Here is a 114,816-nt window from a genome sequence, read left to right on the forward strand (position 1 = left end):
AGGATACAATTCCACTCTGACCGTGCTAGGAAATCAGAGAATAAAATCTAAGAAAGAAGAGTCAAATAATAATAGTTCTGAAGAGATATTAGAAAACATTTAATATAAAATTATTTTAAGTATGAGGGAACTAGAGATTTAAACAAATACAAACACAGGTAATTGTTATGGTTTTCAAATCACTACTTCTACAAATCTATAGTTAATAGATAAATCTCATTTTCTTCTGAAAGTTTTCTAACTTTTAAATCATTTTATGGAAAAAAAAAGAAGATACATGTAAGGGCAAATAAACCTCCTTTAGCAACAAAGCCATTTTCTTTATTTTCTTTAATTATTTTCTTTAATTCACTTCAAATAATTTAAAATGCAAAGTAAATCCACACATTCAATTAAAAATGTAAAATATCTAGGGGCATCTGGGTGGCTTAGTCAATTAAGCGTCTGACTTCAGCTCAGGTCATGATCTCACGGTTGGTAAGTTTGAGCCCCGCATCAGGCTCTGTGCTGACAGCTCAGAACCTGGAACCTGCTTCAGATTCTGTGTCTCCCTCTCTCTCTCTGTTCCTCCCCACTTGTACTCTGTCTCTCTCAAAAATAAATAAAGATTTTAAAAAATTAAAAAAAAAGATTTTCAAAAAATGTAAAGTATCTATATTTGAAATATCTCAGGTAGATTTTAATTTTTGCTTTAATATTCAACAAATTAAAATTAGTCCGTACTTAGATATCCAAGTAACTTAAAGCATTAAGGCAGTCTCTTAATGCTGAACACCCACTCATTCTAAAATATATAAAAAAAAATCCCAAAAAGTATTCATACATACCTAGACCTACCTAGAAGCTAATACAAGTTATGATGCTATTATTGAAAAATGGATTAAGCAAAAGTCCTATACTTTTAAAAGCATCACATAAAAATGCAAACAATTAAATAAAGAAATGAAAAATCCATGTAAACTATCCAATCCAGATGGTACCCTTTATATTTATTCATTTACTTTTCACACATCTACCCATAGTCCTTATGTCCGGGAAAGTACTTTGTATTTCTGTTTGTTATTTTTTCATTATTCTTGCATTTAAAAAAATGTTGCTCTGTACTTTTGAGCATAAACCAGACCCCACAGAATTCCACTATAGACATGCTAGTAGTGATGAGAGTTGTCTTTGTGCCTCAGAGCTGCACTGGAGAGAACTAAATAACCAGAAGGCCCGTAATTAACATTTCATCAATATGGAAGTGTTTAAATATATCCTCATCCTTAAGTTATATTTTAAGAAAAGACAGTTACAAAGCTGCCCATAAAATGCTATCTACAATTGGCAAAATTAAACTAACACTTGTATACATGTGAAACAAGCCAAATCCTGATTTTAAGTGAGGCTGATGAACGTGGTGACAGATTCTTGACATTAGAAAAATAGAGAAGAGTTTTGTTGCTGTTGTTTTAATAATCCTCTCACAAAATGATTAGTGACCCCAACAGAAATTCTTTGATACTTGACCTTCATTCAGGTAGCCCTTACGCATAATGAGTAGTGGTAATTTGATTCATTCATTCGTTCATTGGACACATATTTATGGAGTTCTTACTATAGGCCAGGCAGAAGTCTAGGGTGAAAGCTAGAACCAAACCAGACAAACAAAAAACAATCACAAGCAAGTTCCGTAGTCCTTATCCTCTTGAAACTGATGACCTAGTGTATGTTGGGGAAGGGAGGGAGAGGTGCCGAATGGGTATAGATGTTAATCAAAGAAAGATAAAATTACAAATGTGACAAATGATAAGAAGTTCACATGTGGCGTTAAGAAAATTAAACCGGAGAGGAAGGTTAGAGAAAGCTTCCCTCTGGGGCTGAAGACAGGGTTGAGATCTGAAGAAAAAATAAGGGAGCTAGGTAAAGAGGCAGAAGAGTAGTTATCTGGGCAAGGGGAAGAAACTGTAAAAGATCCCATGATGTTTCCCATTTCAGGAAAGGAACTAAGAACATGAAGCAGAAGAAGGCAAGGTTTGAGAAAAGGCTGTGCAAGGAGAGAATCCATATTATGTGGGGTTTTGCAGACCAAATGGAGGATTTTAGTTTTTCCCAAGAATTACCGAAAATCATTGAAAGAATAATACGATCAGATTTGCATTAGGAAAGGTCACTGTAGCTATTATGACTAGCATGGATGGGTCCAAGAGAAATGTGTGCACATTTGTAGCACAAGACATGTATAACAATGTTCACAGCAGTTTGCTGTTCTTAATAGCCCTAATCCAGAAGCAATCTCAATGTTTATCAAGAGTGGGATTAGGGGTGACTGGGTGGCTTATTCAGTTAAGCAACCAACTCTTGATTTCAGCTCAGGCCATGATCTCATGGTTTGTGAGATTGAGCCCTGCATTGGGCTCTTGTGCTCCTAGTGAGGAGCCTGCTTCGGATTCTCTCTCCCCTCTCTCTGACCCTCCCTCATTCGTGCTCTCTCTCACTCTCAAAATAAATCAATAAACTTAACAAAGAGTAAAATTAATAACTGTGCTGTAAGTATACAAGAGACTGCTATATAAAAATGAGAATGAACAAACTGTGATTTTACACTGCAACATGGATAAACTTCATGCACATGATGTTAAATGAAAGAAGCCACATTTAGAAAGATACATACAGTATGATTCTACTTGCATAAAGTTAAAAGCAGGCAAAACTAATGTGTAGTGCTAGAAGTCAGGATAGTGGTTATACTAGGAGGGGGAAGAGGAGCTAGTTATCAGAAAGTGGCTTAGATGGGCTTCAGGGCTGGCAATGCCCTATTTATTAACTTGGGTGGTTAAACTGGTAATCAATTTGTGATAACATAGTGTGTATACCCTGTATATTTATGTTTTGTGAAGTTTTTGGTATTTATATAATATCACACTTAAAAACATTTTTTAAAGTTTTTGTTTGCTTTTTTTTTTTTAATGTTTATTTTTGAGAGAAAGAGACAGAATGTGAGCAGGGAGGGGCAGAGAGAGCGGAAGAAACAGAATCTGAAGAAGGCTCCAGGCTCTGAGCTGTCAGCACAGAGCTCGACACCCGGCTCAAACTCACGAGCTGTGAGATCATGACTTGAGCTGAAGTCAGACGCTTAACCCACTGAGCCATCCAGGTGCCCCTGTTTTTAAGAATAGATTGATGGGGGCGCCTGGGTGGTGCAGTCGGTTAAGCGTCCAACTTCAGCTCAGGTCACGATCTCACGGTCCGTGAGTTCGAGCCCCGTGTCAGGCTCTGGGCTGATGGCTCAGAGCCTGGAGCCTGTTTCTGATTCTGTGTCTCCCTCTCTCTCTGCCCCTCCCCCGTTCATGCTCTGTCTCTCTCTGTCCCAAAAATAAATAAATGTTGAAAAAAAAAATTAAAAAGAATAGATTGATGAAGGGCATCTGTTTGTCTCAGTCTGAGCTCTTTCAGTCATGGAGCATGAGACTCTTGGTCTGGGGGTTGTGGGTTTGAGCCCCATGTGTAGAAATTACTTAAAAATAATTTTTGTTAAAGTGAATAGATACATGGAGTTATTGGATGGATACAGTAAGATCAGTCAGGAAGCAATGGCAGTAGACCCAGTAGGAGATTTCTGCTTGAACCTTGTTAACATGGCAAAGATGGAAAAGGGACTGATTTGAAAGCACTTACTTAGAAGGCAAAATGAACAGGATTTGTTGGTGAATTAGATATGGAGTGTGAGGGGTGAGAAGGTAGCAGGGGTGATTCCTAGGAGCCACCAGTTTAGGAAACAAGAGAAGCAGACCTCTGTGTGTCAGAAGGGACAGGGTCAAATGGGTGTGGTTGAGGATAAGTTGTCATCTTTGGTAGTAAAAAGGTAAAGAAAGGGTCAATCTGAGACCAGCTGTGAGAAAAAGAGAAGGAGGGAGAGTTGGACTTGTTCAGAGAGCAGAGAAAATAGTTGTGGAGAATGGGAAAGTGAGTGAACTAAGGAATATAGTGGGATTACTGAGTGCTACTGAGACGTCTTTGGTGACCACAAATTTATAGTGAACATTTTACTTTGACGAGTGACTTGTCAGTATTGTTCAGCCACTCTTGTCCAGGCATGAAAAGACTTGGTCACACATGATTAGAGTTTTTCCAGATGGGTGTGATCAGTATAGTTTTGGGGCATTAAAATCATTCAAAATAGATCAGTAGGATGTTGTGACAAACCTCAATTTTCCATCTTCATCATAAAGGAGGAAGATCTTCAATGGGCACCTGTTCTAAAGTTCCCTGGGAATGTGGGCATTCTCCTCTTGAGAAGGTAAGAGAGAAGATGAGGGAAGTGGGTGTAACGAGGGTACTAGGTCTCCAGGATTACGCTCTTCTCTCTAGGCATACTTTCCAACATCACTGCCACCACACCAACATAGTACCATTTCCTCTCTATCTTTCTCTTCATTTTTCTTTTTCTCCAATTCCCTTTTGGGGATTGTGTGGAAGAAATAAGCATGAAGTAGACACACTGAAGTGGAGGGACCCTGGCAGATGTGGGACGGGACATTCTAAGAAGAAAATTAGTTTCACCTGATTGGGCACAGCTGCGTATACATAGTTTCAGGCTTCAGTAACTAATGGGCCCATTGCGAAGATGGCATGTCCACACGATTTCAGTGATATGCCAGCTATGATTGGCATGAGGCAAAATTGCAGTTTTATCTTTGGCATGTGCCTATCTCCCTTTCTCTTTCTTCTGCCAACGCCTCACCTATTTATTCATTCAGTCATTCAGTCATTTATTCCACAAACATATATTGAGTAACCACCCTTCAACATAAGCTGAGCTTCTTGTCTGCTAGCACCTCACACTTGTGGTTTCTCACCCCCAAAGTATCACCCCTCCCCCCTAAATTAGCCCTCTGTCTTCCGTGACTCTCAAAATCAACCATTTCTGGAAAGATGCTGATTAGATATTTACTTAAATAACTCATAGCAGTAATATGTGTAAATGGTAATAGCTGTAAACATAAGCCAGGCTCTCTCCTAAGCACTTTATAAGGGTGAATACATTTAATCCTCACAACATACTACCAAGTAAGTACCATTATTATCTTCTTGTTAAAAATTAGAAACCTAAGGCATGGAAAGATGAAGCAACAGGTTCAGTAGGGAGTGGCAGAGGTAGGACTCAACCAAGCAGTTTTTCTTCACAGCCTGTGTTCCTAATCTCTGCCCAGCATGGCCTACACCTGAGGCTTGTGGTAAGGGTTGGGGAGGAACAGTTTCTTCTGCCCTTCAAGGTCCTGCTGGCTGGACTAAAAAGCAAGTTGGCATGGGGGTGCCTGGGTGGCTCAGTCAGTTAAGTGTCTGACTTCGGCTCAGGTCATGATCTCACAGTTTGTGAGTTTGAGCCCTGCGTCAGGCTCTGTGCTGACAGCTCAGATCCTGAAGCCTGTTTCAGAGTCTGTGTCTCCCTCTTGCTCTCTGCCCCTCCCCTGCTCACGCTCTGTCTCTCTCTCAAAAATAATAAAATAAACATTAAATTTTTTTTTTAAAAATCAAGTTGGCATGAGACAGATTAACAAGAGAAAATAAAATTTAGTAACATATTTGTGGGGAATTCATACAGACATGGAAATTCCAAAGGCAGTCAGGCAACATGACGCTTACTTGAGCTAAGGAGAGGGGAGAGGGGTCTGAGGATACAAAGGGGAGAAAGACCATTAACAAGAAGGTGAAAGGAGGTATTTGAAAAACAAAGTTTACCTTATTATGTAGATAAGTTTTTTAGGTAAAGAGGAATATGTTAATAGCTCTCTTCCCTATATAAGCAAGCAGTTCAGGGGGAGGTAAAAAGCTTTTCCTGAATCTGCTGGGTTTTAATTGCTTTTAACTCAAAATAATGTTCACACCAAAGTTGTCCATTTTGGGACGGCCTACCCTTTGCTCTCAGTGAGGCAAGAAGAGATGCTGTGTTCTTACAGGCTCTATTGTGGGTTGTAATTGAAATTTGCTTTCTGCTTTGAATTGAGCCCTTTGTTCTTACCATAAGAAGTCCAGTGGTCATTAGTGGGGTAAGGTTGTTCTCTTGGTACTGAATTTTATATAAACATTAAAGAAAGTAAAAGTCAATTCATGACTAATTTGAGGAAAGACTTCATCTTATTTATTTAATGAGGGTATAGGATCTTTGAACCTGGAGGGGTATTGAGACCTACCCAGGGAAGCAGAAAGCGGAAGGATGTACACTTGTGGTTCCAGAGAGAGAAAACGTGAAGCAGTTAGAGAGGCCATCCAGTTAGATAGTTAATGGGATATCTAATTTCTATTGAATCAGTGAATTAGAAGAAATGTTTGTGAAAATTTTATAATCAGCATCCTGTTGGGAAGATTAAAACCAGAGTATCACTTCTTGACTTACGGTGGAGAGGAGGAGAGAAAGTGGATGAGGCAAATACTAGGTAATCCCCAAGATGCTCAATTTTTCTTTCAGGAGACGAAACCCCCTGCACTTTAGAGTTTTACCTAGCAGTATGGGCTTAATATACAAGAATATGCACTGTTGAAAGAAATGTAAATTTGTGCAGCGACTTATGGAAAATAGTATGGAGGTTCCTGAAAAACTTAAAAACAGTGCTACCATACAATCCAGCAATACACTTCTGGGTATATATCCAGAAGAATTGATAGCAGAGTCTCAAGGAGACAGCTACACACCCATGTTCATAGCAGTATTATTCACAATAGCCGAAAGGTAGATGCAACCTGCTCTATCAATGGAAGAATGGATAAACTAAATGTGGTATCAACATATGATGGCTTTTATTCAGCCTTAAAGAAGAAAATCCTGTCACATGCCACAATATGGATGAAGCTTAAGGACATTATGCTAAATGAAATAAGCCAGTCACAAAAGGACAAATTCTGTTTGGTTCTACTCACATGAAGTACCTAACATAGTCAAATTCATGGAAACAGAAAGTAGAATGATGGTTACTAGGGACTGGAGAGGGGAAGAAAGAGGAGTTATTGTTTAGTGGATATAGAGTTTCCAATTTGTAAGATGATATGTTTCACAATGAGAATGTACTTAACATTCTGAACCCTAACTTGAAAATAGTTAAGATGGTAAACTTTGTTATGTTTTTTATCACAATAGAAAAATTTTTTTTTCACTACTTAAGTCTCAAAATAATTATGCTGTTTTTATATTAAACTTCTAGAATGTGTGTGTGTGTGTGTGTGTGTGTGTGAGGGAGAGAGAGAGAGAGAGAGACAGAGACACAGAGAGAGAGAGAGAGACACAGAGAGAGAGAGAGACAGAAGTTGCAGGACAATATATGTATCTGCTTGGATCTACATTAACCTCCCTTATGTAAACTCCATGTTTGTGGATCTTGGAAAGCTGTTGCATGGAGCCACAAGTTAGCCCGAACAAGGGGACTTTGACATTTACTCCCTCAGTCTTTATCACTCTTGAGTTATCAATATCTGCATGTTGCAAAAGGCCACTTTCTATTAGCTTTCCGAAAAGATGGCATCTTATCTAGGACCTCTTTTACCTCATCCTTATGTGAGTCCCTAGGCACTACAAAGTTCTGTAGTTTTATACATTTACATGATTTTTAGGCCCAATTCATTTTTTTTCATATAGAAATTGATTGAACTTTATTGAGACTTGTTATGTGGCCTGATATGTGATCAAATTTGCAAATGTTCCCTTTGGGATTTTAAAACATGTGCATTCTATTTTCGTGTGTGTACAACTTCATATGTACATATATACTTACATTCATTTTATATATATTCATTAGAATAAACTTTTCTATTTTTTAATTAGTAAAGGATTTATAGGCCCAAAAAATTTTAATTAAGTTTAATACATTCAGTAGATAAAAGTTGAATAATATATTTGATATATAAGGTTGCCTCCTATTTTGTATCATCTATAATTAGATGATTTGGCAAGTGAATATTTAGTGTTTAATATTTCATTGTTTCATAGTTGCATTATCTATATTATAGGTATTAAATCACATAAGAACACATAAGGTAAATATTTAATCACTTTATCTTCTACATTGGGTAACAAGTACTGAGATAGAACATATAATTTTAATTGTACTTCATTTTAGAAGCCTTGTGTATTCACTTTTACAATTATTATTTATTTTAAATTTAATTTTTGCTCTTTAGAATTATCCTGCTACAGTTATCTGTATTTTGTGTTAACACAAGAGCAGTACTTTTCACTGTACCCAACTGGTTCACTTTACATGACCTGAACTTGAGAAGCTGTTTCTCAGGTTTCAAGAAAACGTGCTAAATGCATGGGAGCACCTACTGGTGAAGGATGATATAGTCCTGCAGACTGGTTTTATTGGACCTTGTCATTTAGACCAAGTTAGAGGGTATGAGGATTATGAAGCCTTTAAATGTGTAATCAAGGGAATGTTGCTGCCAGAAAATGCTTATTGCTTAAATGTTGCAACAGAGCTGTCCTAGGCAGGAAATACAAGAATTGAGAAAATACTACAAAACAAATATGCCATTTAGATGGGAACATAACATCTAACAGGCATACAATTGTTTACTATTGATGTACTAAAATGTTTCATGAGGACTGAGACCAGGTCTGTGTTGTTCACTTAAAATCCCTAGCACAATAAATGGTACCTTGAATGTGTCAATAAATATTTACTGAATGAATGAATGAATGAATGTTAACTGGTTTGGACATTTCTTCTTCAAAACATTTGAAAATTTGCCTTTTGTTCTCTTTCTCCCATAGGACTGCATCCAACATTTATAATAAAAACAGTGAAAATATAATTTAAGTGACAAATTTGTTTTAGATGAAAAAAAAATGCATGTTTGGTTAACCAGAAACCTTGAGCCAGTTAAAAATATACTTATAACTTAAGAGTTTAAAAGTTTAGAGTTTAAAACAATGATAATGACAAATTGACCTAAACTAATTAAAAAGGAAGTGATGGGAGTTACATGGCTTTGTAATCCAATATTGCTAGGTTTCAATTTCAGCTCTATAGCTGTAGCTATATGAGGTTGGATGAATTACTTAACCTGTCCTCACTTTCCACTTTTATTGAATTAGTTTTGTGAAGATGTAATAAGTCAATATGTATCAATGCTTTGTGCCTTCTTCGTAAATAATAAATAGTAGCTATTGAGTTTTTCTCTCAGGGTACTCATTTTCCTAATTTTCAATGAATGGTAAGCTTCTTTGTACAGGGACCATATTTTATTTATTCCTAGAACCTAGCACAGTGCCTGGCATAGGCTGGTACTTAATAAGTAAGTATGTGTTGAATTAATAACGAAAATAAATATTTAAGCAACTATTTGGGGACTATTGTTCATAGCACTACATACAGTTGTACACCACACAACTTGTAAATGAGGTGTATATAGACACGCTCAGCAAAGTCATTTAAAATATAGAAATAAGGTGTTTTCTACCACTGGAATAATTTGTAATTCCTTTGATTAATCAAACGTTTTTTAATGATTATTAAGGAATTCACAAGAAATGTTGAGCTCAAGGAACTGCACATTGGAGACTATATCATAGAGCATTCACAAATAGCCACATTCTAGATTAGCTACATAGTTATTTTTACCATTAAGGACATTTTTCTCACTTGCTTTCATTAACACAAGCCCTGTGTCTAAGTATAGGCAACTGGTTTTGAACATTTCACAATAAAAACTGCAAAGCAGTTTTGTATTTGGTAATCAAGAAAGGCACCAACAATGAAGAAGGAATTTGCTTTTAATAAAAATATTTTTTGCATCCATCTCAAAGTTCTCATGTGGCAAACATGACAAGTACAACTCTAAAACATATTCGACATACCTAAGGGTATATCAGCAGAAATGTAAATACCCTGGGGTCTATGGAAGTGCTTCACATTTCTAAATGAGACCCATATTTGCCATAATGTAATTCTTTCAAAGGTATCTCTTTTAATCAATGGTTTGATCATCATTACCATATTCTGCACACCTCAGAAGTGTGTAACATTTTCCGGATTTTGGGTTCCAATGTGTCACAAATTTTTCTAGGCTTATGGAATCAAAAACTATTCCAAAAAGATTTTAATAGGCGACGCCTATCACCAAATATGAACTTATACTTGGAACCAAAGTCTCAAATAAAAAACTAACATGTTCATTTATACATTTACTGGAAAAGCATAATTTGAAACAAAACCCAAATTACTGTTGAGGAAAACCTTCCCAATTGTAAACAAATGTAAACTTGGGCTGAATATCGGGATATGTCATCGTCCTTGAGATTACCGGAGAGGGATTTTTAAACATTATCTTGTTTACAAGAACGCACACAATTTTAGATTCATGCTTGGCCTAACACTACATGCTGGAGAAATAAAATGCAACATTTTTATAGAATGCAACTTATTTTCCAAGTTGGAAGTTAGCCAAAAATTGCACATTTAAAAATCAATCTCCATAAACTTACAGCTTTCTTTGACAAAAAACCCAAAAAACCCAGAAGTCAAAAGTTTGGGTAAATAGATAACCTGGTAAAAGTAGTAAAGTAGTTTGAAAATTGAAATATCCTTTCTTTTTCTTTTCATCTACCCTTTGCTGTATTCAAAGATGGCTATTTGATATCTTAATCTTGTTCGTGTTTTTTTGTAAAATGTAACTATAAGAATAGCAAAATATGGTATACCCATTGGACCATTTTGGAAACAGTTAGATGGTACATCAACACAAATTGAAATCACAGATTTTTTTCCCCTCCAAGTTGGAGGATATTGGTCCTTGATGAAAATTCAGAAAATAAATAGGCACAAAAAGCTCATGTAAACCATGTTTCTCTTAGAATTTTAACATTTAAATTACAGTGTGTACAGTTGTTAGTACAGAATTTTAAACATCCTTGAATCCTGTACATTATAAATAATGAATGTTACTTACTTCAGCTCATTGATAGGATGTATCAAATAAGGGCTAATTACAAATCTAATATTTGTTTTGGCATTCATTTCTAGGTTTCAAAACAATATATCAGGTCCTAAATGCTTTATATTTCAAATTGTGAAAATTAAGGCATGGAAATTACGCACATATTTCAAATGAGGACTTTTCATTTTCTTCCTGTACCTTTAAGAGTTAACAAGACACTTGCCTCCGACTGTTTCCTACAGCAGGATAAACTGAATAACCACTAAACAGAAGTTAAGATTAATGGATGATTTTTATCAAGTTTAAATTTTGGGTCCATGCATTTTTTTGAATCTTTGACACTTGCCTCACTGAGTACCTGAAGATACTAACAGAAAAACCTAGACAGATGTACTGATTATGATTTTCTACTGACTTCCTTCATACAAGATGGTTACGTTTGTTGATAACTAAAAATGTCTTGATTAGCATGGAAGAATTGCAAATGTGAACACGTCATGATGTTCTACTACAGTGATCATGAATGACTTCTGGGTACTCTACTGCCTGATAAAGTCTGAGAATCACTGACTTAGCATCTCTTATGATTGTGTCTAAATATGTAAATAAAATCCAAAACCTCTAACAACTGATCACTCTCATTTTTCCTGGCCTGTCAATGTGGTGGCATAGGCAGTACGAGATTAAAATGCCAGTTCTGGATTTTGTATTTCCAACTCCAGGGCACATGAATGGATAAGCTTTATTTCACATGGACTATTCCACGCAGATTCTTTCTCATTACATTCAATAAATATTAAAATTTATCTATAACACAACTAATTTCCCTTCTGATTGCTGGCTATGGAGGTACATCAATATTGAGTATGAGTGTATAGTTGCTGAAAAATTTGCTAACTTTCTTGGTTCATTTTAAACCACAGACCAATGACCTTTCCACTTTGTATTTAATTTCCATGTCTTGTAAACAATAACCACATAGTAACTGCCCTATCATTACCAAATTTATTTTCTTTTCAACATCTCATCTAACTTTTATTGATATTACAGTCCAGTTAGATTTCAAGGATAATAGTAGAAAGTGGAAATAGCAATGATCAAGGAATCAGGAGAACTTTATTTGATCCTTGGATCTGTCCCTAAATAAATTGCATAATTAAGGCAAGTCTGAGTGTCAATTTCCGCAAACGCGAAGTAGGCAAAGAATATTTGCCCCAATAGATTGCCATAAGAATTAAAATGAAATGATATAAACGAGGATTGTAAATTCTAAAGTGCTATTTCAAGTGTGCTATTACTACTGTGATTTTGAGAACCCCTATATTCCATGATAGCGCTATTATTTAAAAATGTGGTGGACTCCTCCTCTGAGCACAAAAACAAGCTGAGTATTTCTAGACAGAAGTTGCAGTAGAAAATGCTGCCAAGCAAAGTAACAGGCTGAGACATACGTTGTTTGGATACTCCTTTTCTGTATTGGCCATTCTCTTTTTAAAACGAAAGGGCTTATTAACAAATATGTAAGATTCTCATTAAGACTAATTTGTTATGTGTCCACATTAAGATGCTGAAAATCTAAAATTTAAAGATATGGCACTTTACACACGTACAGCCATGCTTCTTTCTTTCAACCACTGCCATTAAAATATTTTTTTTTCATATTGACATTATTTATCAAACTGTCAGCTATTTTGTATGCAGGTTTAGTTGACCACTAGCAATGATGAACATGAATTCTAGCTATTAAACCTAATAACCATAAATGGACTGAGACGTTACTCAAACTTCTAATTTTATGCACCTGTTTTCAAACCAAATAATGTTAAGTTGTTCCATTCTCAAGATATCTCCCATGTTTGTTAAGAACTTCAGATGCATCACATACACATAGCAAATCTGGTATTCATCATAAATTCACCTAGAATATCTTGTTTTACAGGTGAACTAGGCCGTCACTAGGAATTAGTATAAGCAAGAATGACTAATCTCACATAATGCATTTGTTTATTTTCCTCTGAAAAGTCAGATCATATATTTCCTTGATGCTAAAGTCTTACAAAACATTCCTTTCTTTTTCTCTGTGCTTAAACACAATGCATGCAACATAACAGAGTGTCTCTGAGCCTTTACCTAAAAATTAACTTTTAAAACATGTCAAAACACATTAGGATGTCTCATCTTCGGTTTTCATTGTTTTCAGCACTGAGTCTTCTCCCAAAATTTTACATAGTTCATTGAGTCTCTGCTGCATTTTGGGAATTCCAGCTAGCTGAGATTCTAGCTTTTGTTTTTCTTCACTGAGTGTTAAACGGATAGCGGTATCCAGTTGTTCAAAGCGCCAGCCTCCTTCACCATCAAACTGTAATAAATGAGTGTGGTATTTCCTGCATGATCAAAATGAAATAATATTATTAGCAATAATTGTGAAAAGCCATTTTAGGTTGATCATTCCAGTTGGTATCCAAAGGCAAATTTTAAGTAAGGTGACTGTTATACATTTGATTTTCAAGAATCCCTCATGAGGTTAAATATTATAATCTTTTTAATTTCAAAAGTCATTAATCTCTTGGGAATTCCATTGCTTATATTTATTTTATATTCTGAATATATACGAACTTCGAAGGAAGATATGCTGTTTGCATCTATTTATCTTCAGAACCCAGTATGGCCCCTAAATAAATATCAAAGCTTAGTTAGAATGGGAATAAGGAAAGCAAGCTGAGAGAAGAAAGTAAACTTTTAAAGTTATACAGGGGAAAAAAAACTAAGAAAAATAAAGGAAATACAATATCAATTCATTAATATACTACCTTTTCGGAATGAATTATTCTACATAAGTAAAAAGTCCTCACTAATAAAGTTTTAAAACATTTTTTTAAGAGAAAGAGAGAGAGCGTGCATGTGTGCAAGCTGGGGAGGGGCAGAGGGAGAGGGAGAGAGAGAGAATCTTAAGCAGGTTGCACATCTAGCCGGGAGCCCAATGCGGGACTCCATCTCACAACCATGAGATCGTGACCTGAGCCAAAATCAAAAGTCAGACATTTACCCTCCTGGCCCCCCCGCCAAGCGCCCCAGTTTTAAAACATTAAAAAAAATGAACTCCTTGATAGAAATCTTTTAAAGATACTTCCATGCCTTCATACAATTTAATATCCTTTCTCATGGCTCTGGTTCATAATTAGAAACTTCAGACAAGTATAGAGATTATTTTATTGATGACACAGGAGATAATCCATGTTGTCCTAAAAAGAGGCTAAGATTACTGGTTTCTGGAATTTGTGGGGGATGTGTGGAGAGAGTAATGCTAGCAGAGTTGGCCTTGCATTGCTGTGTCCCTGCATTTTGTCACTTTCCTGACGTGGCGCATACTCCTATGTGTCCTCAGTTTTCCTGTCTTTTCCTTCCAGTTTTTGTTGCTTCTTGATCCCTTTTAAGCACTCTTCTGTCATTATTTACTATAATATGTGGGCTTATTTCAAGTAAATTCACTTCCTTTTTTAAACTTGAGATATGATTCACATAACACAAACTCATCCTTTTAAGTGTAAAATTCAGTGATTTTTAGTTTATTCAGAAGCTCATGTGACCATCACTACTATCCAATTCCAGAATATTTTCTTTACCCCTAAAAGAAACCCCATACCTATTAGCGGTCCTTCCCCTTTCCCTGCTCTGCTCAACCCCTCCCAACCATCAATTTTCTTTCTGTGTCTCTGGATTTGTCTATTCTAGACATTTCATATACATACAATTATATAATACATGGCTTTTTGTGACTGACTTCTTTCACTCAAAATGATTTCAAAGTTCATCTAAGTTGGAGCATGTATTAGTACTTCCTTCATTTTTATGGCTGAATAATATTCCATTGTATGGATTTGCACATTTTGTTGATCTATTCATCAATTGTAGGACCTGTGGTTTCATCTCATTTTGATTAGATGGTTTTATCATGCTGTAAGACGAGGAAATTAACCTGGGTTAAACTGTGTCTAAAAGAATAAAATCAGGGGCGCCTGGGTGGCGCAGTCGGTTAAGCGTCCGACTTCAGCCAGGTCACGATCTCGCGGTCCGTGAGTTCGAGCCCCGCATCAGGCTCTGGGCTGATGGCTCAGAGCCTGGAGTCTGTTTCCGATTCTGTGTCTCCCTCTCTCTCTGCCCCTCCCCCGTTCATGCTCTGTCTCTCTCTGTCCCAAAAATAAATAAACGTTGAAAAAAAAAAAATTTAAAAAAAAAAAAAAAAAAAAAAAAAAGAATAAAATCACTCTCAAGATGAAGGTTGAAAGTTCATATGCTTGATAACATATGACAGAGATTAATGATCTTTATATATATATATATATATAATGATCTTTATATATATATATATATATATATTCCTGGGCTTTTCCTAACTTTGGATGTACAGCTGGGAGCAATTTCAGAATGCAGTAGTTCTGATCTTGGGCAACTTTTATCTTCAAGGTATAATGAAGGTTTGGCTCGTCCCTCCCGTCTCACAACATCATTTGATTTCTACATGGGAGGAAGAAAATGTATGGGTGTTTCATTACCTGAGATTCAAAGGTGTGTCCTACATAATGGGCTAAATAGTATTTCAGGGTTTGCTTAAGAGGATTTTACAGGAAACTACTATATTAACTGAGACTCAGAGATAATCTACAGACTTTCTGCACAAATCGAGTCAAGCTTAGGAAAGTGGTAGATATAAAGCTATAATTCTATCCAGGAATCAAATAATTTAATAAGCTCTTATAATTTTTGACCTTTTCATATACTGATATTGATTTTAATCTTTATAATCAATAATTACTACTTTGCTGTCTTGGGGAAAATGTAATACAGTTTTCCCTCATCTGGTATCTTTTCAGGGAAAATAAGAATTTCATCTAGGGAGAAAGGTTAATCAGAAATGATAGATTTCTTCAACCTAAAATGCCTAAATTAATTCATACTGCAGAAGTAACATAATTTTTAGTTTTATGGGGAAATGTACTATGAATAGCTACAATTAAAAACATGTTTTTCTCATTAAAATGCATAAAATTACAGATTTTGTTATTAGCTTAAAAAAATATCTGTCCTCTATACACCTATTAGAACGGCCAAAATCCAGGATCCTGATAACACCAAGTGCCAACAAGGCTGTGGAGCAACAGAAACTCTCATTCATTGCTTGTTGGAATGCAAAATGGTACAGCCACTTTGGCAGACAATTTTTCAGTTTCCTACCGAACTAAACACATTCTTATTATATGATCCAGCACTTGCACTCCTTGATATTACCCGAAGGAGTTGAGAAAACTTGTGTCCACCTAAAAGCCCTCATATGAATGTTTACAGCAGGTTTATTCATAATTTCCCAAACTGGAAGCAACCAAGATGTCCTTTAGTAGGTGAATGGATAAATAAACTGTCTACATCCAAACAATGGAATATTATTCAGTGCTAAAAAGAAATGAGGTTTCAAGCGATAAAAAAACATGGAGGAAACTTCTATGAGTATTACTAAGTGAAAGAAGCCAAACTGAAAAGGCTACATACTGTATGATTCCAGCCATATGACATTCTGAAAAAAGCAAAACTATGGAGGCATTAAAGATCAGTGGTTTCCAGAGCTTGAGGAAAGAGAGGGATGAATAGGCAGAGCACAGAAAATTTTTAGAGCAGTTAAAATCCTCTATACAATACTGTAATGATGGATATATGCAACTAAAAATTTGTTCCAACCCACAGACTGTACATCACCAAGAGTGACCCTAATGTAAATTATGGACTTTGGGTCATAATGATGTGTCAGTGTAGGTTCATTAATCATAACAAATGTTTCATTCTATTGTGGATAGCTATGCATATGTAGGGGCAGAGTATATGGGATATTTCTGTCTCTTCCTGTCAGTTTATTGTAACATACTAAATTACTCTAAATAAAGTATTTAAAATCACAGCAACCAAAACCTATTTGTTCCTTCAATTGAGGAAAAAAAATGAATGAATGTTTCCAATGCCTTTTTAGGCTTCTTGAATAAGGAACTGAGTGACGTAATAACATGATAAATTAATTGATAGAGGTCAGAAAATTACCAGAACTAAGACATAACTCCATGTTACCCTAACATGTGATCAATTAGGAAGCATGTCTGGAAATGACAAGTGTATACCAGAAAGGGTTCAAGAGTTCTGGCGTGGTTCTATGCCATCACTGATTCAGGGATTTATAGACAAATGTCGTAATTGTTGTGGAGATTCAGTTCCTGTTGGTTTTCTCCAGGGAAAAGTCAGAGGAATCACATTCATTGCCATGTACTCATCCTGGACTAGATCCAGACTGCTTCTGGAGAGATTTTATCACTCCAGATGCTAATTAGTTCTTAATGACAGAGAGACAAACCACAAAGTTCTATAGAAAGGGTCATTTCATGAAATGCTCTATTTTCAGGTTAACTCTCTGCAGGGAAAAATTTTGAAAAATCTGAATGTTTAAATGAAGACAAAACAGGTTATTATCTTCTCAATAGAAGTACAGAATCAAAGAATTTTCAACAATGAAAGCCTGATCTAAACTGAATACTCAGTTTACTCACAATTTTACGGTAAGTATTCTCTATACAGTGGAAGTTCTAGAATGCCTTCTAGGATTAATTCAAATAAAGCTGGTTACTTAGCCTAGGTTTGAAGTCACCTACGTGATGGAGGCTTTGGCACAGAATGTGATTAGCCACCTGCTACAGAATACTCCAGCTAGAGAGAGAGGAAAAGTCCTGCCTGTCTCTTGGGAAATATGAGGCTAAAGCATATAGAATCCACTGTAGTAACTAATATGTCAAAAGAAAAGATTTTGATTGATGAAACAAATACCAAAGTAGTGGAGTGTAGTATAAATGAACAGTGTTTTTATGGCTTATATATAAGGTGCATTTTGAGCTCCTTATACTAACTAGAGCAGCATACTATAGTATAGAGTGATCATGGTAAGTTACTTTTCTCATTTTTCTAGTTCTCAGTTTCTTAATCATAAAATGGGAATAATTAGACTATCTATACTCTCTATAGGGTTGTTATGAGACTTGAATAAAATGAGCCTGGACCAGAATAGGTGCTGAATCTGCACTATCAACTATTATTATGGTTATCAATCAATGGGAAAAGTAGGGTAATGGTAAAAATAGTGTTGCCATTTCTTTAAATATGGGAAATCCCATTAGGTTTAATGGGATAATATTTAGAAAATATTTTCAATTTTCCTTAAAACAAAAGCAAAAAAAAAAAAAAGCTTTTTTTCCCTTGTGTTTTCTCCAACTTAATCATCTGTAGGAATAGTACGTTGTGCAGGTTTTTTCCTGGATTTTGAAAAAAGGGGTAAAAAGATGATATAAAATTACATAAATATATTCATTCCTAGTACACACTATGGATTATGAATATTTTCAGTTAAACACACTTGATTTTTCCACTGTTTTTCAGAATTATTGGAATGTGATAATAGTTTTTAAATAGCACATATATGTTACGATGTGAGGTTTGGGATATCTCTACTACTAGTGTGCAACTTAACAGAAATATACGTAGAATAAGTGAAGTATCCGATGCTCTATAGTGACAGTTTAGGCAAAGTGGCTCTTTTTAAAAAAATTTTTTAAATTTATTTATTTTGAGAGAGAGAGAGAACACACACACGTGTGTATGCACATGAACTGGGGAGGAGCAGAGAGACAGAGCGAGAGAAAGAATCTCAAGCAGTCTCAGCACTGTCAGTGCCAAGCCTGACATGGGGCTCGATATCATGAACTGAGAAATCATGACCTGTGCCGAAATCAAGAGTTGGTTGCCAATCGACTGAGCTACCTAGGCACCCCTAGACAAAGCTACTATTTAAGAAATATAGAGGGTTGCCTGAGTGGCTTAGTTGGTTGAGCATCCAATTCTTGATTTTGGCTCAGGTCATGATCCTAGGTTGTGACATCCAGCCTTAGGTCATGCTCCAGGCTGATTATGGAGCCTGCTTGAGATTCTCTCTCTCTCTCTCTCTCTCTCTCTCTCTCTCTCTTCCTTTGCCCCTCTCCCCTGCTTGCATTATCTCTCTCTTTCTCTCTCCCTAAACAAAAGAAAAAAAGAAAAAAAGAAAGAAATATAAAGAAAAACCATCTATTGCAAATTAGCATTGGAAACACTTACCACAGAGAAGGCCTGTGCGTTATAGATAGTAAGGAAATTCCAGCCCCTTTTGCAGCCTGAAATATCTTTCCTTCAACATCAATGCTGACAGCACTGGTACATTCATCCAGTAATGCATATTTTGGTCTTGAAAAAAAATTAACACAAATAAATTTTTTTTTTAGAATTTTACTGAATTGTTTTTATTTTTTTATTTTTATTTTTTTCAATATATGAAGTTTATTGTCAAATTGGTTTCCATACAACACCCAGTGCTCATCCCAAAAGGTGCCCTCCTCAATACCCATCACCCACCCTCCCTTCCCTCCCACCCCCATCAACCCTCAGTTTGTTCTCAGTTTTTAACAGTCTCTTATGCTTTGGCTCTCTCCCACTCTAACCTCTTTCTTTTTTTTTTCCTTCCCCTCCCCCATGGGTTTCTGTTAAGTTTCTCAAGATCCACATAAGAGTGAAACCATATGGTATCTGTCTTTCTCTGTATGGCTTATTTCACTTAGCATCACACTCTCCAGTTCCATCCACGTTGCTACAAAAGGCCATATTTCATTCTTTCTCATTGCCACATAGTATTCCATTAACACAAATAAATTAATGGCTTTCCTATTTGAATTATATATCTTTACATGGACAATATGAGTTGCAATGTTAACTTTATTTTTTCATTGTTTAAGCTCTATGCCCAATGTGGAGCTTGAACTCATGACCCTGAGATCAAGAGTAGCATGCTCTATCTACCAACTGAGCCAGCCAGGTGCCCTGCAATGTTAACTTTAAAGGAGCAAAAGAGTATATGAAATTAGTAAAGGTGACAAATGATAAAGTAAAAGAGGGGTCACCCTCCCTCTTTGGATTAGGACATTATATTGTTCTTAAATTTTAAATAGATTTCCTGATGCCTACTCACTATACAATAAACTTCATTGTTATGCAAATGGGTGAATCATGGGTATGAGGCATAGGAAAGATGAGGCAGGTCACTGAGTGCATTTTCCCATAGAAGGCAAGTTCATTCCTGGTGACAGGTTCTGACTAATTACATGAAAAATACATTACAGTAGCTAATTATCAAAAAGGCCAAGGCCCTGTTAGCAAAGATTTATTGAGAAGATAACTTTATCAACAATGTCAGTACCAAAACACTATTAATGGAATTTCATTGCTACAAAATTCTGCAAAAGTAGTATGCCTAATCGGACAAATTTACACTGGCATTTAACCTGGTAATACTGAGACCATGCTTTGCAAATTCTTAAGGGAAAAAAATCAGTAACTATTTTCTGATTACATTCAGTTAATTACTTTTTCTAGCTCAATTTTTACTTTGGAAAGGACTGTCTACCACCATCAGAGGTACCTATCATTGGATACCATTTCCTTCTGTTTATTCTCTTCCTTTCATCTCACCCCCTGCTCTTATCTTTCTTTCTTTCCCCTTCTCTGTCTTCTTTCAAGAAGAAGACAGGGTCATCTGGACTTTGGGTATATATTTGGTACTCAACAACATGACTTAGCTTGGTCAATGGGACCAAAGGTCAACTCATGCACTGTCATTTATTATGTATTTTAGAGCTGACAACCAGTATTAAGTATTTTACCAGGACACTGTCCTCCATGAAGATATTCCGATCTTTAAACATAAATGACACTGAAAAGATAAACGTTGAAACCAGTAGTAATTTCTCCTTCAGCATAATTATTTAGTACTTTAAATTGTTTTTCTATGATCTTATTAATAGGATCTTTTTATCTATTCCAGGATGGGTAGACAAGGCTAATAGATATAGGAGTCAACTTAACTTTAACACCTCATTTGACTTTAACAACTGCTTTCCATGCAAAGAACTTAAGGATCACTGGAGATTCCCCATGACATTAACAGAAATAGTTGTGCTGGGTGGTTTTTGGTTACTGTTCCGGTTTAAGTATTAAGCATTACATTTTTGTCTCAGAGTTGATTACTGTTTTGTGGATAATTTTTTTTAAGTAAAAAAGAGGAAGAAGAAAAGGATGTATAAAAGAGAGATAAACTTTTCTTTTTCTGTGTGAATCTCCTTCTAGTAATTTAGTTACTTATTGTACTGTGTCGCTTTTTGAGCTGAACAGAGAAGAGATGCCATCTTAGAATTAGAAATAAAGTATATGTCTTACATTCACTTGTCATAGCAATCCTTAGTCTAGCAGATGTAAGATAGACTGTGTACTTTTGTTTTCTTGGCAGAACTGGGGTATGTGTGTATGTGTATGTGTGTGCATGTGTGTGTGTATTTAAATTAAGCAATAGCTGGAATCTGGGCTGATATAACCAAGTGAAACATTATGTAATATTGTTTCTCAGATTTTCCATTCTTTTTGTTTTGATGTATCATCAGAGGAGGCAGCTTTGTGAAGGATCTACTCTATCCCCCTTAAGACAGAACTCTTCGGATCATTCTTTAAACATTAAAATTAAAATCCTCTCCAAAAGAGTATACTACTGTGATACTTAGTACTCCCTGCCAATGTTCTCCATTTTAGTTAGTTCAGGTCTTTCATACTGCATTCACATATTGATATTAATCCTTTGGGAACAAGGGAAGGCAGTTTCTCATAATTATTCTTTTCCTTCACTGGTTTTGAAATTTCTATTTAATTTTGTTTTTTTCTCAACAGATTCTGCTTTCCAACAACTTGCTCATCTTCACTGATCTTTCTATACAGATCACTAAATTTTCCTTCTAGTGATGTTTGTAACCTGAGCTTATTTAGTCTCACATTATATCCAAAATATTTTAGATACCAAGTATCAACTATTGATTTCAAGTTACAAGTGCTTACAGATCTCTTTGGGTTGAGATTAATGCTTCTTGCTCTTTGTTACAAGGTTTATTTTATTAACACACTGACACAGTGAGAAATTTATGGTCACATTTTACATTCCACCATATTATATTTCACCAGCTATGCTGGTGATCATGTTACTGAATATTTATGGACAAGGCTCAAACAGATTCAGGGTGATAGTGGCTAACAGCTGGTCATAAATGTCAAACAGAAAACTTTACCCTTGAATCTCACCACATCATCTGAGAAAGGGACATTTTAAAATACACTGAACTAAAAGTTCTGAGTTAGCAAATTTTGGTTTGTATTTTTTTTAGTTCACCATATTCTTTTTTTTTAAGTTTTTATTTAAATTCCTGTTAGTTAACACACAGTGTAATATTTGTTTCAGGTGTACAATTAGTGATTCAACACCTCTATACATCACCAGGTGCTCATCACAAGTGCAGTCCTTGATCTACATCACCTATTTAACCCATACCCCCAACCCACCTCCCTTCTGGTAACCATCAGTTTGTTCTCTATAGTTAAGAGTCTGTTTCTTGGTTTGCCTCTCTCTCTTTCTCTCTTTTTTCCCTTTGCTCATTTATTTTGTTTCTTAAATTCCACATATGAGTGAAATCATATGGTATTTGTCTTTCTCTGACTGACTTAATTTTGCTTAGCATAATCCTCTCTAGCTCCATCCATGTTGTTGCAAATTAGCTTGCCATATTCTTGAACTAACCATGTAGATTATTACAAATACCATGTTATTGGGGAACCTGGGCGGCTCAGTCGGTTAAGCATCCGACTTCAGCTCAGGTCATGATCTCACGGTTTGTGGGTTGGAGCCCAACATCGGGCTCTGTGCTGACAGCTCAGAGCCTGGAGCCTGCTTCGGATTCTGTGTCTCCCTCTCTTTCTGCCCCTCCCCTGCTCATATTCTGTCTATCTCTATATATGAAAATTTAATTTTGTCATCTAGCATTACTCAACATAAGAAATACAAAAAAAGTACTGACAGACTTCTGACACCTGAAAAAAATTACTTAAGAAGCGTAAAACCTATATATTCTAAGGATTAGCTTTTCTTTCTTTTTCTTTTCTTTCTTTTTTATTTTAGTTGACACACATGTTGACATTAGTTTCAGGTGTACAACATAGTGATTAGACAAGTTTACATATTATGCTATGTTAACCACAAGTGTAGCTAACATCTGTCACTATACAGTGCTACTACAATATCATTGACTGTATTCCTTATACTGTGCCTTTTTATTTCTATGAGTTATTCATTCCCTAACTAGAAGCTTGTATCTCCCAATCTCCTTCACCCATTTTTCCCATCCCTCTATTCCCCAGGAAGATATTTCTATGTTTCAAATGTTTATTTATTTATTTTGAGAGACAGAAAGAGAGAGAGAGAGAGTGAGCATGAGTGGGTGAGGCGCAGCGAGAGAGGGAAAGACAGAATCCCAAGCAGGGTCTGCACTGTCAGCACCAAGCCCATTGTTGGGCTTGATTCCACAAACTGCAAAATCATGACCTGAGCCAAAATCAAGAGTCAGACACTTAACTGAATGAGCCACCCAGGAGCTCCAAGGAGTAAGATATTTTTAAAGATGAGGGCATCGAATCATGTTCAAAGATTTTTTTTTTTAGTTACAATAATGAACTAGTTTCCTGAGTATAGCCTACTTACCTATGATAAAACATGCGAGCCATGCCCATTCTTTGCTTTTCTCCTCCTGACAGAACATCTTTCCAGTCCATAACAGCATCCCATCCTTAAAAATATATAAAAACATGTATTTTTATAAGGCATTTGTTTGTTACCGTTTTTACCCCGGACAAGTGATTCCTGGCAAGTTTAAGTTATTAACACAAAGTACCTGGTATTTAAAATAAAATTTTTTTTATGTTTATTTTTGAGACACAGAGAGAGAGACAGAGCACAAGCAGGGGTAGGAGCAGAGAGAGAGGGAGACACAGAATCCGAAGCAGCTCCAGATTCTGAGCTGTCATCACAGAGACCAATGCGGGGCTCGAAGCCACAAACCATGAGATTATGACCTGAGCTGAAGTCGGATGCTTAATTGACTGAGCCACCTTGGCATCCCAAAGTACCTGATATTTTACAGAACATATGCTTGGATAAACTAGAGAGCCTCATGTGTAAACATTTTGTTTTAGATTTCATGTTTTTTTTTAATAGTAATAATTCCTTATGCTGACAAAACATCTTCTAAGATTCTAAATACTGGCACTTAAAAAATTTGTTTGTTTCTGAATATCTCCAAAAAGTTGGTACACTTATACTTATTTGGGAGGGTGGTAGGAGAAAAGACCAACAATTTGCATAGGCCTATTGCCCAATCTACAAAGAGTAAAACAGAAACTAACTTAAATGGCTTCCATGTGCCTGGTACTTTATCTGAGTTTTCTCATTATATATTCATATATAATTCTCATTATAGATCCATAACCTTACGAGTTAGATCTTATTGTTGCATTTTATAAGTGGGTGAGCTGAAATCCATCGAGGAGTTGACATGTCTAAGTTTACACAGCCAGAGATCAGAGCTAGGATCCATATGTAGGTCTATATTCACACTACCTCTTACAACATCTAGGTTTTATTTGAAAATTAGTTTTAAGTTGTTTCTTTTTTTTTAAGTTTATTTATTTATTTTGGGAGAGAGAGCAGGGGAGGTGCAGAGAGGGAGGGAGAGAGAGAATTCCAAACAGGCTCTGTGCTGTCAGTGCAGAGCTGACACAGGGCTGGATCCCATGAACCATGAGACCATGACCTGAGCTGAAATCGAAAGTTGTACGCTTTACTGAGCCACCCAGGATCCGCTCTCTTACATCTTCACTACTGACTTTCTGTTGGATATTTATACAAAAAGCAATGCTTCTATATATTAAAAAATTGGTTACATCTATACATACTGATGTAGAAATGTACTTGGAACATCTTTGTATGAAAAATCAAGTTGCAGAATTGTGTGTATGTATAGATATAGACACACACATACACATTTATATAAACTATGACTGCATTTCTATAAACACACACATAGCTCACACCCCACAGGAATGGAATTATGAGACTTTTGCTTTCTAAGTTACACATTTTTATAATATTGGGAAATATAATGATTTTTATTATTTTTATGGTTTATCTTTATTTTGTAACAAAAGAAGTGTACTCCAAAATAAAACTAGGGGCTCCTGGGTAGCTCAGTTGGTTAAACATCCAACTTAAGCTCAAGTCATGATCTCATGGTTCATGGGTGTGAGACCCACATCAGGCTCTGTGCTGACAGCTCAGAGCCTGGAGCCTCTTCAGATGTGTCTCCCTCTGTCTCTCTCTGTTCCTCCCTCACTTGTGTGCTCTCTTTCTCGCTCAAAATAAATAAATAAATATTTAAAAGGAAAAAAGAAAGAAAGAAAACAAAACCATGAGGCCTATAAGAGAGAGGGCCATATCAAATATTTATTCATGGAAATGTCAGAGAATAATAGAGCAGAGTAGGCAAAGTCTGATTTTCAAAGAGCAAAATTACTGCCAAAACTTGCCACATACACTTAGGACAACAGTTCCAAATCCCAAGTGTTCAAGGCATAATTTTCCCATGTAGAAAAAATTCGGGCTCTTTGGCCTCTTCTTTCTCTGTCAGCTGAATTTTCACCTTTATTAAACTTTAAATAAACTGGGTCAAAGGAAAAGAAAATAGGAAGTAGAGTCGTTGTTGTTTTCTGTGCAGTGAATTGAATAGATTTTCCCTATTTCCCAATGATACTCCCCAGTGGGGAACCACTGTTCATTTTCTTGGATGAACTTCCAGGAATTTTCTGTTCATTTAAAAATATAGCTTGGGGTGCCTGGGTGGCTCAGTTGGTTAAGCGTCCGACTTCAGTTCAGGTCATGATCTCGCAGTTTGTGAGTTCGAGCCCTGCGTCAGGCTCTGGGCTGACAGCTCAGAGCCCGGCGCCTGCTTCAGATTCTGTGTCTCCCTCTCTCTCCGCCGCACCCCAGCTTGTGCTCTGTCTCTGCCTTTCAAAAATGAATAAACATAAAAAATTTTTTTAAATATAGCCTTAAAATTTTATGTTAAGAGAAAAATCTCCAAATGCCATCTGATTTCAAGTTCTTGCTTCTAGTGAAAAAGGTTGAAATATAATTTTTCTCGATAACTGAATTTTATAGCATTTATGAAACATAAGCAAGGATTTGAAAAATAAGCTCAGATTGCTTCATAGTGGAGAAATATTTGGGGCTTAAAAATTTGTTCCTCCTGCCAACTGAGAAGGGGCAAGAGAAAAGTATTTGGGTCAAAGGAAACTTTAGCTTTACATATTTAAATAAATCATGTCTTCTGTTCCACTAAACCCAGAAGTTTTAATAGGCAATACTGCTTGATCACAGAACATATAAATCAAACCTCTGAGTTATAATATCATCTCTGATGCTGAGTAAGTGAGACTAAGCCAGCTGAGGACAGTTTTCCTGCTTCCTTGAGAGGTACATGTTAATTTAGTTCATGTTAACATTTGGTAACACTTTTGGTAACATTTGGTAACACTTTTACTCTTTTCTATTTTCTAATCTCTTTTCATGGAATGAAACATAGTTTTTCATTCCATCTTTTACTAGAGCAAAGCATTTCTCTAAGCAAAGTATTAGCTAGTCTAAATAGAACCTCAGTACACTTCTTCCAAAGTAAGTGACGTCCTTGCAAATTTAGATGCTTTTCAGCTTGGCTTAAAAACATGCTTCGTGTTTTAAGGATGAAGCAAGTAGAGTAGGTTTCCTTGGAATTGTTTTATGCGTAAGGATATAACAATTCTTATTAGTGTCTAAGAAGCTAGTAGATTGCATAGCACGGTGGCATAGCCTACGATAGAACATTGACTTTCAAGTGAGATCTTTATTTGAATACCTGTCATAACACTTGCTGTGGGCCCCTGAGGAAGTTACTAAAATTCTGAATTTCACCTGTAAAATGGGGTTAGTAAAACCCCCATCATAAGACAGTTTTAAATATTAAATAAGATGACAATGTGCATTGCTTAATATATTCTGCACAGTAGGCATTCAATAAACCATAACAATTACTGTTACATTATTAAGGTAAGAACATTCTTAGAAACAGTTCTTAAACTTCTCAATGACTTCTGAAAGAATAGAATAGCCCATGTTTATTTTAAATTTCTATTTGGATTATTGAATTTCAAACCTACCCAAGATTAACATGTAGCATTTATTCTGCTTCCCCGGTGTTTTAAAACAGTGAAGGAGATGATCATATGAAACAAAAAGATAATCTGCTTTCCATATTTTTAGTACTTATGAATTGTGATTATAAACACCATAAAAATAAGTGTAATAATACCTCTCCTGTCTGCCTCATTTGCTTATTATAGGGATCAAATGAAACAACATATATGAAATTGCCATGTAATATACCACGTACTGGTACACAAAGACAAAATATCATAGTATCAATATTACAAGTAGTAATGTTACCATTAGCTACTGATTATTGTGTATTCACTATGTGCCACTGTTATAAATGCTCTTCAGAGAGCATTTCTTTAAGTTTTCATTTTAATTCCAGTTAGTTAATATACAGTGCTGTATTAGTTTCAGGTGTACAATATAGAGATTCAACAATTCCATACATTACCCAGTGCTCATTACAAGTGCACTCCTTAATCCCCAGCACCTCTTTCACCCAACTCCTCACCCACTCCCCTCTGGTAACCATAAGTTTGTCCTCTAGAGTTGAGTCTGTTTCTTGACTTGTCTCTGTCTCTTTTTTCTCCCCTTTGCTCATTTGTTTTGTTTCTTAAATTCCACATATGAGTGAAATCACATGGTATTTGTCTTTCTCTGACTTATTTAGCTCAGCATAGTATTCTCTAGCTCCGTCCATGTCTTTGCAAATGGCAAGACTTAATTCTTTTTTATAGCTGAGTAATACTCTGTTATATCCATCTATATACACACACACACACACACACACACACACACACATACCACCTCTTCTTAATCCATTCCTCAATAAGTGGACACTTCTGGCTGCTTCCATATCTTGGCTATTGTAAATAATGCTGCAATAAAAACAGGGATGCATCTATGTTTTCGAATTAGTGTCTTTGTATTCTTTGAGTAAATATCCAGTAGTTCCATTGCTGGATCACAGGGTAGTTCTATTTTTAACTTTTTGAGGAACCTCCATACTGTTTCCATAGTGGCTGCATGAGTTTTCATCCCCAACAGCAGTACAAGAGGTTTGGTTGCTTTTTATCCACATCCTTGCCAACACTTGTTTTTTGTGTTTTTGACTTTAGCCATTCTGTCAGGTGTAAGGAGATATCTCATTGTAGTTTTGATTTGCATTTCCCTGATAGTAAGTGATGATGAACACCTTTTCATGTCTGTTGGCCGTCTGGATGTCTTCTTTGGAGAAATATCTGTTCATGTCTTCTGCCTATTTTTAATTGGATTATTTGGTTTTTGGTATCTGTTTGTACCCCAAAACATTGTATTTTGGATACTAATCCTTCTTCAGATATGTCATTTGCAAATATCTTCTCCCATTTGGTAGGTTGTCTTTTAGTTTTGTTGATTGTTTCCTTCATTGTGCAGAAGCTTTTTATTTTGATAAGTCCCAATAGTTTATTTTTGCTTCTGTTTCCCTTGCCTCAGGTGACATATCTAGGTAAAAGTTGCAATGGCTCATGTCAAAGAGGTTAGTGCCTGTGTTCTCTTCTAGTATTTTTATGGTTTCAGGTCTCACATTTAGGTCTTTTTTTTTTTTTTTTTTTTTTTTTTTTTTTTTTTTTTTTCAACGTTTATTCACCTTTGGGACAGAGAGAGACAGAGCATGAACGGGGGAGGGGCAGAGAGAGAGGGAGACACAGAATCGGAAACAGGCTCCAGGCTCTGAGCCATCAGCCCAGAGCCCGACGCGGGGCTCGAACTCACGGACCGCAAGATCGTGACCTGGCTGAAGTCGGACGCTTAACCGACTGCGCCACCCAGGCGCCCCTCACATTTAGGTCTTTAATCTATTTTGAATTTATGTTTATGTATGGTGTAAGAAAGTGGTCCAGTTTTATTCTTTTTCATGTTGCTGTCCAGTTTTCCCAACACCATATGTTGAAGAAACTTTCCTTTTTCTATTGGATATTCTTTCTTGCTTTGTTGAAGATTAATTGACCATATAGTTGTGTGACTCTGCAGAGAGTCTTATTTAATATTCACAGAATCCTTATAGGTAGATATTTATCCCCATTTTAGAATTGAAGATACAGAACAGTGCTAATTAGATTTGAGTCCAGAACTCTGACTTCAAAGCTCACATTCTTAATCACTGTATTTCTGATAGGTAAATGGGCTAGGAAGTAAAAGATAAAATCTATGCAAAATTAAACCTAGAATTCTAGCTTGTTATTTCAATACTTTTTCTAGGCTATCAAATTATGTGTTACAAGTTATTTGAAAGTGTGACTATTAGAGAGTAATTCTTTTTTAAGCTCATATGTGTAACTGTTATTTCTACTCTTTCAAAAATGCCTTATTCATAAAGAGATTGTGGTTTATATATACAATGGAGTACTATGTGGCAATGAGAAAGAATGAAATATGGCCCTTTGTAGCAATGTGGATGGAATTGGAGAGTGTGATGCTAAGTGAAATAAGCCATACAGAGAAAGACAGATACCATATGTTTTCACTCTTATGTGGATCCTGAGAAATTTAACAGAAACCCATGGGGGAGGGGAAGGAAAAAAAAAAAAAGAGGTTAGAGTGGGAGAGAGCCAAAGCATAAGAGACTGTTAAAAACTGAGAACAAACTGAGGGTTGATGGGGGGTGGGAGGGAGGGGAGGGTAGATGACGGGCATTGAAGAGGGCATCTTTTGGGATGAGCACTGGGTGTTGTATGGAAACCAATTTGACAATCAATTTCATATATTAAAAAAAAATGCTTTATTCATAAAACACACAGCACAGAAGTTCCTGGGGCACCTGGGTGGCACAGTCGGGTAAATGTCCATCCCTTGATTTCAGCTCAGGTCATGATCTCACAGTTCATGAGTTCGAGCCCCACATCAGGCTCTGCACTGACAGCATGGAACCTGCTTGGAATTCTGTCTCCCTCTTTCCCCACCACCACTTTTCAAAAAATAAATAAATAAACATTAAAAATACTTAAAAAATAAGTTTCTATATCTTATCTAATTCTCTATGTGCTGCTTGACAGAGGGAAAAAATGTATTGGTAAGACTGTGGGTCTGAAAACAAAAAGAGGTTCTGTGATACCACTCTTCAAATTATTAAGTTTAATGTAAGTTGAGAACTTGACAGGAGGATATTTCTGCCACAGATTTTACATGCATCTAGATTAATGATGGCCTCAGAGACACGTGTATATTCAAATATGAAGGAAAAAACCCTTTCATTTAAAAAAATGGTTTTTTTTAATGTTTATTTTTGAGACAGAGACAGAACACTAGCGGGGGAGGGGCAGAAAGAGGGAGACCCAGAATCAGAAGCAGCCTCCAGGCTCTGAGCTGTCAGCACAGAGCCCAACATGGGGCTCAAACTCACCAACCATGAGATCATGACCTCAGCCAAAGTCGGCACTTAACTGACTGAGTCACCCAGGCGCCCCCCCCAAAAAACTGTTTTCAAATGCTAGCAGCAGACAATAAAATATCCTGGTGTGCTGTAGGAAATACAACCCAAGCAGAAGACAGGACGTCAAGAATGGAAAATCAATAAATGCTATGAAGTCCATGTGTGTGTTTATGTTCCAATGATAGCACATGTTCAAATTAAAATAGGGATGATTTACATAAGTTTAGTTTTTGAAACAAAGTTAAATGCATTTAGAAAATGGTAGACTTTACCTCCTTCTCTTTGAACTATGTGATAGAGGTGGACATTGTGTAGAATACATTCCAGGTCATGGTCTGTGTGGCCTTTGTCACGCATGTCATCCACCGAATCAGGGTAGATGACTTGATCGCGAAGACTCCCAAGAGACATGTATGGCCTATAAAACACCAACCACATAAGAATCCTCGTACAAAGCCATTTTAGTTTACTCAGTGTGACGTTCTTGTGGTCTGAAAGCTCGAGAGCACGTTTTAAATACTGTATTTCTAGAATTACATTTATTAACCTGGTGACGAGTATTTCTCTCTCAGGCATGACAGGATAATACTCTGTTATGTTCATGTAAAAATTTACTGAGACATAGCCACAAAGAAAAGTTTCCTCAAGGAATAGTTGGATACTTTCACACAGAAACACATATCTTGTTTCACTGTATTTTATAAACATTGCTTCTGTAATCCGTCTAAAATTATTTGAGTTAAATATTATAAAATGTGAGGTTTTGGCCCAGAGACGTGCCCAAGCAAAACTTAAAAAAAAAAAAAACCATTAATTAGGGGCACCTGGGTGGCTCAGTTGGTTAAGTGTCCAACTCTTGACTTCGGCTCAGGTTGTGATCTCAGGACTGTGAGATCAAGCCCCACATTAGGCTCCACGCCCAGCTTGAGATTCTCTCTTCCCCTCTCCCTTTGTTCCTCCCCTGCTTACCCTCTATCCCTCTCTCTAAAAGAGAGAGACAGAGACAGAGAAATGCCATTAATAATAAAATGAGTGCAAATTAAAACTACACTGGGCTTCTTAGTTTTCAGATGGTAAAAGTTCAAAAACTTGACAACTTACTCAACTAGCAACCTATGGAGAAACAGGTCGTCTCAAACACTGGTGACAGTGAAAAAATGCACAACGTTTTGGAGGGGATTTGGCAAACCATCATATATTTTGGCCTTTGAACCACTTCTGGCAATTTATTCTAAAGATATACTTCAAAAATTACAAAGATAAAAGTGTGTAAGGCTATCCATTACAGCATTACCTATAATTGCAAAATATTGAAAACAACCTAAATGCCCATACAAAGGAGACTGAATAAACTACAGCATCTACACTGTGGAGCTGTAAAACAGGATGTGGACCATCTCTACAGAGTGATTTTCCAAAAAATATTTTTATGTTGAAAATCAAAGTGCAGAAGTAGATGTATAGCAGGGTTTCTCAACAGCAGCATTATGGATAAATGAAACCAGTAATTCTTTGTTGTTGAGGGCTACCTTATGTATTCTAAATGTTTAGCAGCCTACCTGGTCTCCACCCACTAGATGCCCCTCCCCCAATAAAGAGTCTCCAGACATTACCCCCTACACCGAACCATCCCCATTTGAGAACCACTAATATACAATATACTACCTTTATACAAAATGAAAGCAAAATGAGAAAGTATACATTTATCTGCTTATATTCATAAAAGGAAACAAAGTAAACCAGAAACTAATAAAATTGGTTACCTACTAGAGATTGGAGAAACAAGGCAGAATGGATAGGGGAGGGAGTGGCCTAAGTATCCTTTCTATATATTTTTACTTTTAGAATCATGTTAAAATGTCATTGTTCAAAAAAATAGCATTAAACCAATAAGGGTGAAGGAAGAATCCTTAACATTAAGTACAAACAGAAACACATGAACTGAATAGTATATCAAATGAATAACAACCACACGGAAGGGGGAGGAGGTAGTGATCCATGAAACTTGTGCGTGGCTACACTATTTCAGTTGAAGACCAAAAGAACCACAAAGAAATCTTGAACCTTATTTGGCAAGTTTCTTGTTGGTAATCATATAGGTGTAGCAATTCTGAAATTGTTTTACCCATGTTGCAGGATTGACCAAAGAAGTAAACATTTTAATAATATTAGGAGGTAGGGTTCTCACTCCGGAAGAAAGAAGATATAAATGCAGAAGGTGAGAAGGAAAGAAAGAACTGTAATATTTAATTTGAATTAGAGTGTCCATATAAATCCATGCTTTAAAAAAAATCTATTTTCTGTTCTGTCTATATTTGGTATGTCCTGATGTTATCCTCTGAGAAGGACACAACATCATTTACATACTGTAGTGGGTTGAACTGCAGACCCAAGAAGATATGCCCAAGTCCTAAACCCCCGGTACCTGTGAATGTGACCTTATTTGGAAAAAAAAATGGGTCTTCTCAGATGTAACTATGCTAGGGATCTCCAGGTGAGATTATCCTGGATTAACCGGATGGGCCCTAAATCCAATAATTGCCCTTATAAGCAGAAGAGAAACACAGGGAAGAAAGTCATGTGAAGACGCAGGCAGAGATTGGGGTTATGTTGTCACAGGCAGAGGAATGCCTGAAATTGCCAGGAACTGGAAGAGGCAAGAAAAGTTCTACCCTAGAGCTTAGGGAGTTTAGACCTACCAAGACCTTGATTTTGAATTCCTGACCTCCAGAACTATGAAAGAATACATTTATGTTGTTTTAAACTGCCAAGCTTTTGGTTACCCTTGGAAATAGGTAGTATTCTTGCACTAAAAAAAAAAAAGTAACCTGAATCATAGCATCAGGAAACTACCAATCAAAACTAATTCCAGGCACTTTCTTAAAATAATAACAACAGTTCTGCACTCTATGCATATAAATGTCATAAAAAAGAAAAAACAACAACAAAGAGAAGCTGAGGAGGTGAGATTAAAAGAAACTAGAGTAACATGGCAACTTAGATGCAAATGAATTGAGAAAAAGTAGTTATTATAAAGGATAGCATTATGATAATTGGAAATTTAAAAATAGAAAATTTAAATATGGGAAGTTGTTGGGGCTCATTCGAAGGACACGACTGCCAGTTGACCATGAGCTGGACTGGGACAATCGAAGGCTCCTCACCCCCTCGCACGTGCTTGGAATGTATGCTCTGCCTACCATTCCCACAGCTGGAACCGTTTCCAAGGAAGCAGCGTGAGAGAGCATGGTGTTATTGGGACTATCTGGATGCTATATGTGACTGAATCCAGTTAAGGCCTCTATACAAACTTAAGATTCTGGTGGGCGAGTGCAGAGATCCACTCACCTTGTAGCTGCCCAGGACAAGCCTCATATGGTAAGTTCCCTTGCTTATTACCACCTGCCACCTGCCACTTAGGAATGGTCTCTTCTGTCTACTTTTGCCTCCAGGGACAGGGGCCAGTTTGGGAACCAAAAGCGTGTTTAGATAATAATACCAATGTGAATTTTCATGAATTTGATCATTGTACTGTGGTTATGCTAGAGAATATCTTTGCTCTTTGGAAACACACCCTAAAGTAGTTACGGATGAAGATTTATGATTACTGCAACTTACTTTTTAAAGGGGAAGTGTGTGAGAGAAAGAGAGAGAGAAAGTTGAAGGTTTTAAATATAAATATATTTTTGTAGGTCACTCGTCTGCCTATTTTCCCATAACATGCAAATGATTTAGTTGGAGCACAGATAACACAAGGTTATTTTACAACAGGTTTAACTAACATTTGAAAATAAAAGTATTTATATTTTAATGAGATATATATACATTCCTGTAAAGATTTTCAATGGGGTCTTTAAAAATATGGGAATCCCTGGCCATATTTTAAAAATTGATATATAATTCACATATCATAAAATCCACCCTAGTAAAGTACACAATACTTTTTGAATGATTTTTTATTATATTCACAAGCACATATAACCATTGCCACTATCTAATTCCATAACATTTTCTTCACATCAAAAAGAAGCTTCATACCCAATAGCAGACACTCCCCATTCTTCCCTCCTCCCTGTCACTGCCAATCATTAATATACTTTCTGTGTCCATGGATTTACCTATTTGGACATTTCATATACACGAAATCATACAATATGTGGTCTTTTGTGATGGCCCTTCTGTTAGCATGTTTTCAGGTTTGTTCATGTTGTAGCATGTCATAGTATTTCATTCTTTTTCATGGCTGAATAATATTCCACTGTATGAATATGCCACATTTTGGTAATTCATTCATAAGTTGATGGATATTCCAGTTGTTTTTGCTATTTGACTATTAGAAACAGTGGGCACACACCTAAGAGTGGAATTTCTGGGGCATATGATAATTCTTTGTTTGCTCTTTGAGGAACCACCCAACTGTTTTCTGAAGTGACTACACCATTTCTGGTCACATTTCTTCTACCATGTCCCTATATCTTCCTCTCTTCTATATCTCTTCTATAACTTCTGCCTTATTCTTTATCTTTCCTTCTCCAGTCTAACTGTAATTTTTTTTTAAAAAATCAGAATTAGAACCTTAGAGGAGAAAGCAGGAAAAGACCTCTCTGACCTCAGCCGTAGCAATCTCTTACTCGACACATCCCCAAAGGCAAGGGAATTAAAAGCAAAAGTGAATTACTGGGACCTTATGAAGATAAAAAGCTTCTGCACAGCAAAGGAAACAACCAACAAAACTAAAAGGCAACCAACGGAATGGGAAAAGATATTCGCAAATGACACATCGGACAAAGGGCTAGTATCCAAAATCTATAAAGAGCTCACCAAACTCCACACCCAAAAAACAAATAACCCAGTGAAGAAATGGGCAGAAAACATGAATAGACACTTCTCTAAAGAAGACATCCGGATGGCCAACAGGCACATGAAAAGATGTTCAGCGTCGCTCCTTATCAGGGAAATACAAATCAAAACCACACTCAGGTATCACCTCTCGCCAGTCAGAGTGGCCAAAATGAACAAATCAGGAGACTATAGATGCTGGAGAGGATGGGGAGAAACGGGAACCCTCTTGCACTGTTGGTGGGAATGCAAATTGGTGCAGCCGCTCTGGAAAGCAGTGTGGAGGTTCCTCAGAAAATTAAAAATAGACCTACCCTATGACCCAGCAATAGCACTGCTAGGAATTTATCCAAGGGATACAGGAGCACTGATGCATAGGGCCACTTGTACCCCAATGTTCATAGCAGCACTCTCAACAATAGCCAAATTATGGAAAGAGCCTAAATGTCCATCAACTGATGAATGGATAAAGAAATTGTGGTTTATATACACAATGGAATATTACGTGGCAATGAGAAAAAATGAAATATGGCCTTTTGTAGCAACGTGGATGGAACTGGAGAGTGTGATGCTAAGTGAAATAAGCCATACAGAGAAAGACAGATACCATATGGTTTCACTCTTATGTGGATCCTGAGAAACTTACCAGGAACCCATGGGGGAGGGGAAGGAAAAAAAAAAAAAAGAGGTTAGAATGGGAGAGAGCCAAAGCATAAGAGACTGTTAAAAACTGAGAACAAACTGAGGGTTGATGGGGGGTGGGAGGGAGGAGAGGGTGGGTGATGGGTATTGAGGAGGGCACCTGTTGGGATGAGCACTGGGTGTTGTATGGAAACCAATTTGTCAATAAATGTCAGAAAAAAAAAATAAAAATAAAAAAATAAAAAATCAGAATTAGGATGCATAATTATTTGTTTACATTATATGAAGCATTCATCTAACGTGACAATATCTTAAGTTAATATCTGGTAATAATATTAGTAGCATAAAATAGAAACTGACTATCAGAGTCAATGAGTAGTTTTTCAGCTGATACTCAGACAAGTTAAGGAAGAAATCCAAGGAAACCTTAGTAGGTAGTACTTTTGCTAATTTCCAAAGTAAATTAGAAGCACAGATATATTCTATACCTTAGTATAAACCTCAGATACAATTTGATCTATAGAACAGTCATGACACAATATATAAGGGAGACTACAATGAATAAAATACACCTGAATATTCATTTCACAAGTGTTTCTACAGGATTCTACCATAAGACTTGATTAACTGGTAATATTGGATGAAATCATATTTTATATCTACATTTCCGGGAAGATAGTATAGAGTCATAGTTGTGATAATAGGCTCTGGGCTGAAATTCCAACCTTACTATGTACTAGCAATGTGACCCAAATTCTGAACTAGAACTACCTCATTTTTAGAGTAACTTACTTTATTGCATTTGTTATGAAAACTAAATGAAGCAGCGGGTTTATATAAATCTTAAATGAAGCAATGTAGTCAGAACACTTAGCATAGTATAGGCACATAGTAGGCACTCAATAAACTGTTACACACAAAAAAATCACCTCTACTTAGGCTTAAGTTCTCTACCTATGTGAAGAAGCAACATCTTAAAAAAAAAAAAAACAAAAAAAAAACAGATGCAAAGGAATTCCTATTTAACCAGCTAAGATACTTGTGATTTTATACCACATAGCAAATTTTTATTATTTTCACAAAATGAATAAATAACAAGTACATAATTATGTAAATTTTAGAAATCGTATTCTGTTAAACACTCAAGAAACCATCTCGGGTTTACCTAGAAGTACTTCTCTTAGTAACTGGAGCACCACTTAGTTCACTGGAGCAACTTATAAGGGCCTCGAAGGTATTAATGCATGTAAGGCTTCCTTCCATGTGCTTTCTTTGTAAGAAGAACTTGGAGGAGAAAAACTTTGTAACTTCTTTAAAAGGTTAATTTACATTATTTATGATTTTGCTACGCTTTTTGAAATATGTCAGTTCTCTTTGATGAATAGATAGGGAAATTTATTTCAAAATGGCTCTTCATTATAAGGCAAAGTAAGTATGTTTTTGCAATGCTGAAGTTTTTATTGAGTTTATAAGTCTAATAACATTTTGAATAAGCACTCTTGAAATAAAAGACAAAACAAAACAAAACACCATTTTGTGGTGTTTAGCCACAAAGTATTTAAAATTCAATCAACATGAGATTTAAGCAAAATGCCAAATCATAAACATATTATGATTCAAAATGAGGAACAGCAAATGTGTCCACATAACTTATTATTTGAGCTATTTATTAATCAAATGATGTAATAGAATATGAAAACTGCTAGTTTGAAAATTTATGTAAAGGGAATACAGATGAAATTATAAAAAAAATTATAAAATTATATATTTATAAGGACTCAACAAATATTGCTTTATTAAAGTCTCATTTTCTCTCAATTATTGTTTAAAAATCATGTAAAATGGTAAAAACAACACATTCTATATGTGTCCAATGAGGTACATGGCAACTAAGGATACTTTGATAGGTTTTATTAATATATGCATTTAAAAATATTATGAAGCCACCACCAAACTCTCTGGAAAAGCTATATCCAGAGAAGTTGGGATGATACTGAGTGTCTTCGGAAACATAACAGATGAGGACCTTATACCCAATGTTTATGTGATTAATTTGCATGTGATCCTTTCCAGCTCATAGGCCTGGAGTTTAATGTTTTAAGCTAGCTCAAGTTCCTCTGGTCCTACTGGAGTTTTACAGAATTAATAAGCACTTAAAGTACCCTCTACTGAACTTTCCTTTCTAGACACATAGACCTATTTAGATCATCTTCTAAATATTTCAGGCAGACCAGTTACCATGTCAGAATGTTATTAGCTTACTTGCTCTGGCCCATCAGAGAGGGGATCCTGCAACATACCTACTACAAGCAACAAAATAAATAGATTGCTTATAATTTAGCAGATATCAAAGAAGAAGCACTAACTAGTTTCAATTTACTCTTCTCTAAGTAACGTTTAGAATCACCACTATTTGCTGTGGAAAAGATATCAGAATAAATTCATAGGTATCACATTATCATTTAAATAATAATTATTATTTAAACAATTATCATAATTGTTTTTCTTTGTAATCTGGGATGACTTCAAATGCATCTATATTTAAAACTATTAGTTATAATAGTAAAATTAAAATTATTTCAGATCAAATCAATTCACAGTGATTATGGCTTTTTATATTTATATTACAAATGTCTCAGGGTACATTTATAATTTGTATTCTACTCCCACTTTTCTGTGTTAACATTTAAAAATCTGACAGTTTATGATTGCTTTGGTAAAATGTATTAACATTTCTTAGGGTTTATACTCATGGTATCTCTATTTTTTTCTTTAATAGAGACAAAAGTAGAAAGAAGGAGAAAGTGTTGAGAAATGTTGGCTCTGTCTCTTGTGCTTGGAGTCTGGAATGATCACCCAAAATGTGAAATGTTTCATAGTCATCTGGAATTTAATTTTCAACAATGGTTATAAAAATTTCACAGCAATATTAACTAGATTTAAACATGATATGTGTTAAATTTAAGAATAAGGTACTGCTAAGTACTGCTGTGTAACCATAGTGATAAGAAGTTAGCAATCTGAAAGCCATAAGATCTAGCTATTAATAATTCATATAAATGTACACACTGGGACCAATCATGTCATCTGATTTTTCTCATGAATAGCAAGAATTAAATTTGAGTCCTCAATGCATAAGTCATTCCTAATATTCTTTAAATAAATATGTAGCAAAAAGAAGAAATACTCAACTAAGGAGATATTAACTATTATTGAAATTATATTTTTAGGATGTTATTCCTAGGCACCAAAGCAGAGATGTGCACTGCCCCCTGAAGAGCAGGGACTATATTTATTTCCAAGTAATAAGAATAATGTAGTGGAATAATCAAAGTATGGCTAACCTGATGAGAATGCAAACTTCTTAAAAGTCAACTTTAAGAATATTTATCATTATATTAGATTACCATTTGAAATCCCTATTATTTGACTTTCTGACCTACAAAAATTCTAATTCCATATGGTGCAACCTAATAATTGACTCATAAATTGAGGAAAAGTTTTAGAAGCAAAGGAAGATTTTTTCCATTATTATTTTCATAAATTAACCCATAGAAGAGTTAAATATGAAAAAAACTATCCTAAATATTTTCCCAAGCAAAAGAAAGCTATAGGAAATTGTTTACATTTATAGATTTCTTTAAGAGAGTTTTAAAAAACTGAACTGTACCAACTACTACACAGGAAGTACCAAAATGTATACTTTCAATTGTCAGCCAATTGCCCAAAGATATTTATGCAAAGTTTACTTGCTTTTAGTCTAATACTTATAAAGCAAAGGAAAAGAAGTGAATTAGCTACAGCCATATTACTGAGCCTTCTTCATGGCAAAAATCATTTCTTTTACAAGGGACATGTGAAGTGGCAAATCTTTATCCCTATCATAAAGAGGATTATGTGACATATCTAGTGCATGCAGCAAAATAAATAGTTTGCTTCCTAAATAGTATATGGAGCCAGACTGATTTGTCAGTAGAAACCAAATCTATGGAGATGTTCATCCACTCATTTATTCAATCATTCATCAGGTGTTCATTGCACTGTTATAATATACTATTCTTTAGATTCAGTAGATACCACCAGTGCCGTACAGATACGCAGATGCCCTTTCTAGCTTATATTCTATAAAGATTTGTTCAATAGTAACTCAACATGGGCAAAGTCTGTTCTAGTAATAACTCTCACTCCCTAAGCCCAGATTTGTCTAATTTGGGGGCAGCAAGACCAGTGTATGTGTAACCAACTGGGTATGGGGCTCCATGAGTAGCCCTGAATTAAGCATATCACATTCTTCCTTTATTCCAGCGACCCTTTCAGACCAACATTCCACTCAGGCAATGGTCCGGGTAGCCTGCATCTTACTTAAATAAACACATTCTTTGTCCTTCAGAGGCTCTCCCTATTTTTTTTTGCACTTAGAGATTCATTAAGAATCAAAAAGTCTGAAAACTAGAAACCCAGAGGAAAATGGTAATTGAGATATTTAACTTGCATTCCCCTATATTCTTACTTAGGTCCTTTTCCAGGCCACATCCTCATTTTTAAATCTGACAGCTGAGGCAAAAGAAAGGAAAAAGAAAAAAAAAAGCAAAGCAAAGGAAAGCAAGGATCTCACTGAAAATACTTTATTGACTATGAGGTTACTCTGTCTGCCATGGAGAGAGGAGGCAAACTAGGTCTTCTAACGTCCCTCCTGATCTCACATGCTCCTGGTTCTCTAATAGTCATTCTCTGGTTTTATATGTGTGGCTTAGATGATGGTCTACTATAACATAGTTCTTCTATCCCTCCAAATAGGAAATCCTGGATTTGGGACATATTTATATAGAAACAATTCAAAGGGATGTGCAGATTTTTTTTAAAAAATGATTTTTAAATATTTATTTATTTTTGAGAGACAGAGACAGAGACTGAACAGGGGAGAGGCAGAGAGAGAGGGAGACACAGAATCTGAAGCTGGCTCCAGGCTCCGAGCTGTCAGCACAGAGCCCAATGTGGGGCTTCAACCCACGAACCAGGAGATCATGACTTGAGCTGAAGTTGGATGCTTAACCAACTGAACCACCCAGGTGCCCTAGGATGTTCAGATTTTTAAGTATCTACAAAACTCATTTGACACATACATATCTTGGCCTGTGATGCAGTTTGTCAATGTGGGTGCTATTAGTGTTATTTAAGTGTTTTGTTCATTCTGTTGAACTACTTAAACCAAAAATCTTGCACTGTTGCAGAATACAGTCTCTTTTTTTTTTGACAACATAAAGGTTAAATAATGATTTTTAACGCCATAATCCATTGTTAAAATTAAGATTTGCTTGTTTTATATCTCTTCAGGAACTCTGATTTTAAATTAAGGGAATATTTTTAGAGATTTTTTTAAAACTTTATAGATAAGTGGGTTTTAGAAGAATACGAAAGAATAGAGAACATATTCTAATCTGAAAGTGATCTGAACATAGTTTAAAGGAATTTCAATGTCACACAAGAATATAGTTTCCTTCACATTAACATAAATGAATGACAGCCAGTACTATGCTAAAATTGCCTGGGATTGCCATGTTCCCCCAGCATTATATGGACCTCTGTTTCTGAACAATAGCTTAATATTAATACAGATTTAGCATACCAAACAAACAACCCTAGATGGTGATACTTGCAAGGTCAGGCAAGAGAGTAGTAATTTTTTACAGAAATATGCCCTGCTGCTAGCAATACCCAAGTGAAAATGACTTTAGAGTCAGACACACGTAAGTTCAAATGTTAGTTGTAGTCAGCTGCTTGACTTCAACCTAAGTTTTCTCACCTATAAAATAGGAATACTAATGCCAACTTTATGTGTTTTCATACAGAAAAATTAGAAACATATAATATGTGTAGAATAGTGACTAATGCATAATAATTAGTGTATTTTAAATTAACAAAAAGCAAAACAAAACAAAAAACAAAGTAGTAAGTCCAGAGATACTTAACCCTTGCTAAAGATGCCCCAGGATCCATCAATTATTTCAAGAGATCATAAGATTCTCAACTAAAAATCAATATTAATTCACTTTATGGTAAAAATAACATAGGCTAGTCAACTATACTTCAGTAAAAAAAAAAAAAAAAAGTAAAAATGCATAGGCTAAATCATTAAAGGCATGAGTGGAAATGCCATCCCAGAAAGCATGGATTAAATGCTGGCACTGTTAAAAGAAGAGGTTTCATGTCATAAGCTCATCTAACTAAGAAAAACAATTGAAAAAGACAGAAATTTTTGTAAGTGAATGCAAACTATAAAAGAATCATAGTTTGTCATTCCCCATAAATCTGGGACAGCGCTCAAGAAGATTTAATTACTATGATTGTCTGAGAAAACATTTAAGGTCAAACAGTGGTTTATTTTTTCGTTTCAATCACAGGTAGATGTTTTTAATGTGATTATTTTGTTAATCTGAAAATAAGAGGCAGTGAATGCAGAGGGATTTATATCCAGAGATTTGATGAACTCTAACTTCGGGCTCTGAAATGCTATGTAACTCAAAGTACTAAAGTCTCTAATCTCTTTGAACTCCAATTTAATTATTCAAAATATTCTATTTAGCATGACTTATGCAGAGCATAATCAGTAAGTGCTGTTTATACATTAAAAGATAGTCAGAGGTAACTATCTATATTTAATTTTCTTTACAATCTTTTTAATCATGCTATCATTCTTACATACAATCAAATTTAGGATTTTTCTCTTTCATTTAACTTAAAAATGTGGTTCATAACTACTTTATTAAGCAGTATTTACATTTAGTCTAGAAGATTAAGCTACATGGTACTTGAATATACTCTCCTGGAATGAAGTAGTAAACAATTACTGAACTGATAAATAAATTTTTTTTTATAATTTCAGAATATCTGCTGACAAAAGAGAATGAGAAGTAATGATTATAATAGAAGTTATGTCATCTTTTATATTCCTCAAGGAGCATTAACAGACTAAAATTTAACATATAAGGTTATATTACATATATAAGGAAAATGTACCATTTACTTATAAAGAGGAGACAAGTTCCTTAGGTGGAAATTAGACAAATGGCAGACAGACTCACAAAGTACCAAAAAATTTTAAAAACTCAAAGAGGGGTGCCTGGGTGGCTCAGTCAGTGGAGCATCTGACTTCAGCTCAGGTCATGATCTCACAGTTTGTAAGTTCAAGCCCTGCATCAGGCTCACTGCTGTCAGCACAGAGCCCGCTTTGGATCCTCTGCCCCTCCTCTGCTTACTCTCTCTCTCAAAAATAAACAAACAAATGTTTAAACTTTTATTAAAAAAAAAAAAGTAATTCAAAGAAATTCAGCATGAAGAACACTTTAGCACTGCTTAAGGACCTAGGGGATGGGTACTGTTATTTCCGGGATATATCAATGACATAATATTAGTGGAGGTGAGTCTAATAAATGTTTGCTTTTCTCAGAGTGGTATATTAGAGGAAAGGTGGATAGGGCAACCTTGCTTAGAAGTGTCCAAAAAGAAAAACAATGATTGTATGTGTACTTGAATCTGAGGCATTTCTGATCTATTTAGTCATGGGAGAAACATCTAATTCATGACAACTGTTAAAATCCTAATTAACTTTCAAAACCTGGGTCAACTGACACACTGTTATATCATGGTTTTCCTCCTTTTGAACATCTACAGCATTTCTTGCTTTTCTTGAGGCACTTTTCCCTACTTTTATTGAAGTTGATTGCATGTTTTTGTTTATAACCAAATTTAACATAAGCTCTACATTGAGAGTGATTATGTCTTACTGTCTATCCTACATAGTATCTTATAGCAGGGCTTTAATAAACACTTAAAATTAAAAAAAAAGAGTATTGACAGAAAATAATATACATTAATGTTCCCAAGATATGAAGTATAATATCCTGGCCATTCTATGCCTCTTTTTCCTCCTTTTGTTTTTTCTGTTGTCTGTTTCTTTTAAAAAATGTTTAGTCAAATTTAATTCAACCCTTATAATACAGTCCTCTCACTTTCCTAACCTTTTACTTCTCAACCCCCAAAGTCAAAGATAGACAAAAATTTGCACAAGTTTTCTTTTCATACACAATTATGGGAAGTCTGAATCTATTTCAGATCTGTTGAATGTTAAGTATTAAGGCATAAGGATTGAGTAGTAACAACATCATGGGCAAAATTTCTGTCCCAAGATATTTCTACCAAGGCAGGGTAGTGAGAGCAAGAGCTCTGGGAACAGAATTACATAGTGGGTTGGTGACCAACTGGAGACTGTTGCTGAGGAGAAATATGTGAAGTATTCAAATGGTCCTCTGGATGATTAAAAAGAAGAAAAAATAATATGAAAGATCCAAGATTTTGCTACCTTTTGTTAACAAACACCTATTTCTTATGTCTTTCTTCTTTCCCTCCCTTCTCTCCATTCCTTCCCTCTTTGTTCCTTCCCCACTCTCTCCTTCCCTCTCCTCACTCTGTGCCCCCAAACCCCACCAAAATGTTTCAATTCCCCATTTAGGTGAATGTTAGCATATAATAATGTTTTGTTAGCAGGTGAACTAAACAAGTAAAAGATTGGACTTTTGAGGTTTAATGGCTGAAGAACTACAACATGACTAATGGGTCATAAATTAGTGGATTAGTGAATGCAAAAGCAGATCACAAATCTACCCTTGGGTAGTTGGGAAGACAGAGAAACTGCACCAAGAATTGACAAAAGAAATTTGGGATCTATATTCAAGTGGAAAATTTTTCCTAAGGGTCAAGATGGCTAACAGTAGGGAACAATGAGTTTCAGTCATCAGTTTGAAGATTACAATACAGTCACATTATTCAGGAATTTCAGTCTCCAATAGCCTAAAATTGCCAAAATATTTTTTAAAGTTACATCTGAGCAAAACAAAACATTTCACCATATATCATCCCATAGATTTAGAGTACTAAATCTACATTAGAGATAACATTTTTCTTTGCTAAAACGTATCAAATGTTCTAGTAGTTATTGTATCCAATCATTAATGAAATAGGATGAGAGGAAGCTGTTTTGAAACTAATTTATCTAGCACAATATTTATTTCTATTGAACTAAGGCCCAGATTTTCTTTTATCTGGTTCTCATTATTAACATTGTTTAAGTATTAGAAGACAGTATCTGGGCTGATATTGAGGAGATTTCACAATTTCTTAGGAATTCGGGTTTCCCAGCTTGCAAAGTGAGCCACAGCAGCACTCTCTGAAGATGTGATTTAAAATGTAAGTGTCGGGGCGCCTGGGGTGGCTCAGTCAGTTAAGTGTCCAATTTTGGCTCAGGTCATGATCTTGCGGTCCGTGAGTTTGAGCCCCGCGTCGGGCTCTGTGCTGAGAGCCTGGAGCCTGTTTCAGATTCTGTGTCTCCCTCTCTCTCTGACCCTCCCCCGTTCATGCTCTGTCTCTCTGTGTCTCAAAAATAAATAAACGTTAAAAATAATTAAAATAAAATAAAATAAAATGTAAGTGTCCCAATTTGCTTAATTAGAACATTTATTTTCCTCAGTTCACTTTTTTTTCTTTCGAATACAAATGATATTATTAGATATGCACCTTAACAAAATCCACTCCTTTCCCCCATGAAAATAACAATGAGATCCACCCTCTATCAAGAAGTCTTTCAGTCATAAAAAGTGAAAACAGGGAGATTTTAATAAAGTCTGTTAGTGACTCATGAAATTTATTCTGTAGGTAAATAAAACTCGATCCTGTATTCACTTTAGTTTTTTTTTTCTGCCAAAGTAGTACTTGATCAATATTCTGCTTCCCTAAATTAATGCAATAAACCATTAGATAATAATTCTCATTAATACGAATATTTGAAGAAGAAATGTTTAACTATTGGCAAATATTTTGAAGTAGGTTGTCACAGCTTTCTTTGAAATCATAAACACTTATGAGATTATTTTCAAATGTTCTTGAAAAAAATCAGCAGTGTTTAGGATACAAGAAATAAACACTACATTTAGTCTCTCTTGGTTTACATATACATTTATGTACATTTTATGCTTTTTTGCATATTATTTTGCATATGAGATATTTGTCTTATAAAATGTTAAATATAAATACAAATTTTCATATTTCTAGAAGCTATATAATCAAGATAAAATGACTTTTAACAGTAATTATTTTAAAACACCTTTAACCTTAAAAAACAGAGTTTCAGTCTCATGTCTTCCTAAGTTGCAGTTGACCTTTTGCTTAGCCAACAGTAAATTTCATAACTAAGAACAAGTTTCTCAGTGATTTAGGTTCATTGCAAAATAACATAGGTCTCTCTGAGGGCAAACACTGGGATTTATGTACTTTCTTTATTTTCCCACTTTTTAAAGATTTGGTAAAATACACGTGGCATAAAATTTGCCATTTTAACCATTTTTATGTGTACAGTCCAGTGGCATTATTTTGGGTTTTTTTTTTTTTCAGTTTTACTGAGATAAAATTGACATACAACATTGCGTAAGTTTAAGATTTAAAAATGTTGATTTGATGTACTTATATATAGCAAAATGATCACTGAAATGTTACCTGATGACTTTATCACTTCACATATTTATCATTACTTTATTATGGTGAGAACATTTTAGATTTACTCTCTCAACAACTTCCAAGTGTATGTTATTGTTAATGGTCATCATGACACTGTGTATTAGATTCCCTGAACTTAATCATCTTCTAACTAGAATTTTGTGCTCCTGACCAACATCTTCCCATTTCCTCTACTCTCTGGCTCCTGGTAACCACCATTCTATTCTCTGTTTCTATAAGTTTGGCTTTTTTAGATTCTACATGTAGGTGTTATCATATAGTATTCATCTTTCTTTGTCAGATATTTCACTTAGCATAATGCCCTCAAGATCCATTCATGTTGTCATAGATACCAGGATTTCCTTCTTTCTCTTGGCTGAAAGTTTCCTGTGTGTGTGTGTGTGTGTGTGTGTGTACTATATCTTCTCTTGCCATTCAACTGTTGATGGACACTGAGGTTGTTTTCATATTTTGGCTATTGCAAATAATGCTGCAATGAACATGGGAATACAGATATCTCTTCAAGATCCTGTTTTCATTTCCTTTAGTTATATATACCCAGAAGTGGTATTGCTGGATCATATGATAGTTCTTTTTAATTTTTTGTGGAGCTTCCATACTGTTTTCCATAATGGCTAAACCAATTTACATTCCCACTAACAGTGCACAAGGATCCCCTTTTCTCTACATCCTTGCCAACACTTGTTATCTCTTGTCTTTTTGATACCAGTCATTCTCACAAGCGTTCGATGATATCTCATTGTCGATATGGTTTGCATTTAGTGATGTTACCATCTTTTCATGTACCCGTTGGCCATTTGTCTTTGAAAAAAGTGTCTATTCAATTCTCTGCCCATTTTTAAATCACACTGTTTGAGTTTTTGCTAATGAGATGTATGTGTTCTTTATATTTTTTGGATATTAAACCTTTACTAGGTATAAGATTTGCAAATATTTTCTCCCCTTCTATATGTTGATGTAGTCCCACTTACTGATTTTTGCTTTTGCTGTTTGTGCTTTCGGTGTTATATCCAAAAAATCATTGCCAAGACCAATGCCAAGGAGCTTTTGCCCTATTTTCTTCTAGGACTTTTATGGTTTCAGGTCTCACATTCAGGTTTTCAATCCATCTCAAGTTCATTTTTGTGAGTGGTGTAAATACAGTTCCAATTTCATTTTTCTACATGTGGTCATCTAGTTGGTTTTTTTTTTTAAACCTTTATTAAAGAGACTATCCTTTCCTCATTGTGTAGTCATGGCTCCCTTGTCAAATATGCAGGGGTTTATTTCTGGTCTTTTGATTCTATTCCACTGGTCTATGTCTATTTTTATGCTAGCATCATACTGTTTTGGTGACTATAGGTTTGCAGTATAGCTGAAATCAGAAGTGCAATGCTTCCAGCTTTGTTCTTCTTTCTCAGGATTGCTTTCTCTATTCAGGTCAGTTTGTGGCTCCACACAATTTTTAGGATTGTGTTTTTTTCTATTTCTATAAAAAATGCCATTGAGATTTTGACCAGAATTGCATTGAATCTATAGACAGCTTTGGGTAGTTTGGACATTTTAGTAATATTAATTCTTCCAATCCATGAACTTGGGATGTCTTTCCATTTGTGTCTTCTTTAGTTTCTTTAATCAAAGTCATATAGTTTCAATATACAGATCTCTCACCCCCTTGGTCAAATTTATATCTAAGTACTTTATTGTTTTCAATGGTATTGTAAATAAGATTATTTTACTTCTTTTTCAGATACTTTGTTGTTAGTGTATAGAAATGCAGTTAACTTCTGTATGTTGGTTTTGTATCCTACAACTTCATTTAATTCATTGATTTGTCCTGAATGTTTTGGTGGAGCCTTCAGGCTTTTCTATATGTATGTAAGATCATACCATCTACTAACAAAGACAATTTACTTCTTCCCTTTTGATTTGGATGTCTTTTATTTCTTTATATTGCCTAATTGCTCTGGCTAGAAATTCCAGTACTATGTTGAATAACAGTGGTCAGATTAGGCACCCTTGTCTTGTTCTTGAGATCTTAGATAAAAAGCTTTCACTTTCAACTTTTCACTATTGAGTATTATGTTAGCTGTGCGTTTGTCATATATGGCCTTTTATAATGTTGAGGTATGTTCCTTACATACCCACCTTATTGGGAGATTTTGTCATGAGAGCATGTTGTATTTTTTCAAATGCTTTTTCTTCATCTATTGAGATAATCATACGATTTTTATTCTATTCATGTGGTGCATCACATTTATTGATTTGCATATGTTGAACACATCCCAGGAATAAATCTTCCTTAATCATAGCATGATTCTTTTAATGAGCTGTTAAATTTGGTTTGTTAATTTTGTTGAGAATTTTTACATCTATATTTATCTCAGATATTGGTCTATAGTTTTCTTATTTTGTAGAGTCCTTATCTTGCTTTGTTATCAGGGTAGTGCTGGCCTCATAAAATAAGTTTGGGAGTGCTCTCTCTTCTTTGATTTTTTGGAAGAATTTAAGAAGACTGACATTAATTCTTCTTTAAATGTTTGTTAGAAATTAACCAGTGAAACCAACTGTTTTTGGCTTTTCTTTCCTGGAAGGTTTTTCATTACTAATTTAATCTCCTTTCTTGTTATTGGTCTTTTAAAATTTTTTTCTTCATAATTCAGTCTTGGTAAATTGGTTATTTCTAGGCAGTCGTCCATTTCTTCTAGGTTATCCAATTTGTTAGTATAACATTGTTCACAATAGTTTTTTAAGAACGTATGTATTTTAGATGTATCAGTTGTAATATCTCCCCTTTCATTTCTAATTTTATTCATGAGTCTTCTTTCTTTTTCCCTTAGTCTAGCTGAAGGTTTATCAATATTGTTTATCTTTTCAAATTATTAGCTCTTAGGTTTGTTGATCTTTTTTATTGTTCTTTTGGTCTCTATTTCATTTATTTCTGCTCTGATATTAGTTATGTCCTTCCTTCTGTTAACTATGGGCTTTATTTTTTCTTATTTTTCTAGTTCTTTGAGGCACGAAGTTAAGTTTATTAGAAACATCTTTTTTCATTTTTAATACAGGCATTTATTGATATAAATGATCGCCTTAGAACTGCTATTGTAGCATCCCATATGTTTAGTTTCCATTTTCATTTGTTTCAAGATTTTTTAATTTCTCTTTTGATTTCTTCTTTGACCCATAATTGTTGCTCAAGAGTGTGTTATTTAATTTTCACATATTCGTAAATTTTCCAGCTTTTCTCCTATTATTGATACTAGTTTCACACTATTATAATGAAAAAAAAATACTTGGTATGATTTCAATCTTCTTAAATTTGCTAAGACTAGTTTTGTGTTATATGTCAGACAATGTTCCATGCGTGCTTGAGAAGAATATGTAGTTTACTGCTTTTGGATAGAATATCTGTATATGTCTGTTAGGTCCATTTGGTGTAAAGTATGGTTTGAGTCCAACGTTTCTTGTTAATTTTCTGTCTGAATGATCTATCTGTTGTTGAAAGTAGGATACTGAAGTCCCCAACTATTCATGTATTGTGTAACTTCCTTCAGATTTGTTAGTATTTGCTTAATATGCACCCATATTTAATATTTGTTGGTATTTGCTTATATATGCACCCAACTCCACTGTTGGGTGCATATATATTACAATTATTGTACCTTCTTGACACATTGGACACATTATCATTATATAATGACCTTCTTTGTCTCTTGTTACCATTTTTCACCAGAAGTATGTTTTGTATGATATAAGCATGGCTACTCCTGGTGTCTTTTGGTTTCCATTTACATGGAATATCTTTTTTCATCCCTTCACTTTCAATCTATGTGTGTCCTTAAAGCTGAAGTGAGTCTCTTGTAAGCAGCATATAGTTGGGTCTTGTTTTGTTTTTTGTTTTTTTGTTTTTTGTTTTTTGTTTTTTGTTTTTTGTTTTTTGTTTTTTGTTTTTTGTTTTTTGTTTTTTGTTTTTATCCATCCGTCCTGTCTATGCCTTTTGATTGGAGAATTCAATCCATTTACATTTAGAGTAAGTGTTAATAGGCAAGGACTTACTAATACTGGCTTATTGTTTTCTGGCTTTTTTTGTAGTTCTCTAACTTCTTTCTTCCTCTTCACAGCCCTCCTTTGTGAATTGCTGATTTTCTTTTTTCTTTTTTTCTTTTCTTTTCTTTTTTCTTTTTCTTTTTCTTTTTTTCTTTTTTTAATTTTATTTTTTTAAATTTACATCCAAATTAGTTAGCATATAGTGCAACAATGATTTCGGGAGTAGATTCCTTAATGCCCCTTATACATTTAGCCCATCCCCCCTCCCAAAACCCCTTCCAGTAACCCTCTGTTTGTTCTCCATATTTATGAGTCTCTTATGTTTTGTTCCCCTCCCTGTTTTTATATTAGTTTTGTTTCCCTTCCCTTATGTTCATCTGTTTTGTCTCTTAAAGTCCGCATATGAGTGAAGTCATATGATATTTGTCTTTCTCTGACTGACTGATTTCACTTAGCATAATACCCTCCAGTTCCATTCACATAGTTGCAAATGGCAAGATTTCATTCTTCTTGATTGCCAAGTAATACTCCGTATATACCACATCTTCTTTATCCATTAATCCATCAATGGACATTTGGGCTCTTTCCATACTTTGGCTATTGTTGATAGTGCTGCTATAAACACTGGTGTGCATGTATCCCTTCGAAACACACCTGTATCCCTTGGATAAATGCCTAGTAGTGCATTTTCTGGGTTGTAGGGTAGTTCTATTTTTAGTTTTTTGAGGAACCTCCATACTGTTTTCCAGAGTGACTGCACCAGCTTGCATTCCTACCAACAATACAGAAGAGATCATCTTTCTCTGCATCCTTGCCAACTTCTGTTGTTGCCCGAGTTGTTAATGTTAGCCATTCAGACCGGTTTAAGGTGATATCTCATTGTGGTTTTGATTTGTATTTCCCTCATGATGAGTGATGTTGAGCATTTTTTTCATGTGTCAGTTGGCCATCTGGATGTCTTCTTTGGAGAAGTGTCTATTCATGTCTTTTGCCCCTTTCTTCACTGGATTATATATTTTTTGGGGTGTTGAGTTGGATAAGTTCTTTATAGATTTTGGATACTAACCCTGTACCTGATATGTCATTTGCAAATATCTTCTCCCATTCTGTCAGTTGCCTTTTAATTTTGCTGATTGTTTCCTTCGCTGTGCAGAAGTTTTTTATTTTGATGAGATCCCAGTAGTTCATTTTTGCTTTTGTTTCTCTTGCCTCCAGAGACGCATTGAGTAAGAAGTTGCTGTGGTTTTTGCCTGTTTTCTCCTCAAGGATTTTGATGGCTTCCTGTCTTACATTGAGGTCTTTCATCCATTTTGAGTTTATTTTTGTGTATGGTGTAAGAAAGTGGTCCAGGTTCATTCTTCTGAATGTCGCTGTCCAGTTTTCTCAGCACCACTTGCTGAAGAGACTGTCTTTATTCCATTGGATATTCTTTCCTGCTTTGTCAAAGTTTAGTTCGCCATACATTGTGGGTCCATTTCTGGGTTCTCTATTCTGTTCCATTGATCTGAGTGTCTGTTCTTGTGCCAGTACGATACTGTCTTGATGATTATATCTTTGTAGTATAGTTTGAAGTCCAGGATTGTGATGCCTTCTGCTTTGGTTTTCTTTTTCAAGATTGCTCTGGCTCTTTGGGGTCTTTTCTGGTTCCATACAATTTTAGGATTATTTGTTCTAGCTCTGTGAAGAATGGTGGTGTTATTTTGATAGGGATTGCATTGAATATGTAGATTGCTTTGGGTAGTATCGACATTTTAACAATATTTGTTCTTCCTATCCAGGAGCATGGAATCTTTTTCCATTTTATTTGTGTGTCTTCTTCAATTTCTTTCATAGGCTGTCTATAGTTTTCAGTGTATAGATTTTTCACCTCTTTGGTTAGATTTATTCCTAGGTATTTTATGGTTTTTGGTGCAATTGTAAATGGGATCGATTCCTTGATTTCTCTTTCTGTTGTTTCATTGTTGGTGTATAGGAATGCAACCGATTTCTGTGTGTTGGTTTTATATCCTGCAACTTTGCTGAATTCATGAATCAGTTCTAGCAGATTTTTTTGGTGGAATCTTTAGGGTTTTCCAAATAGTATCATGTCATCTACAAAGAGTAAAAGTTTGACCTCCTCCTGGCCAATTTGGATGCCTTTTTTTCTTTGTGTGAATTGGTGATTTTATGTAGTAGTATGCTGATTCCCTTGTTTTTATCTATGAATCTACTATAGGTTTTCACTTTGTGGTAACAACCTAACTTCAATTGCATATAAAAGCTCTACTCTGGGGTGCCTAAGTGACTCAATCAGTTGAGGATCCAACTTAGGCTCAGGTCATGATCTCACGGTTCATGGGTTCAAGCCCTGTGTCAGGCTCTGTGCTGACAGCTCAGAGCCTGGAAACTGCTTCGGATTCTGTGCCACCCTTTCTCTCTGCCCCCTCCCCTGCTCATGCTCTGTCTCTCTCTGTCTCTCAAAAATGAGTGATCATTATAATTTTTTTAAAAAACTCGACCCTTTCTTTTATGTTCTTAATATCACAATTTAACTCTTTTTATATTGTGTATCACTTAAAAGTTACACGAGTTGTAGTGATTTTTAGTACTCTGTCCTCTTTCATACTAGTATTTAAGTGGTTAACATACCATCTTATTACAGTATTAGAATATTCTGAATTTGACTATATATTTACCTTTACTAGTGTTGTATATGTTCATATGTTTTCATGTTACTAGCTAGCTTCATTTCAGTTTCAAGAACTCCTTTCAGCATTTCAGGCAGGTCTAGTAGTGATGGATTCCCTCAGCTTTTGTTTGTCTGGGAAAGTCTTTATTTTTCCTTAATTTCTGAAGGATGATTTTGCTTGATTATGCACTTTTGTATGCCTTGGAAATGTCTTGTGTTGTTCAGGTTACAGCTGTATTCAAGATCTGTACCTTTCTGGGGTGCCTGGGTGGCTCAGTCGGTTTAGCCTCCAACTTTGGCTCAGGTCATGATCTCACGGCACATGAGTTCGGGCCCCACGTAGGGCTCTGTGCTGACAGTTCACAGACTGGAGCCTGCTTTGGATTCTGTGTCTCCCTCTCTCTCTGCCCCTAACCCACTCACATTCTGTCTCTGTCTCTCTCAAAAGTTAAAAAAAAAAAAATTAAAAAAAAAAAAGGAACTGTACCTTTTATATTATTTAGGAAATCTAAAATAGCTTAAAATATAAAATTTATATATATATGATTTTATTGAATTGAGAGTAGAATTCTATGATAGAACATTTTCCTCATGATTCTATGCCTTATAACCTAAATTAAAAATTAAAAATCCATTTACTTAACACATTAGTGTCTGAAACTTAAGCTTTGGCAGGATAATTTAGTTGTCAGATTCAGAAGATCTCCCAAGAAACTTTAAAGCATATAGAGAAAGAGAAGGATTCTGGTGTCACAAGATGTTATCTATTTTGTGGTAAACATAAGAATTCATGACACTGCTCACATCCAATATTTTCTTATTGCTAACGCATTTCTTAATTCTCTTATACTTCAAGTAGCTTTCCACTGCTAACATAAGTCTTACTTTAAAAAAATTTTTTTTAATGTTTATTTATTTATTTTTGAGACAGAGAGAGACAGAACATGAACGGGGGAGGGGCAGAGAGAGAGGGAGACACAGAATCGGAAGCAGGCTCCAGGCTCTGAGCCATCAGCCCAGAGGCCGACGCGGGGCTGGAACTCACGGACCGCGAGATCGTGACCTGAGCTGAAGTCAGACGCTTAACCGACTGAGCCACCCAGGCGCCCCATAAGTCTTACTTTAAAGCAAAGAACCCCACATAACTTCATCTGCCTAACTACAACATGTGGTCTAAAAATTAGACCAGAGGGCAGGAAGGTGCAAGCACTTTATGACAAAAGAAAAGGAGCAAGACAGACATGTGATAGCACCATACTTGATATAAATTTCACATTTGCTCTGGTTCTATACCTCCAGCCTAAGTGCTCTTTTAGGTTCCACAGAAGAATGTTCTAACACAATAGGAGTAAGTACTCTGTGATGTCTACCTAACCCAGGGTGATGACAGATGGAAAAGATGAGCAGGAATAAATATTCCAAATTCTTACGTATGACTTTGTATTCAGATATTTCTAAATGCTTATGAGGAAAGATGGCTAAAGACTTCAAAAGAAACAATGTTCCTTTTAAATATTTCTATGCTTACTTTACACTCATTCTTACAGTAAAATTTTAAGTAAGGTAGTTTCAAATCATTAATAATATAGCATAACAGTAATAGAGACTATTTTATAAAGGCTCTTAAAATATAAGTGAACAATTTTAGAACATATGAATGTATACAGCTTGATGAAGAGATTAGTATACTATCCAGGTAATATTTTTTCTGTGAGAAGAGATAAGTTGACATCTAAAGCAATCAAATTATTCTTTCAACTAGCTTGCTATTCCTTGAGATTAACATCTGTAGTCTTTGAGTGCTCATTATATCTAGATAGATGTGAAAATAAAAAGAAGTGGTATTGTCCTGGAAACTTCTAATCAAAGCAATAATAAAACTTTTTGGGTAACTAAATTTTTGTTTCCTTAATTAATAGCTGCTCTGAGTGAAAATTTGTTTAAAGGTGATAAACTGAGGAGCCTAAGGAAATCAATATAATTCAAAAGAAAAATGAAATGTTCTTGTGATATAAAATATGTACCTACCTTTGTGGAATGTAGAACATATGTTGGGGAGGTGGTTTATAGAGGACTCCTTCATACACAGGCCAGAGCCCACTTAAAATTCTGAAGAGAGAACTTTTTCCACAACCATTGGGCCCAGTTATCAAAAGGTGCATTCCTTCTTGTACCTAGAGTAAGAAATAGAATTATAAACTGCAATATTTAAAAGTGATTTCATTTGGCAGCATTTAAAAGCAATTCTTTGCAAATTTTGAAACACATGATAACCGAGGATTAGCAAGGATTCAAAAAATATATATATCAGGACTGAGAACATCAAATTTGGCTTTGACTTTGCTCTGAGGCTAATAGCATGATAAGATAATCCAACTCCAAAGGAAATAGACCTTCTTGGAATGAGCACTGGATTTCTAAAATTTTAATTGCGGTCCTGTCATCAGATGTTATACACATATGTAGAAACAAAACCACATGGGAAATAAGAAAGTATAAAATTTTAAATTAACATATATTAAATTTGACTTTATTTATATTAATATTTGACTAAATTTATACTGAATTCAAATACAACTTGGTTGTATTTGTCAGTTGGAGTTATTAGCTATAAAGCAAAGTTTATTCTAAGATCCAGATGGTTGGTTTAATTTTCTATTTCAGCAGTCTGAAATGTTACACAATCACAAAAGCTCATCAGAGAGATGAAATGATTCTAATTCTGTTTTGTTCACAGATGGGGAAAATACATTTACCAAGCCAAGAGAGAGGAAAGCAAGAAGACTATAATTTAGTCTTATGTCTAGGAATGGATTAAAACATATATATATATATATGTCATATATGTTATATATATGTTATATGTGTTATATATATGTTACATATGTTGTATATGTATAATATATAATTCTAGGAATGAATTAAAACATATATATATATATATATAATAAGTTATTTATCCATTATCAGTTGGATGCTTCTCTTTAAAATTCTCCATCTTATTTATCATTTAAATTTAAACAGTTAAGTTTCATGAATTCCCATCCCACCCAATAGAATCAGGAAGCTGTCAGGAAGATATGTCAACCTTACATATGTTGTATATGTATATTATATATGTTGTATATGTATAATATATAATTCTAGGAATGAATTAAAACATATATATATATATATATATATAATAAGTTATTTATCCATTATCAGTTGGATGCTTCTCTTTAGAATTCTCCATGTTATTTATCATTTAAATTTAAACAGTTAAGTTTCATGAATTCCCATTCCACCCAATAGAATCAGGAAGCTGTCTTAGTGTGGTATTTAAAAGGCATTGTAAAAAACAAGGAAAAAGAACAGCATTTAAAAATTTGCCTTAAGAACACTGATAAGAACATTTCTAAGAACAAATGATATTTTGTAATCAGTACTAAAAAGTGAATATAGCATCAACGTATGAAAGGCAGAAATCTGTATGCTTGTATATACAGTTTTGTGTAATAAGGACACAAATATCTAAGTATCAGTGATATAGGATATGTCATATTTAAAACTCAATGATGAAGGAGTGCCTGGGTGGCTCAGTCTGTTAAGGGCTTGACTCTTGATTTTGGCTCAGGTCATGATCTCACAGTTTTTGAGATTGAGCACCGAGGTTCTGTGCTGTTAGCCTGCACAGAGCTTGCTTGGGATTCGCTCTCTCTTCCATTCTCTCTACCCCCCTCACCCAAAAAAAAAATAAATAAATAAATAAATAAACTAAAAAAAAAAAAAGAAAACTCAAAGGTGAAAAAACACTATATTATTTGCATTATGTCAGTATAAGGGATCACTTCCATGTCTACATATTGTGTATAACATAAGCTGGAATCTTCTTGTTGGAAGAAGGTGGTGGGAAGAGGAAGGAAGGGAAGGAAAAAAGGGAAGGATTGGGAAGGAGGTTAAGATAAAGGGGCTAGGGATGTATACAATAAGTATACGTAAAGCCAAAATGGTTCAGATTTATGTTCTGTCTAAATAATTAGATTTCCTTAGTAAACACTGATTGGATATCTACCATGTGCCAGACATTCCTCTAGGCACAAGGGCTACCGTGCTACCCAAGACACATTTCTGTTCTCATAGAGCTTATATTCCAATGGGAAAGACGGCAAGAAACATGTGAACAAAAATTAAGCAGTGATAAATACTTCTTTAATGGCAAAACAAGAAAGATTCATTTGGGAAAGATGGTGGCATTGTGGGGTTGGAGGTGGTAGGGGGGATGCTTCTTTTGAATGGTGGACAGGAAAATCCTCTTTGAGGAGGTAACGTTTAGGCTGAGCCTGCATGACAAGAAACAGCCAGTCAGAGCAGGAGAAAGAACATTTCAAGCACTGAAGGCAGCTACCACAAGGACATAAGACAGGAGTGAGCTTGAGTCTAAACATTTTACTATAGATATTTTTTTCTCCCTAATTGTAGCCAATTGAAAAGTTATTTTGATAGAATAAAGTTTGAAGAAAATCCTGGGAAGAACCCAGAAAGAATTAATTTTGTGATTTGTTGCACTCTGTTACTAAAGAGAGGGTTAAGGAAGTTTAATTTTGTAGAAGCATAAATACCTCCCAAATGATTTTTTTAAAGGTATGTGGCATGGCAAAAGGCATATTCACAAAATATTTTAATAGCATCATTCTCTATTAGGAATTCTCAGAAATTTAACACATTTGAGTCATAATAGAAGCCTTTTCTATATTTGTATTATTTTATTAGCATAAGTTTTCTTATGTTTAACAGTGAGTGTGAAGCAAAAATAATTCCCACATCATTGAATTTTCTTTATCAAATAGTTTTTTAATCCCATAATGGATAAGAACCTTTTCCTCTAGAAACCTGTTTCTCAATGTATATATAGGAAACAGAATTTTCATTATATTTTAGGGACCTGACACTTTTTAAATAAAACTCCCCGAGTCAGAAACAAAGCCAACTATCATAAAGTATACTATATTAACATATATCTTTGTAGAACTTCAAAATTGATGACATTTCATTAGATTAAGTATTTTTAAATTAATTTTGTATAAAAAACAAACTGAGCCCTGAATTTTTTCACAGAAAGAGTGCAATGTGTCCAGAATAATGTAGTTAGTAGGTGGTATAATTCAAGACTCTTAATACTATTTAATAAATGGAACAACAAGAATTGATACTACAAAACATAACCTGACAAATTCTGTATAACAATTCATAAATAAAAAATTGCTAAACTATTAATAAATAATGAAACATTCCATATATGCCCCTTCAAATGTTTTATTTCAAATCTACTTAAGATTATGGTGCATCATTAGCACCTAATTGGTACTCATGATCATATCCAACTAATTAAATCATTCTGTAAGTCTATAAATGGAAAAATAAAGCCTAACCAAATTGTAATTTAAATACAATTTCTCAGGCATCTGGGTGGCTTAGTCAATTAAGCGTCTGACTCTTGCTTTCAGCTCAGGTCATGATCCCAGGGTCATGGGATTAATCCCTAAATCAGCCTCTACGCTGAGGAGCCTGCTTAAGAGTCTCTCTCTCTGCCCCTCCCCCACTCATTCTCTCTCTCAAAACAAACAAACACAATTTCTCCTATATTTATTAACACAGAATTTTCCTATGTTCAGTACTTATCATCTTCCAGAACCCTTATTCATTTGTAAGCACATCTGTAATAATTAAACTTAGACTGAGGTCCATGCTGAAATCATTAGTATGTGTATTGTCATGTTTGTTAATTCTGTTACCAAGTCCAATCATGTCTTCATAAATTTAGATGCCTTCATTGTAGTCATTAATGCTTATCAGCAAATTATTGTGTGCTTGAATTCCAAAAATGTTTGTTCAAATTTTACAATGCTTTAAATTAGGGCCTCTGGTTTACTAAGCAATTTTCACTTCTTGGTTTTTGTTACCAAGACATAGAATAATAAATAACAACTCTTAATCTCAACAAAATTAAACACTAAATTCCAATCCATGAATCTTCTGATTATTTCTTCCTATGGAAGAGGTGATTATTGGAAATATAAATTATATTTAGAGAATATATAATAGCAGAAGTAAACTTGCTAATGACCTCTTCCTTATATTTTAGTAAATACATTACAACATAGGCTTGTATATTTTGAGTAATCCGTATAAGAAAAAAATTAAAATCTTTTTCCAGATATTAATTTCTGAGGAATTTCTCTATTGTTCCCAAAAGTTACCTTGTATTGGCCCTCAGTGCACTGAGAAATTTTGATTTTCACCCCGGCAAAAAAGCAGTAGAAATCAAATTTCTCTTTCTCTTTGCTTTCTGAGGAACTGCTTCTGTAATTGAGCCACTATGCATACCTTTCTTGATTTCCCCTCCTTTCCATATGCTCCTCCAAGTACTTAACATAAGGTACATGAATTCTGAGTTGTTTTGTATTAGTGTGATGGCAACAATCAGAAGATTCTTGAATATCATCTTACTTTGAAGTTTAGCCTGGAAGCCACCACTTCTCCCGTTGGTGTAATTATGGGAACATTTTCACAAATAATTCCATGATCCACATCAATAACTCTTCCTAAAAGTTAAGGAATAGTTTAAGTTATAAAAGCTAGTATATGTTGTATCTACATCTCAAAAGAGGTTTAATGTAAATTTGGACATTCTGACACATATATTTAGAAAATATTTCTCAGAAACATTGTACAATAATCTAATGTCAACATCATAATGAGAGCATAATGAGATAAACTCTATCTGATATAACCTAGCTATATTCTTTATAATTGTTTATTTCACTAAATTAACCTTCCCTACAGAAAAAATACAATGCTGCAATAAGAGAATTAAGGTGTGGAATAACACAATTTTTTAAAATGTGATAATTAAAGTTAAGTTAAAAAATATAGAATAATGAAGAACAATAAAATGTTAGCTCTAATTCTGTATTTGAATTTTAAAAGCAAACAATTCATCCTGCCATATGTTCAGTTTCTAAAAATAATTCTAGAAATTTATTCTAAATAAAATAGCATAATTTTTTCTTGGTAATGTTAGTCACCACTCCTCAAATTGTGACACTAACTTTAGGAATAGTTGTTTAAATAAGTAAATATTAGTTCTTGGTAGCTAATAACAGTGATCGTCTAAAAAATTTTGGTTCTGTTGATAAAGTAAGCATTTCAAAAGAGGAAAATATAAAACATTTGCTTTAATACCTTTGATTTCCAATGTGTCACTGAGGGGTAATTCTATGTTAACTCCATTCTTGCTATGGTTTTCAGACTCTTGCATGACAGCAGCTCTCTTATAAATGCCTCTTTTTACTTCATCAAAGACCCAAAACATATTGTACACTCGAGCAGTATAGCCTGCTAATTCTGTGATCTAAAATCAGCACAGAGATAAAATAGAGTTAATATACTCCAGATAGACTTTTAAATAAATATGCAATCTATTAGCTTCTTGATTTAATATTAAAGATCTTATTTCATAATACATGAAAAAAAATACATCTGTTAGTGATAAAAAATAACAGAAAAGGCTTACCAAGAGAGCAAAATAACACAGTGTCAATGTAAATTTGATTGGAATTATAAAACCCATAAAAAATTATTCATTCAAGTGAGTGTTCAAAATAAAATGTAAAGATTTCAGAATGTTAGTGAGGCTTAAAATCTTCCAATCAAATTTCTGATTGGGCTCCTGTTTACATGACAAATTTTATTTCCGGAAAATTAGAAATTTTGTGAAAAGCTTAACGTCATTCAATGAAATAACAATCCTTTGTTTTGATATCTTTTTTCAATTTAAAATGGAAGATTTTAAATATAAGAAAAATAGGGGTTTTTTTCCTTATTATGAAACGAATGTTTTTAAGTCAAATTGATTGTCAAAATTCCTAAGCGTCGCCAAAGAAAACACTCCTGTCAGAGGATATCAATACTGGAAGTGAGCTCAGTGAAAAGCTTCAAATCCTTTTCAGTCCAAATCCCATAGTTCAGCTTCTTTTCCAGCCAAACATGATTTACATGCCCAAAGAAAAACATTAAATCTGATTTTTATTCTGGGTGAGATTAAAAATGAGATAAATCTCTGTTTTAGTCCCTAAGGCTCAGTAGAATGGTGCCTTGCTCTTATTCTGCCAGTTGTCCAATTTAGGTTGAATCCCTTGCTGTTTTTCTATTAAAATAACACCTTGTTGTTATCAGGGTAATGTGAAAGGTGACTCATCTCCTGTCAAGACCATCTTTCTCAGTGAAAAGAAAAGCACAAAAACCATTCCCTTATGGGAATATTTACTAGGAAATTGGTACCAACAAGCAAGGCATGTCACTAATAAATTGTGGAATAATACAACAAGGCTGACATTTGTGTAAGATTTATGTGCGTGCAAAACCTAAGCCGTAAATGAGTATGGATAGTTATCAATAGCCTTCTAGCACACGTCTCTACTATGTGAGACGTCTGTATTTAGTATTTCATTTCTGTATATTAATGTTGTAACTATTTAATCGGTAATTTCTAAAATGTTATCTAGAAGAATCCCTTGAGTCCCCAAGTGGAGCAAAACAGAGCCAAGAATTAACAACATACAGATTCAAAAGAAACTCAGGTAAATGTAATTGCATAGAGGAAAAAATCCAAAATGAAATGTATGGGTCAGTTAAAGAAAGGCAAGAGGCAATGAGTTAATATGCTAGAATGCAAGGTGGAGTGGGCAGAGTGAGTATATGACTGTTGACAAATTACTTTGGGATACAAGGCAGGGAGTTTGCCCTAGGACTCTTACTCTAGAGAGGAATCTTGTTTCTTCTGGAACCAGCAGAGAGAACGCATGGTTCTTGCTTGTGCTGTTACAGCAATGGTAAGATTCTTTAGATGTGAACATTCTATGATCCCAAGTATATTCAGGGAAAATAAAGCAAAATGAAATTATTTCTTGTATTGGATACAATGTAGAAAAAACTAGTCAATTTCTTTCTGTGACTTAGGTAGCAAAGTATTTTAATATGAGATGTGTAAAACTTTGATTTGTCATTTAATTTTAATAAATGATTTATTACATCAAAAACCTATCTTAAAAATGATGTACACATTATCAAAATTATTATTTGAAAAGAAAATTTAAAGCTGAGTTGTTTTGGTATATGACCCTAAACAATCGGTTTTACTTTTAAAAAAAAAAATCCTTTCAATAAATCAGTTGTTGAATGACACTGAAAACTTTTGTCAGCAAATCACAAACTTTCTTACTCTTTCATATGGTCTATTCAAGGCTGATTTAATAGGCAGATAAATTTATAATGATGGTCTGGTGATTCATATTGATACAAAAGCCAAAAGAGTAAATTAATGGTGAAAATGATTAATCATGGGAATATTATATAATATCTGAAATAAATAATTTCTAATTTTAACACTGTGACATCTTCAGGTCTTAATACCATTCTTTCAGCAAACATTTCTTGACCACATACAATATTCCAAGTATTAAAATGATTAGGACTGCAAAGATGAGTAAGTTAATGCTTTCCACTCAGGGTCTGGTGAGCAGATAGACAATTGTAATGTGGTAAAGCATCAGATTTACTGGGACACGGAGAAGGGAGACCCAGACTCTGCAAGGAAGGTGGGGAAGAAGGTGGAATCACAAGAGGATTTTATATGAGGTTGGTGAGGCTTGACTTGTCATGAACGATGAGTACAAGTTTGCAAAGTATATAAATGATATTATTGGCTAGCGGTGATTGAATTCCTTAATATGTGTTATTTTTATAATTATTATGATTTTTTTAATGTTTATTTATTTTTGAGAGAGACAGAGAGAGACAGAGAGTGAGCAGGGGAGGGACAGAGAGAGAGAGGGAGACACAGAATCCGAAGCAGGCTCCAGGCTCTGAGCTGTCAGCAAGAGCCCCACACAGGGTTTGAACTCACGAACCATGAGATCATGACCTAAGCCAAAGCTTGGATGCTTAACTGACTGAGCCACCCAGATGCCCCTGTTGTTTTAAATATTCTACATGTATTGACTCACAACAACCCTACAAAATCAATGCCGTCATTATCCCCACTTCACATATGAGGAAACAAATGCAGACAGGTTAAGGAACTTGATCAAGTTCACATAATTTGTAAATACTGGAGTAAGCTTTTAAATGTAGGTTCTCTGGTTCCAGAATCCACACCTAATAGACTTTTTTTTACAAACAGATATGTCATACTAGGGGCGCCTCTGCGGCTCAGTCGGTTGAGCGCCCTGCTCTTGATTTGGGCTCAGTTATGATCTCACTGTTCTTGAGATCAAGCCTTTAAGTCAGGCTCTAGCTCATAGGGCTGGGGCTGCTTGGGATTCTCACTCTCCCTCTCTCTCTCTGCCCCTCCCCTCCTTGTGCACTTACTCGCTCTGTCTCAAAATAAACAAATAAACATTAAAAAAAAAAAAAAGAAAAGAAAACTATACACCGAAAAAGGGGAGTTTCAATTGAGAGTGTAAAACTCAAATAGTATTAGCATCAAAACACTTAGGAGTTGCTGCCCTTTATCTTGATTACAGTTTTAGGAATTTTTAGTAGAGAAAAGATGCTTTCAAAATGCTAAGTATATCTGATGATTTACATCTTTCTTGATTTTCAAATATTTTATTTTAATCAAATTGAAAACAAGATATGCAAGTACCTCTTTGTATGACGACATAATCCTTTCGATAGCATCAGCTCCAGAGGCCAATAAATTTCGAGCAGTAGTAAAGGCTTCTGTCCGTTCACTAACCATAGCTTGTTTTTGGCCATCTTCTAGATCTAAAAGCAAATTACAAAACTATTGAGTTTTTTCAAGTAACTATTTCATTTTTACAAATGAAATGGTGACTAAAAAACCCACGTGTAAATTTTTCATTAATATCAGCAATTTTCTAGAAATTTAATGAATTATTGAAAATACAGTATTTGTACCGGATTTTATTTAAAGCTTCCTTTCATTATTTTTTTAGGAGAGAGTTAGAGCAATTAAATTACCAATTAAGACTATTTTCATTTAGCATTTTTTCAAACCTTTCCAAATTCAACATTCAGCCCTTCTTACAGTTACGCAATAAAATGCTAGTGATTTGTTCAATAAACTAGGAATAACTGGAATATAAGCAAGTATTTCTAGGGTGATTCCTTCAATAGAAATGTAAATTAGCTGATCTTCATAATCTAGACTTAGTTTATATGTTTCACCCAAACTGTACCTACAGCACTTCAAACATACGATATTCCATTCACCTCAAGCATACAAAATTCTGTTTATCCTTTGGTATTTGCATATACCATTTCCTTGAAATGGTATATATACCATTAATATATATACTTACTGCACTTCCCTTCCTTTTTTTTGCCTAGCTCTTTCTTTAAGAAAGTCAACTCTTTAAAAGAGAATTCCCTGGAAACCCTCGTCTGCCTTTTCTAATAATCTATAGGCTCCTTAAGAGTCAAGACTATTTTTTACTCTTTATTCCCAGTACTCAGCAGAGTGTCCAGCACAGAGCACACCTCAATGTGTATTGAATGCATGGATGAACAAATGGATACATGGATGAACATCCTAAATTACTGTCAAAGCAGAATTATGGTCAAGAGTAGGAGGTAGACTAGGTTTGAATGCAGGCTCTACTACTTAATGACAAATGGTAAGAGAAATAAAACAAGCCAATGACCTTCTTCATGCATATTTTCTCATGTGTAAATGAGGGAATTCATACTACTATCTTAAACAATTGTATCTCAAAGGATTGTTGTGAGGTTTAAAGGTGAGACACAAATGAAGTATTAGGCTAATCCATAGCTGATAATAAGTGCTCTAAGTGTTAGCGGTGATTACTTTCTCTGGTTATTATTGCGTATGTACTCAATTTAGTCTTACTCTTCTCAATTATTCTCCCCAGTCATTACTTTATATTTCCCATCATCTATAGGATTCTCAACATGGTTCTCCTATAAATTGTCTCCAAAGTTCTAAATTAAATACTATAATGAAAGTATTAGACTGCTATAGATAGCCACAGGCCCGTTTTGATATATAGTTCTCTCTGTTTTATCTCAGTGTGAAGTGTTTTTTTGTTTGTTTGTTTGTTTCATTTTTTGTGTTTTGTTTTCTACAACAGTGCAAATATTTAACTTGTGCCCTGCTAGGACTACCAAATACTTTTACCTTTACTTGCTCATAGACAGCTCAGCTGAGTTTGAAAGGGTTCCATGCATAATATAAGGTAAAATTCACTCAGCAGATATTTACTCAACAACTAGATGTGTTAAGAAATTAGGCACAGTATTATATGACATGCAAGGATAAATGTGATTTTCAGACTCTTTCCTTGGGGGACTTACAGTCTGGTAGGAGACAGAAGACAAGTTGCTAAATAACTACGCAGGGTAGCCTATGACAAGAGTTAGTGTGAGGTGTTTGGAGAGGGCAAAAATCAATTCTTGCTGCAAGACACAGGAAATGTTTCACGGAGCAGCCGACTGTGACAGAGGCCTTGAAGACTATGTACAATTAAGAAATCACAAGTACAGCGTAAGTAATGGCACAGAGAAAGGAAATTTCAAGCAATGCCAATTGGATGATAAATAGCCTGCTCATGTTACAGTATGGATGGTGTCAGGCACAGATTTCACTTGAATATCAGAATCACCGTGTGTCCATGGAGACATTTTATGATAATCCAATATGGTCCCTCCTGGCCCTACTGTTAATCACTGCTTTACAGAACTACCATTAGTCCCTTGAAGTTAGTTTCCTTGAAGAATGAAAAAAGAAAGGCTTTGAGTGCTGGTAGAAGTGAGGAGTGAAGGATGTGATTGGATAAATAGACTGAGAACAGAATGTAGATATTCTTAACACATTTAAATGTGATAAAATTTAGATAGCCACAAAAAAATTACAGAAGGGTTCTCAGCAAGCTACAAAAATAATGAATTGCTATATCAGTTAAAGTTCTAAGAATAGGTTTGGCTCATAGAGAATCTGGCTGATGATCTAAAATAATTATGGAATTTTATGAATTTAGGTTAAAAGGGGTTTGAGTAGCAGCTTTCATCAACAGCCTCTGTTAACAAGGAAAAACACTAGCACAGATGGATTTGTGCTTGATACGGCATGGTACTTTCCATGTTGCTTTGGCAGATTAGTGCTTACTGGGTTTTCTTCATGCTTTTAGCAACAAAATTACAAATAGCTGTGGACAGATTTCATTTGACTTTTATTCTATTGGTTGTTTTTTGGCAGGTACTATGAGGACAGTGCCAGTAGTATTTTGTCATGCATACAACAGCCAACTGCATAACTTCTATGAAAAAGCCAAATTCCTTAGTGGCAGAATATAAACTCATGACCCAGGGCACTCACGTATTTTGTATCATAGGTCAACAAATTTTATTTTCCTCACCAAATAGTTTCAATATTTTGTCAAATGTTTCTCATTTAAGGATGTAATATTTAACATTATTTGCTCATTTTACTTCAACCTTTCAGCTCTGCTAATAAAAGTATATATTGAAAGATGGTGACATCTGTTATTCACTGCAAAGGTGAGAAAAAATTTAAAAACTAAGGTTATGTCATGATGCACTTGTCAAAAACCCTACAGCTGTACAACGCTAAGAATAAATCCTAATGTAAACTATGCACTTCAGTTAATAATGTGTGCATATTGGTTCATCAGTTGTAACAAATGTACCACACTAATACAAGATGTAAATAATAGGGGAAGCTGTGAGGGAAACTGGATATTTATTTGGAACTCTTTGTACTTCCTGCTCAATTTTTCTGTACACCTAAAACTGCTCTAAGAAAATTAAGTCTATTAATTTTTTGTTTAAGTAGGCTTCATGCCTCAAAGCAGGGTTTCAACTCACGAGTCGAAGATTCAGATCTGAGCTGAGATCAAGAATCGGACTCTTAGCAGGTGACTCTGAGCCACCGAGGCACCCTAAGTCTATTAATTTTTTAAAAACTAAAATAGTAGGTTATTCCTCTGTACTTTTTTCTTTGGACTTATAATCTGAGTTTAATTCTTTCCACTTGAATTTTATCTTTATCACATTGACAAATCTCAGCAAAACTTTATGGTCTTTCCCTACCTCACACTGTATAAAATTTCAATTCTAATTGGATTGAAGATCTCAATATGAAATGAAAAACCAATAATTTTCTAGAAGATAAAGTAGGAGAATATCTTCATGGCCTTGAATTAGACAAATATTTCTTGAATAAGACATAAAACCACTAACCATACACACAAAAATGATTGATAAACTGAACTGGTAAAATGAACTTCTCTTACACACTATTAAGAGACTGAAAAGGTAAGAATAGAGTGGGAAAAGATATTTAAGATTGTGTGTGTGTATGTCTGACAAAAGTCACATTATAGAGTACATAAGAATTTTTACAAATCAATAAGTAAAAAACAGAAAAGTCAATTTAAAAGTGAGCAAAAAACTTATTGGCGCTTCATAAGAAAAGCTATCTAGGGTGCCTGGGTGGCTCAGTTGGTTAGGTGTCCGACTTCAGCTCAGGTCATGATCTCGAGGTTTGTGAGTTCGAGCCCTGCACTGGGCCCCACATTGGGCTCTGTGCTGACAGCTCAGAGTCTGGAGCCTGCTTTGGATTCTGTCTCCCTCTCTTTCTCTGCCTCTCCCCTACTTGTGCTCTGTCTCTCTCTCTCTTTCTCTCTCTCTTTCAAAAATAAACATTAAACATAAAAAACAAGAAAAGAAAAGAATAATAATTAAAATGAAAAAAACCAAAGTAACTTATTCATGAGTTGGGAGCCCAGTGTCAGGCTCTGTGTTGGCAGCTCACAGCCTGGAACCTGCTTCAGATTCTGTGTCTCCCTTTCTCCCTGTCCCTCCCCCAACTCATGCACGCGCGCACGCACGCGCACGCTCTCTCTCTCTCAAAAATAAACACTAAAAAATTTTTTTAAAAAGAAAAGCTATCCAAATGGCCAATAAACAAATAAAAAGTGCTTAATCTCTTGGGGCCTGGGTGGCTCAGTCAGTTGAGCGTCTGACTTAGGCTCAGGTCATGATCTCACGGTTTGTGAGTTCAAGCCCTGCCTCCGGCTCTGTGCTGACAGCTGGAGCCTGGAGCCTGCTTCGGATTCTGTGTCTCCTCCTCTCTCTGCCTCTCCCCTGCTCATGCTCTGTCTCTCTGTCTCTCAATAATAGATAAATGTTAAAAAAAAAAAAGTGCTTAATTTCATTAGTCATCAGAGAAATGCAAACTAAGGCCACAGTGATTTACCACTATGCCTAAAATGAAAAAGACTGACATCAAACATCGACAAAGATGTGGAGCAACTAGAACTCCTATGTGTACTGTATGATACTATTTATACAAGTTTCAAACCCGCAAACACTAATGAATGGTCAGTAGAATAATTGCCTTTACTGGGGCATACTGGGAACAGGAGTAAGTGGGACTGGGGACAGGGGGCTGAAGATGGGAATAAAACTAGCAAGGAGCATGGGGGATTCTGGGATGTAGGTAAGTTTCTATTTCTTGGGAGTGGTAATTATTTATATTTGTTAACTTTGTGACAGTTCATTGAGTGGTACACTAATGATTGGGTCCTTTACTGCATGTATGTTATACTTTAAAAATTACAGCTATGTAATAGGCATAGCTAATTACAGCTAAAAAAGTATGTCTTTCTTATGTTTTGGTAATTATTGTTACAATAAATTGGTCAACAGGAGAGGAATTACATCCAAATTGACCCATAATATAAAATTATATTCCAATGATTTGACATTAGAATATGAGACACTAACACAACAGGAGTTATAACTATGATTTTGTGGGAGGTACATTTTAGGAATAAAAAACATCACCCATGTTACTAGGTGATGATAGAGTTTAGTTCAATTCTTAAGCGCAGTATCTGTCAGTTGCTATTTCTGCTCTGCTGCCTTACACTAGCAGACCACCAACAGGCAGATACTACCGGTAATGCTAGTGGCTTAGAAGCCTGCTTCCCTGTTATATGCCTGTGATAAGATCCGGTAGGAGAGAACTGAAGTAGCTTTCTTTGGCCTTGCCCAGAACTGTTCTTGATACGAACAGAAGAAAAGGGGCCTATAACATTAAAAAATTGAGATGATACCAGGTGGCCAACAGACATATGAAAAGATGCTCAAAAATCCCTCCTCATGGAGGAAATGCAAGTCCAAACTACAATGAGATATCACATCATACCCATCAGAATGGCTAAAATCCGAACACAAGAAACAGCAAGTGTTGGCAAGGATGTGGAAAAAAGGAACCCTTTTATACTATTGGGGGGATGCAAACTGGCGCAGTCACAATGGACAACAGTATGGAGGTTCCTCAAAAAACCGAAAATAGAACTACCCTATAATCCAGTAATTGTACTCCTGGGTATTTACCCAAACAATACAAAAACACTAATTTAAAGGGATACATGCATTCCTATGTTTATGGCAGCGTTATTTACAATAACCAAATCATGGAAGCAGCCCAAGTATCCATTGATTAATGACTGGATGTGGTATGTACACACAATGGAATATTATTCAGCCATAAAAGAAGAATGAAATCCTGCCACTTGCAACAATATGGATGGAGCTAGAGAGTAAAATGCTAAGCGAAATAAGTCAGAGAAAGACAAGTACTGTATGATTTCACTCATATGTGAATTTAAGAAATTAAATAAATGAGTAAAGGTAAAAAAAAAAGAGAGAGAGAGAGACACACACAAACCATGAAACAAACTCTTAACTATAGAGAACAAAGTGATGGTTACCAGAGGGGAGGTGGTTGGGGGGGATGGGTGAAATAGGTGCTGGGGATTAAGGAGTGCACTTGTCATAACGAGCCCTGGGTGATGTATGAAATTGTTGAATCACAATATTGTACACATGAAACTAATATAACACTGTATGTTAACTACACTGGAAGTTAAAATAAAAAAAAATTGGAGATTTTCTTCATAGCATTTCAATCTCTCTTTTGACACCAGATAAAAGTAATATCCTCTAAAAAATAAAATAGAAAATATACATAATTAACTATATCAGTGCTTCTTTTTCAACCATATGGCCACATGATTACTTAGTGTCAAACCAAGTTAAATCCCTTCTAGAGCAAGTTCCAGTATCTAATATGGAGGCCACATGGTGACGGGGGAAAACATAGCGCACTAGGAATTATGGAGTGCCTTCCATCCTTAGTGCTTCCACTAACCATTTGTGTGAATGTAGGCAATTCTGGGGCTCCAGAATAGATGACTTGGAAGCTCCTCTTCCGATGTGAAAATAGCATGATTCTGTATGCAATTTTGTAATGGGAACTTGAACATAAACATAATCCTGCCCTTACCAGAAGATTTCACTTAAAGCTGTAAGTAAATGGTATAACAAAACTACTGCAGAACTATTTTCCTTTTCTCCTCCAAAAAAAAAAAAAAAGAAAGAAAGAAAGGAAGAAAGAAAAATTGTGCTCCTATACTTCTGATTTCCTAATCATTTCCAAATGCTTTGCTCCTTTAACTATGAGAACCATGCCAGCAAACATCTATTGACCATTTCTTATGAGGCAGGGAATATTCTAAGTTTTACGTATGTCAGTTTTAATCCTCATAACAACCCTGCTATAATTTCCCCCATTTTGGAAATGAGAAAATTGAAGCACAAAAAAGTTAAATGATTTGCCTGTAGTCACAGCTTTACCTAGTAAGCAAAAGGGCCAGCATTTGAACCCAGAAAATCTGACTCCAGTGCCCACATGTTAAGACTACAATAAATATTAACAATTGCTTCCACCTAAGCTTTTACTATTTGCCAAGGACTGTTTCTTTTTTTTTTTTTTTTCTTTTAATTTTCTTTTTTTAATTTACATCCAAATTAGTTAGCATATAGTGCTACAATGATTTCAGGAGTAGATTCCTTAATTCCCCTTACCCATTTAGCCCATCCCCCCTCCCACAACCATTCCAGTAACCCTCTGTTTGTTGCCAAGGACTGTTTCAAAGCACATTAAATACTTTACATATAATTTCATAACAATTCTGTAAGATATATATTCTTATCCCTATAGTTAAGATGAGAAAACTGGGACATAGAAAGCTTATGTAACTTTCTCAAGGATGGTTGAGTATTAAACAGCAGAGTGAAAATTTGAGCGGTGGCCTGCTTCTTTCTTCATTCTATCTTTTTTCTATCCTACTTTTTCTCCTTTTCTCTTTGTCATTCCTCTCTTTTTATAAAAAGTTTATTTATTTTGAGAGAGAGAGAGAGACCACAAGTGAGTGAGAGAAGGGTAGAGAGAGAGGGAGAGAGAGAATCCCCAGCAGGCTCTGTGCTGTCAGCACAGAGCCCAACTTGGGGCTGGATCCCATGAACTCTGAGATCATGACGTGAGCTGAAATCAAGAGCGAGATGCTTAACCGACAGACAATTAGGCACGCCTGCCATTCCTCTCTTATTCACCCATTTCTTTTCATGTCTTTTTGTCTTAAAATATACAGTATCATATACTTCATTCATCTCTAACATAAAGGGCAATGCAGGGCATAAGTGTAAATTAAGATTAAAGATAAGAGTAGAATATAGGGTATGTAATTCCAAGACCCAAGGACTCAAAGCTATGTCATTATCTAAAAAAATAAATAAATAGGGGCGCCTGGGTGGCTAAGTCAGTTAAGCATCTGACTTTGGCCCAGGTCATGACTCATGGTTCATGAGTTCAAGCCGCGCATTGGGCTCTGTGCTAACAGCTCAGAGCCTGGAGCCTGCTTCAGATTCTGTGTCTCCCTTTCTCTCTGCCCATGCCCCACTCGCACTCTGTCTCTGTCAAAAATAAATAAACATTAAAAAAATAGATAAATAATTTTGTCTGAGTAAAATGGTAAGCTAATATTTTTGTGTGTTAAATCATTGTAGGTCAAGTACATTTAGTAAAAATATACATATAAACATTATAAGCATCATACAGTAACTTTAGAAGTTACAGAAAATATTGAAGCATACTTTTTTTCATTTTTTTTCAATATATGAAGTTTATTGTCAAATTGGTTTCCATACAACACCCAGTGGAAGCATACTCTTATAATGTTGACCTGTGAATTCATTTTTTGTCTATTTAATTGTCATATTGCTTCTCTTTGTATAAAATTTTCTTTTAAAAGAAACTTTAAGGGGCACCTGGGTGGCTCAGTCAGTTAAGTGTCCGACTTCGGCACAGGTCCTGATCTCATGGTTTGTGAGTTCAAGCCCTGCATTGGGCTCTGGGCTGACAACTTGGAGCCTGGAGCCTGTTTCAGATTCTGTGTCTCCCTCTCTCTCTCTGCCCCTCCCCTGCTCATGCTCTTTCTCTGTCTTAAAAATAAATAAGCATTAAAAAAAAATTTGAAAAGAAGCTTTGAGAATTACTTTGTTCATTTGCATAAATGTTATCATTATCATAATTTCTATTTAAAATTTTAATGTTGTTTCTTTAGTTTAATAAGGCATGTTTTAGAATTTATAGGGTTTATTTTTAAATATCTTATTACATCACCTATGAAAGTAAGATTGTTAGATTCTTTGCATACATTGTTTACTTCCAACTGGTCTCTGTAGGGTTAATTTGTCACCCACTAATAGCTGCATTTTCTCTGTTCTTTGTTGAATACTCCAGGGTTTTCTAATAAGACCAATGCTTCTAAGGACTAATAGAACGACACCATTATCTCATCATTGGGGTTGTCTCTAATATTCCTCATATATGAAACCTTAAAAATACCCCTACATTTAAAGAGACTTACTACAAATATCTGCTAATTTTGTCAAGTTTCTTAGTAAAACTAATCTTAAGACCATAGGTTTTGAAGTGTCTTTTTTTCTCTAATACTCTTTTGAAAAGTAATTTATTTTATTTCATTACGGAAGGATTAAGTCTAAAAATATTATTACTAACAATACCTTTTTCAATATAAACTTATTAAAATGATTTTTTTAATAAAATTTTAAAACAGATAAAAGTCACTTTCCCTAGCAGTCTAAATGCACTGGCTATTAGACAGTTAAGTTGTGGAGTTTATTTGGTATATGTATAGCACTCATCACAAGGAATTGACGAATCTAAATTTACTAAAGTGAACAATTTTAGGTTAAGAATGACCCAAATTTGACAAATATTTTTGTAAGAATTGGTTAAAGCATTGAAGCACTGTTTCAAAACATTAAAGAAAAGGTAATTTTGTACTTGTTTTTATTAGACAACTTCCAATGAATAACTATTGATTCTCAATTCCATACCAAAAATAACTGTAACTATTCTGTTACACTATATTCTGTTATACTATTCTTAGTGTTGCCTTTTGTTTTCTAGGTAATAATTTATCACCATGTATCAAGAACATCAAGAGTATGCTCTGTACTGTAAAAACATTATTTTACTAAAGTCTCACAATTCTCTGAAGTAGTGCTTCTGATTTTCATTTTATAGATGAGAAAATTGAGTTTTAGAATGTTTAATTAACATGACTAAGAGGATGCAGGCAAGAAGAGGGAAAGCCAAGAGTTGTCTTACTAAAAGCCCACGCTTTTCTCTAGTGCCTTCAACACCAAGGCCCATTTTGGTCGAGTGGTTTCTAAAGAGGAAGGGGAATATTTTATATCAGTGGAAGAGCAGAGAATGATACTTCTTTAATCAATTCCCTCCTGTCCCTGCCAATTACAACCCAAACTCCCATCTTAGGTATTACACAACATTTTAATGTTGTCCTTCTTGCCCTTATATTTTTCATTTATTCCAAAGGATGAAAATGTTGGCAAAAACCATTGAGATGGTGAGAGAATAGAATTAGATGCCTGCAACTTGCCAACTCCTACTTCCACAATGCCACTAAATCATGCTACCGAGGAAATTATCTACATTACCTACAAGTAGAGAAGACCTTGCTCTATGGCATGAAACACTCCTTGAAACAATATTCCTGGTTCCTTCATGTAGTCAACCAGTTCTTCAAATCACAAATCAGGACTAATCCAGTTATAGAATATCTATAGACTAAACGCATAGGATGTTCAGAACTGAAGTTTACAACACATGCGGAAAACTTGTATAATACTCTTTTTGAAGGTATTAATTTGCTTTGAATTTAAGTGCAAACTAGGGAATCATTTTGTATTAGGCAGAATAATTAAGATGGCTCAAGGTCAACTTCCAGAAACACTGCATCAGAGATCTCTGAAATATCTCAGAACTAGAAAGGTGTTTTGAGACACTTCTTTTCATATTGCTGGTCTTATTATTGGATGTTGCAAAGTCTGCCATTGTTTCTGACCAATAAATGACCATAGAATAATGACTATATACACAGTTTCACTCACACAAAACCAGCAGTGACACCTTCAAGAGAAATAATCTTAAACATATAGTTGAGATTGAGCATAAATGCCATTACCACCATCGGCAAAGCCAGTTGCAGTGATAATAGGTACAGCCACCATAATTAGTCCACTGCTGCTCCAAACATACTTCATCAAGAATTGTTCTATCATGATATACCACAAACGTTTGGATAAGATGAGGTTCATTTGATCTGCTAAAGCTTTGTAACTTTTCTGGAGTTGCTTCATTTCTACCTATGGAGGGAAACAGAGATAAGAATTAACTCAGCATGAGCTATAGAATTAAATACTGTATGTTTGAGGACTTTTTAAAAAGATAAGTACATATTATTTTGTTTTACCTAGGATATTATTATCTACGATCTAACAATGAATGAATATAGATCACTATTAGAATTAGTCATTATTTTTAAATTTTGGTCACACCTGTATTATTTTTAAAAAACCATGATACTCAAGTCAATAGAATATTAAGTATAAAATACATATAACTGATTTACAATTATGATTTCAAAATTACATATATGAGATGTTAAGATTAAATAATATCCTGTAAGACATGAATAAGCAATGTTAGAACCTTATCTTTCTTGATCACACCAAAAATACCTAAAAATAAAGATGTGACACGTATACGTGTAATTAGACTCCATTTTTGAACTAACTCAATTTACTGGATTTTGTCTTGAATGCAAGAAGCCTACAACATGCTATAATTTACATCACTGAGTTCAATGATTCAAGAGGAATGACCAATCAGTATGATTAATATAACGCATGAGACCAATTTTCAAGTGGCAGTAAAAGTCCTAAATTTGCTTTAAATTTTCTTCTTCAGGTTGCTGTTACTTTAAAAGTATTTTGATAATTGATGATGCTTCAAAAATTAAATAATGCTGCTTGGTAATTAAAATACCATCTTCAATTTTAGAATTCCTTAATATTTCATTTGTGAAGTCATTTGTGTTAAGATTTCAGATTCATCACCTTAAAAATTTCCATCATACTTAATATTCTGAAGTTACTTTAATGCACTGCCTGCTTATGTAATTAGGCTAACTATTTTAGGGATCTGCTTCATGTTGAAAATCTTTAATATTTAAAAATAACATTCTGGAACTCTTTTTCTCATCCTCATTTCTTCTCTAATCTTAGCTTTTCCCTGAAAGCTAGACAAAATTTCATTTCACTGCCTCTTTTTATTTGTGTCAAAATATGGTACTGAACAGTAACTAATAGTAATGCAAATGCTATTTGTGAGACACATTCTCCTGCAATTCTTAGGACTGAAGTCAGTCCATTGACCAGGCAGGCAAAATTGTCAAACTTGTCTTTCATGTAAAAGCATCGGGTTTGTTTTTTTTCCCCCTTCTTGAAAAACAAAAGAACAACAACAACAAGAATACCATCCTAAATTTTCCATCCCAATGGAAATGTGTTTACTTAGTTTCCAAACAAACATTTTCTTCTAATGCTCTAGGACTAGTTAGAATTTTTAGTTTTAAGAAAATGCTTTAGAGAAAATTCTGAGCATATTTGGGTACCTGAGGCTAAGCAGGCTATTTTTCAGATTGTTGGATATCTTATTCTTATGACACTTTAGAAAAGTTTGCACTCCATAGTTCTTTAACAGCTTGTAATTGGAAAGGTAAGGAAGCATATACTTCAATACAGGTTTAGACGTCATAGAAATCTAAAACGCTAAAGAAGTGGGTCCATCGACAGTACAACAGATGGTATCTAGCACTGCAGTGGCAGCTGGAAGAGTCTCACATTTCACCCATCACCTTAATTTCTATCTTACCTTATGTCCTCTGTAAAAGGCAATTTCTTCAACATTGGCTATAATTCTGGAGTGCACATACCGCAAATAGCCTTTTCTGTGAGCTTCTTCAGCCACCAATTTGCCAAATTTGGGAGAGCAAGCTTTCAAAACTTTAGCAGTGGCATATACCACAAGTCCCGCTAATAGGGTGGGCCCAATTGGGCTCGCTCCTCTGGATGTAGCAGTCTGGATAAGCGTATAGGAGGTCAAGATTACATCTAAAATAGGCTTGGTCAGATTGGAGTACAAGTGAGCCACAGACTGGGAGAACATCATAATATCCTCAGTAAGAGACTGGTCAGGGTTTGCCAGCCTCCCATCCATATTGATCACCTTATAATAAGTCTGATTTGTAAAATAGGTTTCATAGGCATGGTCTACCAGGCGAGTTCTGAAGGCCAAAGCCAATTTGCACTCCAGGTACCTTATTGCACTGTTAACAAAGGTGGCAGGGATGGCAATCATAAGCCACTTGATTAATTTGATGATGAAAGTTCGAGGCTTCTTTTCCACAATGCTTTTCACGATTTTTCCATCCAGACCAGCCACATAGATCGATAGAAATGTTCTTGAGATTAGAGCCACTGAGTGAAGGCAGAGCCAGCCTGTTTCAGTGGTCACAAGTTTTGGAAAGAGAATTTTACGAAGTTCTAGTAGCTGTTTGAAAAAATCTGCATTCACTCCAGGACAAGGTTTTTTACAAGTGTTCTCGGTGCAATGCAGTATTTCTCTGTTCTCTGCAGCCGGATAAACTGCTTCTTTTTTCTTCCTGTGGCCAGATTGCTTTAAACGCTTGCCAATGACGGGATAGAGTGTTTTCAGAGCATATGCCGCAGCCACCAGGCAGGCAGCCCTTTTAGCAGCACTCGATCTGGTCCATTTCACCCGATCAGCTGCTGCATTTAGCATATTTGTCATTTTCCCAGTTACCCAAACCGGCTTCAAAAAGAATTGGTTTTAAAAGATCATGCTCCGCGGGAATCCCCAGCAAATGTTTCAGAAAGTCCTACAGCGTTCCATAGTCTGCAGCATTTCTCCTCTTCTGTTGTTTTTGTTTTTGTTTTTGTTTTTGTTTTAATTTCGTTCTGCTGTGACAGATGCAGCAGACCTCAGACTCCACTGCATCTACGGGGATGAATCTCTCAGAAGCTCAAGCTGCACCAAGCCGCCCCAGGCTCCTCCCTCTCAGGCTCCTCATTGGCTGGCAGAGCGGTGGGACCTTGGAATCCTCGCTGCCTCCCTTTGAACCTTGAAAATGAGGAGAGAGCAAAACGAATTACATCCTTAACCGGGAGTTCAAAGAGTTAAATGTCTATTTTTGGAGAGGTCGAATCAGGGCAGCTGCTGGCGACAAAACCTGCCCTTGCTACTGAGCATGCTCAGCGTCACTTAGAAACCCACAGAAATTTCAGGATATACGTCTCTTCTCTAAGGTTTTAGTGGATACCACAAGGGGAAGAGCAAAAAGGAAGGGAGATTTTCAAGAGCTGTAAAACGAGATGAGGGAGAAGGAACGAGGGAAATGGGGGAGGAGGGACAAGAGTGTCAACATAAAGAGTCTGAAAAGAGTATTGAATGAATCTAAAATGGAGAGAAAAGAAAGTGACAAGTGTGGAGGCCACTGGAAAAAACAAAGTATCAAATCCTTAGATATGATCTTTGGTGCCGCTGCCCCAACCCCCATTTTGTTTTTTTCTGTGATTCCACATGAAGTCCTAGAACCTATCAGACAAGTTGTAATTGAGGATATTCCTTTTTGTGGGTGTTTTGTTTTGTTTTGTTTTGTTTTGTTTGGGGGGTGTTTGTTTGTTTTTGGTAAATAGAAGTCTTCTGTAGTATAAAAAATAATTATTTGCTATACTCCCATCCGTATGTTTACTTGTCCTTATAGTAAAAATCTTCCAACGCCATAACGGCTATTTTTAGCAATGGAGCATATTTATTTACAATGTAACTATTAAATAAACGAGTGCAAGGTTTCACTTCTATCTCCTTCCTTGTGTCCTTTAGATAGTTGTTACTTGGAGGTATGTGACTCTATAATCAAAAGTTAACCATTTGGGAATCCAACCCCAGTTAGATGGTAGAAATAGCTTCTCGAGAACCTTATTTTTAAGAGATTTTGTTTGTTTGTTTGTTTTGTCTTTTTCTAGCTTTTGTTAAGGCTTTGAGATAATTTGATTACTTCCCACTTCCATTTTTGTTATTTGATAATAACCAAGAGCATTAAAAAAATTCTCTACATCACGAATGGAGGACTTAAACTGCTAAATAGCCAAGCAAAATTTTGCATATTTAAAAAAAATGTAAAGGGCTTTTTTTTTTTTTTTTTTTTTTTTTGGTAAGGATGAGTATATTCTTGAATATGCAAAAACATTTTTGCTTCCCCATCCACCCCCATACACAACATACATACACATTTCTAGTCATCTGGAAGCCTGGGAAAATATGCATTAAACTAAAATGGAGGTTGGCAAATTACAACCCAAGCAGTGAGCCAAATTTGGCCCTTGAGCCAAGAACAGTTTTTACATTTTAAAGTGGTCAAAAATACATCAAAAGAAGAATAATATTTTGTGATGTAAGACTTTTATGAGGTTTTTATTTCAGCATCCAGAAATAAAGTTTTATTGGAACACAGTCATACCCATTTATTTATTGTTTATGGTTTTCAAGCTACAGTGACAGAATTGGGTAGATAAAACAGAGCCTAAATATTTACTATCTGACCCCCTTCGGAAGAAGTTTCCCAACCTCTGTGATAGAATATATAACCTGTCTCAGTGTTGAATGATTTTCATTTTCATTTTACTATGAGTAAAGAACTATTCTGACTTTTATAAGTAACAATATTCTTAACTTTCCCATGTACCTATATTAATTCCAAGAATCATCACAGGTCTCTTTTCATTTGTTTGCATTCAATTCAGCAAATTTACTAACATGTGAGTGGCAAAGTCATGCAAGTCTCTTTGATAGCTGGCCATATTAGCAGCACAATCATTCCATCAAAATTTACAAACTCTGTATGTAGAGATTGTAGTGTTAAGGTGGTTATTTTCAACATCTTTTATTCCTAATCTCATGCTCTTCATGTGTCAAAATGAGGCTGTCTTACATTTATAAATTTTAATTCTTTATATCACATCTCCTGACTGTGACAGGAGAAGTGGAGGGCCAGGGTAACCTTAAATGGAAGTGACAGGAAGATGTTCAGCCAGGCAGAATATGCTACACAGAGGGATGTGTAGGTCAGAAAGCAGCCGGCAGTCGAGGCAAGTGGCTTACATCACTGGAGGCCAAGCCAATGTATAGAAGGAGCAGTGCAGGGGGAATCTAGAAGCATAGAACATTAGAGATCCAAATGGGTCCACACTTAATTGTAGGTAGGTCAGTTTACCAACTGATACTGACACTGAGGTGCAGGAACAAGTTTTTAATGTCTTGGAGCGAAAGACTAGGTATGAGGAAAATAAGATAGAAATTTGGTTGCTAGAATTGTGGTATAAGGAAGGTTGAAAGCCAGTTACTAGAACTGGGGAAAAGGTCAATGTGAGATATGACTTGATGTTGAGCCCCTTAAGTACAGATCTAATTAAAACCCTTTAAATTCTACTCCCATGCTTATATATATTCAAGGATATATACAAAACATATAAAACTATATGCTTTAAAAGTGTAAAACATCAGAAATGATTTTTATAATAAAGACATCTACACATAAATAACAATATATATTGTAGATAATATATATGTTGTATGTTTATATAGTAAATCACCAGAAAGTAAGTAATTTTTAGTAACAAAGATAAATTAAGGTTTAAGAATTTTAGATGGATTTCCTTTCAACAAATGGTAAGTAGTATTTCATCTGTGCTGTATTTCTTTCTTGAACTGTTTACTGACCCAAGAGATTACCTAATTGCCCTACTGGCCCTAAAATAGCACTGTGTTTGACTCATTATCTATTGATCATGCTAGTCTTATTCATGTGAGGTATAAAACAACACTGAAAATGAGATCTTAGGTCAACATTTCAGCTGTTATAAATAACCACCTAATAATTAGTTCATGAGGAAATGTCTTTTGCTGTGAAGGAAAACCCAGAAAATATCTTGTCTGAAGATGTGTCTCCTAGATTAATTTTTCCTTAGCGTAATTCACCACTTCTACTACCTCCCTGTGACTGACTGGAAGGAAAGCAGTAACTTTAGTCAGGGAGAAGAGATGTTTATATCCAGCTCCCAGTTCTTGATTTTTTAGTAAATTGGTTAACCACTCCTTTATGTCCTTTCCACATACAATAATATATCAAAAGTCAGTTAATCTTTTAGCAAGTTATTTTACCCTTTTAGTCAATTTGTTCCTGTTCAAAAAATGTTGAAAGTAGGAAAAGCTAATAACATTGGGTCGTTGCTTCTAACTTAACTGTATGGTTTAGTTACTGAGAATGACCAGCTATACAAATGTGGAAGATTGATTTGTTCTGAAATGGCATATTCACTCGGTCTAATTCAAACCAATAATAGATATACTTTGATGAATTTTTATTATAAAAATTGGTATTTATATCATTAAACAAGATATCTACCCTGGGAGGTAATCCTATTTAAGTATTTATTCCCAATGACTTAATAGAAGATATTTTATATTTGAAATTATGAGATATTCCCTAGGTTAAATTCTGGGAAACGATCTTGACAATTGGGGAACGGGTGGAATTACTTTGTGCATTTTTGGGGGGACAAGAGATTTCTAGTTTCCAGCCAAAATATCATAGAGCAGGTTGTAGGATAAATGTTTTATGAAGATATACAAACATAACACAGAAATGAATAGCAAAATCCAATTTTTGTTTTGAGATTTTTTTTTTCGTTAAGAAGTTGAGAGTCTTTGGGCCTTTACAGCTTAAATAAAATTTTGATCACTCTCAGAAACTTATAAAAATGTACCGAAGAGTAAATCACCAACGTGCAATGTTTCTAATAAACACAACTGTTTACGGAATATTAAAACCGTATGTGAAAGATATTTAAAGGAACTGGATACAGAGTGATAGATAAGCAGGAATGCAAACATTATCTTTAGGGTTAGGAATCGTATAACTTTCTCTTTGCCTTCTTTTTCTCCCCCAAGTCTGATCTTTGATCTGAAAAAGAAGGCTGAGACCAATATAGAACTAAATGAAATTATGGTGGCGGTGGCCTGAAACTCTAACCCTGTGGCCACAGTCCGAAACTTCATTTACTTAGGCTTCCCTTGCCTGAGCGGTTAAAACTGCTGATTCCTCTTCCCTTAGGCGGACTGGCTGCTTTCCCACAGGGTCCCTTGCCGCCCTATCAGGCCACTGGCTCCGCAGAAACCGCAGAGGCTTTCGGGAGGCTAACAAGCAGCCAGCCTGGGCGCAGAGGCTGTCGGGAGGCTGGGCCGTCGGCCCTGGGGCGGGGCGGAAGTAGGTGGCCGAAGCCTAATAAATTGGCTGAGGCTGAAGAAGTTGTGGCTCCGTACACAACCCAGGCATCTGAGCTTCCAGCCTCTGGGGCTTCAGACGTTTCGGGGAGATGAACTGGGTCGGGGGATCCCGGTGAGTTGTGTTGCTGGAGCTTGAGACTGGAGACCTTGAGTCCCTGGACGTTCATTCCCATAATGGCGCCTCTTTCCTAGGCCGTCGAGGGGCGGGGATAGCTTTAGCTGGGGAGAACTTGTAGGCGTGGGTCTTTTCATCGGGAGCCAGGAAGGGCGACCCTAGCCACCACGTCTCTGTTCTTAAACCAAAAGCAAGCGGGCTTCTCCCCGCTGCCTCTTCAAAGGCTTCGCGTGTGGAGCCGCCCACCGTGGGTGAAGCTCTCGGCTCTCCCTCCCAGGTGTCTCACATCTTCCTTCTCTAACGAGGCGTCTCACCGCCTGAGCCCTCTTCTACCTTCTTCCCGCTCCTGACCCTCTCACTTGGAAAAGGTTTTCTTTCTAGGACTGTATATATTTTTTTCATGAACTTGGACCGTATTGCGGAAACGACCATTTCCTGCTGCCCCTAAGTTCCTCAGTGGGGAGAGGGGCGGCAGTATCAATCGTATATTTAGTTTGTTTTTTAAAGGGAGGTAAGGTGAACAGTTTCTATGGCACTATCTCACAAGATAATTTGCGATTTGTTTTGTATTTAGCATTAATCATCTAAAGCGTGATGGGTTGGCAATTTAGTTTTATATAACATGTTCATTCCTATTGGCCTAAAGTCCACTAGGATGGAAATAATGTAGGCCTGTAATTTCATTTGATGAAGAGAATTGTTTTGATTGAAACACTAAACCATTGAATACAATTTTTTTTTGTCACAGGTGGACCCAGGTGATGTGGTTAGAATGTAACACATTTACATTCTAAGGAATTTTGTAAGGAGAACGACAGCTTTTGTGTTCACCAAGTATTGTAATTATGCCCAGGAATTTTAGCAGGAGCATTTATCCTGTTGAAGAATATGTTAGCATTGTATGTTAGAAATTTATCTGAATTATTTCTGGCTGGTGTTCTAGCATCACACTCCCACTTTGGAGAAAACTGAAAATTCACTTACAGGTTTCACAGGATTTTGGTTGATAGATGATTATAATTTGATGTTTTTGAATTTGAAATTCTTCAAAATGTGAATAATAAATGAGATTAAATCATTTTACAAATGCTTAAGTACTGTTACGATGTAGGTGCCATTCTGTCCTATATTTAAAACTTCTGGCTATTCTAGGAGTAATATTTTAGTTGCTATTAGGAGGACACAAAAGCAAAATACTGCAGGAAAATAGTAGTTGTGTTTCTCAAAATGAGGTAGTGCTGTGCCTGGATGTAGTAAAGTTTTATTTTATTTATTTTGAGAGAGAGAGCATGAGAAGGAGAGGGGCAGAGAGAGGGAGGGAGGGAGGGAGGGAGAATCCCAAGCAGGCTCCATGCTGTCAGCGAAGAGCCCCACTTAGGGCTTGAACTCACGAACTGTGAGATCATGATCTGAGCCAAAATCAAAAGTCAGATGCTTAACCGACTGAGCTCCCCAGATGCTCTGAAAAAATATTTTTAAACTTAAACATGGATACATTATGGAGTAAAGTGCAAAACTCTTGCAATATTACAATAACATATGCAATTTTAGATAAAATTTTCTTGGGTGAATGGGCTCCTTAGGTCAAACCCTATATTGGTAATGAAACAATGAGTATCTCCACTTTCTACTATCACAGTAGACAAGGGTGGACAAGATGAGTTGATCATGGTTTATGATCATGAGGCCTGAAGGATCTCAGAATCCAAGACAGTGCTCAGTAACCACTACTAGCTTAATTAGAGCTATTAGAGAATAGACATTTTAATCCATACCCCAGTCCATCTTGAAGTACTTGTTATTACCCTCTGTTATTAGGATTGGTTTTGGTTGAAAATTTTGAGAACTGTTAAGAACTTATAGATAAATAATTGGAGAACACTTACAAAGCTCCATTAGAACTGCTCCCAAAGAGCATTCAACATTAATTAAACAAATAGATTTTCACATGCCTACCTGTTTAGGACATGGTTAAGCCCTACGTGGGGGAGGGGAGTTCAGAAAAGGAAAAGATATACTTTTGAGCCACAAAAATAATCAGTGGTAGAATGGTGAGAATAGAATTTGGTAAATGACTATTATACTGAAAAGAATAGTTAAATAGCACTTAATAATAAAATGAGCCTTTTTTTTTTTAATTTTGAGAGAGTGAGTGAGCAAGGGAGGGGAAGAGAGAGAGAGGGTGAGAGAATCCCAAGCAGGCTCTGAGCTTACAGTGTGAAGATGCAGGGGTCAATCCCAAGAACTTGATATTATGACCCTATCTGAAACCAAGAGCCAGATGCCCAACTGACTGAGCCACCCAGCTGCCCCAAAATAAGCACTGTTTAAGTGCTTTTTCAAAACTAGCTCATTAACAAGATCCTAATGAGGTGTATACAAATGCTACCCCCAGTTTACTGATGGGGAAACTTACACACTGTTAAATGTTAAGTGACTTGCCTAAGGTCACCCAGCTAATCTGTGGTAGAGTTAGGATTTGAAAACAAAGTGCTTAACCACTCTGTTATGCTGTGTGGGAACATGAGTATTGTAAAAGTGGCACACATAAAGGGCTGTGGATACTTAGGGAACTGAGAAACAAAATTACGTTAAACCTGAAAGATAGCAATATTGAACAGCACAAGCATCACAGGGAAACGATGAAGCACAGGTTCTTAAAAGTTGAAAAGTAGGTGAGATAAATAATTAATCAGATTAGAGACCTAGTTTTTAGCAAGGCTTAGAAGAGATGGGTTGAGAGCAGACGTATTATAGAAACTGAAAGGATTATTCGTTAGACAGCAGGTGGGTCTGCATTAACACAGGAAAACAGGAAGAAGCTTTACAATGTTGTTAAGGGAATTAAAGAAGCAGGCTATAGCAAGTTTATGTTTTGCTCGTAGCAATCTGATTGCATACACAAAATAGAAGCAGAATATTCTTGTATATGATAGGAACCTGATATCTGTTAAGTTTAATTGCAGAATCATTTCATGGGAGAATCTTAGGATTGCAAAGGTCTACAATTTTTCTTGGCCTTAAACAAATTTGGCATTTGATTTTTTGCTACTCTTCTGTTTAGGGACTCTATTGGTCATACGTAAAATTTTTTTTTATGTGAAATAAAAAAAGGTAAAGAGTTGGTGGCTATGGAAGAAGTAAGCTTCCCTTATTTTCCTTTTTAAAAAGAATGTTTATTTATTTTTGACAGAGAGTGAGCAGGGTGAGGGACAGAGTGGAAGGAAAGAGAAAGAATCCCAAGCAGGCTCCTTCACTGTCAGCCCAGAGCCTGATGAGGTATTCAATCTCATGAACCTGTGAGATCATGAGCTGAGCTGAGATCAGGAGTCAGACACTTAACCAACTGAACCACCCAGGTACCTCTTATCTTCCTTTTTAAAATTACTAAAAATAGGGGTTCCTGGGTGGCTCAGTCAGTTGCGCGTCCGACTTTAGCTCAGGTCATGATCTCACAGTTTGTGAGTCTGAGCCCCATGTCGGGCTCTGTGTTGACAGCTCAGAGCCTGGAGCCTGCTTTGGATTCTGTGTCTGCCCCTCCCTCTGCCTCTCCCCGACTTGTGCTCTGTCTCTCTCTCTCAAAAAAATAAATAAATAAAATGTAAAAAAAAATTGTTTACAATTACTAAAATTGTTTTATTTGGCTTTAATGTTATGGATTGTGGACATTTTTGCAAGATATAACATTTCATTTCAAACAATCTCATTTTGGGTAGAGATTTGGTCTAAGCTGAAAGTAATTTACACCTCTATGATCGCAATTCCCAATCAACTGTCTGAAACTTGCTAATCAGTGATAATGTCAGGTTTTTCAATTTAATGGTCTGTTCTTTCTTTTTTTCCCAAAATTATATTATTTTTTTAAATTTTAAAATCCACCCCCTCCCTCCCCCCCCCCACGTCCTTTCTTGACAGAGTTAAAATATCAGTGTCAGTCTTGCCAATTAAAAAAAAAATTTTTTTTTTACTTGTCTGGAAATCATTGACCTACAACTCTAATTCTTGTTTTGTATGATTTATAAGTCACCACTAAGAGCCTGTATTTTTGTAGTCAGGTTGAGGTGTAAATTTGAGACCGAACAGGTGTAACTACTGATATTTTTAAGTTTGGAAATGATTCTATTTTCCTGTTTATTCATCACTGACTTGTTTCACCAAATTCATAGCCCCTTAGACATGAAGGTGTTAGGAAGATGGGAGAGGAGGGGAAGATAAAAAGCTGTAGCCAGTCTTTGGGCCACAACATGCCTTTTAGAATGAGCTTGACTGTAGATGGGCTATATAGCACTATATATGAAGTATAAGGGAAAAAAAATTTTAATTAGGGGAAGCTTACTTATTTTAAAATAAAACTTTTTTAATGTTTATTTTGAGAGGGAGTGAGAGTGAGCAGGGAAGGGGCAGAGAGGGCGGGGGGTGCTAAGAGACAATCCCAAGCAAGCTCTGCACTGTCAGCACAGAGCCTGATGCAGGGCTTGATCTAACCAACTGAGATCAGGACCTGAGCGGAATTCAAGAATGAGAGGCTTAACCAACTGAGCCACCCAGGTGCCCCTAGGGGAAGTTTATTTTTGTAACTTAGATTGAATAATGCAACCAGTGTCATAAGAGGAACATAGATAAAAGCCCGTTTAAATTTAGGTGAGGGAGAGGTTTGCATTAATAAATGTAGGTCTGGAACATTTGTGCAGAATATTTGTTAAGTGCTGTGGACCAAGCACTGTGCCAGGTGGGCGTGCAAAGTAACAAAATTTAATTGTTTTCTGAGAGATTCGTATTTTATTGGGGGTGGGGATATGACATGCCATTAGGTTTGAAAACATTTAAGATAAGGGGCCAGAATATATGATTTAAAAAATAGATACTCTGAACGATACAATATAGGATAGTTTTAGCTGAAGCTTTGACAGCCAGAAACAAGTTTAGATGGAGAAAACAAAGAAGCAAATAAACATTACATAAGTAGTTGGAGATAAAATTATAATATTTAAATATTTAAAAATGTGTATGGGTCTACTTGATGGTGAGGTTGAAAGCCAGACTGAGATGTTGAAATTTGATCTGTTAGCTACTGAGTCATACAAATTTGGAAGTAATACAATAAAAATGGTATTTTTATGACTGTAGTATTAGTGTTTTGTAGTTTGGAATGCAGTGGGAGAAAAACTCTAAGATCGTGATACCAGTCGGGAATCTGATGGGGGGAAAAATTAATACTATTTTTCCATATTCTGTGATTCTCCAAATCAACAGCAATCCTAACTCACTTGTATGTTTCGGGGGGGGGGGGGCTGTGTGAATTTGGGTTCGTTACTAAACCTCTCTATACAAGGGCAGATCCAAGTGGTGAGGAACCTTCTGTATGGAAAAATAATGCAAAATCATGACTGCAAAATTAGATACAGGGCTTGGAAGGGACATTTTTATGTTAAGGCACCTGAAGCTTAACCTTAATTAACTTTACAATAAATTATTTTTATAGTAAATTAGTCTCTGAACATCCTTTACCTTATCTGTTAAAGGGGGATAATACTTAAATGCACAGTGAACATTTCCATTTGACTGGTGCAGTCATGATTTATATTATGGTCCTTGTGGCATGTGCAGTTTAGCATTTGTCTTGGAGTTTTTGTTTTTGTTTTTAACTTTTTAATGTTTATTTTTGAGAAAGAGACAGAGCACGAGTGGGGCAGGGGCAGAGAAAGCGAGACATAGAATCCGAAGCAGGCTCCAGGTTCTGAGCTGTCAGCACAGAGCTGACACGGGCTCAAACCCACGAACCATGAGATCGTGACCTGAGTAGAAGTCAGACACTTAATTGATTGAGCCACCCAGGTGCCCTGATGGAGTTTTTGTTTTTTAACTAAAGAAACTACCATTACTATTTCTGTTAAAATGAGCCCACATAGATTCAAGGAATGGCCTATTTTTTTAACCTCTGCCATGGTCTGAATTAGTACATGAGCCACTCATGCCATGAAGAGATTTCTCACTTTAACATGTGGTTAAATCCAAAGACCTGCACTGATAACCCAGGAAAGACACTTCCCAGATCGAAAAATAACTAACCTCTCCTTTTAAAGATAGTGTGGAGGGCACTAGCTGATAATGCGCTGGGACATGCGCAGCTAGGGACAATTAATTTGCCGGTTGGGGTTGTGAAAGTATTAAATGCTGCTGTTCCTGCTGGCCACTTGTACCAGCTAGTTGTGCTGTTGCATGCTAAAGTCTGAGACATGTGTATAGCTGCCATACCTGGGGGTGGGGTCAATATGAAGCTTGGGAAATTTCAGGTTAGGTGTAAGTGAAATACTTGTAAGGAATACAAGGCTAATCAGTCCTGCCAGAGAGCATATTAAGAGTAATAGGAATATTGTTGCTGTGATGCTTTCTGTCAACTTTTTTTTTAATATTGTTTAGTAATGGTTTTGTAATCTTTTTGTAGCAAGGACCTCACATAAAGGAAAATTAATGCTTAATAATAAATTATGTACTGATACTTTGTTTTCAAATTAAGTTGATGATGGACTTATGCACAAAAATTTTACCAACATTTAGCATCTCTTATGTTTTATCACTGAGCACATGACAAACCGAATAAACAAAATCTACTGAAAAAGCATCCAGATTTATTTTCAGATTTAGTAGTTATTTTAAGAATATCATAGCGGCAAATAATTTGACACGTGTAACTGCAGGACATTGAAGACAAAATTATATCTGCAGTGATAATATGAATACACATTTGATGGGTTATAGCATCATGTGTAAAACAGGATTCTTACTAAATATTATAACCTGTGTGACTAATGTATACTTGGATTGATTGTGGTTTACATATCCCAAGAAGCTTGATATTTTACCGAACAGAAACTGCAGTTTTCAGAATTTCAAACAATGTTATATATGCACAATTAATATAACTGAATTACAGTTTCTAAGACAATACTAATGTTGAAAAAATGCTTTGGTGTGCCATTATAAGCTTTCTCTTTTTGCTGCCTTTCATTAATTGAATTTCATAATCACTTGAGATTTTGAAGAATGACTTTGTAAATTAATGTGTCCTACATTGTTTTGAACATTTTTGTAAGCAAATATCCTAAATTTTGAAGACATTTTGTTCAAAAACATCTTTATTCAAAACAAATAAATCTTTATTCTATAAATAGAATGGAAAAACTTCAACTTTAGAAGCTTTAGTGAATTATTGAAAATAAAATTTTTATGATTTAATTGGGAATAGCCTGAAATATACATTTATGTTGAGATATCATTCACTTTCCAAAATCTCCTCCACTATGTGATCAGGAGAGGGCTGCTCATGTTTATCATTACAGCCTGTGACTGTGAAACAATGTTTTCTTTGTGAAAATACTATAAAAATTCAGTCTGCAAGAACTTATTTAAATTAGGCTGTGTATTTTGAGTATTAGATTTCTGCTTTAATTGATTTGACAATTTTTTTTCAATACCTTACCTTTTATAACTCACACATCTCTAAAAACCTTTTTCTTGTATTATAAGAAAAAAAACCTATGTAAAAGCCATAATGTTCTAACATATATCATTACTATTCCTAACACATCAGGTAGACCTGTTTTAGTTTTGTGGAAAGCCAATGTAAGTACTTTTTCTAGGCTAGTTACTGTCCTGAATCTTAATAAGCTTGCTGGCTAACAATGTTGGATTATGATGTTTTAGATTAAATTGGTATCAATGTAACATAAGCCATAAACTATTGTTTTTCATTGGTTAGTTATTGCTCTGTTTATTTTATTTACATTTTACACTTTTAATCACACTTAAGATAATATTATAAGATCTTAACAATCTGGAAAGTTTCCTTTGCATGGCACCATGCCACTAAAAAATAAACTAAGCGGCAAACTAAAAAGCAAAACAAAAGAAACAGAAGCAATTCAATACTGACAAGACATATGACACCCATAGTATTTAATTCATAATGTAGTTTCAATATCTCCTACATCCTCCCATGTAAAATGTGTTAGTGTTGTTTTTTTATCTTTCTTTGTCAACCTTATTGTCGTTTTGTTTTTTTTTTAAGGAAGTATTTCTTTAGCCTTTTCCTTTAAATATGTTCTTACTAGAAAGAATAGCAAGGGGCAGAATACTCATGATAAAAGCATGCTTTTATTTCTTAGTGTGTTTCTGTGTCTCTCTGTCCCCCTTTTCCACCTTCCCCTCCTTCTATCTCTTCTTTCCCTCCCTTAATCTTTTTACACCTATTTATTCTTTCTTACAAAGAATTATGTAACAAATATCCATATTCCTGCTCTCCAGAATTAATAACCTGTAGAGTGTTCTATGAAGGGTTATGACCTACTACTGATTTTCTTTTAGTATGTAGCTATAAAGGCAACTAATATTGTTCATCCTTTTATTGAAAGAGATGGTTACAATAGCTTTCTTTAAAAGTCTACTTTCTTGAATAAAGTAATGATTGCTATTAAAAAGATGAGCCTCATTTTCACTGCCCCACTTCTAATAACTGGTGATTTAAATTTTAAGGCAAAAACTAGAGAAACTCTTAAAGTTATTTTTTTATAAAGTACATAAAAATTTCATGAAGAAACTTGCATATAATTAAGACCTTGAAGGTATTGAAAGTTTTGAATACAGAAGTGTGGTGGGGGAAAAAATAAGTGTGATGGGAGAAGTGTCCATATATGGAGGAGAAAATTGTATATTTTAATTTGGTTGGGTGTTGGAATACATGAAGTAGAAGAACAGAAACAAGTTTGAAATCTGAGTTGGGAACAGACTATGGAAGCCATGTTCCTAAATGATAATCGGAGATGGGTTTATTGCGATTACCAATGTAGTGAAATGTATTGGAGAACATTTGCATAAAATCCAGGAAACTCTTTAAAATATCATTATAGTAGTTAGCTATATAATATTGCAGTTGTCAAAGTAGCAAATGACTTCTTAGGATTCATAGTTTATATCTGGCATGTTTTATAGTTTATATCTGGCATAGTTTATATCTGGCTGTTTTAATTATGTCCACATTTTTGTCAGGTATAAAATTCTACTTCCCCCTTTATTTAGGGGCTGTGTTTTCCTTTTGCTCTGTTATTTATTTTTCTAGCTTTATTGAGATATAATTGATAAATTATTGCTGGCTAGGACTTCCAGTATTAGGTTGAGTGAAAGTGGTGAGAGTGGACATCCTTATCTTGTTCCTGACCTCAGGGAAAAGCTGCTTTTCTCCACTGAAATATGATGTTAGCTGTGCGTTTTTTGTATGTGTCCTTTATATGTTAAGGTATGTTCCCTTTAAACCTACTTTGTTGAGGGTTTTTATCCTGAATTGATATACCTTGTCCAGTGGTTTTTCTGCATCTATTGAAATGATCATATTGTTTTTATCTTTTCACTTATTGATGTGATTTATCATATTGATTTTGTGAATATTGAACCACTCTTGCATCCCAGGAATAAATCTCACTTGATTATGGTGAATTTTTTTTTCTTTTTTTTAGTGCAGTGTTGGATTCAGTTTCCTAATATTTTGTTGAAGATTTTTGCAATTATGTTCATCAGAGATATTGGCCTTTAGGTCCCTTTTTTTGGCAGTGTCTTTATCTGGTTTTGGTATAGGGTAATGTTAGAGTCATAGAATGGATTTGAAAGCTTTCCTTCCTCTTCTATTTCTTGGAATAATTTGAGAAGAAATCTCAAATCTTCCTGATTCAGTTTTGGAAGGTTATACGTTTCTAGGAATATATTCATTTTATCTATGTTGTCTAATTTGTTGGCATATAATTTTTCAAAATATTAGCCTTTATATATATATATATTTTTAAGATTTATTTATTTATTTATTTATTTATTTATAGCACACAGGAGGAGCCGAGAGAGAGACAGAGAGACAGAGACAGAGGGGGGGGGAGAGATAGAGAGGGGGACAGGGGAGAGGGGGAGAGATAGAGGGGGAGAGATAGAGAGAGGGGGAGAGATAGAGGGGGAGAGATAGAGAGAGGGGGAGAGATAGAGAGAGGGGGAGAGATAGAGAGAGGGGGAGAGATAGAGAGAGGGGGAGAGATAGAGAGAGGGGGAGAGATAGAGAGAGGGGGAGAGATAGAGAGAGGGGGAGAGATAGAGGGGGAGAGATAGAGAGAGGGGGAGAGATAGAGGGGGAGGGAGAAGGGGAGAGATAGAGAGGGGGACAGGGGGAGAGATAGAGGGGGAGAGATAGAGGGGGAGAGGGGGAGAGCGAGAGGGGGAGAGGGGGAGAGCGAGAGGGGGAGGGGGGAGAGCGAGAGGGGGAGAGGGGGAGAGCGAGAGGGGGAGGGGGGAGAGCGAGAGGGGGAGAGGGGGAGAGCGAGAGGGGGAGAGGGGGAGAGCGAGAGGGGGAGAGGGGGAGAGCGAGAGAGGGAGAGGGGGGAGAGCGAGAGGGGGAGAGCGAGAGGGGGAGGGGGAAGGGGGAGAGATAGAGGGAGAGAGGGGGAGGGGGGGGAGAGAGGGAGAGGGGGGAGAGAGGGGGGAGGGGGGAGAGGGGGGGAGAGAGGGGGGAGAGAAGGGGGACGGAGAGGGGGAGGGAGAGGGGGGAGACGGGGGGAGAGGGGGGAGAGAGAGGGGGAGAGGGGGGAGGATGGGGGAGGAGAGAGAGAGGGGGAGAGGGGGGAGGATGGGGGAGGGGAGAGAGAGGGGGAGAGGGGGGGAGGGGGGAGAGAGACAGGGGGAGAGGGGGGAGGATGGGGGAGGAGAGAGACAGGGGAGAGGGGGGAGGATGGGGGAGGAGAGAGAGGGGGGAAGGGGGGGAGAGAGCAATCCCAAGCAGTTTCCACACTATCATAGTGTGGAGCCCAATGTGGGGCTCGAACTCACCAACCATGAGACTGTGACCTGAAGCAAAACCAAGTGTCAGTTGCTCAACTGACTGAGCCACCCTGGTGTTCCTAAATCTTCATATTTCTGTGTTATTGGTGTTTAATTCTCTTTTCTTTCTGAAATTATTTGCGTCTTCTCTTCTTTTTTTTAATTTTTAAAAATTTTTTGATGAGTCTGGCTAAAGGTTTGTGAATTTTGTTGATATTTTCGAAAAGTAACCCCTGGTTTCATTGATCTGTTTTTTGTTTTAGTTTCTACTTCCTTTATTTCTGCTGTAATTTTTATTTCCTTCCTTCTGCTGACTTTGGGTTTTATTTCTTCTTTTTTTTTTTTTTTTTTTTTTTAGCTCCTTTAGATTGTTTAAGATTTTTCTTGCTTTCTGAGGTAGGCCTATATTATTATAGACTTGTCTCATACAACAGCTTTTGCTGTATCTCAAAGATATTGGACTGTTGTGTTTTCATTTTAATTGTCTCCATGTATTTTTTTACTTCTTTGATTTCCTGGTTGACCCATTGTTTAGTAGTATGCTATTTAACCTCCATGAATTTGTATTCTTCCAGTGTTTTTCTTGTGTTTGATTCTGGTTTCATAGTGTTGTGGTCAGAAAAGATGCATGGAATGACTTCATTTTTTTTTTTTTTTTTTAATTTGTTGAGACTTCTCTGTGGCCTAATATGTGATCTCTTCTGGAGAATATTCTAAGTGCACTTGGAAAGAATCTGCGTTCTGCTGTTTTGGGAGGGAATGTTCTGAATACATCTGTTAGATCCATCTGGTTCAGTGTGTCATTCAAAGCCACTGTTTCCTTGTTGATTTTATGTTTGGATGATCTGTCCATTGATGTAAGTGCGGTGTTAAAAGTCCCCTACTGTTATTGTATTATGATCAGTTATTTCCTTTATGTTTGTTACTGCTTTATGTATTTGGGTGCTTCCACATTGGGTGGTAAATATTTACAGTTGTTATACTGTCTTCATGAATTGTTCTCTTTTTGATTATATAGTGTCCTTCTTTGTGTATTGTCTTATTACAATATTTTTTTAAAATCTTTTTTTTCTGATGTAAGTACTACTAACCCGTCACGTCCATTTGGATGATAAATCCTCTATCCCTTCACTTTCAATCTACGTGTGTCTTTAGTCTGAAATGAGTCTCTTGTAGGCAATATATAAATGGGTCTTACTTTTTAAATCATTTTGTCATCCTATGTCTTTTGATTGGAGTGTTTACTGTATTACATTTAAAGTAATTATTGATAGGTATGTACTTATTGCCATTTTGTTACTTGTTTTATGGTTGTTTTTAGTTCTTTTCTGTTCCTTTCTTGATCTCTTGTCTCAGAGTTTGCTGGCTTTTTTTAGTGATCTCCTTGGGTTCCTTTTGCTTTAGTTTTTGCTTTAGTAGTATCTACTTCTGGTTTCCTATTTGTGTTACTATTAGATTTCTATATAACATATTCTTTATGTAGCAGTCTATATTAAGTTGATGGTCACTTAAGTTTGAACCCATTCTTTACTCCTTTCCCCCTCACATTTTAGGTACATGGTGTCTTATTTTAAATCCTTTTGTGAGTCCCTTGACTGGTTTTTATAGATACACTTAATTTTACTATTGTGTTTTCTAATTTTCTTAGTTCTGCTCACGGTCTTCCCACTGAAAGAATCTCCTTTAACATTTCTCATAGGGCTGGTTTAGTGGTCATGAATTCCTTTAACTTTTGTTTTTCTGGGAAACTCTTTTTATCATTCCCTCTATTCTGGATGATAGCCTTGCTGGATACAGTATTCTTGACTGAAGGTTTTTCCCTTCGGCACTTTGAATATGTCATGCATGCTACTTCCTTCAGCCTGTGGAGTTTCTGCTGAAAATAGTTGATAACATTATGGGATTTTACTTGTATGCAACTGTTTTATTTTCTCTTGCTTTAAAAATTCTATGTTACTACTTTTTTTGTCATTTTAATTACTGTGTGTCTTGGTGTGGACCTCCTTGGGTTGACTTTCTTGTGGACTCTCTGTGCCTTCTGGATCTGGATCTCTTCTGTTCAGCTTGATTGCTGTCCATTACTCTATCCTCCAGGTTGCTGATCTGTTCTTCTGTTTTCTCGAATCTACTATTTATTCCCTTTGTGTATTTTTAAGTTTTAGTTACTGACTCTTCATCTCTGATTGGTTCTTTTTTATGTTTTGTATATCTTTGTTAAGGGTCTCACTGAGGTCCTCCACTCTTTTTTTGAAGCCCAGTGAGTATCTTTATAACTATTACTTTAAATTCTCTTTCAGGTATATTATCTGTTTCACTTAGCTCTCTTGTGATTTTTGTCCTGTTCTTTCATTTGGGACATACTCCTCTGTTTTCTCATTTTGTCTGATTCCTTGTGTCTGTTTCTCTGTATTAGGAAGCTCCATCTTCTGCTCTTAAAAGTAGTAGCCTTATGAAGAAGAGGTCCTATACTGCCCTGAAGTGCAGCGTCCCCTGTTTAGCAGAATCCGGTGCTTCAGGGGTATCGTGTGTACGCGTGCATGCGTACTCTGCTATTGTCACGGAGCCAATGTTTTCTTCAGTCCAATCATTTGCAATGGCTCCCTTTGCCTGTTGTGGACAGACTTAGATCCCTGTGTTGTTATTGGGCCTGTCTGGGGCTGCCTTGGACTTGAGTTGTGTCAGACTAGGCTTTTGCCAGAGATGCAGTAGGACTGAACTGCAGGTGCTTTTCCTGTCTTGTTCCCTGAGAAGCTTTTGTTGGTGGTCAGGGCTTGCTGTCAGGCAAGATGCCTGCCCCCAGCCTACTTCTGGAGCCACAGTCTGACTGGTGTGTGTAGTTACCTTTCCCCTCCCTGGAACAGGAGTCACTTTTGAGTGGTCTTGGACCCTGCCAGGGCTGTTTGCACACTGCCAGGCTGTGGCACCACTTTGATGGATCTGACCAAAGGTGTATTGGAGGGGGCAGTTCCATGGGAGAATTCAGAGGCAGGTATGCTGTTAGAAAGTTAGGTAGCTAGTGGTGGCACTGTGCTGGTTCCTACAGCTGTCCTAGGGTCTAGGCTGCAGGGTGGGGGAGGGGAATGGTACCTGCCAGATATATTGTTCCCAGAGAAATCTTCCAATGATCCCTACCCCTCCAGCACATACTCTGAGATTAGTAAACAAATCTCCCCAGGCATTTTTTTTCAAACTGCTACTGTTAGTCTGTATCACCTGGCTGTTTCTTGTTCTGTGTCTCTAAGGGCAGGGACTCAGTTTCCCCTTGTCCTCTTGGCTATCCCAGAGCCAAGCCAACTCATTTTGTTCTTCCAGGTGTTAAGCCCCTCTGATTGTAAGAACTCATGGAATTATGCCCCTCTAGTTTTCAACACCAAATGTTAGGGAGATTTGTCTTCCCTGTATGGGTCCCCCATGCCTGAGGTGCAATGGATCCCTGCTCAGAGTCCTCTCCTCTCCCCTCTTCTTGTGGGCTGCCATCCCTCCCTTCTACACAGTCCCACACGTCCTCTTAGCTGTGGACTGCATCTCTCCCCTTCCTACCCTCTTCAATGTTGCCTTTTTTCTACATTTAGCTGTGAAGATGGAGACTCTGTTCTGCCAGTCGTGGGTTATTTTCTGTGTTATTTACACTGATATGGGTGTTATCTAGTTGTATCTGTGGGATGAAGTGAGCTTAGAGTCCTTCTACCCTGACATCTTCCCCAGAACATCTTTTCTTCTCTCTCTGTTTGGTGCAAAAGTTTTGATTTATTTATTTATTTTCATCATTATATTTTTTATGTTTTAAATTTACATCCAAGTTAGTTAGCATATAGTGCAACAATGATTTCAGGAGTAGATTCCTTAATTCCCCTGACCCATTTAGCTCATCCCCCCTCCCACAACCCCTCCAATAACCCTCTGTTTGTTCTCTATATTTAAGTCTCTTAGGTTTTGTCCCCCTCCCTGTTTGTATATTATTTTTGCTTCCCTTCCCTTGTGTTCATCTGTTCTGTGTCTTAAAGCCCTCATATGAGTGAAGTCATATGATATTTGTCTTTCTCTGACTGACTGATTTCACTTCGCATAATACCCTCCAGTTCCATCTGTGTAGTTGCAAATGGCAAGATTTCATTCTTTTTGATTGCCGAGTAATACTCCATTGTATGTATCCATTCATCTATCTATGGATATTTGGGTTCTTTCCGTACTTTGGCTATTGTTGATAGTGCTGCTATAAACACTGGGGTGTGTGTGTCCCTTCGAAACAGCACACCTGTATCCCTTGGATAAATGTCTAGTAGTGCAGTTGCTGGGTTGTAGGGTAGTTCTATTTTTAGTTTTTTGAGGAACCTCCATACTGTTTTCTAGAGTGGCTGCACCAGCTTGCATTGCCAAAAAGAATGCAAAAAAGATCCTTTTTCTCCCCATCCTCACCAACATCTGTTGTTGCCTCCATTGTTAATGTTAGCCATTCCAACAGGTTTAACGTGGTATCTCATTGTGGTTTTGATTTGTATTTCCCTGATGAGTGATGTTGAGCATTTTTTTCATGTGTCGGTTGGCCATCTGGATATCTTCTTTGGAGAAGTGTCTATTCATGTCTTTTGCCCCTTTGTTCACTGGATTATATATTTTTTTGGGTGTTGAGTTGGATAAGTTCTTTATAGATTTTGGATACTAACCCTTTATCTGATATGTCATTTGCAAATGTCTTCTCCCATTCCATCAGTTGCCTTTTAGTTTTGCTGATTGTTTCCTTCACTGTGCAGAAGTTTTTAATTTTGAGATCCCAATAGTTATTTTTTGCTTTTGTTTCCCTTGCCTCTGGAGACGTGTTGAGTAAGAAGTTGGTGCAGCCAAGATCAAAGAGGTTTTTGCCTGCTTTCTCCTTGAGGATTTCGATGGCTTCCTGTCTTACGTTTAGGTCTTTCATCCATTTTGAGTTTATTTTTGTGTATGGTGTAAGAAAGTGGTCCAGGTTCATTCTTCTGAATGTCGCTGTCCTGTTCTCCCAGCACCACTTGCTGAAGAGACTGTCTTTATTGTATTGGATATTCTTTCTTGCTTTGTCAAAGATTAGTTGGCCATACCTTTGTGGGTCCGTTTCTGGGTTCCCTATTCTGTTCCATTGATCTGAGTGTCTGTTTTTGTGCCAGTACCATACTGTCTTGATGATTACAGCTTTGTAGTATAGTTTGAAGTCCAGGATTGTAATGCCTTCTGCTTTGGTTTTCTTTTTCAAGATTGCTTTGGCTCTTTGGGGTCTTTTCTGCTTCCATACAGATTTTAGGATTGTTTGTTCTAGCTCTGTGAGGAATGCTGGTGTTATTTGATAGGGATTGCATTGAATACGTAGATTGCTTTGGGTAGTATCGACATTTTAACAATATTTGTTCTTCCTATCCAGGAGCATGGAATATTTTTTCATTTTTTGTGTCTTCAATTTCTTTCATAAGCTGTCTATAGTTTTCAGTGTATAGATTTTTCACCTTTTTGGTTAGATTTATTCCTAGGTATTTTATGGTTTTTGGTGCAATTGTAAATGGGATCGATTCCTTGATTTCTCTTTCTGTTGTTTCATTGTTGGTGTATAGGAATGCAACCGATTTCTGTGCATTGTTTTTTATATCCTGCAACTTTGCTGAATTCATGAATCAGTTTTAGCAGTTTTTGATGGCATCTTTTGGGTTTTCCATGATGCAAAAGTTTTTAGTAAAGCATGGGGACTGGGCAGGAAGGGCTGCCTTTTTGCCTCATTTGTAATTAGGTTGTTTGTTTTTGTTTTGTGTGCTTTCGAGTAGTATGAGTTCCTTATATATTGTGTATACTTACCCTTTATCAGCTAGAATGTTTGTAAGTATTTACTCTCATTCCTTAGGTTGCCTTTACATTTTGTTGATAATTTCTTTTCCTGTGCAAAAGTTTTTTAGTTTGATGGAGGCCTACTTACTTATTTTTGCTTTTGTTGTCTTTGTTTTTGGATTAAGCTAAAAAAATTTATGGCCAAGACCATTGTCAATGAACTTACCCCCCTGTGTTTCCCTGTAGCACTTATATGTTTTCAGGTCTGATGTTCAAGTCTTTACTTAATTTTGAGTGGATTTTTGTATATGGTATAAGATGGGGGTCCACTTTCATTCATTTGCATGTGGCTATCCAGTTTTCCCAACAATTTATTAAAGACTGTCCTTTCACGATTATAGTTTTTTGGCAGTTTTGTCATAAATGACCATATGTACATGCTAGGCTCTCTATTTTTTCCTGGGGTCTCAGTCTATGTATTTACATTTATGCCAAGACCATACTATTTGATTACTGTGGGTTTGTAACATAGATGGTCCCTGACTGATGATGATTTGCCTTAAGATTTTTTGACCTCACAGTTATGCAAAAGCAGTATGCATTTAGTAGAAACCATACTTCGAATTTTGATTTTCGGTCTTTTCCTGGGCTAGTGATTTGCAGTATGCTACTCTTTCAAAATGCTGGGCAATGGCAGTGTTTTGTAGCCCCCAGTCAGCTATGCACTCAGATGGTTAAGAGTGGTACACTTAACAATTATTCTGTACCCATACAACCATTCTGTTGTTTATGTTCAGTATAGCATGTAATAAATTCCATGAGATATTCAACACTTTATTATAAAACAGGCTTTGTGTTAGATTATTTTCCCCAGCTGTAGGCCAATGTAAAATGTTCTGAGCATGTTTCAGGTAGCTAGGCTAAGCTATGAAATTTGGTAGGTTAGGTGTGTTAAATGCATTTTTAACTACAATATTTTCTTTTTTTTTTTTTTTTTTCAAAGAAAGAAAGAGATGATCTTTATTAGGTATATTTTATAATTTTTTTTCAATATATGAAGTTTATTGTCATATTGGTTTCTATACAACACCCAGTGCTCATCCCAAAAGGTGCCCTCTTCAATATCCATCACTACAATATTTTCAAGTTACAATGGATTTATCAGAATTTAGCCCCATTGTAAGTCAAGGAAGATCTGTATAGTTGAAATCAAGTGTGATGTCTCCAGCTATGTTTTTTTCTTTTTTTCAAAATTGCCTTGGCTATTTGGAGTCTTTTGTGATCCCATTCATATTTTAGGATTGTTTGTTTTATTTCTGTGAAAAATTCCATTGGAATTTTGACACGGATTGCATTGAATTTGTAGGTTATTTTGAATATATGGACATTTTAACAGTGTTGATTTTTTCCAATCCATGAGCATGAAATATCTCACCATTATTTGTGTATTCTTTAATTTCTTTCATCAGTGTCTTATAGTCTTCAGTGTACAGATGTTTCATCTCCTTGGTTAAATTTATTCTAAGTATTTTTTTTTCTCTGCTATTGTAAGTGGGATTATTCTCTTCATTTCTCTTTTTAATATAGAGCTGATTTTGTACATTGATATTATATCCTGCAACTTTACTGAATTTGTGTATAACAGTTCTTTTGGTAGAGTCTCTAGAGCTTTCTGTATATATCATGTTATCTGCAAATAAATTCAGTTTTACTTGTTCTTTTCTGTTTTGGGTGTTGTTTATTTCTTTTCCTTTCCTGATTGCTCTGGCTAGGACTTCCTTACTATATTGAATGAAAGTGTTGGGAGTGGCATCTTGTTTCTGATCATAGAAGAAAAGGTTTCAGTGTTTCACTATTGCATATGAGATTAGCTGTGGGCTGTCATTTATGGTCTTGGTTAGGCATATTCTCTCTGGTGTTCACTTTTTTGGAAGTTTTTATGATGAAAAGATGTTGAATATTGTCAAATGCTTTTTCTGTAACTATTGACATGATCATATGATTCTTATTAATGTGGTTTATCACATTGATTTGCATATGGTGAGCCATCATTGCATCCCTGGATTAAATCAACTTGATCATGGTGAAGGATCTTTTGTCATTATGTTAAATTTGGTTTGCTAATATTATGTTGAAGATTTTTGCATTCATGGTCAACAGGTTTATTGGCCTGTAATTTTCTTTCCTTGTAGTGTTTTTGTTTGGTTTTTGTATTAGGGTTCCCTTTTCTCCACATCCTCACCAACATGTTATTTCTTGTGTTTTTGATACTAGCTATTCTGTTTGGTGTGAGGTGATGTCTTATTGTGGTTTGATTTGCATTTCCCTGACGATTTTGAGTATCTTTTCATGGTCTGTTGGCCATCTGTATGTCTTCTTTGGAAAAATGTCTTTTCATGTCTTCTGCCTATTTTGGATATTAATCCCTTATTGGATACATCACTTGAAAATATTTCTCCCATTAACAAGGTTGCTGTTTTGTTTTGTTGATGGTATATATATCACTGTGCAAAAGCTTCTTAGTTTGTTGATATCCCAGTTGTTCATTTTTGCTTTTGTTTCCCTTTCTAAGAAGACAGATCCAGAAAAATATTGCTAAGGTCAATGTCCATGAGTTTACTGCCTATGTTTTCTTATAGGAGATTTTTGTGGTTTCAGGTTTTACATCTATATCTTTAATACGTTTTGAATTCATTTTTGCGTATGGTATAAAAGAGTGGTCCAGTTTCTTTCTTTCTTTTTTTTTTAATGCATGTAGCTGTCCAATATTCCCAGTACTAATTTTTGAAAAGACTGTCTTTTCTAATGTACGTTTTTGCCTCCCTTGTCATAGATTAGTTGACCGTAAAAATGTGAGTTTATTTCTGGACTCTGTTTGGTTCTGGTGTTGTGTTTTTATATCAATATCTTATTTTCTTGATTACCATAGCTTTGTAGTATACTTAAAAATCTGGGATTGTGAAGCCTTCATCTTTGTCCTCCTTTCTCAACATTGCTTTGGCTGTTCAGTGTCTTTTGTAGCCTGATACAAATTTTAGGATTACTTGTTTTAGTTCTGTGAAAAATATAGTTGATATTTTTGTTGAGTTTGCACTGAATCTGTAGATTGCTTTGGGTAGTAAGGACATTTTTTACAATAAGAATTTTTCCAGTACATGAACATAGAGTATTTTTCCATTTATTTGTGTTTTCTTCAGTTTCTTTCATCAAAGTCTTAAAGTTTTCAGAGTATAGGTCTTTCACCTCTTTGGTTAAGTTTATTCCTAGGTATTTTATTCTCTTTGATACAATTGTAAATGGAATAGTTTTCTTAATATCTCTTTTTGCTACTTCATTATTAGTATATAGAAACACAACAGGTTTCTGCATATTAATTTTTATTCTGCAACTTTACTGAATTCAGTTATTAATTATAATAGTTTTTTTGGTGGAGCTTTTAGAGTTTTCTGTGTTAGGTATAATGTTATCTACAAATAGTGATGTTTGACTTCTTCCTTACCAATTTGGATGTCTTTTTTTTTTTTTTTTTTTTTTTTTTTTTTTTGTCTGAACACCACAGCCAGGATTTGCAATATTTTGTGGAACAAAAGTGGTGAGAGTGGGTATCCTTGTCTTGCTCTTGATTTTAGAGAATAGCTTTCAGATTTTCACCATTGACTATGTTGTTAGCTGTGGGTTTGTCATATATGGCCTTTATTATGTTGTGGTATGTTCTCTATAAACCCACTTTGCTGTGACTTTTTGTGATGAGGTTGAATTTTGTCAAATGTTTTCTTTGCCATTATTGAGATGATGTGTGATTTTTATATTTCATTTTGTTAATGTGCTGTAGCATGTTGATATGTGTATATTGAACTATCTGTGCAGCTCTTAGTTAAAATGCAGTCGATCTTGTTGAATGATCCTTTTAATGTATTTTTAAAATTTTACTTTCGTTGTGTTTTGGTGTCAGGGTAACCCTTACCTGATAGAATAAATTTGGAGGCATTTCTTCCTCTTCTGTTTTTTGGAATAGTTTGAGAAGAATAGGTATTAACTCTTATTTAGTAGAATTCACCTGGGAAGCCATCTTGTCCTGGCCTTTTGTTGAGTTCTTTGATTACTGACTTGATTTCATTACTAGTAATGGTTTGTTCAGAATTTGTTTCTTCCTGTTCAATCTTGAAAGACTATTGTATGTTTCTGGAAGTTTATTAATTTCTTCATTTTTAATTTTTGCCATATAATTTTTGTAGTTGTCTCTTACAATCCTGTGAATTTCTGTGGTATCAGTTGTTCCTCATTTCTGGTTTAATTTTTTTGAGCCCCTTTCTCTTAATCTAAGTTTAAGGGTTTTTTTTATTTTTGTTTAACTTTTCAAAGAACCAGCTCTTAGTTCATTGATTTTTTTTTTCCTTTTTTTATAGTCTCTATTTTCTTTATTTCCATTTTAAGCTTTATTATTCCTCTCTACTAACTTTGGGCTTTTTTTTTTTTTTTTTTTTGGTTCCCTTAGGTAAAAGGTTATATTACTTATTTGAGACCTGTCTTGTTTCTTGAGGTACACCTATATTGGTATAAAATTCCCTCTTAGAATTGCTGTTCCTATGTCCCCAATTTGAAAATTTGCATTCTCATTTGTCTCCAGATATTTTTGGGTTTACTCTCTGATTTCTTCATTGATCCATTGGTTGTTTGGTAGCATGATATTTAGTCTCTACATATTTGTGTTTTTTCCAGGTTTTGTCTTGTAATTCATTTCTAGTTTCATACTGCTGTGATTAGAAAAATGCTTTATATGATTTCAGCCTTTTTAAATTTATTGAGACTGGTGTTGTGGCCCAACATGCACCCTGTTCTGGGGAACATCCTATGTTCTATGTTGAGAAGAATGTAGGGTACCTGGGTGGCTTAATTGGTTAAGCGACTGACTCTTGGTTTTGGCTCAGGTCATGATCTCATGATTTCATGGATTCAAGTCCCTTGTCAAGTTCTTAGCTAACAGTATGGAGTTGCTTGGGATTCTCAGTCTCCCTCTCTCTCTGCTCCTCCCCCATTCCCACTGTCTCTGTCTCTCAAAATAAATAAATAAACTTAAAAAAATTTATGAAAAGAATGTATAATCTGTATTTGTATATATATCTGTCAAGTCCATGTGGTCTAATGTGTTGTTCAAATTCGCTGTTGTCTTATTGATCTTCTGTCTGGATGATTTTCTATTGATATAAGTGAGGTGTTAAAATACACTACTATTATTATATTAATCCACTACTGTAATTTCTCCCTTTGTGTCTGTTAGTATTGCTTTATGTATTCAGATGTTCCTGTATTGGGTGTACAGATATTTACAATTATTATAGTGTTTTTGGATTGATCTGTATATCATTACGTAATGCTCTTCTTTGTGTCTTGTTACAGTCTTTGTTTTAAAGTCTAGGTATTACGGCCCCAAATTTTTGTTTGTTTGCTTCCATTTGCTTGGAATATATCTTTTCCTTTCTCTTCTCTTTCAGTTTGTATGTGTCTTGAGTTCTGAAGTTTTTTGTAAGTAGTGTATAATTTTTTTTTTTTTTAATCCATGCAGTCAGCCTATGTCTTTTGATTAGAGAGTTTATTCCATTTACATTTAAAGTAATTATTGGGGAGTGCTTGGGTGGCTCAGTCAGTTAAGCATCCGACTTTGGCTCAGGTCATGATCTCATGGTTCATGAGTTTGACCCCATCTAGAGCTCTGTGCTAACAGCTCAGAGCCTGGAGCCTGCTTTGTATTCTGTGTCTACCTTTGTCTCTGCCCCGCCCCTGCTCACATTCTTTCTCTCTCAAAAATAAAAATTAAAAACTTTTTAAAAAACATTATTGGTTGTGTACTTATGCCATTTTATTCATTGTTTTCTTAGTTGTTTTTATAGTTCTTCTCTATTCTTGCTCTCTTCCCTTGTGAATTGCTGATTTTCCCTAGTGGTGTTTGTATTTATTTCTCTTTGTTCTTTGTGTATTTCATATAGGTTTTTAGTTTCTGGTTATCATGTGGCTTATATATAATATCCTTTGTATAATACAGTCTATATTAATTTGGATGTGACTTAAGTTAGAACACATTTATAACCACATTTATTGCCCTTTCCACATTATATATATATTTTAGAGGTTTTTAAGATTTTATTTCTAAAATATATTTTTCATATTTTAGATGTTTTATTTTGTGTATTTCCTAATTTGTAGATATAATTGATTTTATTGCTTTTGTCTTTTGATTTTCATACTAGCTTTATAGTGATTGATCTAGTGTCTTTTCTATATATTTGCTTTTGCCAGTGAAATTTTTTTCCTTGCATTATTTTCTTTATCTTTGTTTGTCTTTCTTTTTCCCTTGAAGAAGTCCCCTTAATATTTTTTGTAAGCCTGGCTTTGTGGTGATGAACTCCTTTTTTGGGAAACTCTCTCTCTTTTAATTCTGAAAGATTACAGGGTAACCTTACAGGGTAAAGGATTCTTGTAAGTTTTCTCCTTTTATTATTTTGAATATATCATGTACTTACTTTTGGTCTGCAAAGTTTCTCCTGAAAAATGAGCCAACAGTCTTATATGATTTCTCTTGTATGTAACGATTTACTTTGCTCTTGCTTCATTTAAGATTCTCTCTTATTTGTAACTTTTGAAATTTTAATTATTGTATTTATGTAGACCTTCTTGGGTTCATCTTGTTTGGGCTTTCTGTGCCTCCTGGACCTGGATGTCTATCTCTTTCTCCAAGTTAGGGAAGTTTTTAGCTATTATATCTTCAAATAAGTTTTCTGCCCCATTCTGTCTCTCTCTTTTTCTCTGGGACCCTTATAATGTTAATGCTATTATGCTTGATATTATTCCAGAGATTCCTTAAGCTATCCTCATTTTTTTTTCCTTTTTTTTCTATTTGTTTCTTTTTTGCTATTGTTCTCGGGTGCTTTACACTACCCTGTCTTCCAGATTGCTATCTATTTTTATGCAGTCTCTCTCTTTTTTTTTTTTTTTTTTTTACATTTTATTTATTTTTGAGAGAGAGAGAGAGACAGAGCACAAGTGGGGGAGGGGCAGAGAGAGACAGAGACACAGAATCCGAACCAGGCTCCAGGCTCTGAGCTGTCAGCACAGAGCCCGATCCGGGGCTTGAACTCACGAGCCGTGAGATGATGACCTGAGCCGAAGTCGGATGCTTAACCGACTGAGCCACCCAGGTGCCCCTTCTGCATTCTCTTAATCTGTTGTTATTCACTGTGATAGATTTTTCCTTTCAGTTATTTTTTTAGTTTTGATGGTTCCTTTTTATATTTTCTATCTCTTTGTTGAAGTTCTGAGTTCATCCACTCTTCTCTCAACTTCAGTGAACATCTTTATGACCATTAGTTTGAACTCTTTAGCAAGTAGATGACTTATCTCTGTTTAGTTTTCTGTGGTTTTGGTCTTTTGTTTAGAACATATTCCTTTGTCTCTTTATTTTTTTCTGATTCTATGTTTGTTTCTGTGTATTAGGGAGGTCAGCTCCTGGTTTTGAAAGTAGTGGTCTTCTGTAGAAGGCATCCTGTGGCACCCAGTAGTGCAATTACCCCTTGTTACAAGAACCAGGCACTCTAGGGGTATCCCCTTTATGGGCTGCATGTGCCTTCCTGTTGTGATTGTGACTTCTGTGGGTTCCCTGGTAGTTTGGACTGGCCCCCAAGCCAACTGTCTGCAATGATTGGCCCTGACTGCTATGGGTGCACTGCTGGGCAGGACTGGGCACTGGAATGGCTGGCTGAGAGGCCCATCTGCAACTGCGGTGGGCATGCTGGTGGCTTGGCCTGACTTCCCCTTCTCTGGGGCAAGAACTGGTTTAGAGTGGTGCTAATCTCCGCTGGGGCTGCTGGGTGTGGCGGGGTGGGAGCTGCTTTGGAGGGGTGCCTGTTGGGACAGGTGGGTTAGGTAGTGCAGAATTTCAAGGGAATGCCAGGGTGGAACCAGCGGTACTAGCAAAGTACATGGAGAGCACATAGAGAGCACACAGAGAGTGTTGGAACTGGCTCTTGCAAGAATCTGACCAGCTAGGTTGAAGGAGGGCAAGAAAAGTTGTGCCAGCATTTCTATTCCCAGAGAAAGCTTCTACAGATCCCTGCCCCTCTGGCACATGCCCTAAAATTAGTCAATAAATCTTTTATTTATAACCCTGGTGCTTTTCAATATGCTATTTTTATTCTGAGTCTTGGACTGAGTGATTAGTATGCTGGCTCTTTAAGAGTGGAATATCAGTTTCCTGTATCCCTCTGGCTCTCTTGCAGTAAAGCCCCCCTGACTCTGAAATTCTGACCCCCAGCAGGGCTGGGTGTGCCTGATAAGGGGTTTGATTCCCTCACTCCTCACCAGGACCTCCATCCCTATGATATCCTTCCTGTTTGTAGGTTGTCTCACCAGAGGGTTTTTTCCTGGCTGTAACTCTGCCCTTGCTACCCTTCTCAGTGTGGCATTAGCTGTGGAAGATCTGTTCTGCCAGTCTTCAAGTCATTTGTAGAGTGAGTTTTATATATACAATTGTTGCCTTGCTATGCCTGTGTGAAGAGGTAGGCTCAGGATCTTCCTACTCCTTGATCCTCCCTAAATTTCCCTCTTTCTCCCAGTTGTGACAGAATGGTCTTAGGAAGGAATTGAATCTCCTTGATCAGCCAGGCTCTACCTCCTAGTTGTCTCTCAAACTTTTATTATTGTCTAAGCCTCCTTTGTTCTGTTTCTTAGTAGTAGGTGGGTCCTAGTGGGTAAGATACAGTTAGCACCTGGTTGCTAACTGCCTTGAGGTATGCATGTATTTAAGCTCCTTCCAGGGGAAAAAAAAAAAAAAAAAAAACAAAAACAAAACAGGTGAGCTTTTTTTGCTTGCTCTAGCTGTGCTGGACTCCTTGGACAGCCTCTGGGTTTTTTTCTATGCCCAAAGAACTATTTCATTGTTTGCTACATTTCTGTGGGAATGGTGAATGCAAGCCCCATTGACTATTAGAATCAGGTGATCTGGAGACCAGTCCTTTAGGTGGCTGTCACAAAAGTTGTGGTGCTAAATATGCTGTACAAGCTATTTCCTAGTAGATACTGGAGATTTGGTCTCATTGGAGTGGGGAGAAGGCATGAGAGAGGTTTGCAGTCTTCCAAGGTCTCTGAAGATCACAGGCAGCTTGTTAATGCTTGCTAGATTAGGATCTTTGCCCCAGGGCAGCATTTTTTAAGGTAAACAGATAAACCTTTTTCAGAGAAATAATGGATTTAAGAGATTTTGCCTGGTTACTTCTTGCTTAGCCCTGGGGTGATAGGCTAAGAATTGTTTCTTTGTTTACTAATGTTCTATTGGTTTCTTGAGTGGAAGCCCCTTTGGTTATCAGTGTCAGGACATCCAGTGACTTGTTCTTTGGGTGACAGCTATATTGGCTGGAGCACAGCATCCTCTTCTAGGGAGATGCTGGTAAACTGGAGTGGTTTTGAAATAGGCAGGAGAGGTATCCTCTGGCTTTCTAATTTCTGATGGAATTATCAGCCTGACTCTCAGGCGGGAGCTTTTAAAGTATGCAGATAAACCTTTTTCAGGGAAAGGCTGGGAGATAGATGATTTACCTGCTCACTCCATGCTGAACCCTCAGGGATAGCTGTGATGAATGCTGCATGCCCATTATGAATTGCTTATTTGTTTGCTATGTCTTGTGGGTCTCCTGGACATAGGCCCTGTTGGCTTTCAGAACTACATTTTTAGGAACCTGACTCTCCGGTGAGAGTTGGAATGCTGTGTATGGAGTACAAACCATTTGCTTCTCTGGTCAAAACTAGGAGTTGGGGGTTCCCTCCTCACTATATGGCACTGTGCTATGGCTGGGGGGAGGGCATGTTTATGGTAAGTGTGTCTGAGCCTTTCCTACTCATTTCAGTGTGGGTATTTTCTTATTTATCTAGTACGTAGGAGTCACTCCGCTAGTTTCTGGATCTCTTTCAGAGGGAATGTGGTACGTTTGGTGTGTCTGGGAAGAGGGGAGCTCAGGAGCCTTCTATATTGCCATTTTGCTCAACCCTTGGGGAGCAAAAAAAAAAATAATAATAACATTGTTATTTTGATATTCACCTTTTCACCTAAGCAAATCCATTAGAACATTAGATGCAACTGTTAGGAACACACACACACACACACACACACACATACTTCTGACATAGCCACATAAAAAATTACTTTTGAGTCACTAACTTCTTAATTTCATTGTATAACATTTTTTAAGTAGCTGTTTACACTCTTTGGCAGCCCAGCATCTGAGCCCCTTGTTGGCATGTGGGATATTTCCCACCTTATGAGTTTTGGTGCTAGGCATAGGCCACATTCTTCTATAGAATCTGGCAAAACAAAACAAAACAAACCCAGATACTTGTTTCAGTCTGTTTTGCAGCTAGGGAATGGGCATATGATCTAAGCTCAGACTTTGATGCACTTGTCCTGTATATTGAATAGCAGTTAAGGAATACAGAGCATCTATTGTAGTTGTAGGCACTTGTAGGTGCTGCAGCAGGATTGAATTTTCAGAGGCAGTAATGTCAATGATGCCAGAAGGAGGTATTTACTGTTCAGCAGTGGAGAGGGTGAAGCCACCTTGGCGCCTCTGGCCAACCTGTTAGAGTCTTTAACTTTTAGCAAGCACCTTCACCCCTCATGATTAACTAAACCTTTCTTTGTCTATCTATAGATCATGCATGGTTTCCTAGATAGACTCAGAATCAAACCCTCTTATACAACCTCCAACTACCACAATGACATTTGTAGCTAGCACCATTGAGTCTGTAAGCATTGAAGGAGTGTTACCACTGTGTCCCCTTTTACTAATTTTTAAATTTTTTTTTAAATTTTAAATTTAATTTTTTAAAGTTTTTTTTAATGTTTATTTATTTTTGAGACAGAGAGACAGACCAGGAGTGGGGGAGGGGTAGAGAAAGAGGGAGACTTAGAATCTGAAGCAGGCTCCAAGGCTCTGAGCTGTCAGCACAGAGCCCGATGCAGGGCTTGAACTCACAAGTCGCGAGATCATGACCTGAGCTAAAGTTGGACACTCAACCGACTGAGCCACCCAGGTGCCCCTAATTTTTTAAAGTTTTTATTTAAAGTCCAGTTGGTTAACATAAAGTGTAATATTATTTTCAGGTGTACAATATAGTCATTCCACACTTCCATAAAACACCTAGCGCTCCTCACAAGTGCTCTCCTGAATTCACATTACCTATTTAATCCATCCCCCCACCCACCTCTGCTCTGGTAAACATTAGTTTGTTTTCTATAGTTAAGAGCCTGTTTTTCAGTTTTCCTCTTTCTTCCTCCCCCCCTCCCCCCATGATCATTTGTTTCTTAAATTCCATGTATGAGTGAAATCATATTTCTGTTCATCTGTCTCTATTTTGCTTAGTGTAATAGTCTCTAGCTCCATCCACATATTGTGAATAGTAAAATTTCATTCTTTTTTATGGCTGGGTAATACTCCATTTGTGTGTGTGTGTGTGTGTGTGTGTGTGTGTGTACCCACACACACATACATACACCACATCTTCTTTATCCATTCATCAATCAGTGGACATTTGGGCTGTTAGATAATTTGCCTACTGTCGATAATGCTGCTATAAACATCAGGGTGCATGTATGCCTTCAAATTAGTATTTTTGTAGTCTTTGGGTAAATACCTAGTAGTGCAAATGCTGGGTTATAGGGTAGTTCTATTTTTAACTTTTTGAGGAACCTCCATATCATTTTCCACAATAACTGGGCCAGTTTGCATTTCCACCACCAGTGCAGGAGGGTTCTCCTTTCTCCACATCCTCACCAAAACCTGTTGTTTTTTATGTCCTTTATTTTAGCCGTTTTGACAGGTGTGAGGTGTTATCTCATTGTAATATTGATTTAAATTTCCCTGATGATGAGTGATGTTGAGTATCTTTCCGTGTGTCTGTTGGCCATCTGTATGTCTTCCTTGGAAAAATATCTATTCATGTCTTCTGTCCAATATTTTAACCAGATCATTTGTTTTTTGGGTGTTGAATTTGATAGGTTCTTTATAGGTTTGGATACTAACCTTTTATCAGATACGTCATTTGTGAATATGTTCTCCCATTCTATAGGTTACCTTTTAGTTTTGTTGATTGTTTCCTTTGTTGTGCAGAAGCTTTTTATTTTAATGAAGTCCCAATATATTTTTGCTTTTGTTTCTCTTGGCTCAAGAGACATATCTAGTAAAAAGTTGCTATGACTGATGTGAAAGAGGTTGCTGCCTTTGTTCTGCTCTAGGGTTTTGATGTTTTCCTGTCTCACATTTAGGTCTTTAATCCATTTTGAATTTGTTTTGTGTACAGTGTAAGAAAGTGGTCCAATTTTGTATTTTTTTAGCTTTTTTTTTTTTTTTGGTAGTCTCCATGCCTAAATGGGGCTTAAACCCCTGACCCTGAGATCAAGAGTCACATGATGTACTGACCGAACCAGCCAGGCACCCCCAGTTTTGTTCTTTTGTACATTGCTGTCTAGTTTCCAACACTATTTTTTGAAGAGACTGTCTTTTTTCCATTGCATATTCTTTCCTGCTTTGTCAAAGATTAATTGACCAGATAGTCGTAGGTTTTTTTCTTTTACTGATTAACTGCCCTAAAGTTCCTTTAAAAATCTTTGGGTCAGGCAGAAACCTTGGAGTTGGTTTTTGCACAGGAGTCTGCCTTCTTCCCAGGTGGCCAGCCTCCTGAATAAAGCTCAAATTCCTTTCCAATCAAAGCTCTTGAGTATTGGCTTTTCAAGTGACAGGCACCAAACTTGGGTTTTTGGTGACAGTGGTATAGTCAGTGGTGTCCAGGGTTCACCATGTCAGCAGTGGTATCCTATGAAACTGATTATGGCATGATTTTTTACTATGACCTCACAACAGCCTCGATTTCTTCTTCCTACTGGTTGCCAAACTTGCTTTCTCAGCCTTCTTGCCAGGTCTGTTGGCTACCCAGCTTCCTTCTAATACATTTATTTTCTGTTTAACCAAAGGGGCTTTCAGTTTCTTGTAACCAAGAATCCTAATTGATGCAATGTTTTTTTTCTTTAGTGCACCTCATTGAGAGTGATTATATTCAGTAAAACATTTAGACACTGTTGAGTAGCATTGGTTTCCTTTATAACAATCTAAAATGTCCTATTTAAGAAATTACCTTTGACTTCTACATCAGGATCCTTTTTCACTTTCATTATGGTCTAGTGATTAGTAGGCTGATCTAGGAGCTAGTCTTGAGTTCCTAATGGACTTTTCTTAGGCACATAGTGATGGGGATTGTGTAGTACAAAGAATTTGGTGAGAGCCATAAGAAGTGTCCTGGATAGTGGAAAATCAACCTGGAATAAAAGCACTTGATCTATGCATATATAAAGACTGTATTTAGATTTTGGCTTGTCCCTAATTCTGCTGATTTTCATAATGTGAGAACTGCTGATAGAATTGATATTTCTTGGGGCGCCTGGGCGGCGCAGTCAGTTAAGCCTCCGACTTAAGCCAGGTCACGATCTCGCGGTCTGTGAGTTCGAGCCCCGCGTCAGGCTCTGGGCTGATGGCTCGGAGCCTGGAGCCTGTTTCCGATTCTGTGTCTCCCTCTCTCTCTGCCCCTCCCCCGTTCATGCTCTGTCTCTCTCTGTCCCAAAAATAAATAAACGTTGAAAAAAAAAAAAGAATTGATATTTCTTTTTATTATCTGTTTATAATCTGAAGTGCTTAATGTTGCTGGCTCTGTCATACTTTTTATATTTCTGAACTTTGAAAAGTCTCTTTGTACTCTGCAAGTTTTTGTAAATTTTAAAATGATGGAGAATAAACTAATCTCTCTGGGCTTATCCAAACTTAGCATTTGAGATGCCAGTGAAATGTAATTTATTTTCCTTTTTTCCCCTAAAATTTGAATGCCAGCAGTACACTTTTGCTGCATAGAACAGAATAGATTGGATTCTTTGATCAATGAGCTTAAAATGGTCAATTAACACATAGCTATTGGGAAATATGCTAAAGAACAAGTCCAATAAATGGCAAAGTATGAGGGTATTCAGTAACTGTCATTCATGTAGTTTATGAAAATTTGGAAAATTTTCATTTGGAAAAATGAATGGCTTTGTGAGGTATTCACAGTCGACATACTTGGAAAGTAGTGTAGTGTACTGGTTAAAAACTTCACACTCAGAATTCTTGTATTTGAATCCTGGTTCTACCACTTACTAGCAGTGTGACCTTGGGTAAGTTACTTAACCTTTTTGTGTCTTAGTTTCTCCATCAGTAAAATGGGGATAAAAATAGATACAATTTTATGGAATTGCTGTGAAGATTAAATGAGTTTATACATATAAAGTATTTGAAGTATTTAGAGTGGTACAAGATATATGGTACTCGTTATTAGGTATTATTTTCATGTTATTTCATATAGCTAAGATACATTTGATTATTTTACTTATCATTCTTGCACAAATTTGAATTTGAGACCATAGTTTCATGTATATCTAAAAGCTATATTGTGCATGGCACAAAAACAGACACATAGACCAATGGAATAGAATAGAAACCCTAGAACTAGACCCTCAAATGTATGGCCAACTAATCTGTGACAAAGCAGGAAAGAACATCCAATGGAAAAAAGACAGTCTCTTTAACAAATGTGCTGGGAGAACTGGACAGCAACATGCAGAAGATTGAAACTAGACCACTTTCTCACACCATTCACAAAAATAAACTCAAAATGGATAAAGGACCTGAATGTGAGACAGGAAACCATCAAAACCTTAGAGGAGAAAGCAGGAAAAGACCTGTCTGACCTCAGCCGTAGCAATCTCTTCCTCGACACATCCCCAAAGGCAAGGGAATTAAAAGCATAAATGAACCTTCTTGGGACCTTATGAAGATCAAAAGCTTCTGCACAGCAAAGGAAACAACCAAAAAAATTAAAAGACAACCAACAGAATGGGAAAAGATACTTGCAAATGACATATCAGACAAAGGGCTAGTATCCAAAATCTATAAAGAGCTCACCAAACTCCACACCCGAAAAACAAATAACCCAGTGAAGAAATGGGCAGAAAACATGAATAGACACTTCTCTAAAGAAGACATCCGGATGGCCAACAGGCACATGAAAAGATGCTCAACATCGCCCCTCATCAGGGAAATACAAATCAAAACCACACTCAGATATCACCTCACGCCAGTCAGAGTGGCCAAAATGAACAAATCAGGAGACTATAGATGCTGGAGAGGATGTGGAGAAATGGGAACCCTCTTGGACGGTTGGTGGGAATGCAAATTGGTGCAGCCACTCTGGAAAACAGTGTGGAGGTTCCTCAAAAAACTAAAAATAGACCTACCCTATGACCCAGCAATAGCACTGCTAGGAATTTACCCAAGGGATACAGGAGTACTGATGCATAGGGGCACTTGTACCCCAATGTTTATAGCAGCACTCTCAACAATAGCCAAATTATGGAAAGAGCCTAAATGTCCATCAACTGATGAATGGATAAAGAAATTGTGGTTTATATACACAATGGAGTACTACGTGGCAATGAGAAAGAATGAAATATGGCCCTTTGTAGCAACATGGATGGAACTGGAGAGTGTTATGCTAAGTGAAATAAGCCATACAGAGAAAGACAGATACCATGTGTTTTCACTCTTATGTGGATCCTGAGAAACTTACCAGAAACCCATGGGGGAAAGGAAATGGGAAGGAAAAAAAAAAAAAAAAGGAGGTTAGAGTGGGAGAGAGCCAAAGCATAAGAGACTCTTAAAAACTGAGAACAAACTGAGGGTTGATGAAGGGTGGGAGGGAGGGGGGGGTGGGTGCTGGGTATTGAGGAGGGCACCTTTTGGGATGAGCACTGGGTGTTGTATGGAAACCAATTTGACAATAAATTTGATATATTGAAAAAAAAAGCTATATTGTGCAGATCTGCTTGTATTGTCATGAATGTTTTATAGCATTCCAGTATTACTAAGAGAGCAAATATTTTAGTAACTGTTAAATACTGTACTTTCACTGGGATTTAGTGCAGTGTTTAGCACAAAGATCATAGGTATAAGGT

At 36.0% G+C, this 114,816-nt stretch overlaps 1 protein-coding gene across 1 annotated transcript; it reads right to left on the reverse strand.

The window, feature by feature from the left end:
- Window positions 1-9,730: 9,730 nt before the first annotated feature.
- ABCD2 (ATP binding cassette subfamily D member 2) lies at window positions 9,731-77,758 on the reverse strand. The gene is made up of 10 exons (XM_043563324.1): window positions 76,502-77,758; window positions 74,751-74,931; window positions 63,971-64,092; window positions 60,508-60,676; window positions 59,773-59,867; window positions 55,312-55,457; window positions 30,815-30,960; window positions 23,591-23,675; window positions 19,087-19,212; window positions 9,731-13,295 (listed from the first exon to the last, which is right to left on the reverse strand). The coding sequence occupies exons 1-10, from the start codon at window positions 77,438-77,440 to the stop codon at window positions 13,076-13,078; spliced, it is 2,229 nt and encodes a 742-aa protein (XP_043419259.1). The 5' UTR covers window positions 77,441-77,758; the 3' UTR covers window positions 9,731-13,075.
- Between the last annotated feature and the right edge of the window lie 37,058 nt (window positions 77,759-114,816).

The sequence above is a fragment of the Prionailurus bengalensis genome, chromosome B4 (assembly GCF_016509475.1).
Source record: "Prionailurus bengalensis isolate Pbe53 chromosome B4, Fcat_Pben_1.1_paternal_pri, whole genome shotgun sequence".
NCBI classification, from domain to species: Eukaryota; Metazoa; Chordata; class Mammalia; order Carnivora; family Felidae; genus Prionailurus; species Prionailurus bengalensis.

Bases quoted from the DNA above. Each gene is read 5' to 3' on its own strand.
- ABCD2 (XM_043563324.1), bottom strand. From the start codon at position 77,440: ATGACAAATATGCTAAATGCAGCAGCTGATCGGGTGAAATGGACCAGA. The intron at 60,677-63,970 runs GTACTTGCATAT...TGCTGATTTTAG, and splicing joins TTATGTCGTCATACAAAGAG to ATCACAGAATTAGCAGGCTA. The intron at 30,961-55,311 runs GTAGGTACATAT...GGTGTTTTATAG, and splicing joins ATGTTCTACATTCCACAAAG to GCCATACATGTCTCTTGGGA.